We start from the raw sequence: 132,897 nt of genomic DNA on the forward strand, positions 1-132,897 counted from the left end.
TTATTCCAAACTGAAGCAACAAGGGGTCAATAGAAATAAAAAGTAGAGGGCTGGGTGCTGGTGGCTCAAGCCTATAATCCTAGCTACTCAGGAGTCTGAGATCTGAGGATCACAGTTCAAAGCCAGCCTGGGCAGGAAAGTCAGTGAGACTCATCTCCAACTAACCACCAGAAAACTAGAAGTGGCGCTGTGGCTCTGATGGTAGAGCTCTATCCTTGAGCTGAAGACCTCAGGGACAATGCCCAGGCCCAGAGTTCAAGCACCATGACAGACAAAAAGAAAGAAAGAAAGAAAGAAAGAGGGGGGGAGGGAAGGAGGGAGGGAGGGAGGGAGAGAAAGGAAATAAAGAAAAAAGAAAGAAAGCTTACCTGTAACTTAAGAATTGACCAACAAATTCTTGCAAGAGTTCTTCCTCTGTGGGTCTGACTAAAAGCTGCAGAGGATAAAAATCTGTAATGACAAAACTCAGTAGACATGATAAGAGTTTCTAAACAGCACTTTAAGATACAACTTAAGAGTGAAATCATTGTCAACCCCATATCCAAGGTGGCTTACATACTTCGGAAACACGTATTAAAAACTTGACAAGGGGCTGGGAAGGTGGCTCAGTGGTAGAGTGCTTGCTTTGCATGCATGAGGCCCTGGGTTCAATTCCTCAGCACCACATAAGCAAAAAGAAAAAAAGCCGGAAGTGGCGCTGTGGCCAAGTGGTAGAGCGCTAGCTTTGAGCTGAAGAGCTGAGGGACAGCGCCCAGGCCCAGAGTTCAGGCCCACAACCCACAAAAACAACCCAAAGCAAAACAAAACAAAAAAACACTTGACAAACTCAATAGTGTGCAAACAATTAGTTTCATAGATGGACATAAAGAATGACATGCTGGTTTTACATCAGTGTATTAACCTTGACCTTATTTAAATCACAGCCAGCTTACTTAAATACCATACCAACTTTACTCATAAGCTCTATCTTATAAAACTGCCCATTTTATTTTCCTTTGGCCTGTGGAGACAGTTACCGGAAAACCTTTTCAACGATTTTGGTAAAGAGACACATTAGGGGTTTGGAGATTTAACTCATACAAGTCGACCTTTGAACACTTGCTAGAAGTGGGGGGGGGGGGGTTCATATGAAAACCCATCACATGGACAAGATGACAACAAATTCAAATCAGGATGGTAAGAAAACTTAGTGGAGATTTATTATGCAAGCAAGCAGACAAGCAGCAGACAGACAAGCAGAAAGGCAGAGCACACCGTGAGGGTGCTTTCAAGGAGAGACACACAGAGAGAAACAGCTAAGAGAATTTAAGCCAGGATAACAAGCATTGAGAAGTGAATGAACCTAGAGGGGGGCCCCTGGAACCCCACCTGCATCTCAAGGGCACAAGTCAGGGGATGGGGGGGGGGCGGGAGAAAGGAAATTGAACTCCTCCAAGACAAAAGTTTCTAGAGCTGGTTGGAAGTCTTATGAGACGAGCTGGACACAGAGAAGGGCCGGTCCGAATGTGGCCATTAACCATTGTGTCAGCAGAAAATGTAAGGTGGCTTTAGTCCTTTAGTGAAAAAAACATCTAGAGAACATAGGAGACACCCCAAAGGAGTGTCCTGGCTGGTAAGGGAACAAGAAATGTGGAGAGGGAGTCTGGTGAGTGTAACGAGGTTCTGGAGGGAAGGTAGCTCTATCCACCCATACTGCCTCTCTTAGAGTGAATATCAGATTCCCAGTTCAGGCATCCCTGAAACCGGAAATGACCAGCTGAGGAGGTGTAGGAACCCTCTGCTATGGTGCTATGTCTAGACAGAGCTCAGAGGAGACCGGTGTTGTGGATACAAGGCCAGGCAGGGTAGAGGCGGGAAGTTTCAGGTGGGGTTCCTCTGGCTTTTGGCAGTTTGGTTGGAGGAAGGGCGGTGAAGGAGGTGGACTGACCCTCAGAAAGAGAAGAGACACCCCTTCTGGGATTCAGCACCAATAGATCAGGTTTATCCAAAAGGAAACTGCCACATGGGTCAGGCAGGAAACAGTTTATTGGGGGGACAGCCTACTGCCAGCCCACACAAGATGGAGATGTGTGGAGAGAGGAAGGAAGGGAAGGGAAGAAAGGGCAACTTCTGGCAGGATTGGGGTTAATATAGGGAGAGGGCGGGAGGAGGAGTGGCCACAGGGAAGTGACCTCACAGTCTGGGAACCTTCCACTGTCCGAAGGAGGCGTGGCCAGGGCAGTCTAAGGATGTGACCTCAGAGAAAGGGGAGGTAACTGCCCCCAGGAGCGCTGCTGGGTGGGGCTTCTAGGGAAGACACCTGCTGTCTTGCATGGAAAACAAAGCGGGTGGGGGAAGTCTAGGTGCAGACTCTCAGAGAGAATAGAGGCTCTTTTCCCAGGCAGACCTAACAGGTGCTGCCCTTAAACTTTTTTCTCTCCAGGCTGGCTTACTTGAGGCACAGTTCCACTTCTGGCTTTTTTTGCTGGTTAATTGGAGATCAGAGTTTCAAATCCTGGGCTGGCCTTACATTGCAATCCTCAGATCTCAGTCTCCTGAGTAACTAGAATAACAGACAAATGGGTGTTTTGGCTTTACAGATCACCCAGGCTTAGAAACTAGCTCGTCCTTACTATGAGTCCAAGTTCTGTGTGTTTTGCTTTGAGCCTTGAACAGGTTCAGTTTCCCCATATGCAATATGGAGAGGAAGACCAGGACCCCAGCTTGACATGTACTTTGGGGACTGGATTTGGACTTCCTTTCTCTCCTGCTCCAGCGGCTCATTATTGAATTGTGGTCAATTAGTCCATCAACTGTCACCTCCGGGCTGTGAGGGAGTAGCATCGTCTTCACGCCCTTCCTTGTCCAATTGTCGTTGATTCAATAAACCAGAGACGGGGGGGGGGGGGGGGGGGGGGTGCAACGGAAAACGTTCTGGGAATAACCCCATCATTTCCTGGCTCACCTGCCAGGCAGCTGCACCACGGCTTTATGAAATATGAATCCAGTCCTTGAGAGCTAACATCCATCTTCAGACTTCTTGGCGTACAGAGTCCCTCCGAGTTATTTTATTATTTCTAAGCAACTGTAACTGAGCCTTTTTATCTACCTTCTGTTGTCAGAAGAGTGATCGCACATAAAGCATGTCAGCCAAGAATGAGAGCCGCTCCCCGCATAGGATTCACCGGCTCCTGGCAACAGCAGCTCTCTGGCCTGCCTGGCTCTGCTCTGGTTTTGATGGGTAATTGAACATATCTTTGGTTTATTTTTGTGGTTATTTGGTTTTTCTGCTGGGGAATACTGGAGTTTTAACTGTCATTTCCTAAACAGGTGCTCTTTCCCCTGAGCCATGCCTTGGCCCCTTTTTTTTTTTTTTTCATTCATTTGCTTTTCTGATAGGGTCTCTCACTTTTTCCTACCTCTGCCTTCTGTGTAGTTGGGATTACAGGTATGAGCCATCATGCCCTGCTAAGCACAGCTTTTTCTTTTTCTTATCAGTCATGGAGCTTGAACTCAGGGCCTGAATGCTATCCCTGAGCTCTTTTTGCTCAAGGCTGGCTTTCTACCACTTTGAGCTCCAGTGCTACTTCTGGCTTTCTGGTGGCTAAATGGGGATAAGAGTCTCATGGACATTCCTGCTCGGGGCTGGCTTTGAACTGTGATCCTCAGATCTCAGCCTCCTGAGGAGCTAGGATTACAGCCATGAGCCACCACACCTAGCTAAGCACCAGCTTGTCAAATCAAGGAAAGGGACTAGTATGTGGTAACCCTTCCCTTGAAGAGGGGCCCTCATCTCTTCCTCTTCCTTATCTCTGCTCCTTGGGGCCCAAGGTAAGTGGCTTGGGGCACAACCCAGAAGAGGGGATGGGGGGGGGGCAAATGGCTGGCTCAAGTGGGCAGGGACAGGCATGAGGTGGGGGCAGGGTCACAAGAAGGATCCACAGGATGCAGCAAGTATAGGTCAGAGGTTAGGCCTGCACAAAGAGGACTGGATTAGAGTGGCCTGGGCCACCAGGTGGGGTCTGAGTGGGGTAGGACCCAGCTGACATGGGGGATCCAGGGCAGCGGAAGCTCCATTGTGCTCTCATATCAGAGGCTCAAAGCCATGGGACCCAGAGAGCTTAAACTGGAACCTGAAAACCCACAAGGTACAATAAGCCTTTTCTCTTCACAAGTGAATAGCCTTGGGTGTTTGGTTACAGTCATAGAAAGATAATACACCTCCCTTGCAGAGGTTCTAATCTAGGACTTGGACTCTCCTCCAATGCGAGGGTCTCTAAGCTTGTATCCCTTTCTCTATTCCTTTTCTCCAGGAGGCAGGCTTGGGTTGGGGCTGGCCTCCCTGAGCCTCAGTCTTTAAAATGGTGCAAATGAGGGGTTTTGTTGTTGTTTAGAAAGGAGCAAATCAGAAGGTGGAGATCGACTCTTCATTAATTACCCCAAGGTGAGCTGTTACTGACATTATTATTCCTCATTTTCAGTATTCACTTCCACCCTCCTGGCTCCATCGTGGGCCCATAGGGCCCCAGGCTTGCAGAAAAACCAAAAATGTTTGTGTTCTACAATCCCTGATGCAAGTTCTTCCAACCAAGAGGCTCAGTCCCCAGACCCTATAAAAACAACAACAACAAAACATTCATCAAATCCACGAGCTCCGGTCTCCATACTCCTGCTTCCTAAAGTGATGTCTTCAAATGTCCCTAAAATTCTCAAAAGTAATTTTAGTCTCATTAATTTTGGAAGCCAGTAAATGCAGGAAGAGATGGAAGATGACAAGAATGACGGAACACAATTCCAGGGCCCAGGTGGAGAAAATCAGGGACTGGGCCCTGGTGGGCGGTCTGTGGTGGGCGTGGTCTGGGATGGGTGGGGCCTGGAATGGATGAGTCCCATACAGGCCGAGTTAAGATAGCAAATAGAGGTGCAGGCATGACTCCAGAGCACCAGCCTAGCAAGCACAAAGCCTCAAATTCAAAGCTCAGTTCAACCAAAACAAGAAAAATCTTGCCGGGCAGTGGTGACTCACGCCTGTCACCCTAGCTGCTCAGGAGGCTGAGATCTGAGGATCACGGTTCAAACCCAGCTGGGGCAGGAAAGTCCATGAGGCTCTTATCTCCAATAAACCACCAGGAAACTGGAAGTGGCACTGTGGCTCAAGTGGTAGAGTGCTAGCCTTGAGCTGAAGAGCTGAGGGAGGGCCCAGGCCCAGAGTTCAAGCACCACAACCAACAAGGAAGGAAGGAAGGAAGAAAGAAAGAAAGAAAGGAAGAAAGGAAGGATCTTATAACAGGGCTCTTGCCTCTAATTGTAGCTATTCAGAAGGCTGACTTCTGAGGATCCTGGTTCAAAAGCAGCCCTGGCAGGAAAGCCCATGAGACTCTTAAACTCCAAGTAGTCACTAATAATAAAGCAAACAAGCAAAAAGATAAGTAGAGCTGTGGCTCAAGTAGTAGAGCACCCGCCTTGAGCATAAAAGTTTAGGAACAGCTCCCAGTCCCCTGAGTTCAAGCCCAAGTATGAGTGTAACAGACCAGCCACACCCAGCATCTGGGCCAAACAAGGTGACCATTTTCTTGGGAATTCGCCCTGACCTGCATCAGGCCTACCCAACACACTCAGAAATGGAATATTTGATACTATTGGGTGCTATTTACTAAGCTTTGCCTTTGTACCGGTTGTTGATTTTTTTGCACATAGTGAAATGGTTCCATCTCTCTGGAGGTGAACCGGCAGGAACCAAGTTCAAAGAAACTGATGGATAAAAGCCACAGTGCCAACTGAATGATTTGCCCTGAGAGACACAGCTTTCAAATGTACAAGATGACAGACGGGCGCCCTGACTCCCTTAGCCTCCCAGGAGAGCCTGCTGTCCAATGGCTGACCCTTTTGGATGGACAGATCATTTTGCAGATCAACAGCACTTTCTCCTACTGAACCAGGTCTTGCAGAGATGGCCCAACAATCTCCACCCTTGTCTGGATTTAAAATGAGGAGACAGAGGGGAACTTGAGCAGAGACTCTGGGCTGAGATTGTCCAGGATTCACTCTCCCTCTCCCCCTCTCCTCCACTTTATCTCCCATGCCAAGGATCAGCATGGTGACAAAAACCCCAACCATGCTGTTGCATGCCGAGCCCCACTGGATGCCCCTGGCCCAGCTCTCTGCAGGCTCCAGACAGGCCAACCTGCTTCTTGTTACACTTTTCCAAATGGATGCTATCATGCGGCCAGAGTTCTGTTAACTGAGTTAACAGGCTGCCTCTTGAGACTGCCCCGGGATTCCTGAGCACAAGCTTGCTAGGTTTGTCCCAAGTCTTCAGGTTTGTTGTGGTTATTTCCTGAGATCCTGCTAAGGTCAATCCCAGCCAGACAGGAGGTCTGACTTAGTCTCCTCTCTGGGGAAGATGACTTAACTGGCAATGCCAAGGTCACTCTTTGCTTGGCCCACCCTGTGATCCTCTCCAACGGCTGAGCCATGCCTTTCAGCCCTGTTCTTCATTGCTTATTTTTAGGATAAGAACTCACTCCCCTGCTGGGCACATGCCTGCGCCGCTATCCACCTACTTTAGGCTTCCAGTCATCACTGGGATGCCAGGTGTGCGGCCATCTCATCTAGCTTCCTTCTGTGGAGATGAAGTCTCTTTTTCTGCCCAGGAACCACAGTCCTGGCCTGGAAACCACAATCCTCCAACTCTCAACCTCCCGCATACAAAGGTTGGGATGACAGGAAGAAGCCCCTGTGCCCAGCTATGGATTGACAAGGAGTCTCCAGAACTCTTCTTCCCTGGAGGCTGGCTTCTAACCTTGATCCTCCCACTATCAGCCTCCCAAATAGCTACAGGCCTGCGGCGCCACCAGCACTAGCTAAAGCCTGCACCCCCCCCCACTACTGGGTTTCCCCCCCAAACAAGTCCCCATTCCATTGGGGGTGCTGGAAGTGGGGATGGGATTTTTTTCCCTCTAAGATAGCCCTGTTCCTTGGGGGTACAGCCCAGGAGCAGGTTAGGTGTGACTGGCTGGAGAAAAAAAATTCTGGGGTCTTACATTGGATCTGCTGGGTGCCGGCGGCTCATGCCTGTAATCCCAGCTACTCAGGAGGCTGAGATGTGAAGATTGTGGGTCCATGCCAACCCAATCCTCGAGACTCCTATCTCTAAATGAGCTGAAGTGGAGATATGGCAGCAGTGGTAGAGTACCAGCCTTGAGCAAAAATGGCTCAGGCTCTAAGTTGAAGCCCCAGGACCGCCACACACAGAAAAAGAAAAGAAAAAAGAAAAAAAAAAGTGAATCTGAGCTCCTTCCCGCTCTGAAGAGCTCCCACCACTGGCCCAGCCCTGACCACATCGGTGTGACTGGTGTAATCATGTGTCATCTTTATTGATGAGAAAGATGACAACATTATCACCTGATAATGTTGTAAGGTAAATCATCCCAGAAGCCACACTTTAAAATATAGAATATTGGAGTCTTTATTATACAGTTAACAGGCTGCAGGCCGCCCATTGTTACAAAGGCCTGCAGCACGCAAATACACATAACACAGCTAGGAAACATGCTAAAGAGGAAAGAAATAACAAAAACAATACCAACGAGCCAACTCAGCTCCAATGGAGAGCTGAGTTGGGACTCCATGATGACTGGAGATGAGCCAGGAGACAGGACACAGGACATGATCATGGAGGCACAAAGGCACGGAGTCCTGGCGGCTAGGCTGGTCCAGGCCTAAATAGGTCAGCACAGGAGGTAGACCCTCAGGAAATTCCCAGTCCCAGGCACTGGACTGACAGATTCACTAACCTATCAACCAGGTTTCTGCCCCTGCCACCAGGGATCCGGACACACCCATTACCTTCAAGACAGGTGATGGGGGGGGGGGGTCCTTCCCCCCAGCATGAAGACAAGATGCCAGACCTTACCATCCACCATGTAGCCAATATGGCACCGGCCAGACCTGGCCTCCTTACTTCATTCCCTCTTTTTTTCTTATGTACATGAAATCAAATCATTTATTTCTCTGTAAAAGGACCAATTTTTTGCCTAGGCCGTTTACTCCTGTGCTGTGACTTATGGAGTCTCCAGCAGTTAAAAGTTGGCTCCATATGGTTGGTACCTATACAGTCAGGGGACTTGGCCCTGTCTTTCCCATGTCAGGCAGGTTATGATTTACAAACCTATGTCCCACAAAAGAATGGCCTGCAATCAAAGTCTTAGGTTAGGCGGATCCAAAACAGTCTTTTTGTCAGGTATCAGCAGTAGGCGATGGGGTCAGACAAGGAGTCCAGTCCACTTTGGCCAAGGTGGAGGTGGTCAAGATGATAATGTAGTCTCCTCCAGATGCTGCCAGGCCGTTTTTGAACTTTACTCAAACAGGAATCTCCAGATTAGAGGAGATGGGCTTGACAGCAGCAGCAATGTCTCCCAGTGGCTCACATAGATTGTTATACTTCCTGCTGAGGTACCTGCCATTTCTGCACAAACTGGTTTAAGAAGCTTAACCTAATCTCTGACTTTAGTGAAATTTCCCACTCCCTTCCTGGTTGTATACTGACTCTTGCAGGCTGGAGCCCCATTGGTTTTTAAAGCTGTTTAGGCAGTAGCGCCTCCTGGGTAATTTACCAAAGTAACAACTTTTTAATAACCAGAGAACTTCTTCAAGCTGACTCAGGGGCATTGAGACTACCTCATCAGGTACCTATAGTCTTAGCCTATTTTACTCCAAACTGGATATATACAACATTTAACTTTTAACAAATGCACGGACCTTTTCTCCAGCTACAGCCGTGTACCTTGTTTAGCACGCTAGTTTGCAAAAAGCATCTTTCTGGCTGGCTTAGGAATGTGATCTCTAGTGACCCTAACCATGCCTAAGTTACCTGTGTAGGCCTGTAGACAGATCTCAATGGGGACACACTCGCAGGTCCACAACCTTCTTTTCTGAATAGATGAATTTAGGTAGCTGCTGCCAGCCCAAAAGTTACTGCCAATTAGAGCTTCTAGTTTTGTGCCCAGATAAGGATCCCCAAAGACCACCAAGGAGCCGATTCCAATGCAAGTACATGAGAGTCATTTATTGCAAGCTGGAGCCTGGACTCACAACAGTCCCTGACAAAGCGGATCATAGTTGAGAGCCCTGACCCTTCCTCTAGCAGGGTTTTTATAGGGTGTTTAGGGACTTCTACGCGTCATTGCAACATTCAACAAATCATATCACACCACAGGAAAATCAAAATAATCCTAAAAGATGATTAGTGTAACCCGTGGTGGGACTGGACAAGGTACTGGGGATTGGTTGGTTCATGGGGTTGATGCTCTTCGAAATGATTGGCTGGAGCAGATGGTCTAAACCCCGACCCAGTGGTCCTTATACTGTTATCTGCTGATTAGCTGTGGTTAGTGGAATTTTCTATAAATAGGGTTGTTCCTGCAATTTGGACTCAAGGGAATCCAAAGGAGTTGCTGATTTCCTGGAATATCAAGGGGAGTTGCTGATTTCCTGGAATTTGGGCTCAAGGGAAGTTACTGACACAGTTCCCGGACAAAATGGAATCCAAACCTAAAATTGCTATATTTTGTTCAGGCTACACACTAGCAAATACAGGGGAGTTGGGATTTTAAACTATCCCCCACATTTTACAATCTTAGCTTTTTACTACTATCACAGATGACTGGCAAGTTCCTGTTTCTTTTTTCTTTTTTTTTTTTGTTGGTCTGATATGGTGGAGGACATAAAATTGGAATATGATACTTGACTTGGATTGTGTAAAATGGATAATGAATGATTTTTAAGATATAAATGTAAGTGTGCTGTGGATAAGACTTCCCTGGTAACTCATTACTTTAGCTAGTAACTGTAATTGTAACTCTGTAACTCCCTAACCCTGTAACTTTGTTAAGTCTGCTTCTGCTGTTTTCTGAGCAATGCTCACCCTAACCCAGTGGAACCATTACCACCCTTTGTTCTATTCCCCTGCTTCCCACAAGCAAAACCTTGGAGGGAAATTTAAACTTAAGGTGTGCATTTCTTGTAACAATCATTGGCTAAAACCAACCTCCAGCCTCCCCCTTTCCCCACCCTAGCCCAAAATGCTTAAAAGCCCATATGGGCTGGCACTCGGGGCCATTTCCTGGGATCCCAACTCCAAGTGCGGTCTTGGCGCGTCAGCACTTTTCCTCAATAATATCTCTTACATTTTCACTGTGGACTGAGTGGTCTCACTGCCCTTCCCCACTACAGGTCATGGAGCTTGAACTCTGGGCCTGGGCACTGTCCCTCAGCTCTTCAGCTCAAGGCTAATGCTCTACCACTAGAGCCACAGTACCACTTCCGGCTTTTTTCTGCTTATGTGGTGCTGAGGCATTAAACAAATATGGTCACTGGAAGTAGTTCTATAAGCATGGTCTAACCTGGAGCCTTTTGGTTGGTCATGGGGTTTGAACGCTTGCCAGAATGCTGACCCTCAGCTATTCAGCTCAAGGCTAATGCTCTACCACTAGAGCCACAGTACCACTTCCGGCTTTTTTCTGCATATGTGGTGCTGAGGCATTAAACCCAGGGCCTCATGCATGCAAGGCAAGCACTCTACCACTGAGCCACCTTCCCAGTCCCTCCCCCACCTTTTTTTGAGTAGGTTATTAGAGATAAGAGTCTCATGGGCTTTCCTGTCCAGGTTAGCACTGAACTGCAATCCTCATGGAAAAGAGGCAGGACGAAGATGGGCCTGTATACACCCAATCTGACTCTGTAAGGTTAGATGAACTGCGTTTGTGCCAGCTTACCCTCTTCCACCATGCGTGAACTCCCCTAGGGCCTGACCCACCATGCATGGAGCCGCTGAGCTGTACCTTTTCTCTTGCGCCCCTCACCCCTAAAATTTAGGCTTATCCTAAATTTTCCTGTACTTTTTAATCTCTGACTGAGAAACCAAGTAGTGTGGACACACAGAAGAAGCAATGTCTTTAACAATGGTAAACAAAACTTTACATCCAAATTCTAACATTCACTTCCAAATTTTAGCAGTGGTGGGAAATAATCTCAAGTTTCCAATGTGTTTTGTTAAGCCAGATAACTGGATTACAATGCAAGCAGCCTTATGCATCAAAACAGCAGATTTTTGCTTCCCAAATTAAAGAATCCTTACAAAATCTTTTATCTAAAGTTCTTTAAAACAAATGCAAAAACCCTTTTACACTTTGGTAATATCCAAACTTGCTAACCTTTCTTGCAGTTTAAACGTATACATTTTTTAACATCATGATGACAATTTTTAATCTTAACATCATACATACATTTTTGTGCAAAAAGATCTTAATGTGTGCAAAATGAGTATCAGCCATATATTTTCCTGAATTTTAGTGGCAAGAGATCTTTTTGCAAATCTTACTTTTGGCGACCAAAATTTAAGACAAACTTTTTAACAAATTACTTTGCTGGTCTACTTTTTCCAGAGCTAGCTTGTTCTATCTACCAAGGCATATTAGCATATCAAATATTTCTATTGAAGAATGCTGGGTGGGGGTTCCCTGGTGCCCAAATTTGACCCACCCAATTGTCGAGAGCATCTTACTTATCAACTGACCTTTTGAATACTGCCTATTGGAAGAAGGGAGAGGTTACCAGAAACTAATCTCTCAGCCCACCAGGCTGCCTGTGTGTGTGTGTGTGTGTGTGTGTGTGTGTGTGTGTGTGTGTGTGTGTCAGTTTTAGCCAGGCTGCCTGTGTGTGTGTGTGTGTGTGTGTGTGTGTGTGTGTGTGTGTGAGTTTTAGCCAGGAGCACTGAATTTAAACTGCTAAGATTAGCTACTTGTTTGTTTGAACCAGACCCTCAGCTGCCTGCACACCCCCAAATACCTCCTTGCAGAAGCGGGGTACAGCACATAGCAAGCTTTGATTTCCCCCTAGAAAGATACAAAACCAAACACAAGAAGAGACACAAGACCAAGACAAACACAGAAAAAGCCGGCTGAGCTGAGGCCTCTCCTACCATGAGTGGACCCCCCCACACACACAACCGTATCCAGAACTCTCTACTGTATGAGAGTCACAGAAGCTGCAAAACTCTCCACAGTACCAGAGTCTGCCGAGTGAGCCTCTCCCACTCAGCGCCACCAGAACCTCTCAGATTTGTCAATTGAGAGGAAGAAGGATGGGGTAAGGAGCCCGTCTGCTCCCCTATCTTCTTCAATTTCCAGATGGACAGACCCCCAGGTTTCAGAAAAACATATAAACACAATATAGGACAGAGTATAGGGCACAGAAACAGAGACTTACTTCCGGAAGATTTCTAAGTGACTCCAAAAAGATGTTTGGATAGCCAGTCTGGCATGGACAAGCTGGCTATCAGGAGTGGCAGAACCACCACAGGGCCCTGGAACTTCCCAGAGGGCGGGCCTCCTCTGTAGTGGTTTCTGTCCCATGACAGCCTGCCCATAGAGACCATCCGCCAATGGCTTCAAGGAACCCCAGATGCACTCCTTGGCACTGGGGCCTCACCTTGGGTGCCCCACCTTGGGTACATTGTAAGGTGAATCATCCCAGAAGCCACATTTTAAAATATAAAATATTGGGGTCTTTATTATACAGTTAACAGGCTGCAGGCCGCCAGTTGTTACAAAGGCCTGCAGCACGCAAATACACATAACACAGCTAGGAAACATGCTAAAGAGGAAAGAAATAACAAAAACAATACCAACGAGCCAATTCAGCTCCAATGGAGAGCTGAATTGGGACTCCATGATGACTGGAGATGAGCCAGGAGACAGGACACAGGACACAATCACGGAGACACTCGTGGCATGGAGTCCTGCCTGGCAGCTAGGCTGGTCTGGGCCTAAATAAGGTTGGCTCAGAAAATTCCCAGTCCCAGGCACTGGACTGACAGATTCAGTAACCTATCAGCCAAGTGCCTGCCCCTGCCTCCAGGGGAGGGGCACTCCCATTACCTGTGAGGCAGGTGATGTGGGGGAGGGGGTTCCTTCCTCCAGCAGGAAGACAAGATGCCAGACCCTACCATCCACCATGTGGCCAATATGGTGCGGGCCAGACCTGGCCTCCTTACTTCAATAACACATCTTCCTGTTCATTTCCAGGGACATTTTTGAACATATATTTTTTTTTCTTTTTTAAAGAACTTTGAAAAATCACTTGAAAAGTTGAATCACGAATTTTTGCGCCTCCCCCTCAAAAATCAAAAAAACACCGTCTTTGTACCCAACGGCAGAAATATCGGAAGTCCCCCACCCCCACCACCCTGTCATCTGTCTGTCTGCCTGACACTTTTTTTTTTTTTTTAATTTTTGGTTTTCTGGGACAGACGGCCGCCGTGTTTAATTTATGCTTTTGTATATTTCAACAAGCAGTGTGTGCAAATCATTTGGATGTGGGTATTTGCTACAGGGACACGTGAGCACAGTCATCGTCTAGCTTCTTGGATGGTCTCCTTAACCTGCAGAAACTTCTCCCCCAAATTCCAGCCCCTCAAGTTCTGCTGGGTCTTTTCCCAGCCCCCTCCCCCCCCCCCCCCCAGGCAAGCCAGGATCCATCTGGGACCGCCTCAGCCCCTTTCTATTCAGGATAGAGTCTGCAACCACCATGCATGGATGTGTAACACCACTCTGTAACCTGCATCCCGTTGCCATGGAAACGGGCATCAGGGCTCTGGACCCTCTTGCCAGGTTTATCCTCAGTAGCTGACCTGGTTCTCTCTCCTCTTCTAGGGTCTTCAGCCTTCCTTCTCCCCGCCCCAACCCCCACAGGAGCCCTGGGCAATGCCTTCTCCCTGGCTTTGCCAAAGCTACCACCTCTGTGAAGTGGGACCCCGGGCTCTAATGTATGATTCATAGGCTGCTCTTGGCCTAGGAGAGGCTCCTGAGGCCCACAGAAGCACTTTGGTTCACAGAACATTCGCTCATTCATGCACATCTGTGGCTGCCTAGAAGGGCATTAGAGAGAATGAGATACTGTTTTCTTTTTTTTTTTTTTCAATAGCATTTCAATGTGTAAAGTGCTCCGGGAGTTGGGGGGGGGGGGGGGGAGAGGGAATGGAGTGGGGGTTGAGCTATTTCCAGCTTCCTGCCAGCTTTGTCCTTCAAGCAACAAAGGGTTGGGAGGGGGGCTGAAACAGCTCTCCCGGGTGCTGAGGGGACAAGCCTGGCTCAGCAAAGACAGTATCACCCCCTAAGAACCTCAGAGCCCCAGGGCCTCCAACTCTGAGGAACTAGCTTTCACCAGACATCTGGAGACCAGGACCCCCAAGTGGCTTCACATCCTGGCTCAGCCTTGCATCCCCACTACCCACCGTCCAAGGGGTCTAAGGTAAAGTGCAAAGCTTGGGTATTAGAACGTGGTCACCCTCCTAGAAGACCCCTCTAGCCCTCATTCTCATTTGCTTTTCTCTGTGTGTGTGTGTGTGTGTGTGTGTGTGTGTGTGTGTGTGGTGGGAGTTGAAAAGACATGCAAAAGCCAGGACCTAGGTCCAAAGTAAATGTGTCTGAGAACCTTGTAAAAAAAAAAAAAAAAAAAAGAGGCCGGGCGCTGGTGGCTCACGCCTGTAATCCTAGCTACTCAGGAGGCTGAGATCTGAGGATCGCGGTTCAAAGCCAGCCCGGGCAGGAGAGACCGTGAGACTCCTATCTCCAATAAACCACCAGAAAACCGGAAGTGGCGCTGTAGCTCAAGTGGTAGAGTGCTCGCCTTGAGCTGAAGAGCTGAGGGACAGCGCCCAGGCCCAGAGTTCAAGCCCCACGACCGACAAAAAAAAAAAAAAAAAGAAAAGAAAAGAAAAAAAATTAAGCTGGGTGTGGCACCACACATCTTTAATCCCAACCTTCTCAAGAGGCTGATGCGAGAGGATTGTAAATCTGAGGCCAGACTAGACTGCACTGAAAGCTGATTTCAGACCAGTTTAGGCTACACAGCAAGATCTTGTTAAAAAAAACAAAAGATTCCCCCTCAGCATGGCACCAGTGGCTCACTCAGGCCTGTAATCCTAGCTACTCAGGAGACTTGAGAGCTGAGGATCATTATTCAAACATAGCCTGGGCAGGACAGTCTGGGAGACTCTTTATCTCCAATTACATATCCAGAGTGACTTTTCTTTTTTCTACACACTTACAAAAATTGCCTCTCCTGGTTGGGAACGTGGCTTAGTGGTAGAGTGTTTGCCTAGCATGCATGAAGCCCTGGCTTCTATTCCTCAGTACCACATACACAGAAAAGGCTGAGAATGGCACTGTGGCTGAAGTGGGAGAGTGCTAGCCTTGAGCTGAAGAGCTGAGGACAGCGCCCAGGCCCGGAGTTCAGGCCCCACGACCGACCAAAAAAAAAAAAAAAAAAGACTGAATACGTTCATATTTTAAATAAATAAACAATTAATTTAAAGAAAAAAAAACTGGCCATCCCTGCCTTACTAGGACACAGTTTGGGCACATCAGAAGCCGGGATATTTAATCACTGGTTAGGTGATCTCACAAACCATGACCTGAGCTGCCCTCCCCCATCCACACCCCAAAACCAGCCAGGGGGTCTGCTCAGCTTCCCTGCAGTGAAGAAGGCACAGGGCAAACCTTCTTCACACGCAGAGGAGAAATCAAAGAGAATCTGCAAGCACCCTGCCCAAATGTGGCTCGATAAGAAGCGGTAATGTTTCATTATTTATACCTGCCTGCAGCACCCGCTCCCAAGCCTGGGTTGGGCTCTCCCCCAGCCAAGCGGTGCCCTGGGCTGGCCTTAGGGTGGAATGGGTGAGTGTCTGCCTGAGAGCCTTTCCCTCTATAACCCTTGTCAGTCTCCCACATTTCCTCTGTTGATCCCTGGTTGGGGATCTGCGCTCCTGAGCTCGTCTCTCTCCTTTCCTCAGAGTCCCCCCCATCCCCGCCCCTTTTGGACAGCCTTTATCCAAAGCCAGCAAAGCAAAAGAGGGAGAAGGCCCAGATATGAATCCTGATGCTTTTCATCCGTCGCCTCCAGCAAGCCTGTGGACACCGGCAGACAACGCTGAGAACTGTCAAGGTGTTGCGTGGCAGATTCAGAGACTGGGAGGCACCCAGAGGAGAAGAGAGAGCCCCAGGATCACCCAGCTGGAAGTAGAGCTATGGCTCAAGGGGTAAAGCACCAGTCCTGAGTAAGAAAAAAACAAAGCTAAGAGATAGTATCCAGGCTCTGAGTTCACACACACACACACACACACACACACACACACACACACACACACACACACGCAGCGTGGGGAAGGATTGGGGAAAGTTCACACGCTGTCCCTAGCAGCCACCATCAGATGAACGCCCCGCCCCTTAGATGGGCCTGCCCCCTCTTTCCCCGTGTCTGATTGGCCAGGCTTGGGTCCCACGCTCGGGCTGCAAGGTGTGCTGGGAAAAGAAGCGGGAAGTAGAGCTGTGGTCTCAAGTGGTAGAGTGCTAACCATGATCAAAAAAGCCAAGGAGGGAGGTGAAGCTTGAGTTCAAGCTGCAGTACCGGCAGCCAGCCCTGCTAAAATGCTCTCGGCCCTTAGAAGTGGGACATGGCAGATCAAAAGGACTGGGCTTCAGAAAGTGGGGGGGGCTCTCCAATCCCCAGCTGGTGGATGGAAGGAACCACTCCATCCTGAAAGGAAACCACACCCTGTTTCACACTTCGTTGCCTCCAGCAAGTTCTTTTTTTTACTATCCTTTTCTTTGTCTTTTAAAATTTGATTAATGTCCAGTGAGCTCCCAGCTGCACGTTTCCCCCTTGAGTTCTGTGCCCTAAAGAAGGCAGAATCATCAGAAACTAAAAATTAAAAAGAAAAGGGGGGAAACAAGTTTCTTGTTTCCATATCTTCCACTTTGTTTCAGTATGTACATTTTTTTCTATGAATATAAAGAGGCATGTAGGCATTGTGCCTTTGTGTTTTTCTTCTAAGAGTATCCGCTTTTGGTCTCACTGTGTGTGAGTATCTCGAATCCTGTATAATTTATCATATCCCAGTGCATTTTACATCTAACTTCCACGTATCAGAGAGAACATGCGCTGTTTGTCTCTCTGATCTTGGCTTACCACACTTAACATGATTTGTTCTAGTTATTTTTTCTAATGGCTGGGTAAAATTCCATTGTGTATAGATAGCACAGTTTTTTTTATCCACTCATTTATTGTGGGGCATCTGAGCTGTTTCCATATTTTGGCTATGGTGAATAGTGCAGCAATGATCATGGATATACGGGTGTTCTTATCATAACCTGTCACATGATGTTCAGGGTAGATGTCTTAGAGTGGTAGGGCTGCATTGGAGGGAAGGCTTATGTTTAGGTTTTTTTAGGAACTTCCAGACTGCTATCCAGAGTGTTTGTACTAGTTTACATTCCCATCAACAGTGCAGTAGGATTCCTTTGTCCCCACATCCCCACCAATGCTTGTTGTGTGAATTGACAATGTTGGCCAATCTTACTCAGGTGAGATGGAATCTCAGCGTTGCTTTGATTTGCATTTCCTTTATGGCCAGGGATGATGAGCATTTCCTCATGTGTTTCTTTGCCATTCTTACCTCTTCTGAGAAGTCTCTCCTTAGCTCTCTTGCCCAATTAGTGACTAGTTGGTTTGGTTTGGGAGAGGTTAGTTTCCTGAGTTCCTTGTATAGATAGGTTGGCTATTAGGCCTTTGTCTGATGTATTGCTGCTAAAGATCTTTTCCCAGTTTGTTGGCTCTCTGTCTTTCTGTCTTTAGCTGTGCAGAAACTTTTTATTTGATAGTCTCACTTGTCAAGTCTTTCTTCTATCCGTTGTACCTCTGTGACTCGATTCAAGAAGTTTCTGCCTATACCTATAAGTTCTAATGTTGCTCCTACTCTCTCTTACAGTCTTTATTTGCCAGTCCTAGGGTTTGAACTCAGGGCTGTCGTGGGCTGTCCCGAGCTTCTTTTGCACAAGTTTAGTGTTCTACCACTTGAGCCACAGCGCCACTTCTGGCTTTCTCTGAGTAGTTTGTTGGAGATAAGAGTCTCACAGACTTACCTGCCTGGACTGGCTTTGAACCACAATCCTCCAATCGTAGCCTCTTGAGTATCTGAGATTACAGATAAGCACTGGTGCCCAGCTAGAAGTCCTTACATGGTGGCAACTTGACTGGTCCATCATAGTGAAGGCCCAAACTTTGCTCAGCCACCCCCCAGGGTGGGCCCTGATGACCTGACTTGACAGAAGAGATACTGTTGGGTAAATAGAGCCCAGCCCCATGTTCCTGATGAACGGACAGGAGGGGGAGGAAGAGGGAGAGAGAGGGAGAGAAAGAGGGAGGGAGAGAGCATGCAAAGAAATAGGGACCTTGGCTTCCAGGCCAGGAAGACGCCCTCTCTAGCTAGGGTGAAGGATTCACTTCATCTGTTGAGCCATCACCACCATGGTGGCCTGGCAATCATTGGCTCAAGCCAAGCAACCAAACTTTCCACTCTGCCAGGCTGCAGTGACTCACACCTGTCATCCTAGTGACTCAGGAGGCTGAGATCTGAAGGCTATGGTTCAAAGCCAGCCTGGGCAAGAAAGACCATGAGACCCATCTCCAGTTAATCATCCAAAAGCCAGAAGTAGGGCTGTGGCTCAAGTGGTTGAGCTCCAGTCTTGAATGGAAAAAGCTCAGGGACAGCGCTTAGGCCCTGAGTTCAAGCATAGGTTGAGCATAGAAAGAAGAAGGAAGGAGTAGGAGGAGGGAGAAGGAGGAGGGAAAGGGAGAAGGAAGAGGAGGAAGGGGAAGGAGAAGAGGGAGGAGGAGAAGAAGAGAAAGAGGAAGAGGAGGAGGGTATGCTCAGTCCCCACCCCTCATCCAGAGCAGGGGGTCCTAATGGAAAGCAGACCCTCCGATGCCCTGCTGGGATTAATTTGGCAGAGCCACACGAAGTGGGAAAAACTCATAAGATCCATTCAACTGGAAAGACGGTCATGCACGACCGTGTCCATTTTTCCCCCCAAGAAATTTCACACCTTGGAGCCATTGAAGAAATTGTAAGGAAGAGGAATTTGTGATCATTAGCCTTGCCAACCGTGAAGGGATTTGTGACCAGGACTCTTCTCTCCAGTGGGGCCCGAGATACACACAAGGAAGCAGTCGCCTCACAGAGTCCGCCCTGTGGTAACAGCAGCACACAAAAACGCCACTTTGGACATGCAGTGGTCCATGACAGTATTATCTTCTGCTCTGTCTGGGCACTGTGGCTCATACCTGTAATCCTAGCTACTAAGGAGATGGAGATCTGAGAATCATGATTTGAAGGCCGTCCAGGCAGGTACATCTGTGAGACCCCCTTATCTCCAATTAGCCAGCAAAAAGCCGAAGTGGAGCTGTGGCTCAAGTGGTTGGGCACCAGCCTGAGCAGAAAAGCCACGCAAGAGCTGGAGGCCCTGAGTTCAAACACCAGTACTGGCACACACACACACAAGCACACATACACACACACACACACACAGATCTCCAGCTAGAGTTGAGTTTGTGTCATTTGGCAAATAGTGAGTGCCTAGTAAACTCTTGATAGCTGGCCAGATGGATGGATGAATTTGAGGGAAAGACTCCATGTTCGTGTTTTAAACCTACACGCATGAAAAATCTTTCTGGGTGAGAAAAAGTTGCTGGGGGTGGGGAGGGGGAGAAGCAAGGATTGAAACCGCAAACCCTCCCTTCTGGTTTTGCCCTAATTTATACTCATCGGAGTCTAATGAAAGATGGAAGCAATTTTACAAGAGAGGGTTGTGCTTTAGCGACTCAGTTAACTCGTTCCCCCCAGGGGGCAAAGGCACGGCTTCTCATCCAGATGTGCTGGGCGTCCTGTGAATCAATCCATAAATATCCAGATGATCCTGCTCCTCATCCACCCACCCTCGGCCCCACTCACCAACTCACCCCGGGCTCCTTGAGGTCCAGGGTGCCTTTGTATAACCCCACTTCCCCTCCTCACAATGCTGAAGTGACCTGGAGCAGCCAGAAAAGGGGAGTTGCTTTCCTCAGAGAACCTTCTAGAATGATTCCAACACTCCCTTTGCCCCCGCCCCCTCTTTATTTGTCAGAGACAAGCTGCTCCACGCTGGGTGCCCACTCCAGACCCTCCCTAGGAAGGAACAGGCCTGTGTCACAGCTGTGGCCTCTGCCCGAGTCAGACCCACACCCAGCCCCAACACAGGGCCACGCGGGCCCCAGAACTACTTGCTGATTCACAGATTGATTAATATAAATGAGGAACACCTGCCCCAAGCCGCCTGGAGCCCCATTCCCAGGCTGATTTTCTGGGTCACTAATTTTTTTAATTAAACTTTTCATTTGGAGATGATGGGAGAGTACGTGTGAATGTTGTAAGAATATTCTGGTCTTTTAGATCTGTAAACCTGGATTGTCACCCAATGGTGACATCTTACAGGACTATATAATGCCAAAAAGAAAATGCAATAGCCCTTAGCCAGGCACCACTGGCTCACACCTATAATCCTAGCTGTTCAGGAGGCTGAGAATTGAGGATCGCAGTTTGAAGCCAGCCTAGGCAAGAAAGTCCATGAAACTCTTTTGTTGTTGTTGTTGTTGGTTGTGGGGTTTGAACTCTGGGCCTGGGCACTGTCCCTAAGCTCTTCAGCTCAAGGCTAGCGCTCTTCCTCTTGAGCCACAGCGCCGCTTCCAGTTTTCTAGTGGTTTATTGGAGATAGTCTCACAGACTTTCCTGCCTAGGCTGGCTTTGAACGGTGATCCTCAGATCTCAGCCTCCTGAAGAGCTAGGATGACAGGCGTGAGCCACCGGCACCCAGCTTCCATGAAACTCTTATCTCCAATAAACTACCAAAAAAGCCAGAAATGGCACTATGGCTCACATGCTAGAACGCCAGCCTTGAGCACAAAAGCTCAGGAACAGCACCCAGGCCCTGAGTTCAAGCCCCAGGACCAACAAAATAATAATAATAATATAAACTATTTAAATAGAAATAATGATCCATCATCAGAAAGAAGAATGCTAGAATGAAATTAGAGGTGAACAAGGTCAGAAAAAAAGAGTGTGGAAAAAGCAGTTTGGGAAAAGAAAGTTTTCATAACAAACAAGCTGAAGCCTAGGGCAGGCTTCGAACTCTGTTCCTGGGCATGACTGAGCTCTCTTCCCAGCCCAAGGCCTCGTGATTAATACCAACTTGTGACTCACTGGTTGAGAGTGAAGGGTTTTTTGTTTTTGTTATTTTTTAAATAAATAGACTATCTCTTTACTTTCTGTGGCAGTCTCTCTCTTTTTTTTCCTCTAGAATCTTCTCTCAGTCCCAAGTATGTGGTAAACAGAATTTGTAGCTCTGTTTTCTACCGGAGGCCTTCAGAGAGTTCAGTACTGTCTGTGTGTTGCTAGGTAGCTTTCCGGGCCCCCTGGGCCTCCACAGGGACCTGAGGTAGTAGATTCCAGACTGAGGGCTGGAACTTCTTCACATAAATGTTTCCACCTGCCTGGGCCTTAGAAACAAGCTAGAAAAAAAAAATTCTCCTGGCCCCTCCTAGATGCCAACAGAAGTCTATGTGTCTCTCCCTTAGAATAGCCCTGAAAAATTAGAATCCAGGAAAGAAAGATCTGATTGAAGAAAATCTTGGGATCAAAATTGTGTTTCCCTATTTGCGCTCTCTCCCTCTCTCCTTTCCTCCCTCACCTCTCTCTTTTCTTCCCTTCCTCCCTCTCCCTACTACTGAGACTTGAACTCAGGGCCTGGGCATTGTCCTTGAGCTAATTTTGTTCAAGGCTAGTGCTCTACCACTGAAGCTATAGATCCACTTCTGGCTTTTTGCTGGTGTCTGAGGGTTTTTTTTTTTTTTTTTTTTTTGTCAGTCGTGGGGCTTGAACTCTGGGCCTGGGCGCTGTCCCTCAGCTCTTCAGCTCAAGGCGAGCGCTCTACCACTTGAGCTACAGCGCCACTTCCGGTTTTCTGGTGGTTTATTGGAGATAGGAGTCTCACGGTTTCTCCTGCCCGGGCTGGCTTTGAACCGCGATCCTCAGATCTCAGCCTCCTGAGTAGCTAGGATTACAGGCGTGAGCCACCAGCGCCTGGCTTCTGAGATTTTTTTGTAAAAAAACCAGGTGCCAGTGACTCTTATCTCCAATGAACCACCAGAAAACTGGAAGTGGCACTGTGGCTCAAGTGGTAGAGAGCTAGTCTTGAGCAGAAGGGCTTAGGAACAGCGCCCAGACCCTGAGTTCAAGCCCCACAACCACCACCACCACCAACAACAGCAACAAAAATCTAGGTGAAAGTGGGGAACAGTCTGACTTTGCTGGCCATCCCACAGGATGGAAGACAGCAGGTAAGACCATCAGTGGAGGAGAGGCACATTGAGTTCAGTGAGGGAGTAGAAGGTGCAGAGCCCTGGGGTCTTTGGAGGTGACTGAAATAAGCCGCTCACGCCTCCTTAGAGGAGCTCCAGGGAACTGTGGTGTATCTGCTCCCCCTGGTGGCCAATGTGTGACATGACAAGTAGAAGTTCTGCAGCAAGCTGGGGCTCACACCTTAATCCTAGTTCCTCAGGAGGTCGAGGTCTATGGACAGACTGTGGTTCAAAGCCAGCCCTGAGCAGGAAAGTCCATGAGATTTTTATCTCCAATTAACTACCAAAAAGCCGAAACTGGAGCTGGGTCTCAAGTAGTAGAGCACCAACCTTGAGCAAAAAAGCTAAGAGTTCAAGCCCCATTACCAGAAGAAAAAGAAAAAGATTGCATATTCAAGGCTGGATGTGGTGTTGCACACCTATAATCCTAGCTTCTTGGAGAATGGAGGTTTGGAGCCAGCTCATAGAAAGTTAGTCGAAGACTTTGTCTTAAAAGCAGAGGGCTGGGAATGTGGCTTAGTGGTAGAGTGCTTGCCTGGCATGCATGAAGCCCTGGGTTGCATTCCTCAGTACCACATAAACAGAAAAAGCCAGGAATGGTGCTGTGGCTCAAGTGGTAGAGTGCTAGCCTTGAGCAAAATAAGCTCAGGGGCAGTGCCCAGGCCCTGAGTTCAAGCCCCAGGATTGGAGGGTGGGGGTAGAAAAGCAAACAAAAAGCCAGGCACCAGTGGCTCACAGCTGTAATCCTATGTACTTAAGAGGCTGAGATCTAAGGATAGAAGTTTGAAGGCAGCCTGGGCAGGAAAATTTGTGACACTCTTTTTTTTTTTTTGGTCGGTTGTGGGGCTTGAACTCTGGGCTTGGGTGCTGTCCCTGCATTCTTTTTTTTAATTTTTTTTGGGGGGTCCGGTTGTGGGGCCTGAACTCTGGGCCTGGGCACTGTCCCTCAGCTCTTCAGCTCAAGGCTAGCACTCTACCACTTGATCCACAGCGCCACTTCCGGCTTTTTTCTTATGTGGTGCTGAGGAATCGAACCCAGGGCCTCGAGCATGCAAGGCAAGTGCTCTACCACTGAGCCACCTTCCCAGCCCTGTCCCTGCATTCTTCAGCTCAAGGTGAGTGCTCTACCGCTTTAGCCACAGCACCACTTCCAGTTTTCTAGTGGTTTATTGGAGGTAAGAGTCTCACGGACTTTCCTGCCCAGGCTGGCTTTGAACCGCGATCCTCAGATCTCAGCCTCCTGAGTAGCTAGGATTGCAGGCGTGAGCCACTGGCGCCCGGCTTGTGACACTCATTCCAAGTAACCACCATAAAGCTGAAAGTGGAGATATGGCTCAAGAGATAGAGCTCTAATCTGAAGCACAAACTCCCAGGCACTGAGTTCAAGTCCCAGGACCGTAACTCTGATGCACACACAAAGCTGGAGGTGTATCTTAAGTTATAGAGTAGTGAGTTCAACCCCTAATTCCCCCAAAAACAAAACATTCAGCAATCGAAGCATATTATCACCCAATTTGGAAGAAATAGTTTTGTTAAAGTTTGTAGAGTTCATAAACTTTGTAGATTAAGATGATGATTATCATTATGAAGGTTAAAATGTGTTTGTCACTTTAGCTACGTATAACTATGCTCACATAGTTATATTGAAATTTATGGAGAAAAATTCAGCAATCGAAGTATCCCCCTGAAAATCTTATCTTCAAATTCTCTGTTGACTCATTTAAGAAACACTTGGGCTTGCTTTCCTCTGCCCAGCTAACCTAGCTGGGTTTTTGTCATTTTTGTTTTTGTAGCTCAGTCTGGCCTTGAACTCGCAATCTTCTTACCTCAGCCTCCTGAGTACTGGGATTACAGGTGTGCACCGCCATGCCCAGGTCATCTAAGACTCATTTATTAGCTACTTCCAATGGCTGGCAACTGGACATTTACTCTCCAAGACAGAACCGGCCTCATCCACCTCATTGTGGATGTTCAGTAAACCAGGAGAGATGGTTTTGTGTTTTAATACCTGTATTTTAATACCTGATTGTGAGTATGGAGTGTAATGTATATTAGGGTATAGCAAACCTATGAATTTACTCATGCTATGTTTTATTTAAACTGCTTTTTTAGGTCAATTTAAATTTAAGTAGGAAGTGGATTAAAGTAATTAATATTGACAGACTAATAAAGCAGGAGCAGAACTGGAGTCAAGTGATAGGGGTGTAGCTTATATGGTAGGGGGCCTGAGTGTAGTGAGTGTGTGGTTTAAATTGTGGGCGTGGCCTAGATGGCAGGACTTGGCTAAAGTGGTATGGTATGGCGTGTTGCTGGTGTGGGCGTGGTTACTGATGTGGCTAGGGTGTATGATGCAGGGGTGTGGCTTACGTTGAGAGCGTGGCTCCACGTGTGGGCGTGGTTAAAGTGGTAGGGGCGTGGCTTAAATGGTAGCATGCTTGTCTGGAAAGCTTGAGGGCCCAAGTTCAAACCCCAGTAACAATAATAATAATAATAAGCAGGCTTATGAGGACCTGACAAATCAAGGTGTCTGAGGTCTCTTGAGGTCTGAGAAACCCTGCTTCAGGGATTCTAGAAAAGGCAAACTAGATAGAGACTCTGAGAAAGTTGTGTCCAAACAGGAAAACTTGTTCCTATTCCTGTAAGCCATAGAAATCATCCCACCAGGACTGAGGAAGAATTCTGCGGTTATTCTGCACATGAATTTTGCAGCTTATTTTGTATATGATGATCAGTATCTTCTGATGGCTTATTTCCTTGAAAATAGGCCAATTTACATCCACTGTGATTTTGAAGTGTGGATTTTATAACATTTCTGGAGTAGAACTCTATTTTTTTTCCTTGAGGGACCAATTTTCAACTTTATAATGCAAGTCAGCCAAAAATCTAAGACTCTGCCTAAGGAAATTACTTCAGAGACCATTCTTCAATATCTTTTTTATTTATAAATGAGCTGTATCATTATTAAAAAGCAACTTTATCCAATTACATTTCTTTCTTTCTTTTATTCCCTATCCCACAAAAACTTGAGACAGTTTAAAGCAAGAAGACACACGTGATAGAAATGAAAACTGGAAAACTTAAAACCAAGGGTTCTAAGCAGGAACCTAGAATAAGAGAAAGTTAAAACATATACCCAAACTGAAGTTTCCAACTTGGCTCTGAGACTCCTGGCAGCTGAAGAGAAAAGGGAACCACATCTTTTCGCCTTTTTAGGGAGACAGTCTCCCTCACATTGGCAAATCCTCTTGCCACGGCTTCTCAGGCGCTGCGATTCTGTGTTGTTTTTTTTTTATGGTTTTCTGTTTTAGGAAAGCGGAAGCCTGTGAGGTCCTCGGGGAAAACAGCTTTTCCAAAAACTTTGCCAACTTGGGGGGAGGAGGAGTGTTCTGACTCAGAACACAGGGACAGCCGCCCCAGATAAAAGCAAGGCCCTTGACCTTCTCAAAGCAAAGGGACCAGAATAGTGCAAACATGACCCACTGCTGCTCACAGTTCATTGGCCAGAAATGGCCTATTGGTTGCACTCAAGGCCAAGAGCATCCGGAAGTAAAATCTTGTCCTAGACCAGAATGAGAGAGCTGGAAATATGTAAGGCAGCATCAGTAATGAGGTCTATCAGGATCTAGTGTGATTTCATTATTTGCCTAGCTCAATAAATACCTTATCTTCTGAGAGAGAGCACAGGGGTTAGATCCATATCCACAAAAGAAAGCTAGGTGTTAAATACAAACCTCTTGGAATCAAAGGTGGACATTACCAGGTGCCAGTGCCTCAGGCCTATCATCCTAGCTACTCAGGGGGCTGAGATGTGAAAATCACAGTTCAGAGCCAGCCTGAGCAGGCAAGTCCATGAGACTCTTATCTCCAATTAGTTTGCATAAAGCCAGAAGCAGAGTTGTGGCTCAAGTGTTAGAGAGCCAGCCTAAAGTTAAGGGGCAGGGCTCAGGTCCTGAGTTCAAATTCCAGTGCCATCACACACACAATATGCCAAGTAATGTCAGAGCCCAAGTAATGTACACGAAAGGACAATGTATTGCTTTTACACCTCACTTCCACTCCATGCTTCAGTCTCCTCATCTGCAAGACAGAGAAGCTACTACTCCACGCTCACCTGTACAGCCAGCGCCATCTAGTGGCCACAACATGCACTTCGTGCAGCTCTGCCCACACCTGGCTCTCCTAGGTCCCCGGTGGTAACTGGAACTTTTAGCTAGGTTTAAGGGATTCCAGTCTGTGTAACCTGGTGCTTTTGCCTCCTCCCACCCATCCACAATTTGGATACCAGGAGTATATGATATGGTTAGAACAAGATGAGGCAAGCGTCTAAGAGCAATTAACTCAGTGCCTCATGCAATAGCGCCCCAAACAACTCAATCATCAAGAGACTCCATGCAATATTTTATTTTATTATTATTTTCTGGGCTTAGAGATTGAATTCCAGGTATCACACTTGCTAGGCGAGCCCTCTACTTCTTGAGTCACATGCCTGGCTCTTCAAAATGCAGCATTTTTAAAATTGAAAATCAAAATGAATGCAAAAAGTATCAAGTATATAAATAAAGATAAGATTCTTATACCTGATCTTCTGTGAGGCTTGAACTAAGGGCCTGTGTGCTATCTCTTAGTTTTTGTACTCAAGGCTGGTGTTCTACCAGTTAAGCCACAGCTCTCCTTTCTTTGGTGGTTCATTGGTGATGAGAATCTCACAGACTTTCCTGCTCAGGCTGGCTTTGAACAGCGATCCTCAGATCTCAGCCAACTGAATAGCTGGGATTACAGGCATGAGCCACCGTGCCTGGAAGTATGCCTGATCTTTCTCTCTGCCTCCAGGAACACTCATTGTCACTCCCTGCATCTCATCAGCCTGGCCCTGCACAGGTCCCTGACAAAAGGGACAGGTGTCACACTAAGCCAGGTAGTTGGGCTGGGCCACAGCCTGGGGCCTAGCAGCTTAGGTGTCGGCTAAACTCCTGGCAACAAAACTGTTGTCACTCCTGTTCCATGCCCGCTAGGCAGCAGTGGGGACAGAACCAGACAGCTGAGAGATACAGTTGCCTGGCTCTGCTTACAGGGTGTGGCACTTCAAGGACTTGTGTCACTGCACTTGGACAGGCCAGGGCTGGACTGTACCCACCCCGTGTCCACCTCAGCCGGCTCCTGCAAGGTCATAAGATTTTCTGACTTCTAAAAATTCACTGTAGGTCAGCACCCAGTAGGAAGGATCCTCTTGTGGCTATATTGCCCTGCTTTGGTTTTTGTAAGGCCCAGGCTTAATCACGCATGCGCAGTCCCTGAGCTTTTGTGCTCAAAGCTTAGCACTCTACCACTTGAGCCACAGCTCCACTTCTGAGTTGTGGTTCACTGGAGGTAAGAATCTCATGGACTCTCCTACGGGGGCTAACTTCAAACTGTAATCCTCAGGTCTCAGACTCCTGAGTAGCTAGGATCACAGGTGTGAGACACTGGTGCCTGGCAGAAATGGCACATTTTCCAGTGGTTCGTTTTACGCTCTATAAGTTTCACCTCCATTTCAAAAAAAAAAGGAATTAAAAAATACAGCCAGAATGACAACAACAACAAAAAAAGTGGGAGCGGGGTCAGGCATAGAACCCATACTTGAAATCCAAACAGGAGGAGGAGATGAGGGAGATTCAAATCTAACCTGGGCAAAAGATAATGAGACCCTACCTGGCCAGAGCCTGGCACCTGTCATCCTAGCTACACAGGAGGCTGAGAGCTGAGGATTGCATTTCGAAGCCAGCCCAAGCAGAAAAGTTCGTGAGACTTTTATCTCCAATTATCCATCAAAAGGCTGGAAGTAGATGTGTGGCGCAAGTGGCAGAGTACCAGCCTTAAGAGAAAAAGCTTCTTAAAGAAGAACACCTTGGCCCTGTGTTCAAACTGTAGTACCAGCACACGGTAAAGGAGGAGGAGGAGGAAGAGGAGAAGGGGGGCAACAAGAAAGAGGGAGGAGGAAGAGAAGGAGGAAGAGGAGGAGGAGAAGGAGAAGCAATCAGGAATGATGATGCATACCTGTAGTCCCAGCCACTCAAGGGGCACAGCAGGGAGACTGGCCAAGGCAAAGTTATGGAGATGCTATGACTACAGCAGAGCTGCAGCGCCACCCCCTCTTCCCTGGTCCATTTCCAGACGTGTGGGCCCGGCGTCCCTCACCCTCCCTGTGCAGGCCCTGCAGGGGCAGGGGCACTGAGCACCAAGATCCACACAGTCACTCCACCTCTGTGACTGGCTGTATTTGCTGATGGTGTCACAGGCAGCCTGGGCTTCTGGATCTGGGTGACCTAAAGATGAGCAGCTGGTCAAGGTGAGTCACGCTGACACCCACCTGGGAAGGTAAGACTTAGCCCTGGGTGACCCAGGCCTTGTGGAGTGAAACTCCACAGAGCAGATGCAGCAGATGCAGCAGATGCAGCAGATGCAGGGAGGGAGGGAGGAAGGGAGGAAGGGAGGAAGGAAGGAAGGAGGGAGGGAGGGAGAGAGGGAGGGAGGGAGGGAGGGAGGGAGGAAGGGAAGGAAGAGGAAAAGAAAGAGAGGGAAAAGGAAGGAAGGAAGGAAGGAAAGAAAGAAACTGAACACAGGGAATCATCTTGCAGGGATAGACAGCAATCCATTGACAGAAGGACTGTAACTCTCCAAGGCAGAGACAGCAAAGTCTGGGCAGGAGCAATGATTTCAAAAGACAGAGAAGAGCTAGGAGCCGGTGGTTCATACCTGTAATCCTAGCTACTCAGGAAGTTGAGATCTGACAATCTTGGTTCAAAGCAAGGCCAGGCATGAAAATCCGTGGGTCTTATCTCTAATGAACCACCAGAAAACTGGAAGTGGCGCTATGGCTCCTGTGGTAGCGTGTTGGCCTTGAGCTGAAGAGCTGAGAGACAGGGCCCAGGCCCAGAGTTCAAACCCCACGACCGACAAAAAAAAGAAAAAAGGCAGAGAAGACAAAGTACTAAAGTACTGGTGGCTCATGCCCGTAATCCCAGATACTCAGGAGGCTGAGATCTGGCAGTTGTGATCCAAACCCAGCCCAGGCAGCAAAATCTGTGGGACTCTTATTTCCAATAAACCACCACAAAGCCAAAGGTAGAGCTGTGGCTCAAGTGGTAGAGTGCTAGCCTTGATCAAAAATAAAGTTCAGGGACAGCACCCAGGCCCTGAGTTCAAACCCTAGAACCAGCACACACACATGCAATAATACATATACAGTGTATATTCAACTTGAAACACGTGTGTCCAGGTGTGGTGATTTCTGGTGACCTGAACTGAAGGCAAGGTGACAGAACAGGAGAGGGGGAGGGGAAGCTCTGAACTGCAATCTTTGTTGACAGATCAAAGCCAGCCACTTAGGGAATGGAAGTGTCTGTGTCCATCCAGGTATCTCTGGAGGCGGGGCTTCTGCCCCCCTCCTGGGGCATCCCAGCAGGGGCAGTTACCAGGTGTCCCCTGTACCTTCCCAGGAGAAGTGTGACAGTGGCCTCGAACCCATAACCACAGCCTTTGAAAAGTTCCCTCCAGGGAGAGAGAGAGAGAGAGAGTGACCTCTGTATGTTCCCTCTGGGTCATCTGGCGAAGAGAACATTCCCCCCCTCCCCGCCCCCCCCAAGTGATCAGGACCCAAAAGCCCAGGACATGCTGTGACCAGTTCTAAAGTCACTGCACTTATTTGCTCTGGGGCAGGAACTGAATTTTCCACAGTCAAGCATGTTGCCCCAGGACCTCACCTGCTCAAATAAGACCTGTGACCCCTGTCACCAAGTCCTGATGGCCACAGGGGCAGGAGGAGGGCAGCTTTCTGATGTAACCAAGGGCAGACTTATATCTACAGGCTCGGAAACAACGCTCAGGGCTGCTCAGGGCTATCTTGCAAGAAGAATTCATTGATATTATTTTTAAGATCCCAGAGTCCACTGAATATGCAAAGAGCCTGCTCGACTCAGGGAAATGCAGACACCCAAATAATTTAGCCACCTTAGTGTCAAATAGCTGAATGTGTCAAATCCTAAGGAGCTCTGAATCATGTCTTGTGCCATGGGCTAAAAAATTTCATCTCCTATGCTTGAGCATGGGTAGTATACATCTGTAACCCCAGCTATGTAAAAAGTGGGGAGAGGAGGATCACAGTCCAAGGCTGGCCCAGGAAAAAGCTTAAGAACCGATCTGAAAAATAAAGTAAAAAACGGATGGAGATGAGGCTTGAGTGACAGAGCGCTAACAAGCACAAATTCTTGAGTTCAAACCCCAGCTAGTACTGCCAAAACATAAAAATGAATGAAATTAAAGAATGGCTCACAATGGCTCACACCTGTAATCCTAGCCACTTGAGGGGGCTGAGGTTAAGAGGTTCAAGGCTCCAGGCTAGCCTAAGTAAAACATTCTTGAGACCTCATCTCAACAGAGAAAGCTGCGCATGATAGCATACACCTGTCACCCCAGCCATGGCAGGTAGCCTAAATAGCATGGCCTTCTTTGTTGCATCCAGTGTGCAGATGGTGCCAACTTCCTACGTAATTGCATTTTCTAGAAAGATCTACAAAACAGACCTCTGTTGACTTTGTAATCTTTGGCCAGGATGTGTGTGGGCTTTTTTCTCTCCACTCCTAACTGCATAAAAACAAAAAGAATTAAAAAAAAAAAATCTGTTCGTTTAAAGAGAAGAGAATTCCAAGCAGTTCTGGCAGGCCCGATCATGGCCTTCACCAGTCTAACTAGAGACTGGAAATACCTCAAAATGCAACAAACAAATAATGCATGGGATGCAGATGCATCTCGACAGAGAAGATGAAAGTAGATGTCTTCCTGCTTGGGGGCCCCCAGTGTTTCCTAAATCCCCATCCAAACTCCTACTGGAACTTTCTTAGCGATTCTTTGCTGATGGAGATGAAATGGCACCACTTTGGGCTCGCTGCTGAGTGCTCAGCAGAGTTCTCATTGATTCCAAAATGTCCTTGGGCTTTTCCATCAAAGTCAGTCAGTTGGGGACATTTGAAAAGCAACATATAAATGACTACTCAAGGTTTTGCTTAATTATTTATCATTGGATGCATTTGGCCTAATGGGAGATTTCGTTTTGTGCTGAATTTCCAGATCCGCAGGGTTGATGCTTCCTCTTCTAGCAAAAATGGCCACTGTCTCTGAACATTTATTGCCCTCCCAGGACCCCTGAAATGCAGAAGGGGATCTGGGGGTCAGAGTGGCGGATCCGGGTTGCTGTGCAAGCCAATTCGCCAGATATGCAGGGGCCTGATGGAGAAGGTGGAGCCTGGTACCTAAATCCAAAAAGGATCATCAAAGTCAACCTTTGGCTCACCTGTCCCTGCTCTCCCAAGGCTGGGGAGGGGGGGGGGGGGTCCATTGTCCTGTGGAAAAGAATATTCCACTCTATTCCACCCCACTCGGTATCTCCTGGTGTTTATTTTGGGGAACTGCTTATCAGCCAAGCGATTTCCCCTCTGGTTTTGTTACTGTGAACCTCACAATATAGAAGGAAATAAATTAGAAAGCCAGGCTCCAGGGCATGCCTGCAGTTCCAACCACTCAGGAGGCTGAGGAAGGAAGATCACTGGAGCTCAAGCAAGGAAGCAAGGAAGAAATGGAAGGAGGGAAGGAAGGAATGAGAGAGAGAGAGAGAGAGGAAGAAAGAAGGGAGGGGCTGGGAAGGTGGCTCAGTGGTAGAGCGCTTGCCTTGCATGCATGAGGCCCTGGGTTCAATTCCTCAGCACCACATAAGCAAAAAGAAAAAAAGCCAGAAGTGGCGCTGTGGCTCAAGTGGTAGAGTGCTAGCCTTGAGCTGAAGAGCTGAGGGACAGCGCCCAGGCCCAGAGTTCAGGCCCCACGACTGGACCCCAAAAAAAAAAGAAAGAAGGGAAAGAAGGAAAAGAGAAAGGGTAAGAAGGAGGGAGAGAGGAAGAGAAGGAAGTTGGGAAAGAAAGCAGAAGGAAAGAAGTATTATCTATCTGGCCCAATAAATTTCTTCGAAAGGTCTCCAGGCTATCACTCCAACACACTCCCTTTCCAAATGAAGGGACTTCATTTCCAAATGAAGTCCCTTCATTTGGAAAGGGTTCCAGAACTTTCCTTGCTTATTCATCAAGCAGCAGTACTGGCACAGGTGTTAGGATTTAAGTCCTACTAAGAGGAAATTTACAGGAGTGGTCGATATTTGGAGTGTGGCAAAGGAGAAAAAAAAAGCAAACAAATTGCTTCGGAAAGAAAATTCTAGAACGTTCTCTACCTATAGGTGTGTGCGTGTTGGGGGAGAGTCATGGCAAAGCAAATGAGGCCAGGCCAGATCAGGTAGGTCAGCTGTCACGAATCCAGCTAGCCATTTCTCAGAGGTGATTTTCAAGATGACAGAGCGGCAGTGTCTCTCCTCTATTCTGACCTTGGGAAAGGAGAGAAGGTTCTGGTTATCTTGGCCCCTTTGGCACACAGCCTCTCTTCACAAGGCCGGCCTGCACCTAGGGAATAAGATTCCCCAGTCACAGCTGGGCTGAGCACAGAAGTGTACAAAGAGAGGGGAAAAAAAGAGAATTGCAGAACTAAAAACAACTTGAAGATCAAGTATTCTTTTTTTTTATTTGTCAGTCATAGTGCCTGAGCTCTGGGTCTGGGCACTGCCCCTCAGCTCTTCAGCTCAAGGCTAGCACTCTACCATTTGAGCCACAGCACCACTTCCAGCTTTTTCTGTTTATGTGGTGCTGAGGAATCGAACCCAGGGCCTCATGCATGCAAGGCAAGCGCTCTACCACTGAGCCACCTTCCCAGCCCCAAGTATTCTATTTCAGAGGTGAAAAATAAACAAATTGTGGCCAGGAAGTGAAAAAATGCCATCTTGGACTGCAGAATGCTTGCCTAGCTTGCATGAGCCCTTGAATTTGATGCCCAGCAGCTTGAAATATAAATAATTAAATTAATGGTATGGAAGAATGAGTGTATGTTAGCTATAAACACTGTCCTATTTGATACAAGGGACTTGGGTACCACTCAAGCATTTGGGGATCAAAAAGGGATCCTGGAAACAAACAAACAAAAAGCGATCCTGGAACCAATCATGTACCAACACTGAGGGATCACTGTATTAGGTTCTTTTTTTTTTTTTTTTTTAAATCCACCATGGGGCTTAAACTCTGGGGCCTGAGTGCTGTCCCTCAGCTCTTCAGCTCAATTCTAGTGCTCTACAACTTGAGCCACAGTGCCACTTCCGGTTTTCTGGTGGTTTATTGGAGATAAGAGTTTCATGGCGGGCTGGGAAGGTGGCTCAGTGGTAGAGCGCTTGCCTTGCATGCCTGAGGCCCTGGGTTCGATTCCTCAGCACCATATAAGCAGAAAAAAAAAGCCGGAAAGTGGCCCTGTGACTCAAGTGGTAGAGCGCTAGCCTTGAGCTGAAGAGTTGAGGGACAGCGCCCAAGCCAAGAGTTCAGGCCCATGACCGGACCCAAAAACAAAAAAACAAAAAAACAACAAAAAAAAAGAGTTTCATGGCTTTTCCTGCCCAGGCTAGCTTTGAACCGTGATCCTCAGCTCTCAGGCTCCTGAGTAGGATTACAGGTGTAAGCCACCAGCGCCTGGCTCTGTATTAGGTTCTGGTTGCTGCTATAACAAGTTACTTAAAACAGCAAGTTACATGTGTGATCTTAGTATTCTAAGCCACAGGGGTGGAAGGAGTCAGCCAAGGCTGAAATGGGGGCAGCAGCAAGGTTGGTTTCTTCTAGATGTACTGGCAGGATATTCTGTTTCTTTGTTCTTTTCCATTTCTAATGTCTGTGGTTGCCTCCATTCCTTGGCTACTGGCCTCTTCCTCCATCTTCAAAGGACATCACTTCAGCTTTAGTTTCTGCCATCCTATTGTCACTGGCTCCTTTGGCACTTCTTGTGTCCTTCTTCCAGGAACCTCTGTGATTACACCAAGACCACTGGGTGATCCAGACAGATCTTCTCCCTCAAAATCTTTAATTCACCCACTTTTTCAGTCTCTTTTGCTTTATGAAATAACATTCACAGGTAACAAGAGTTTGGATGGGGTATCTTTGGGGAGCTATTACCAAGCAAGGGATATGTGCCAACCTTCCGACAAAGACAGTCAGGGGAGTGGTCCAAGAAGGCTTCTCTGAGATTGTGTCTAGACTGAGATCCAAATGACAGTTAAGAGCTGATTGGGGAAGAGGGGAGTTTGGGGAGGGTAAGGCAGAGAATATTCCAAGCAAGAGCCAGTGCAAATCCTACGGCCAAAATAAGTTTATATTGGAGCATGATGGGTGGGGTGGCTCATGCCTATAATCCTAGCTACTCAGGAGGCTGAGATTTGAGGGTAATGGTTCAAAGCCAGCCTGGGCAGGAAAGCCCATGAGATTCTTCTCTCTAATTAACTCTCAGAAAACCAGAAGTAGTGCTGTGGTTCAAAGTAGTAGAGCACTTAAACAAAAGAAGCTCAGAGACAGAGCCCAGGCACAGAGTTAAAGCCCTGGCAAACAAAACAACAACAACAACAACAAAACATTTTTTTTTTTGGGTCCGGTCGTGGGGCCTGAACTCTGGGCCTGGGCGCTGTCCCTCAGCTCTTCAGCTCAAGGCTAGCGCTCTACCACTTGAGCCACAGCGCCACTTCCAGCTTTTTTCTTTTTGCTTATGTGGTGCTGAGGAATCGAACCCAGGGCCTCATGCATGCAAGGCAAGCGCTCTACCACTGAGCCACCTTCCCAGCCCCAACAAAACTTTTTTAAGAAATGAATGAATGAATGTAGGAATTGTCTACTCAGAAGCCTTCCCAGAATAAGAAAGTATTTTTGTTGTTGTTGGTACCTCCCTACCCCCCAGTCCTGGGGCTTGAACTCAGGGTTTGGGTACTCTCCCTGAGCCTCTTTGAGCTCAAGGTTAGTTCTCTACCACTTGAGCCACGGTATACTTCCTGCTTTTTCTTTTTTTGGGGGGGGGGGAGGGAGGGTCCGGTTGTGGAGCCTGAACTCTGGGCCTGGGCGCTGTCCCTCAGCTCTTCAGCTTAAGGCTAGCGCTCTACCACTTGAGCCACAGCGTCACTTCTGGCTTTTTTTTTCTTTTTTGCTTATGTGGTGCTGAGGAATTGAACCCAAGGCCTCAGGCATGCAAGGCAAGCGCTCTACCACTGAGCCACCTTCCCAGCCCACTTCCTGCTTTTTCTGAGTGGTTTATTGGAGTTAAGTTTCACAGCCCAGGCTGGCTTTGAATGGTGATCCTCAGATCTCAGCCTTCTGAGTAGCTAGGATTATAGGCATGAGCCACCAGTGCCTGACTAGGAAACCTTTTTAAGCCTTGTCTTTTTTCTTTGTGCCTGTCTTGGGGCTTGAACTCAGGTTCTCATGTTCTTGTTTAGCTATCCTATCAAGTCTGGTCTTCTACCACTTGAGCCATACTTCCTCTTCTGGATTTTGCTGGCTAATTGGAGTTAACAGTCTCACAGATTTTCCTCTCAGCTGGCTTTGATCCTTGATCCTCAGATCTCAGCCTCCTGAGTAAAGATTACAGATGTGAACCACTGGCACCCAGTTAGATACTTAAAAAAAAATAGGAATTTTTCTCTAAAGGACAGTTTTCAGCAGGGACTCTTGTCCTAAAACCTGGTAGAATTCTTGGAGAAAGCCCCAGGGCACACATCACAGAGAGATACTCTGCAGCTGTACTGTGAGTTCAGGAAAAAAAAAAAAGAAGACATCTCTGAAACAAGAGCTTGTTTTAATTGTGGCCGTGAAGAGCTAATTGATCTCTTGTAATTGATTCTTACAAACTGTATTAACAGTAACAGGACAGCGGAGGATTTCAACTGAAGCAGGATCTGCAAGCGGAGGCCTCAGTTGCCTGCCCAAGGAGAAGTCTTGCTAGAACACGGAGAGATCAGATCAGCTGTTACAGAGCTTTGGGCCATCAAGATGGCGCCCAGCACATACTGCCTGGAACAATGTAATGGCAGCTATGGCTCACTTTGTTCTGACTCATCCCTTACTCCTCATTTGCTTGCTTGCTTTGCTCTGTGCATCTTAAAAGTCCAAGAACAACGAAGGCTGGCTCCTCAAAGTTAAATGCAATGAATAAACATTCTGGAAGACTCTAAATGGTCTTTGGACAGCAATCCTTTTTTTTTTTTTTTTTTTCAGTTGGTTGTAGGGCTTGAACTCTGGGCCTGGGCTCTGTCCCTCAGCTCTTCAGCTCAAGGCAAACACTCTACCATTTGAGCCACAGTGTCACTTCTGGTTTTCTGGTGGTCCATTGGAGATAAGAGTTTCATGGATTTTTATGCCTGGGCTTGCTTTGAACCGGGATCCTCAGATCTCAGCCACCTGAGTAGCTAGGATTACAGGCATGAGCCACTAGTGCCTGGCTGCTTCTTTTTTTTGTCTTTTTCTTTTCTTTTTTAAACCTATAGGAGGACTGACTATACAATTGCCACTTTCTTTTTGTGTGTGTGCCAGAACTGGGGCTTGAACTCAGGGCTAGGATGCTATCCTTTAACCTTTTTACTCAAAGGTGGCATTCTACTACTTGGGCGACTTCTCCAGTTCCAGGTGATTAATCTGAGGTAAAGAGACTCACATACTTTCCCACCCAAGTTGACTTTGAATCACGATCCTCTGATCTGAGCCTCCTGAGTAGCTAGGATTACAAGTATGAGCCACTGGTACTTGGGCAAATATGGGCAAATATCTATTTGAAGATTGGCATATGATTTTAAAGCTGATTCCTTGATCAAATTCCCAGTTCAGCAATCAAACTAGGCTATCTGAGATTCTGGCTGTTTTTATGGTAGCTTGGTAACCTGTCTGTGGCTCAGAACCATCTAGCCAAGATGTGGGATATTAAAAGTTAAGTCTCTCCCTCTTCCTCCCTCTTTCTCTCCATCTCACTCTGTCTCTGTCTCTCTCTGACTCTGTCTGTCTTAGTCTCTGCTCTCTCTGTCTCTTTGTCTCTCTCTGTTCTCTACAGTTTCCCAGATGACTGCCTGGCAACAGAAGGTAAAATGACCTCATTCATCAGAAGGAAAGAGGAGGCAACTTCCAAGACAAAAGGTGCTCTGAGCAGTTAAGGCAGTGATTTTCAAGTTCCAAGAAAAGCCGGCAGACAAGAGCCTAATATGTGGTGGTAATAATTATACGGTTGTGAATGCCTTCCACACATATAGCAAATGAGTCCCAGACGACCAGATCTCATGGGCCCCGACACACAGGGATTTGTGTGAAGGAAAGACGGTGGCTGTTCCCATTGCCCCAAACCTAAGGCTGCTTAGTACTTTCCTCCAGTATCCACTGACACACCATTGTTTGGTTCATAAGCAAAGGTTTTATTGCTTACAAAACCTGATAAGACAGACAGCCCTAGGGTTCAAATGTTTGCAGCATTTCCGAGTCCACAGACATTTCTTACTTTCAGAGTTGCCCTCTGGCCTGCATACAGCTTTCTTTTGTGCATTCCTAGAAAACTTCAGCCCAAGAACAGTTTAGAAGTTGCATATCCTTAGCAGTCCATAAACTACGCAATGGAGCCAATGTAGCAGATTTAAAAAATAACAATAAGCCTCCTGTTTTTATTTTTTATTTTTGGGTCCGGTCGTGGGGCCTGAACTCTGGGCCTGGGCACTGTCCCTCAGCTCTTCAGCTCAAGGCTAGTGCTTTACCACTTGAGCCACGGCGCCATTTCCGGCTTTTTTTTTTGCTTATGTGGTGCTGAGGAATCGAACCCAGAGCCTCAGGCATGCAAGGCAAGCACTCTACCGCTGAGCCTCCTTCCCAGCCCCAATACCTCCTGTTTTTGTTGATTGGAAGTGTTAAAATGTAAACAGTAGTCAGGCACTGGTGGCTCATGCCTGTAATCCTAGGTGCTCAGGAGGCTAGGCTCTGAGGATCTCAGTCTGAAGCCAGCCCTGGCAGGAAAGTCCATGAGACTCTTATGTCCAATTAACCACCAAAAACAACAGCAACAACAAAAAGCCATAAATAGAGCTGTGGCTAAAATGGTAGCGTGTGCTAGCCCTTAGTGGAAAAGCTAAGGGAGAGCTAGGGGAGAGGACCAAGAGTTCAAGTCTCACCACATGCATGTACATGTGTGCACATATGCACAAATTCTAAGCAGTGTTTTTTGCTAGAAAGCGGTTCGGGGCCTTCAGGGTCTGGGTCACCCCCTCTGAGAAGGCTCTGAGTAGGCCCTGACTCATCTTGGGCAGGGTGGGAACAGCACAGGGGGAGCCCTAGGAGCTATACAGACACCGGGATCCTATTAGATGACACTGTTCCCACACCTGGGGTGACTTTCTAAATCCTGTAATGACTGTCAGAACAGATGTAAGTGCATTAAAAGTCGTTCTTAATGTAAAGGTTTTAAAAAAGTGTTTTGCCATTTGAGTAACCAGATCTTGGCCTGTATTAAGTTTCGGACATACCAAAAGCTTCCAACCCTGCGGGGGAAGGGGACAGATCCTTTTCCTTATTCTTTGATAGTTTTGGAGTTGGCAGGGAGGTGTCAATCCGGAAAATCAACTCTTCCGAGGGGTGAAGGACCCTCCGCCCGTCTCCCAAATCCCGCCAACGCCAGAACGCAGGGTTTGGGGGAGGCATCCGTCCAGGCGGCGGGTCTCGGATCCCGGACCCCGCGGGTCAGCGCCTTCCAGGGTACACAGGGGCTCTGGCACCACTGAGACCTAAGTCCGGCCCTTAGCACCGCAGCCACGCAGCAGCTGAGAGCTCTACCCCCGGGTGCGGGAGGTCCCGGCGGACTGTTGCGGGGCGTTCCAACAACCTTAGGTGGGGCGACCCGACCCAGTCAGCCCAACGCTCTCCGCCCCGCCCACGCGGGCCGCCTCAGCCCACCAGGTAAGCCACGCCCACTCCGCCTTCTCCAATCCGACCTCCTCAGCCGGGGCCTCCCCGCCCACTCCTCCCTGATCCCCGCCCATCAGGCTGGTTTAAAAAGCCACGCCCACACTTGTCTCCGCCCCTCCAATCCGGCCTCCTCAGCGGGGCCGTCCCGTCCATTCCGCCCGATCTCGTCTCAGCCCCGCCTATCAGGTTGATAGGCCACGCCCACTCTTGTAGACACGTCTCCTCCCCGCCTCCTAGGCTTCTCAGGTTAGAGTGGCCCGCCCCCTCCCGATCCCTTCCACGATGGCCCCGCCCCCGTGCTTCGGCCACGCCCACCAGGTCCCCTCAGGTGGGGCCGCCCTGCCCCTCGGGCCTCGGCCCCGCCCGCTCCGCGAGCACCTCAGGTGGGGCCGCCCGGCCCGCCCCGTTCGCCCGGCAGCGCCTGGCCGCTTCTCCTCGGCTCCCCGCGGGCGGCGGCGATCTAACTTTTGACACCGAGACGGCCGAGTCGCGCGCGGGCTATCTCAGGCCGACGGCTGTGGCGGCGGCCGACCCTCGAGGGCTCCTCCGTCGCTCCCCGGCGCCCCGGGCCGGGCGGCCACGAGGCCCCGCTGTGTCCTAGGGCGCTCGCCGGCCCGGAGGGAGGCTGCAGCCATGTCGCGAGGTCCGGAGGAGGTGAACCGGCTCACGGAGAGCACCTACCGGGTGAGCCTCGGGGCGCCGCGCGGCGGGGCTCGGGGTGCCGGGGGTTCGAGGCTCGGGACGGGCAGCCCCGGCCAGGCAGCGCACACAGCTGTGCTCCGGGGAAGGAAAGGTGGGGACTCTTCACTTTCGGGGTGAGAAGGGGGCTTTGGGCGGGAAGGGCCTCCCCTCCCCCTCCGGGCCAGCCCGGCGCCGGGGACGCTCCACCGAGCGGCGCATTTTACGGCCGATTTGGGGTAGGGGAGTAGTGGGAAAAGTGGGAGGTGGCCATCCTGTGCGGTCCTCGGGGGTCCCACGTCCTCCTTCCTGCTTCTCCTTGGGATCGGTGATCGCCCCGGCCTGGCTGGGCTGAAGCACCCTCCCCCCCCACCCTCAGCCTCACCCCCTCCCACCAAGAGCAAGGAAAAGATCTAGAGTTTCGACAGAGCCAGAATGTGGGGGAGAAACTCCCCCATAATTAGGAATCGCCAGGTGAGTCTGGCTTTCTGGGTCCGGAGAATTTTCTAGGCTAACTACTCTTGGGCAGGCTGGAAACGCCTGTTTGGTTGTTCTTTTTTTTTTTCTTCCCCTACCAAGCTTTAAGTTGAACCTGGCTTTTCTACACCGATGATTGGCATTAAAGAGAATCGAGTTTTGAATAAATTTGACCCAATCTTATAGACTAGCAACACTCGATGAGGCTCTTTAACTTGCCTGTTAGTGTGATCGAATTTTTCCAGAAACTCAGAGGATTAGTGGTCGGTTTAGTAAGTTTTAAGTACTTATAAATGAATTCCAGGTGAAATAAGATAGGAGTTTAATCATCTACTATTAATAGAATACAAAACAACTTTTGTTTTAATTCTACTTAGGCTCCTTGAACCCCTGAGATGGAAGGTTCCCTAAATGCATTTGTAGCCAGAGTAGTTAGTCATTTTTATAGTTTGTTGGGCTTTACTTTTTTTTTTTAACGCTAAAATGAGTTTCTGAATTTGCCAGGTCTGAGCAAGTCTCCGAAATCAGTTTATTGACCAGCAAAAGCTGGACAAGAATTTTAAAATAGCGTGCAAATATTTTCATAATCTAGCCATTGATGTCCAGAAAATTATCCATTTTTTTCTTCAAACACAGAGTGGATACTGTAACATATGTAACTTTATAGTAGGACCAAATAGAGACTTCACTGACACAGCTAGCAACTGTGACTCTTAATAGTGTGTCTTCTTCAGATCAGGCAGTTTTCAGAGAAATGCCAGAAATGTGGATGTTTAAAGCCTGATGTTAGTAGTAGTGAGATTTCTTGTATATAAATGAGAATGGTAGGACCAGAGCTGTGGGTACTGATAAAGAATGTAAATAACTCAGACTTGAGGAGTACAAGTTTCTTGGATTGACAGGACAGGAGAAAACTGTATAACAGAACTGCAAATCATTGCATATGGTCGGTGATGTCTCAGTTTCAAAAATCTCACAGGCCCACCCAGACCCCTCAAACAGGCTTGTTTTTCCATTCTGAAATGTGAGTGTCAACTTGAGATCACCAAATGGGCCCTTCTATTTAGTTTTTGAGACAGGTCTCACTGTGTAGTCCAGCTTGTCCTGGAATTCAAAAATGCTCCCACCTCAGCCTTTGCAACTCTGGGCATACAGGTGTGCACTACCACACCTAAGCAGATTTTCAGTCTTTGAAAGGGTCTAACTCCTAGAGATCAGGAAACAGTACCATATTGCATTCCAGATGTCTCAACATTTACCCAAAGCTCACTAAATGTTGATTGTTTTTAATCATCATTTCCCAATTAGTGTTTTGGGATCTGGGTTAATTTTGTTTGTTTGCATTTATTTATTTATTTATTTATTTTGAGGTGATGAGATTAGAATCCCACAGTGGCAGAGAAGTTTATATAAACTAGGAAATAAAGTAAAGCCTGCCTGCCCTACCCCAGGGTTTAGCTCTAATAGAAACAAACTGTGAGGTTTTTCATTCACAGATCTTGACCAGAAGCCTGAACATTTCTACCCCTTCCACACCCATCATCACAGCTAAAAACAGTGTACGCAAAATATGGCCAAATTCTGCAGGCAAATTGGTGGTCAACCTAGTTCTTTTCACAACACATCTCCTACTTGTTACCTAGTAAGTCTACAGTGTTTCATGAGTGGAAACCTAACCTAGCCAGATATAATTATGAAAGCTCCCTACAAATGAGATTTTTATGAACTCCCGTATGGATTTTAGAAGTTTCTCTCTTCCTTCCTTTTTTAAACACTGAGATTTCTTTGAAATAAAAGACTAAATGCTTTAGAGAAGAGGGGAGGCCACTAGAAAGTAGCCTGATCCTGTATGCAATATCAAATATCCTTAAATACACATTTGTTGAGTCTTCTAAAATATGTACGTAGACAAATGGTTACTGGTGATCTATGCTAATCCTCTGGGAGGGTGTGTGCCTTATAGCTTCTTCAAACAAATGGCCCATAATAAGCCCCACAATATCAAGTCTTGTTGCTGCTGCTAATTTCGGTTCAGCCCAAGATCCCTCCCTCTTCCCACACTTCAGTCTGTAGTGGGGCCATAATTTGCTCCTCAAAAGCTTGCTTGTGCGTTTGCATGGTTTTCCGATGAGTCCTTGCTTTAGTGGGAGAGTACAAGGTGAAGCTCAAAAACACCCTTCATTAAGGGCAGCCACAACCTTCCTAGAAGTTTAGAACTGTTACCAGTCTTAGAAGTTGGATTGGAAGAGTGTGGCATCATCACAGCATGCCCTGCTCATGTGACTCTTGCTAAGCTGTGAGTGTAGGGGACTTAGGCACTTTAAGGGAGTGCTTGAGGAAAGGGTCACAAAGTCTCTGAATGTCACCTTCTCCAGGAGTCCTGCTCAAAGCACACTCTTGAAATTGCCAATAAACTCCACCGATCTCTCAACTCCACCTTTAGCAGTTACTTTACCTTTTCTCACCCATAAAACTTACTGCCTTAGAATATAAATATACTAAATGACATATATATTTATGATATTTGTTCTTTTCTTTCCTCTCTACCTGGAATGTGAGCTCCCCACCAGGCAAAGAGTTTTGTCCAAGGCCAAGCTCCCAGGACAGTTCCTGATGTCTAGTAGTGATATTTGTTGAGTGAACATATCAGCTTGTTAAGCCAGGCTCCCTGTGCCCTCTTTTGATACCCTTCTTTCCCCCTTCCCCCCCCCCCACCCCCCCATTTTGTTTAAGACAGAGTCTTGTTTTGTAGTCCAGGCTAGCTTCCATTTCAAAATCCTCCTACCTCAGCCTCCTGACTATTGGAATTACAGGTGTGCACCACCATACTAGTTCTTCCCTGATACGTTTCATAGAAGGTTTCATTTTATAAATCTGCCCTCAAGGTAGATGTGAGCTCTGAGTGTGTATGCTATTTTTAAAAGTTGAGACATAGAATCTGTGAGTAGCCAGCTTCCCACTGGCCATTTGCTATCCCAGCCTCCAAAGAGCTGTTTGTAGTGACCAACAAATGTATACACCACATGTTTTCTTAATTCAGTGATATACATGACACCAAATTATGATGACAGACATGTCATCATAACCTCCTACCCCCAGTACTGGGATTTGAACTCAGAGTCTCACACTTGCTAGGCAGGTTTTCTGCCATTTGAGCCACTTCATCCACCCCACCTCCTCCTTTTTTTTTTTTTTTTTTCTTTAGTTATTTTTCAGATAGGGTCATTTGTTTTTGCCCTGTGTGGCTTCAGATTCTGAGCCTCCTACCTGCAGCCTTTCATATAGCTGGGACCACAGGCATGCATCATCATGTACTGGTTGTCAGTTAAGATGGTGTCTCCACTAATTTTTGCCCAGGCTCACCTTGAAATTTAATCCTCATGGTCTTCACCTCCCAAGTAGCTGGGATTACAGGCATGAGCCACGATTCAGTATCTTAATCTTTTTCCCATAACTCTACTTTCTTCATGTGCTGAAGATAAAAATGGAATTTGCAGAACCCAGACGGCTTGCTCTTGGCTCCATGAGGACTGAGAAGGTGATAGATAGCAAGAGTCAGAGAACAAACAGCAGGATGGGCTGCCAACTATTGAATGTTAATCGGAGCAGCCCAGTATTAGTTTTTTTGTCTGGTAAGATGAAGTTTGTTTGTTTTTTTTTCCCCCCTATCAAAAACTTTTTTTCCTTAACAAGGAAGAACTTTTTGAGCTATGTGACTTTGTTGTGCAGTTTTCAAAATTTGGGAGTCTGGGGGTCTCTTGGAGAGATGACACCCTCCCTAAGTTTCAGGGTTTTTTAAAATTTTTTATTTTATTTTATTTTTGGTGCTGGCCCTCAGGCTTGAGCTCAGGGCCTGAGAGGTGTCCCTGAGCTTTTTTGCTCAAGGCTAATGCTCTACCACTTGAGCCACAGCTCCACTTCCAGCTTTTATTTTTTCTGCTTAATTGGAGATAAGAGTTTCATGGACTTTCTTGCCAGAGCTGACTTTGAATTGTGATCCTCAGCTCTCAGCCTCCTGAGTAGCTAGGATGACAGGCATGAGCCAACAGTGCCTGGTTTCAGAAGGGCACTTTTAAGTTTACCTAAAAGCATTCATTCTCCCTTGCACAGACCCATGGGGAAACATCATGTGCATGGAGTAGCAGCAACTTTTTTTTTTTTGTCAGTCCTGGGGCTTGAACTCTGGGCCTGGGCTCTGTCCCTCAGCTCTTCAGCTCCGGGCTAGCACACTACCACTTGAGCCATAGCGCCACTTCCAGTTTTCTGGTGGTTGATTAGAGATAAGAGTCTCATGGACTTTCCTGCCCAGGCTGGCCTTGAACCAAGATCCTCCTGAGTAACTAGGATTACAGGCTTGAGCCACCTGCACCCAGCTGGATTTTTTTTTTTTTTATAACATTCCACATGTCTTATTTAATTGTGCAGTTAAAAAGTAAGCATTCTTCTAAAATCTGCATACACATTCATTTAACTTACCTGCTGGCCCCAGCAATGTGGTTTTTTTTATTTATTTGTGAAACTCGCTATTGAACTATAATATATATAGAGAAGAGCTGTCTATAATACACATAAAGAAGAGCTAGCTGGTCACCGTGTGACCAGCACTCACATGAAAAAGTAGACCCTGGGGGAGAGGGGAGGGCTCAAATGTAGGACACCTACCTGGGAAGTACTAAGCCTGGGTTCAACCCCCAGCACCGAGTGAGAAAGAGGAAGGGTAGGGGCTGGGAAGGTGGCTCAGTGGTAGAGCGCTTGCCTTGCATGCTCAAGGCCCTGGGTTCGATTCCTCAGCACCACATAAGCAAAAAGAAAAAAAGCCGGAAGTGGTGCTGTGGCTCAAGTGGTAGAGCACTAGCCTTGAGCTGAAGAGCTGAGGGACAGCGCCCAGGCCCAGAGTTCAGGCCCCATGACTGGACCCAAAAAAAAAAAAAAGAGGAAGGGTAAGAGTGAGAGGAGGTGGAGGAAGGGAGGGAGGGAGGGGAGGAGGTGGAAGTAGAAAGGGAGGGAAGGAAGGAAGGAAGGAGCAGATGAGACCAGCCCCTTTGAGCACCACACCCCAAGGGTAGCTACTTACCTAACCTCTAATGGCATTCATTATTTTGTCTGTCTTCTTTTCCCCTGGGTTCTTGTCAGATTCTAGGTTTGTCCATGCCCTTGGAGTTACTGTACCCAGCTCATTCTCCTGACTGAGTAGTGTTGTACTATGTGAACAGATGGTTCTTCTCTGGATGGGCATTTGCATTGCTTGCCCCCCCTCCCACCCCCCAGTGTTAGGAGTGGGTGCTCCGGGAGCATTCTAGTGCATGTCGGGTGGGTGCAGGTCTTCATGTCTCTTGGGTGCACTCAGGAGTGGATTGGCTAGGGGTGAAAATGAGAATGAGAGTTCCAGTTGCTCCATACTCTGCCAGCGGTTGATGCTGTCAGTTCTTTGAAGTCTTGCCATCATCACCTAGTGGGTATGAGGCTGCAAATTCAAACCCAAACTCCCCAAGGCAGGAGAAGGGGAAAAGGAAATGGGGGAAGGAGGGAGATACTTTCAGAGCCAGGGAGTATGGGTCTCAGGTCACATGGCTGCGGGGCTCACTAGAAACAGAACATGATTTCAGTTTACTACACTCTGGACTATGGTGGCTGAACACACACAGGGTTTCATTATGGAAGGGATGTTGAGGGTGTAAGTGAGCCTCATTTAGACAAACTGGAAGGGCTAAGATGTGGCTCAGCAGTGAAGTGCCTGCCTGGCAAGCTCCAGGCCCTGAGTTCAAACCCACAACCCCCAGAAAAAAAAGAAGAAAATTAGGTAAAGTGGAATTCCTGGGATGGAGTGTGAAGTTGTGATAAATTGATTTCCTTGCTAATTATTAATGTAAGCACTTTTAATGTACCTTTTCTTGGAAATGTAGGAACTTCACTGTTATGAGCAAAGCTATTTTTTATTTATTTTTTATGTTTTTATGTATTTATTTATTTTGGGATCCGGTCATAGGGCCTGAACTCTGGGCCTGGGCGCTGTCCCTCAGCTCTTCAGCTTAAGGCTAGCGCTCTACCACTTGAGCCACAGCACCACTTCCGGCTTTTTTCTTTTTGCTTATGTGGTGCTGAGGAATCGAACCCAGGGCCTCATGCATGCAAGGCAAGCGCTCTACCACTGAGCCAACTTCCCAGCCCCTGCTATTTTTTATTTATACTAGGGTTTGAACTCAGGGCCTCATTTGTTGGGCAGGTGGGATGCCACTGGTGTCAAGTCCCTAGTCCATAATAAGAAGCCTTTCCCTTCCCTATCCCTCAGCTCTCCAGCTCAAGGCTATCACTTGAGCCACGATGCCACTTACGGTTTTCTGAGTGGTTTGTTGGAGATAGGAGTCTCAGACTTTCCTTCCCCCGGCTGGCTTTGAACCTCGGTCCTCAGATCTCAGCCTCCTGAGTAGCTAGGATTACATGCATGAGCCACTGGCACCTGTCAGAAGCCATTTTTTAAAAGGAATTTATGTGAGCTACATTTTTTTTTTTTTTTGCCTGTCCTGGGGCTTGACTTCTTTGCCTAAATGCTGACCCTGAACCTTTTTGTGCTCAAGGGTAGCATTCTGCCACTTGAGTCACAGCACCACTTCTGGCTTTTTCTGAATATTTATCAGAGGTAAGAATCCCCTAGATTTTTTGGCCCTGACTGGCTTTGAACCATGATCCTCAGATCTCAGCCTCCTGAGTAGCTAGAACTACAGGCATGAGCCACTGGCACCCAGCTTTGAGCTACATTTTCACCAGGAAATTTCTGTAACATAGTTACAGGAGATTTAATTTAATCAGGAGACTTAGGTAACATATGTGCTTGAGACCAATTCCCAGAATCATACTTTGAGCATCTCCCATAATTATTTGGGAATATATTTAGTCGTGAAGGTGTTCTAAAATAATTTTTCCCCTCTGATGCCAGAGTATTTCCAGAATATTTATGAAAATTTATACTGAAAGTAATCTGCAGTCCAGGAACCCACAACCCTTTCCAGTCTTTTTCTGGTTTTTTTTTTGGTCAGTCCTGGGGCCTGAACTCTGGGCTGGGCGCTGTCCCTCAGCTGTTCAGCTCAAGGCTAGTGCTCTACCACTTGAGCTACAGTGCTACTTCCTTCCGTTTGTATTTCTATGTCAGTCTGTCTGTCCATGTTCAGAAGTTCATTTTGAGGACCACTCAGTATTCCAGTTCTTCATCAGTTATTGAAACAGCTTTGCTGTTGGGTGTTTTGGGTGTGCTGGTGTTTTGCTGTTTTGCCACTGCAGTGCCTACCCTTAGAAGAGCAAGCTTAGCCCAGATTCCTGCTGATTTCCTGAAAGCTCAGTCCCCAGAAGGGAGTTGGGGTCAAGAGGTCATGCATTTAAAACACAGTTGTGTACTGTCAGAAAATGCCAGAAAGCAGGCACCAAATTGTGCTGTTGTCTGTATTGGGTAGTATGGTTCCTGAACTCATGGCAATCAAGCAGATCTTTTAAAACAGTAAGGGTGTGTGTGTGTGTGTGTGTGTGTGTGTGTGAGAGAGAGAGAGAGAGAGAGAGAGAGAGAGAGAGAGAGAGAGAAAGAGAATATGAATATAGGTTGTCTAGAATGTGGGCATTTTCCAGAACACCCAGAATTTCATGCCTTCTGCTTTAAGAATCATTTCGCCATACATCCAGAACCCCGTACACTCAGCCCTCTACACTTTGCTTCTAATTTTCTTGATTTGAGACTTGTGCTTTTCTGACCTTGAATCTTTCCTGTTTATTTTAGTGCAGGTAACAACAACTGCCTCAGAACTTTCTGGATAGAGGTGGGGCAGGGCAAATGAAATTAAAATAGTGCCCTGCTGTTTCCTTTCAAAAACTAAACGAAATCATGTTTAGAAGTGTTCCCAAACCAGGAGCAAAATAGAGGATGCTAGCCTAGATGGAAGGAAGCTCCCTTTCTGTGGGGTGGCATTCCCATCCCACCCCTCTTACACTCAGAGAACAGCAGGGGTGATGCTGGCCATTTTGTTGTTTAAACTGTTTGTGTTTGTAGGCTGCTAGGTTCCTTTGCTACTAACTTCAATGGCTTCCTGGAGTTAACTGGAGGGCTGCCTGAAGGAGTCGAGCTTCTCCTACTCAGCCTTCTCTTCCTCCTTCCCCCCCTCTTTCTCTCCCTCTCTCCCCCTCCCTCCCTTTCTCTCCCCCTCCCTCCTCCTTTCCTCCTTTCCTCTCTCCCTCCCTCTCTTTTTGGTACTATTGGGGTTTGAGTTAGGGACCTCAAGCTTCTAGATATGCATTCTACCACTTGAGCCGCGCTCCCAGCCTCCCCCCCTACCCCCCCACCCGCTTTTATTTTTAGTTACTTTTGGGATAGGGTCCAGAGTTTATGCTTGGTCCTGACCAAGATCCTATTTACCCCCTGAATAAATGGAATGACAGGTATATGCCCCACACTCAGCTTTTACTGGTTGGGATGGGGGTCTAATTGACATTTTACCAGGGCTAACCTCAAACCAAGATCCTCCTGATCTCTGCCTCCCAAGTAGTTGGGTTGGGTTTATAAGCATGAGCTACCGTGCCTGTATTGGATTGGTTTTAAAATAGGAAAGGGTTACATGTAACAACAACAAAAAATGTACAAATGGATATATAGATTCCATTTCAATAGCATATATTGGAACAAAGTTAAGATTTCCCATCTTATACTCCATTTTGAAAATTAACCTTTTTTTTTATTGTGAAAATACTATACAGAGGGGTTACAATTACATGGGCAAGATAATGAGTACATTTCATATCAAACATTGTAGCCTCCTCCTTTGTTTACCCTTCCCATCCTCCCTGAAAATTAACCTTCTTAAACAGAAACTTGGTCTTGCTCTTTTTTGTTTGTTTGGTGCTGGTCCTGGGGCTTAAACTCAGTCCCTGGGCTCAGTCCCTGAGTTTCTTTTTTTTTTTTTTTGGGTCCAGTTGTAGGGCCTGAACTCTGGGCCTGGGCGCTGTCCCTCAACTCTTCAGCTCAAGGCTATCGCTCTCCCACTTGAGCCACAGCGCCACTTCCGGCTTTTTTCTTATGTGGTTCTGAGGAATCGCACCCAGGGCCTCAGGCATGCAAGGCAAGCACTCTACCACTGAGCCACCTTCCCAGCCCAATTCCCTGAGTTTCTTTTGCTTAAGGCTAGCGTTCTTCCACTTTGAGTCACAGCTCCACTTCCAGGTTTTTTTGTTTTTGTTTTTGTTGGTCGTGGGTCCTGAACTCTGGCCTGGGCGCTGTCTCTCAGCTCTTCAGCTCAAGGCTAGTGCCCTACCACTGAGCCAACTTCCCAGCCCCACTTCCAGCCTGTTTTGAGTAGTTTGTTGGAGTCTCATGGATGGGGCTGGGAAGGTGATTTGGTGGTAGAGTGCTTGCCTTGCATGCATGAGGCCCTGCATTTGATTCCTCAGCACCACATAAGCAGAAAAAGCTGGAAGTGGCGCTGTGGCTCAAGTGGTAGAGCACTAACCTTGAGCTGAAGCACTGAGAGGGACAGCGCCCAGGCCCAGAGTACAGGCCCCATGATCGACCAAAAATAAAAAAAAGTCTCATGGACTTAGCCCTGAAGTATGATCCCCAGATCTCAGCCTTCAGAGTAGCTAGAGTTACAGGAGTGAGCCACTGTCATCCTGCTTAGTCTTGCTCTTTCATGTTAATAAGAGATCATTTTAAATGAATACAGGAGACTATAGATTAGCTATGCTGGAAACATTGAAATTCTTAGACTGTTTTTGTTTTTTTGAAGCTGTACTCCTGTTGGAAGTGGCTGGTTCTCTGTCAGGGTGCTCCCATGGAGAGGTGGAAATGTAGTGACACGCAGGGGTCAGAGGTCACCCTCACATGCCCTACAGATGCCTGCGCTGGGGACTGTAGGGAGTAGATTGATTAATCTGCTTCTGGTCCCCCAAAACTCAAGTGACAAACCAAGAAAGTCATAATGATAATTCCTTATTCTACTCATGGCCTGTGAGAATGATGACTTATTTTAATAAAACTCCGGTGGTTGGGCTGGGAGGTGGAGTATGGCTCAATGTTAGAGCCCTTGCCTGACAACGCATGAGGCCCTGGGTTCCATCTCCAGCACTACAAGGTAAATAAGAAAGTAAGTTTCATTGGCCCAGTGTTACAATAGGCTGCATCTTATACCTTGAGCAGCCTGGAGCAGAGGAGATGCACCGTGTCCAACAGTGCCCTGTGTCACTAAGTGTGCGAACACACTCCATTCCCTTCAGCTGTTAGACTCTGGGAAGATATCTTCAGCTAACAAATCCAGTTTGTGTTAGATCTCATTTTTGTGTGCTTTGATACTTAATCCGCATGCCTGTGCTTCAGGTTTCAAGTTTGTAAATAAGGATTAGAGTCTTTGAGGACAGAGATCAGAGGGATCAAGGTTTCTGACCAAATGTTATCAACACTCCATCTCAACCAATAGTCTGGGTGTGGCGGTAGTAGCCCGACATCCCTGCAACTCAGAAAGTGCAAATTGGAGGATTGAAGTCCAGACTAACCAAAACAAACACCAAAGACCCTAATTTGAAAAATAACTAATAAAACAAAGATATGGCCCAAGTCTAGCACAAGGCCCTGAGTTGAACCCCAGTATTGCAAACACCAAACAACAATAGGTTGCTAATAGTAACTAAGTCAGGAGGCTGCTGGGATTAAATATGGTGGCGAGACACTGGCACGTAGTAGGTGTTGGGTTAATGGTTGCTGTTTGTAGAAGTGGCAGGCCCTTACTGCAGGGTCACTGCTGAGCAAGCATGGATTTGCATATTTTGTTTTCTGCCTTTGCTATATCTAGAAGTGACAGACACAGGCGGAACTGGATAAATATTTGCTAAAGGAACAGTGTTGAGGCTGGTGACATACAACGTATGCCCTTTCCAAGCATGAAAAACCCTTCCTTGGGCCAGATTGTAGGAAGATAGAAATTGCTATGGGCTTAGTACTAAGGATCTGTGCTTACCACGCGGTGGGGATGAAAACTCACCTGCGCCTTTGCAAGTGGGGCAGTGACAGCCAGTAATAATGGCCATCTTGTTTCAGGTGCCTCTTCTGTTCTCTGTTTTTTGTTTTTGTTTTTTGTTTTTTTTTTGGTCCAGTCGTTGGGCCTGAACTCTGGGCCTGGGCGCTGTCCCTCAGCTCTTCAGCTCAAGGCTAGCACTCTACCACTTGAGCCACAGCGCCACTTCTGGCTTTTTTTCTTTTTGTTTATGTGGTGCTGAGGAATCGAACCCAGGGCCTCATGCATGCAAAGCAAGCGCTCTACCACTGAGCCACCTTCCCAGCCCATGTTCTCTGTTTTTTTGGTGCAGCAGGTTAGGCCCATGGTCCTGTTTCTCAGGCCCATAGGTTCCTGCCCCGGTGAGTGCATGGCTGAGACAGCATAGCCCAGCCAAGCTCAGTGCCTCCAGCATGCCTGGCTGGTGTCATCTTCTGTTTCCCTGACCTTGTCCCTGACGGGGTCTGCCTCTGTCACTTCATTTCTTTGACCTTTGTTTCATCTTAGAAATCTTCTTTTCTTCTTCTTTTTCTTTTTTTTTTTTTTGTGCTGGTCCTTGAGCTTAAACTCAGGGCCTGGTTGCTATCCCTGAGTTTTTTGGCTCAAGGATGGTGCTCTACCATTTGAGCCCCAGCTCCACTTCTAGCCTTTTTTGGTGCTTAATTGAAGATAAGAGTCTTATAGACTTTCCTGCCTGCGCTGGCCTTAACTTTGATCCTCAGATCTCAACCTCTGGAGTAACTAGGATGACAGGCATGAGTCATTGGTACCTGGTTTCCAGAAAAAATTTGTAGGCAATTTGTGACACAACTTTGGGGAGCTAAACATAAGAGAGAGGAAAAAAAGTTAGCCAGGCACTGTTGGCTTACGCCTGTAATCCTAGCTATTCAGGAGGCTGAGATTTGAGGATCATGATTTGATCCTGGGTAGGAAGGTCCATGAGACTCTTATATCCAATTAATCACAGAAAAAGCTGTAAGTGGTACTGTGGCTCAAGTGGTACAGTGCTAGTCTTGAGCAAAAAGGAGCTCAGGGATAGTGCCCAGGCCGAGTTCAAGCCCCAGGACCAGCAAGGGGTGGGAGAGCAGATGAGAGATAGATTTACATATATATACTACTTAGAAATTTTGATTCTCCTTCCTGGAATCTGAGAACTCATAAAGAACTGTTTTATAATGCTCTGGGGGTTTAAAACAATATTGCTTTGATTGCAGGGGCTGCAGTTTTAATGCAGAGTGGACAACCCGTATCTGGGATAGAAGTTCACTATGATTATTCTAGATACTGTGTTGACAGTGGCATTTGGCAGGTACCTGTGTCAAAAAAGAAAAAAAAAAAAAAGGAAAGAAAAATGGGGTGATATGGTTGGTGTGCTTTGATCTGATACCTGGGAAGGCCTTTGGGACTTTCTAGACAAATGCAAACTAGTACTGGGGGTGGGCCTGTTCCTGTATATTAATTGCTTGCCTTTTATTCCCAGACACACCTTTAAAAACATAAGTAGGGGCTGGGAAGGTAGCTCAGTGGTAGAGCGCTTGCCTTGCATGCATGAGGCCCTGGGTTCGATTCCTCAGCACCACATAAGCAAAAAGAAAAAAGCCAGAAGTGGCGCTGTGGCTCAAGTGGTAGAGCGCTAGCCTTGAGCTGAAGAGCTGAGGGACAGCGCCCAGGCCCAGAGTTCAGGCCCCATGACCAGACCCAAAAAAATAAAAACATAAGTAGGCAGGCAAAAAGATTTCACCAAATGAATAGTCTTAAAAAAATGTACGGGGTGTGTGTGTGTGTGTGTGTGTGTGTGTGTGTGTGTGTGTGTGTGTGTGTGTGTGTGTGTGTGTGTGTGTGTGTGTGTGTGTGTGTGTGTGTGTGTGTGTGTGTGTGTGTGTGTGTGTGTGTGTGTGTGTGTGTGTGTGTGTGTGTGTGTGTGTGTGTGTGTGTGTGTGTGTGTGGAGTATGAGTATGCCACTACTAGGGCTTGAACTCAAGTCCTGGGTGCCCTCCTTTAGCTTTTTCTTTTCTTTTTTTTTTTTGGGTCCAGTCGTGGGGCCTGAACTCTGGGCCTGGGCGCTGTCCCTCAACTCTTCAGCTCAAGGCTAGCACTCTACCACTTGAGCCACAGCGCCACTTCCGCCTTTTTTCTTATGTGGTGCTGAGGAATCAAACCCAGGGCCTCGAGCATGCAAGGCAAGTGCTCTACCACTGAGCCACCTTCCCAGCCCCTCCTTTAGCTTTTTCACTCAAAGCTGGCACTCTACTACTTGAGGCATAACTCCCCTTCTGACTTTTTTTTTTTTTTTTGGTCCTGGGTCTTGAACTCTGGGTCTGGGCTCTGTCTCTGAGCTCTTCAGCTCAAGGTGAGTGCTCTAGGACTTGAGCCACAGCACCGTCTTGGTTTTCTGGTGGTTTATTGGAGATAAGAGTCTCAAGGACGGGCTGGGAAGGTGGCTCAGTGGTAGAGCGCTTGCCTTGCATGCATGAGGCCCTGGGTTCGATTCCCCAGCACCACATAAGCAAAAAGAAAAAAGCCGGAAGTGGCGCTGTGGCTCAACTGGTAGAGCGCTGGCCTGAGCTGAAGAGCTGAGGGACAGCGCCCAGGCCCAGAGTTCAGGCCCCACAACCGGACCCCCAAAAAAAAAAAAAAGAGTCTCAAGGACATTCCTTCCCAGGGTGGCTTTGAACCAAGATCCTCAGATCTCAGCCTCCTGAGTAGCTAGGATAACAGGTGTGAGCCACTGGAGCCCAGCTCTTTCTGACTTTTTACTGGTCAATTAGAGATAAGAGTCTCATAGACTTTCCTGATTGGGCTGGCTTTGAACTGCAATCCTGAGTAGCTAGGATTATAGGCATGAGCCATTGGCATCTGGCACTGGTTTTTAGGGAATTAAGAACCCAATAGAAGTACTGTGACTCTCTAAGGATTTTCTACTAGAGGCTGAGCCAAGCCAGGCATGGTGGTATCCACCTGTAATCCCAGCAGGAGGCAGAGAGGCAGGAGAACCCAGAGTTAGAAGTCAGCCTGAGCAAAGGTACTAGTAAGAGCCTGTCTCACAAACAAAAAGGCCTCAGGAATGCAATGCAAGTAGAAGAACTCATACCTTGAGCCCTTGGGCTCCATCTGTAGCACTGAGAAAAAAAGAAAAAAAGAGGGAGGGGATCAGGCCTAGCCAAAGTGGCCTTCTGTATATCGCTGAGCATTGGCCTACCGGCCTCTGTGCTCAGGCCATGTTGTTCCAGACAAATTTCATGAGCCCATGGGCCCCACCCCCTACTTTCCAGCATGACCTCTGCACCGAAGGACCACTTGTACAAGACTAATTCTGCATAAACCAAATTTTAGATTGGGATGAAGGAGGGAGAAGGAAGGTGAAACAATGCTTAAGACACAGTGAATGATCGGTGGAGAGGTTGGTTTTGGTTTTGGTTTTTTTGCCAGTCCTGGGACTTAAACTCAGGGCCTGGGCACTGTTCCTGAACTTTTTTACTCAAGGCTAGCAATCTACCACCTAAGCCACAGTGCCACTTCCATCGTTTCTGTTTCTGTGGTACTGAGGAATGGAACCCAGGGCTTCATGCATGCTGGGCAAGCACTCTACCATTAAGCCATCTTTGCAGCCTCTGGAGAGTTGGTTTGTGTGTGTGTGTGTGTGTGTGTGTGTGTGTGTGTGTGTGTGTGTGTGTGTGTTAATTTCCTGTGAGATGAAGATTTCTTGTGAAAAATGCCTCTGGTAGGAGGATGGAAGAAGGAAGGTTATTTTTCCTGGAAAAACATTTTCCAAAGTCCTTCTCCAAGCCAGTTGGAACGACAGCTGCTAATCCAGCAGATTTGTCTCCAAATGGATGGCCTATCATTTTGTACTAATGGATCAAATTGATTTCCTGTGGGGGTGGGGGGAAGGGAGAGGATTGGTGCCGACACTGCTTGGGCATAATGTGTTTGGGACCGGGGGACCTGTGCTCACTGGCTGACCTGTGCACCCCACACCAGGCAGACACACAATTGTGGCCATACCTGCATGTTTAGGGGCATCAAGTGCTTTTGTCATATTTTTTTTTGTTGTTATTTAAAAAAAAGTTGTCACCGGGCACCAGTGGCACACACCTGTAATCCTATCTACTAAAGAAGCTGAGATCTGAGGATCATGGTTCAAAGCCAGCCTGGTCAGGAAAGCCCGTGAGACTTTTATCTCCAATAAACCACCAGAAAACTGGAAGTGGCGCTGTGACTCAGGTGAGCGTTCGCCTTGAGCTGAAGAGCTGAGGAACAGTGTCTAGGCCCAGAATTCAAGCCCCATAACCGACAAAAAAAAAAAAAGTTGTATGAGTATAATATTATTTTTATGTAGGATTATGCAAAATCTTTTTTTTTTTTTTTTGGGTCTAGTCGTGGGGCCTTAACTCTGGGCCTGAGTGCTGTCCCTCAGCTCTTCAGCTCAAGGCTAGCGCTCTACCACTTGAGCCACAGCGCCACTTCTGGCTTTTTCCTTTTTGCTTATGTGGTGCTGAGGAATCGAACCCAGGGCCTCAGGCATGCAAGGCAAGCGCTCTACCACTGAGCCAACTTCCCAGCCCATGCAAAATCTTATGTGTGTATATGCATACATGTGTGTGTCTAAAGCCTGGTGGCCAATTTTGTGACTGCTGTTTATAGAAGTGGGCAGAGCTTAGTAATGGTGGTCACTAAATTGTGCTGTCCTACACTATTGAAACTGAAAAAGAATCAATAAAACTGTAACACTGGAGAAAAAAAAACACAACTTTTATGAGCTGGGCACTAGTGGCTCATGCCTGTAATTCTAACTATGCAGGAAGAAGGCTGAGATATGAGGATCACAGTTCAAAACCAGCCTGGGCAGGAAAGTCTGTGAGACTCTTATCTCTAATTAGTCACAGAAAAAGCTGAAAGTGGCATGTGGCTCAAGTGGTAGAGTGCTAGTCTAAAAGAAGCTCAGAGACAGTGCCAGACCCTGAGTTCAAGCCTTAGGACCAGCAAAAGAGAAGGGGGGGGACAAGAGAGAGAGAGAGAGAGAGTGTAAATGAGAGATAGACTTGCATTTACATATATATATATATAATATATAAATTGTGATCATCTTTTGTAAGCCCATTATGCCTTCCTTAGTAAGAGGGCAGTGCCTTGCAGCTCCTGGATGGAACTACTGCTTTGAGCTAATGAGGTTTGCAAACCTGGCCCTATTATCTCATACTGGCTTTTCACGGCTAATTGGCCCACTGGGTCCTTGTGTATACACCCGTGGAACTGGAGGGCCAGTGTGCTACACTGCACAGGTGTCTGCGGCACAGGTGCCTAGAGGGCATTAGATGGTCCAGGCTCTGTCCTCCTGCTCGGATGCAGTGGGGGTTGAACTCAGGACCTTGGAGACAGGCAGACAGGCAGGCAGACAGGCAGCAGCACATGAAGTAATAATAAGCACTTGGAAGAAACAGACTCTAAGGACACAGTGAGCAATTGACAGGGAGAGAGAAGGAAGGTCTCCCAGAGGTTTGGAGCTGACCCCAGGTGGACTGGATGTCCAGTACCAGAGCCTTGTGGCCAGAGCCAGAGCTGGAGCTGGAGGTCTCCAGAGCCCTGGCAGTGGGGAACATCAGCCCAGGGGCCTGGCTCAGGTTGTTTGCAGGAAAATGGATGCAACTGGAGATTGCAATGTCAAGCAGAATAAGCCCTACTGCAAAGTAAGACAAATGTCACATGGTCTCTTTCATATGCAGATGTAGGCCTAAAAATAAAAAAAGAATGACCAAAAACCATAGATCTAAAAATAAAGAAATGGAGATTTCAGAGATCTGTGGGAAGGGGGAAAGGCAGATGGAAAGGGAAAAGGGCAAGGGTGAGTATGATCAAAATATTTTTTGTATGTTTATGAAAAATAGAATAGTGAGCTGAGTGCAATGGCTCAGGCCTAAAAGGTAGAGACTAGGGGAATGGAAGTTCAGGGCTAGCACAGGCAAAAAAGTTCACAAGATTCCCTCTCAACCAGTGGTCAGTGCAATGCCTTACAGCTGTCATGCCCAGTGAAATCAGAGCACAGATGAGGAATGATCGTAGCCAGGCTGACTCAGGCATAAAGCAGATCCTACCTTGAGAATAACCAATACGAAAAAGGACTGGAGGTGTGCCTCAAGTGGTAGAGTGCCTGCTGAACAAGCTCAAAGGCCCTGAGTTCAATTCTCCAGTATCACCAAAAAAGAGAGGGGGGCTGTTATAGTTGTTTTGAGTAGGGAGCAATCAGAAGAGGAGTGAATTTGACCAAATGCATCATATATATGAAAAATGTCACAGTGAAATTTCTCTATAATTAATATGTGCTAATAAAAAAGATACTACCAGGTGCTGGTGGTTCTTGCCTGTAATCCTAGCTACTCAGGAGGCTGAGATCTGAGGATCGAGGTTCAAAGCCAGCCCGGGCACAAAAGTCTGTGAGACTCGTATCTCCAATAAACCACTCAGAAAACCAGAAGTGGCTCAGTGGCTCAAGTGATAGTGTTAGCCTTGAGCTGAAGAGCTGAGGAACAACATTCAGGCCCAGAGTTCAAGCCCCAAGACCGGAAAAGAAACAAACCCAAAAACTAACTTCCTTTGATCGTGTGTGGAAGGCCCTTCCACAGCAGTAACTCTGTTAGGGCTAGTGAACTGAGTGGGTGGTGCAGCTTAGTCACAGTGAACCCCATATACCAAGTGTCCCAGTGGATGTCCTGGATAGATCTCCAAAGTATAATGCTGAATAAAATAACATTCGAGTGAGATCATTAGATGATACTATTGGCATCTTTTTGTCATTTCAGCATATTCTCAGCCCATCAATCCTGACTAAACACATGTATGAATCAAAGCCTGAAATATGTTAGGAAGTTGTTAGCCCTAGCTCCTGTTGGCAGCCCCCACCCCCAGGGGATTGCAGGGAGTGAAGTTGGTGCACCTTTCAGTACCTTGCCAAGGGAGGTGGCATGAAAGCATTAGTGGTCTGTCTTATCAGGGGCACTACAGGTAGCTTTTTTAATTTTTATTTTTGTCTCAGTCCTGGGGTTTGAACTCCAGGCCTGGCCATTGTCCCTGAACTTTTTGCTCAGGGCTAGAGCTCTACCACTTGAACCACAGTTCCACTTGCAGTGTTTTGATGGTTGTCTTTCCTGGCGGAGTTGGGTTTGAACGTTGATACTTAGATCTCAGCCTCCTGGGTTTGAACCTTGATACTTAGATCTCAGCCTCCTACTAGGATTATAGGCATAAGCCATTGGTGCCTGGCTCTTTCTCTCTCTTTTAATGAAAAGAAAAGGAGAGAGTGGGAAATGGCTGCCTGCTCAGAAGGGGTCTGTGTAGTGAAGCTACTGGGGTGGTGGGGAGGTTAATGATATTCCTGTAAGAATGGAAGGGAAGATTAGAAGAAAATGGATAGAAATGACCATAATTTCTCACCAAAATAGTCCAGTCCTCTGGCATCTTACTTTTGTTTTGGCAATATTGGGGTTTGAACTCTGAGCCTCTCCCTTGCTAGGCTGGGGCTCTATTACCTGAGCCATGGGCCAATCCTTCCTCTTACTTCACAATGCATTTAAAAGAACTCTCCTGGCCTGGGGCTAGTGGAAAGGTGAGGAAGGTGAACCTGGAGACCTCGTGGGTGCGTGGGCCAAGCTCTGCCTCTGGCCACAGGACTTTGAGCAAGGTTTTGAAATAGGACATCTCAGTTTTGGCAGCTCATCTGTAAAACCAGGATAATGATAACCGCGGTGTTAGGATCAAATGGGAAGATCCTTGTAAAATGCTGGGCTCCAAGCCAGGAACATGGCTCTCCATACATGTTAAAATGTATCTCCAGCCAGGTGCAGGTGGCTCACCCCTGTAATCCTAGCTGTTCAGGAGGCTCAGATCTGAGGATTATGGTTCAAAGCCAGCCAGGGCAGGAAAGTCTATGAGACTCTTATCTCAAATTAACCATCAGAAAACTGGAAATGGCACTGTGGCTCAAGTGGTAGAATAGCTCTGGGACAGTGCCCAGGCCCAGAGTTCAAGTCTCAGGATTGACCAAAAAGCATCCAATGGAGGGGAAAAAAGGAAAAGGCTCTCCATTGAATAACACCAGTAAGTGCCTTCAGTGTTCTCTGCTGGCTATGCTGTGCTTCTCTAGACAGCCAACTGCTGAAGAGAGGAAATGGAGGTGTCCATAGAATGTCCTGGTAAATAGGAGCAATCATCTGTTTGAAGAGTGACTAAGATTTTCAGCTGGATGCTGGTGGCTCATTCCTAGGATTCCTAGCTACTCTGGAGGCTGAGATCTGAGGAAAGTCTGTGAGACTTTTTTTTTTTTGGGGGGGGGGGGTCCGGTCGTGGAGCCTGAACTCTGGGCCTGGGCGCTGTCCCTCAGCTCTTCAGCTCAAGGCTAGCGCTCTACCACTTGAGCCACAGCGCCACTTCCGGCTTTTTTCTTTTTTGCTTACGTGGCGCTGGGGTATTGAACCCAGGGCCTCATGCATGCAAGGCAAGTGCTCTACCACTGAGCCACCTTCCCAGCCCCGTGAGACTCTTATCTCCAATTAACCAGAAAACCAGAAGTGGTGCTGTGGCTCAAGTGGTAGAGTGCTTGCCTTGAGCTGAAGAGCTGAGGGACAGCCCCTAGGCCCAGAGTTCAAAGCCCCACGACCAACCAAAAAAAAAAGAAAAGAAAAGAAAAAAGACTAAGATTTTTGAGCTTTTGATTACAGTCGGTCTGGGGTATGCTAAATGTCTAGTGCTGCTGAGAGCTGGTAAGATGTGTTGAGGGGTGGGGCTAAGCTCAGTGTCTATTGGAATGTTTAACAAGGGCAGGGCCCTGGGCTCCGTCTCCAGATCCGATCAGAATCTGAGTAGGTGCTCAGTAGGTTAGATGACCAAGTTCAGCCCTCAGGCCCCTCATTATCATTTATAGAAGAAGAGACTGAGGCCTGTCCATTTAGCCAAGGGTCTAGAGCGCGTGGGCGTCCCACAGCAGGCCTATTACACATGATGTTATGATACAGATGGCTGTGTAATACAGTGTGACTGCTAGTGTAAAAGGAAGCCCAGACTGGTGGGAACCAAAACTGTTCTTATCCAATAGGAAGTGTAAACGTTTGCAAATTTGGATGGGTGTTTTGTTTGTGTTTTCCAGCAGTACTGAAGTTTGAGGTTTGAACTCAGGGTGGTCTGGTGCTAGCTAGCTAGGCAGGCATTCTTCCACATTGAGCCACACCTCCCACCCTTTTTGCATTTATTTTTCTGATAGGGTCTTACAGTTTTGCCTAGGCAGTGATCTTTCCACTTATACTTTCCATGCAGTTGGAATGATAGTCATGTACCACCATGCCAGTTTATTGTCTGCAATAGATCCTCTCAGTCTCCACCTCCCAAATAGCTAGGATTACAGGCATGATCCACTACACTCATGCCGTGTATGAATATTTCTGATCTAAGTAAATACTTTAAAAAAAAGGGGGGGGGGCTGGGAAGGTGGTTCAGTGGTAAAGCGCTTGCTTTGCATGCATGAGGCCCTGGGTTCAATTCCTCAGCACCACATAAGCAGGAAAAAAAAAAGCTGGAAGTGGCGCTGTGGCTCAAGTGGTAGAGCACTAGCCTTGAGCTGAAGAGCTGAGGGATAGTGCCCAGGCCCAGAGTTCAGGCCCCACGACCGGACCCCCCCCCAAAAAAAAAAAAAAAACTATCCCAGTTACTCAGTTTTCCTTTGCCAGTTTGTGCTCTATGCATCCATGATTGTGTGAGCAATGTGTGGCCACACATTGCTCAGAGGAGGAAGCCAGGTGTAGACAAAGGTGGGGCAGAGACAGTTGCTCCCAGCTGCACACAAGGAAGGAGGAAGAAAGATTTCCTACCAGGAAAAATCATATCTAGTTAACCCTTGTTACAACCTCCCCCCCCCTTTTTTCTCTTCATTTTGTTTCTCTCTTCTTTCCTTTCTCTTTCTTTTTCCCCCTCCTCCTCTTCTTTTTTTTTTTCCTTGTCTTTGTGTGTGTGTATGTGTAACACAAGGCTTGAACTCAGGACCTCAAGCGCTCTTGCTCAGCTTGCTTGCTCACAGCAAGTCTTCTAGCACTTGAGCCAGCCAAACCCAGCATTTTGCACATTCGTTGGAGATGGAGTCTCACAGACTTTTCTGTCTGGGCTAGTTTCACACTTCTATCCTTAGATCTTAGCCTCTATCCCAAGATCTTGGCCTCTTGAGTAGCTAGGATTACAGGCGTGAGCCACCAGGGCCCAGCTTTGAACAGCTGATTTCTAGTAGCTGGCCACTAGCTTGCTACTGCTAAGCTGTTGTGATAGAACAAACTCCTCTTCCAGTCCATCAGATGTGGCATAAGTGGAAAGGTTATATGGCCAATTGAAGACCTCTAATTTTCTTTTCTCTCCATCGCCTTCCAATTTCTCTGGATGGAAGAAAACATTCTGCCTAAAACTGGTTTGGCAACTTACCCTCCCTGCTAGGCAGGCACTGGAAAGCATACTAAGCTTGGTTATTTTCTTGCTTTAAGGAAGTAATAGGCTCACTTTTATACCTTCCTATCCTTTTAAATTCTTCCCACCAAATGTAGCAGGAATGTAGAGGTTGTAGCTGGTGACTGTAGTGGGCTGTGGAACCGTTCAGGTGCCCTGGCCCCAGACTAGCATGGGACACAACTGTCCTCACCCCTAGATGTGGGCTAGGCAATGCACAAAGCAGCCACTGTGACTTCTCAGTTACCCAGTACAGAGGCAGCAGCCCCTTTCTGCTCCTGGATTTAGAAACAACATGTGATCTAGCTAAAGCAGCTACATTAATGGCCACAGGCCAGCATAGAGTTGGAGTTTCCACTGTTAGGAGCCAGAATCTCTTTAGCTAAGCCTACACAACAAAGATGTGGCCTATGCGTATTGTTGGCATGCTCAAAATCTCTTGTCTTTTTTCTCTGGAGTGAATTGTAGTGCTCAGGTGTTACTTAACCTTGATTTTTAACTGTCTGGGATCCCTGGTATCTTCAGATATTAGTGACTGCTTGTCTGCCCCAGGGCAGGGTCAGCTCTGCCTTGCTTTTTTATCCTTTCATTTTCCCATATAGGCTCAGGCACATAACAACATGGCAAGAATGCACTGTTCTACTCAGCAATGCCTCCAGCCCTTTTTTGAACTGGTTATTTTTAAGATAAGGTCTCATTTTCTGCCCTAGCTCATCTGGACTGTGATCTGCCTCTTCCTATAGCTGCTTAGATGATAGGCATCCACAACCTCGCCCATCTGTCAGTTCACAAGGGGGTCTCAGGAGCTTTTTTGCCCAGTCTGGCTTCAAACCTCAAACCTCTCTATCTCAGCCTCTGTAATAGCTAGGACCAGGTGTGAGCCACCAGTGCTAGGGCTATTGCAGGACTTTATTATTATTATTGTTGTGGGGCTTGAACTCAGAGCCTGGGCACTGTCCCTAGGCCTTTTTGTGCCTAAGGCTAGTGTTCTACTACTTGGAGCCACAGCGCCACTTCTGGTTTTGGAGTGGTTAATTGAAGCTAAGAGTCTCACCGGGACTTTTCTGCCTGGGGCTGGCTTCAAACTGCAATCCTCAGGTCTCAGCCTTCTGAATAGTTAGGATTACAGGCGTGAATCACCAGTGCCGGGCTTAAAATAGGTTTACCTTTAATTTAGGGATCATTTTCTAATGAAGCTGTTAGATTTTCCCTAGGCTGCTGATAAGAATGTAAAATAGTATGGCCGCTCTGGAAATGAATCCTGGCCATTTCTTTTAAGGTTAAAACCTATACCCATTGAACTGGGAATTTTACCCAAGAACACATAACTGGAAACAACTCAAATGTTCTTCACACAAATTGATAAGCAAACTGTGATACATCTTTTCATGGGCTGCTGCTGGTAAAAGAGGGAATCTGCTGTGGACACAGCCACTAGATTGGATCTATCTTAAGGGCATCATGCTAAATGAGAAGCCACTCACAAAAAGTCACATAGTGTGTGGCTCCATTTATCCAAGAATTTTCCAGTAACAGAATTAGAGCTGAGGCTCCCTGGAGGTCAGGATAGGTGTGGGAGGATGTAACTAGAAAAGGCTACACAAAAGAGTCTTGTGTCCATGGATCAGGCCTCTATTACAGTTGACAAGATGGTTGCACAAATCCACACATTCGTTAAAATTTTATAGCAATAATTTCCCTCTCCATCCCCACTTCCAGAATAACTAAGTGAGGCTGGGTATGGGTATGGTGGAGCATACCTGTAATCCCAGCTACTCAGGTGGCAGAGGTCGGTGGATCACAGTTGATAGAAGAACTGGTAAGAGGCAAATAACGTCTTTAGTTAATAGTGTTGTTCCAATGTCCATTTCTGGGAATTCCAAGTGTACACTGTGATTTACAGAAAAAGATCTCTGAGAATACAGAGACACGTAGCTAGGAGCTAGACACTCTGTATTGTTTTATATCTCCTTAGGAGTCTTAAACTATTTTAAAATAAAATCTAAAAGAATTGAGGAGAGATGGCAGAAAGCAGATGTGGCTAAAGGGCGCAGTAGTGGCCGCCTTCAGAGGGGCAGAGGTGGAGGCTGGCATGGGCATCTGGGCCACCTGTTACACATCAGCTTGAGACCCACGCCTGCCCCTATAATGTGCGGTGAGTGGACATCCAATTAGGCAGGCTGATTCAGCACCCCTGCTCTTCTTTTCCTCCTCTAAGAATGCACTGAAATGATGACAAATGAGTTGGAAACCAAAGCAAAGCCCCAGTGGCTGAGGACCAGGCCTGAGGGAGGTGGAATGGAGTGTGCTGCTCCCTGGGCTTCCTGGCTCCTCCTACCCCTCGCCACTGGCTGCAGCACTGCAGACCACGGATTGGATCTCAGGATGGGTGAGGAACCCTGAGCCTGGAGCCACTCACAGTTCTGAGCAACACTTAGAATTGGATGAAAATCAGCTGAGCATCCTAGGAGTTCCTTAGCCCCATTCCTGACAGGAAGTCCTGATCCCCTGATGTCTCTCCCACCCCCACCACCCCACCACCCCACCACCCCACCCAGGGATGGGATGTTAGGGAAAACCCAGTGGCCCAGACTGCCATCTTTGGCTGGCCTCACAGCTGACTTGCTATTTCATGCAGCCACATGATACCATAGCTTCCTGCCGTGCTTAAGGCCTTCTCTGCTAAAAAGGACCTATCAGCTACCAAAAACATGAAGACAGTCTTTAGCATAGAACACAAAGGGATATTAAATGAGAAAATGGAATAAAACTCCAACAATCTGCATGTATTCAGATAAAAGAAGATTCTGCCTTCATCAAGAATAGGAAGTTGAGAGCCAGACATAGAACTCATGCCTATAATCCCAGCTACACAGGAGCCCAAGATCAGGAAGAATCTCTCTGTTTGAGTGAGCCAACCCAAGCAAAAAGTTATAGAAACCCCATCTCAACTAATAGAAGCTGTGCATACTGTATCCTGTCATCCCAGCTACCTATAAAGTATAAATAGGAGAATCATGATCTATGTTGACCTAGCATAAATAAAAGGGGTAGAGCACCTGCCTTGCAAACACAAGGCTCTAAGTTCAAACTTCCTTGTCACCAGAAACAAATAGAAAAAAGAAACTTTTAAAGCACTTTGTAGAAATTCAAACTGTCGGTTAGCCACCAGTGGTTCATACCTATAATCTTAACCACTCACAAGGCTGAGATCTTAGGATCGAGATTCAGAGCCATTCCAGACAGACAAATCTAAAAAACCCTTAACTTTAAATAACCAGCAAAAAGTCAGAACTAGAGGTGTGGTTCAAGTGGTAGAGTACCTGCCTTGAGCCAGAAAACCAAGTGAGTAAGACCCTAAATTCACCCTGAAAATGGCACAAAAAAAAAGAAGGGAAAGGGGAAAGAAACAAAAATTGTGACATCAAAAGCTTAAAAAAAAATAACAGAATTGGAATGTAAAGTGGAGAATATCTGCCAGCAATATAGAACATAAAGACAGAAAATGAACAATGATAGTGCCATAAAACCCCCTTGTATAATTAGTACATGTTAATAAAATATTCTTAATGAAAATGGACAGTGAGTGATAAATCCAGGATGTGAAAATTCCAGAGTTCTGGAAAGAGTAGAGACAAGAAATAAAACAGGAATGACCTAACTTTCCACTTGCCTAGGATCCTCCAAGTGTCCAGTCAAATTAATGGAAAAAGTACCCATAGTGAGGTGACCCAAAGGTCAATTTTACAAGACAGAGATAAAAAAAGATGGTTTCCAGAAATAAGCCATGCTTGTGCACGCTGGTCCTAGGTATTGAACTCAGGACCTGGAACCTGTCCCTCAGCTTTTGCTCAAGGCTAGCACTCTGTCACTTAAGTCACAGCTCAACTTCTGAGTAGTTTATTAGGGATAAGAGTCTCATGAACTTTCCCTCCTGGGCTGGTTTTGAACCATGAACAGATCTCAGATCTCAGTCACTTGAGTAGCCAGGATTACAGGTCTGAGCCTGGCAATAAGCCTTAAAGGGAAAAGTCACCTACAGAAGAAATGACAATTGATTTCTTAACTACCCTGGATGCTAGAGACAGCAGAACTGTGTCTGGGCAATTCTGAGGAAAGCAGTTGTGTGTGATGTCGGGCTCTGTCTCTGAGCTTTTTTGCTCAAGGCTAGCAAGAGTGCTTTAAGCCTCAGAGCCACTTCTGATTCTCTGGGGGTTAATTAGAGAGAGTCTCACAAACTTCCCTGCCTGTGTTGACTCCAAGCTCTGATCCTCAGATCTCAGCCTCCTGAGTAGCTAGGATTACATACATGAGCCACCAGAGCCTGGCTTCATGATCATTCTTAAATGTGTTTTGGAGACTGGTCTGCAGCCGAAAGGAAGGAAGTTGTTGACATAGATCTGACTACTGAGCTCCGGCCACAAGCAGCCGGAGGGAGATGCAGGGACAACAGCCTGGTAGACTGGGGACAGTCTGGCCACATGGGGCCACATGGAGCAAGAGGACCAGAGTCTCCGGAGCAGGCTAGTAGGGGGTACGGGAGCTTAGCTAGCAGTTCTGGGTCCAAGGACTGGTGGGGGTGGGTGCTCCGACAGCTCTGACAGCAGGAAGGATTTAAGGCAGGTACATAGAAAAGGAAGCAGAGGAGCCAAGGAGACAATATTAATCCCAGGACAAACACAAAGGCCTTTTAAACCAAGAAAGTCCCTTCCTCCCATTGTAGCCACTAGTATTTACAAAGGCAAGGTGGATGATGTCGCTGAAAATGGCCATTTAGTTCTATAGGAAGGACTGAGGGAGGGCAAAACGAGGCGGGGCAGAGAACTACGTCCTCTTGAAGCCAGTAAGTTACTTCTCCAAACAGAAAGATCAGAAACACTAGATACTAAACAAAAGAGCTTAATTGAAAGCATTGTTGGGAGTGTGCAGGGTGGGGAGAGGTGGTTTCTCCTGGGTGCCTGGATCCCATCCACTCCCAGCGCTAATGAGAACCTGGATCTGAGGGTGAGGTGCTTGCCCCCTGGCATGCTGGGTACTCTCATTCTTACACCTCGTCACCGACAGACAGGATGTGCAGTGGGCTGGAGGAGGTGGGGAGACTGGAGCCGGCCAGTGATTAGTACTGAGTGGCTCATTACTTCAGAGACAGCACCGAGACGTACAGTCATCATGTTGTCAGTCTTGAAGTCAGGAAGAATAAAATCGAAATCTCTAAGAAGTTTCTAGTCACTGGGTCAATCGTCCATTTCCCCTGATTATAATATAATGAAGTTCAGGTCATATAGTGAAGCAAGTCATCATATTATAATGAGTCATATTATAATGAGGTCCAGGGTCATGTCTCTTGTTTCTTTTCCTTTTTTTTTTTTTGGGTCCGGTCGTGGGGCCTGAACTCTGGGCCTGGGCGCTGTCCCTTCAGCTCAAGGCTAGTGCTTTACCACTTGAGCCACAGTGCCACTTCCGGCTTTTTTTTTTTCTGCTTATGTGATGCTAAGGAATCGAACCCAGGGCCTCATGCATGCAAGGCAAGCACTCTACCACTGAGCCAACTTCCCAGCCCCTCCTTTCCTTTTTTTTTTCTTTTTCTTTTTTTTCCTCTTTTGTGCCGGTGCTGGGGCTTGAACTCAAGGACTGGGTGCTGTCCCTGAGCTTTTTCACTCAAGTCAGATTGATACTCTACCACTTGAGCCATATCTCTGTTTCCAGCTTTTGGGTATTTAATTGGAGATAAGAGTCTCATAGCCTTTCCTGCTAAACTTGGCTTTGAACTGAAATCCTCAGGTCTCAGCCTCCTTAGTAGGATTACAGGTGTGAGCCACCAGCATCCATTTGCTAACATGGAGAACAAAACCATTACCAATCCACTTATACCCAAGAGGGTGCCTCAGCCTCTGAGGTCACAGCCCCTGGGGGCCTCAGGGATGTGAGTGTATGTTGCCTACTCTGTTTATGGTAAGTTCTAGGCCACCTTTGGGAACTGAGGGCTTCCAGGGTTCCATACAACTGGACCATGAGGTCAGGAAATGGTGCTGGTCCAGATTCATGACTTTGGGGACTGTGAAGTTAATCACAGTTAATCACTCAAGATTGTGTGTTCTATTATTTATTAATAATTTTGTTTTGTATGTTTGTCAGAATGTTATGGAGCAGTTCAATCCTGGACTACGAAATTTAATCAACCTAGGAAAAAATTATGAAAAAGCTGTTAATGGTAAGTCTGTTCATCCAAATCGATGACTGGTGGTGGGGCTTGAACTTGGGGCCTGGGTACTGTCTCTGATCTTCTGCTCAAGTCTAGCACTCTACCACTTTGAGCCACAGTGCCACTTCTGGTTTTCTAGTGATTTATTGGAGATAAGAATATCACAGGCTTTCCTGCCTGAGCTGACTTCAAACTGAGATCCTCAGATCTCAGCCTCTTGAGTAACTAAGATTACAGGCATGATCCAAAGAACTTTGCAAGGGTTGGTGCTATTGGTGGGTGTGAAATGTGTGAATTGGATGATAGGCTGCTATAACGATAGATACTGCTTTTTTTTTTTTTTTTTTGGGTCGGTTGTGGGGTTTGAACTCTGGGCCTGGGTGCTATCCCTCAGCTCTTCAGCTCAAGGTGAGTGCTCTACTACTTGAGCTATAGCGTCACTTCCAGTTTTCTAGTGGTTTATTGGAGATAGGAGTCTCGGTCTTTCCTGCCCGGGCTGGCTTTGAACCACGATCCTCAGATCTCAACCTCCTGAGTAGCTAGGATTACAGGCGTGAGCCACCAGTTCCCAGCTAGCTTTTTGACTCAAAATTGTCCTCTTATGTCCTTGCCATGAACATGTTTTCTACTTGTGTGTCTGTACTGGGTACCTTCTGCCCTTCAAGAGCAAGGCTAGAATGTGAAGCTGGTTCTCCTTGGTTCAACCTGGCTCTCCCTGGCTGCTTGGGCAGTCACAAGGCCACAAAGTCCTTGCATGTCCACAGCTGTCCCTGGGAAGGAAATCACTGTGATGTGCAGCATGAGCTACAAGGAAGCTAAGGCTCACCCAGAAGGCTCTTCTTACCTTTGTACCCTGCAGAGACAATCCTGTTCTTGAGTCTTCCTGAGCCCCGCATAGGCACTTGTTTGTAGTTTTGCTGAGTCCACAGAGAAATGTAGCTAGCTACATTATAAAGCCCTGGGTAAGAACAGGGATGTCAGCCAGATGTGTAGTCAAAGCTAGATTCTAGAGTGGAGTGTCAGGCATAACAGAGCCATGTGAAGACCAGGGTCACAGGCATCCCAGCAGCAGAGGCTGGTGTGGACTGGGGCAGGCTGGCTAACAGATGGTGAGCCCCACAGGCCATAGGGAGATAGATGCTGATGGGATGGATCAGTGCTGATGTGTGTGAATGTGGAACCCAGCAAGCGAGCCTCCAGTCTGGTGACCTAGGACAGCCATTTCTGTTTCCCCTAGTAGGCCAAATACTTCTTTCCTCCTGAGTCTCACCTTTGCATAGCTGGCCTGGACCCCAGGCCAGACATGTACTCTCTGTGACACTGACCCCCTGCAAGGAGGCCACACACTGGCCCCCCCCCCCCCATGTGTCAGGCGGTCCCAAGAATGCAAGCCCCAATGCCGAGTTCTCATCAAGCCTGTGGGAACATGCTTTCTGCCACACTGGCCAGGGCAATGGCCATGGCCAGGACCCCATCAGTGTTGCGCAGACTGGGAATTCCAGAGGCGCAGCTCCATGAGGGCCATTCCTCTAGGGAGGAGGGCCTGTCTGGTAGACCTGTCCCACGCCAGCAGGAGACACTGGGACTTTTTTCTTTTGGTTCAATTGTGAGGCCTGAACTCTGGGCCTGGGCGCTGTCCCTCAGCTCTTCAGCTCAAGGCTAGCGCTCTACCACTTGAGCCACAGCGCCACTTCCAGCTTTTTTTTTTTCCCCTTTTGCTTATGTGGTGCTGAGGAGTCGAACCCAGGGCCTCAGGCATGCAAGGCAAGCCCTCTACCACTGAGCCACCTTCCCAGCCCACACTGCGGACTTTTGAGGGGTACAGTGACCTAGTGAAACTGCATTTGGAAAAAAAAATTAATCTGGTAGGGGTACAAATGTAGATTAATTTGTACTAGTGAAGTAATTATCCTTCATTCCTAAAGCAGTAAGAAACAAAAACTCTTAATATGTTCAGAAAGGGGGACAGAATTATGAACCTGTTATTTTGTTCTTTGTTTGTTGGGGTTTTTCTTTGGGGGAAGGGTCAGTCATGGGGCTTGAACTCAAGGCCTGGGCACCGTCTCTGAGCTCTTTTTTGCTCAAGGCTAGTGCTCTACTACTTTTTTTTTTCCCCCGAATTTTAGGAGTATATTTCTACCAGCTATTCTCCAAAGGCTTAATAAGAAGATACTTACAAGATCCAAAAATTAAATACTAAATTAATACAATTAATACATGAGTAAGTGAAGTGAAAGACACTGATCAGAGAGACCTATGCTGCCTCCAGCTCTCAGCCAGCCGCTCACTGTGGCACCTGTGATGCCGCCAGGACCTGAGATTGTCTTCTCCAGAGCAGTGGCTGTGCTGGGGTTCCGGCTGGGGCTGTGTGGAGAGAAGGGTAGGCTGCCAGGGAGACTGAGCAGGGGCTGGGGCTGGGGACCATGTGGAGAGGAGGGTAGGCCATGGAGGAGGCCAGTGAGGGGAGGAAGGATGCTCTACTACTTCAAGCCACAGTGCCACTTCCAGTTTTCTGGTGGTTAATTGGAGATAAGAGTCTCACCGACTTTCTTGCCTGGGGTGGCTTTGAACCACGATCTTCTGACCTCAGCTTCTTGAGTAGCTAGGATGACAGGTGTGAGCCACCAGTGCCAGCATGTATGTGTATGCATGTGTGTGTGTGTGTGTGTGTGTGCGCGCTGGTATTGGGGCTTGAACTCTTAAGCCTTGTACTCTCACTTGGTTTTTTCATTCATGGCTGATGCTCTATCACTTCAGCCATACCTCGAGTCCAACATTTTCCTGGTCTATTGGAAAGAGTCTCATGGATTTTTTTTGCCCAAGTTGGCTTTGAACCATGATTCTCAGATCTCAGCCTCCTGAGTACCTAGGATTATAGCATGTTACATGGTTTCTAAGTTTATTCAACTTTATCCTAAAAACCAAAGATTTTTATCAGGCTGAGACAGTTTTAAATCCAAGTCAACCTTTCCCTAGTGATTTCAATGTCATGTGTGAAGGCAAACCAGAATTTCCATTTAGTTATTGCGCAGTCCTGCATGCCATCCTCCCACTAATTTGCTTTTCAGTTGATCCACACTTTCCAGCTTCAAGTCTTCCTTCTAAAATGCATAGATTAACTTGACAGTTTGCTGGCTGCACACCTTGTTTTTTTAGCAGGAGACCAGAGTCGAAAAGCAGTGTGATTTAGAACTGAGGGAACAGAAGGACCTAAGTCAGTGCTGGGTGTACTGCCTCTGTCTCCCAGGGACCTTGTGGATGACCTCAGGATATCTTACCTTCCCCCATCAGCCCCAGGGGCTGATAACCAAACACTGCCTTCACACTATGGGGGGAGATTAAATAATTGGCTTCATCTTTATACTTTAAGCCTCTCCTGCTCATATAAAACATCAGTGTAGCAGACCATAACATTTCCTAAATTTATGTACATACACTACAAGCTATGTAAGTTACCACCATAAATGCTTTTGTTTTGCCATAAACATCAGATCCGTGCCGCTCTTCTGTGTTTCCTTTTAAATCCTTCTTTAAGAACCTGTTCGGGCTGGGAATGTGGCTTAGTGGTAGAATGCTTGCCTAGCATACAAGAAGCCCTGGGTTTGATTCCTCAGTACCACATAAATAGAAAAAGCCGCAAGTGGCACTGCAGCTCCAGCTAGCCTTGAGCAAAAGAAACTCAGGGATAATGCCCTGAGTTCAAGCCATGAGTTTTTGCCATGACTGGCAAAAAAAAAAAAAAAAAAAGAAGAAGAACCTGCTCATAATCTTGAGCAGGGCAGCCTTGCTAGTCTTTGGGAAAAGGAAGAGACAGGAGCAGAGGCCCTTTTAGTTCTGAGACCCCATGGTTTCTGGGTATGAAACCAGCCTGTGAGCTAGACACATAAATAGGTGTTGTTTCTACACAGCCAGGTCTTAGTGAAAAGCTTGCTTGTCATCCGCTTCCTTCTTTTCACGCTCACTGCTTCCAGTTCCCCAGTCACCAGGCTATTTTACAGCCCAGCACCCTGGTTTCACAACAAATATGCCACTTGGCCAAAATATCTTCAATCGGCCTGAGAGGTAAGGTAATTTTTTAGGATAATTAGAACCAAGCATATAGTATAGTGAAAAAATACTCCCAACAGGTGCCGGTGGCTCACACCTGTAATCTTAGTTACTTAGGAGACTGAGATCTAAGGATGGTGGTTCCAGGCCACCCCAGGCAGGAAAAATCCTTGAGATCCTTATCTCCAATTAACTACCAAAAGAAAGAAGGAAAGAGAGGAAGAAAGAAACAAGAGGGGCTGGGAAGGTGGCTCAGTGGTAGAGCACTTGCCTTGCATGCTCGAGGCCCTGGGTTCTATTCCTCAGAACCACATAAGCAAAAAGAAAAAAGCCAGAAGTGGCGCTATGGCTCAAGTGGTAGCGAGCTAGCCTTGAGCTGAAGAGCTGAGGGACAGCTCCCAAGCCCAGAGTTCAGGCCCCATGACCGGACCAAAAAAAAAAAAGAAAAGAAAAAGAATGAAACAAGAAAAGTCAAGTCTGAAGTGGGGATGTGGCTCAAGTGGTAGAGCACTAGCCTTCAGCAAAAAGGCTCAGGGACAGCGCCCATGCCCTGAGTTCAAGCCCCAGGACCAGCACACACACACAAAAAATGAATGAAAAAAGTACAATAATACTCCTCTCCTGTTTCTGCTAATGAAGAGAAAAGTAGAACATTTTATTCTTTTTATTGAAATGCTAATATGCTTAAAATTTCATCGATCCTTCCCCCCCCCCCCAACAAGTTACGTGGTTGGTTGTAATTCTGAATGTCCTTGTTTTTGAGGGGGGATGCGGGGGGGGGGGGGTTGGTTAGTCATGAGGCTTAAACTCATGGCCTAGGCACTATCCCTGAGCTTCTCTGTTCAAGGCTAGTGCTTTATACTTTGATCCACAGCAACACTTCTGGATTTCTGGTGGTTAATTAGAGAGAAGAGTCTCACAGACTTTCCTGCCCAAGTTGGCTTTGAACTGTGCTCCTTAGATCTCAGCCTCCTGAGTAGCTAGGACTACAGGTGTGAGTCACTGGTGCCTGGTGTTGAATGTCCTTTTTTAATAGAAAAAGCAAATGTACCACCACAGTTATGTGGGTCTTCTGACTGTAAGCAGCACTGCAGAGGCCATAGCCCGGGAAAGTTCTTTGCTGAAGTCTCTCTGATGTCAGGTTACAGCACACCAGCTGCCCCAGGCCCCCAGTCTGGTCCCAGCCAAAGCCTGAGCGAGCCTGCTTTGCCACCAGAAGGGACAGAGAGAAGAAAACCTGTGTGGCTTCTCCTTTCCTGTCCCAGTGATGATTTTGTGTCATTTTCCCTGTATAGCTATGATCCTGGCCGGAAAAGCCTACTACGATGGAGTAGCCAAGATTGGGGACATGGCCACCGGGTCCCCTGTGTCGACTGAACTGGGTGAGCCGACCTTCCTCCATTCGCTTAACTTGCTGTCTTGGGTCCTCTGGTAGCAATAGGCCAAGGGAGCTGGCCAGGCACTGAATGTCTACAGCCAGTGGTAATGTGAGGTGGTGGGAGATCCAAGGGGAGAGAAGGGCCCCCAGTACCCCAACAGCTTGGCCTGTACCTCTGATCTCCAGACTCCAGTGCCCGGAGCTCTGACCTATATTAGAGCCAGGAGCCAGGAGCCAGGCCTCTGACCTGGCTGGCCAGTGAGTTTCCTGTGACTCAGCCCACAGAAGGCCTCCTGGCCATGCCATCCCTGGCTGGGCCTCTTGCTTCCACAGTGGCTTCCCGTGGTGATTTTTCCAGTTCTGCCGCTATGAATCGGCCTCCTGTGCAGACATTGGACAGCCACACCCTGGGCAACTCAGCCACAGAGGGAAGCCAGCTTTCTGTTTACAGAGCTGCCTGGCCAGGCGGCCCCTGTGGGGATGAAGGTCCACCTTGCTATCACCTCATGTTTAGCTCAGTGTACTTTATCATTGTCATTCAAAATGTTCAGAAAGCGAGAGTCAAAAGTAGTAAGGACTGCAAGTGCATCGGTCTCCAGTGAAGACAGAGGAAGGGCAGCTGAGGAGTGGGGCTCAAGCACTAGGGTGCCTAACTTGAAAGTGTGAGGTCGTAAGTTCAAACCCCAGTACCACTGGGGTGGGGGGAAAGGAAAGGGGTCTTGGTACCCTACCTCATGCCTGTAATCCCCATTTGCCCCTCCATTTCAACCAATGTGGTGGGGCATATCTGTCATCCCAGCTACCCTGCAGGCATAGGTAGGAGGATGGAGGTCCAGGCCAGCCTTGGGCCAAAGCATGAGACCCTACCTGAAAAATAAGTAAATCTGAAAGAGGCTTGGGGGTGTGGTTCAAGAGGTAGAGGATCTGTCTAGCAAATGTGGGGCCCTGGATTCAAATTCCAGTACTGCTGAAAAAGAAACAAGAGGCCTGAGATAGCCCAGGACAGCAGGGCATCATAGAGGTGATCCAGACCATACTCACTGCCCCCACAGAGCCCCGGAAACCTCCCCAACCCTCATGCAAGGCAGAGGCTGGATGACAGGGACAGGGCAGGGGCAGGCTGCTAGCTTCGAGTTCTCCTGATTTCTCCCGAGGAGCTCATAAAAAGGTAGCCGAGGTAAATGACAGGTCAGATGGGAGCCAGGTTATAAGGATGCCAACCCTGTAGAACTGACTAGAAGGTTTTGGGGTGCCTCCCAGGCCGTGCGCTACCAGTCCTGCTGCTTGATCTCTGTGGCTGCTCTGTAACAGCTCCGTCCTAAGCCTGATCGATTTCACAATGAGGAAGCAAGGCTGAGGCCAGTGGGGGGATTGCTGGATGATTTCAGGGTTCCCAAAATAGGACCTAATGGGAAAGCCACCTCCCATCAGTGCCTGGCACCTGGGGTGGGGGTGCGTGGGCCTTCCTGACTCACCACCATTCAGTTTGCCTGCTTAATGTTTTATGGGTCTTGCCACTGTTTAAATGACACTTTTCCACACCCTGCTTTATTCAGCTGTGAGGTCGTTGGTTTATAACATTGAATCAACTGTTTCCACAGCAACAGGCTTGGTATAAACACACCTTGAAACCCCAGTTCAGTCAGGAAAATGCGGCACGGTGAAGGCCCTGGCACGGTGAAGGCCCTGCCCCAGGAAGGGAAGTTCCTTGCTTCACGTTGTCTTGCTAATATTCAATTCTCTGAGAAAGTGCAGCCTCACCAAGAATTGCCTCTGGGCATCTAAGAGTGACTCCTTTTGACTTGTAAAGTTTTCCTTTTGTTGTTAACATTTAAAAATGCTCTATTTATTTAAATTCTCTGTATGGAAGGGAAGTCAGAATTTCATATATGTGTGTGTGTGTGTGTGTGTATGTGTGTGTATGTATGTATATATGTATAAACACATAATAAAGCTTGGTGGTTGGGGTGGTGCATGCCTGTCTTGAAGCAGCAGACTGCTTTCTACAATAAATCGGAAGGAGCAAGTTTCCTTTTAGGTTATTCATCACCCAGGACCCTGTTTTTCTCTCTTCCCATCTTCATGCCCGTTTTCTCATGCTACCAGAAAGGTTGCTGCTGTAGCTATCACATCTGTTATCCCCTTGTCTGCCAAAGTAGGAAGTGGAATTTCTTCTCAGATGTTCCCATTTTTGTTTTTTGTCAGTCAGGGCTTGAACTCAGGGCGTGGGCATTGTCCTGAGCTTTTTTGCTCAAAGCTAGCACTCTACCACTGTGAGTCACGGCACTACTTCTGGTTTTCTGGTGATTAAGTGGAGAAAAGAGTCTCACGGACTTTCTTTTTTTGTTTGGGGGGGGGTGGGGGGTCCGGTCGTGGGGCCTGAACTCTGGGCCTGGGCGCTGTCCTTCAGCTCAAGGCTAGCACTCTACCACTTGAGCCACAGCGCCACTTCCGGCTTTTTTCTTTCTGCTTATGTGGAATCGAACCCAGGGCCTCAGGCATGCAAGGCAAGTGCTCTACCACTGAGCCACCTTCCCAGCCCCTCTCACGGACTTTCTGGGCTGGCTTTGAACAGAGATCCTCAGATCTCAGCCTCCTGAGTAGCTGGATTACAGGCGTGAGCCACCAGTGCTATAGAGAGAAAAACTATGCCCTGAAGCCCAACACATAGTCCCTTAGACCCATCCCATGATGGGATTTCAGTGACACACCCATGCCCAGCTGCCAGAAAGGCAGGCATCCTGGGCATGGTAGCCAAGGAATGCAGGGTAGGGGGAGGACAGCTGCTGGGGAATGCCTGGTGATGCAGCCTGGTCAGGCATTACAGCCTTTCCATGAAGGGGCAGCTAATGCACTGGTAATCTCCGAGTACTGCTATGTCTTGCTATCAGTGGAGGTGACAAATCTCCCCCTCCCCCATGGGCTTGGGCCATAGGCATGTCCGTTACACTCTGCCACCTGTTTCCTTCAGCCTTTGCTCATGCTCCAGAAGACCACTGCTGCCCTTCCTGGCTGTTCCTGTGTGCTTCAGGGTCCAAGTTCAAAGGAACGTGTCACTACCTATTTGTTTTCCCACGTCTTTGGGTATCTCTCATGCGCGTGTGCGTGCGTGCGTGTGTGCGTGCATGCGTGTGTGCGTGCGTGCGTGCGTGCGTGCGTGCGTGCGTGCGTGCGTGCGTGCGTGCGTGTGTGTGTGTGTGTGTGTGTGTGTGTGTATACTGGTACTGGGGCTTGGGCTCTGGGTCTCCTCCTGGCCTAGCAGGCTTGTCTACCACTTGAGACATACCTCCAGCTCTGATTTCTGGTAGTTATTTGGAGATGGAGTCTAGAGGACTTATCTAGGCAGAAAACAAAGCAACAAAATCAGATATAGTGGAGAGGACAGAAGTGGCTCAGGGGGTTGGCCCAGACCTTAATCCTCCTACCTATGCTTCCTATGCAGCTTGGATAACAGGATTGTACCACCACATACAGCTTGCTTGTTGAGATAGATCTCACTAATTTTCTGCTCTGGCTGCCCTCAAACTGCCATCCTCCCCAGTCTTCACCTCTCAGGTAGCTGAGATTATAGGCAGAACTACCATGCCTGACCTTAAATGAAGTTTTGTTTATTTTGTTTTGTTTTGTGCCAGGGCTTGAACTTCAGGCCTTAGGCCTTAAGCTCTCACTCAGCTTTCTTGGTAACAGCTGGCAGTCTACAGCTTGAGCCACACTTCCAGTTCTGCCATTTTGCTGGTCAATTGGAATTGGAATCTCACAGGCTTTTCTACGCAGGCTGGCTTTGAACCATGGCCCTCCAAAACTCAGCCTCTTGAGCAGCTGGGATTGCGGGCATGGACCTCCTGTACTTAGAAGTTTTGTGGAACATGGCACACTCATTTGTTCATGGATTCTGTGTGGCTGTTTCCAGTGGCAGAGTTGCCTAAAGCTTTTACCATATGACCTCCCTTATCATGCTTTTACCCAGACAGGACAAAACCTTAATATCAGCTGGGCATGGTGCCACACACCTGTAGTCTCAGCACTTGAGAGACTGAGGCAGGAGGAGTTTTAGGTCAGCCTCACTACTTAATAAGCTCTAAGCCCCTGGCTTAACAGGTTTTAGCCACACAACACTGACAACCATGTGTCTAAGAAGCGCAGAGCCTTCACCACTTCCCCTGGTGGGAAGAGCACCGCAAACACAAACTCACACTCTGGCACATTAGTTGTTTTAATCCACAGGATTGGCACATTAGGTATTTCAACTGGTGAAATACAAGTTTTTGTTTTTGTTTTATTTTTGTTTTCGCCAGTCCTGGGGCTAGACCTCAGGGCCTGGGCACTTTTTGCTTCTTTTGCTCAAGGCTAGCACTCTACCACTTGAGCCACAGCACCACTTCTGGCTTTTTCTGTGTATGCTGTACCAAGGAATCGAACCCAGGGCTTCATGCATGCTAGGCAAGCACTCTACCACTAAACCACATTCCTAGCCCTGAAATATAAGTTGTATGGTCAGTTCATACGTCTGCCTCATAAAATTTCACTGAGTGGAGAAGTTCAGGACAGACAGGGAACTTGGAAGAAACTTCCATTTTGACCTTACATCCAGTAATGTTTATTCTAAAAACTGAGAATATATTTTAAGAGGTTGGAAGGAAAAACAGAAATGGTCAGGGAAAAATGTTTTTGGCAAAATATTTGAAAAAGCCTTTGAGTTACTGTGTTCTTGAGTAGAAAAAGTAAAAGCTCTTTTCGTTTATTTCTCAAAAAAAAAAAAACCAGCTTTGCTTTGGAGAATTTATAAATTCACTTTGAGCTCCTTTCAGCTTAAATTCAGGTCATTTTTTTTGTTCCAATTTAGTAGGCTGTTGGTATTATTTTTAATGTTTTAATTGTTGGCTGGCTTGATCCATACTTGTTTGGCTTTTTCAGTCATAACTGGTGCTCTATTACTTGAGCCACACTTCTAGCCCAGCTTCTTGCTGGTTGTTTTAGAGATAGAATCTTGCAGAATTTTCTTCCTGGGTTGGTTTTAAACTGTGATCCTCTGGATCTCAGCCTTCTGAAAAGCTATGATTACAGATGTGAGCCACAGGTGCCCATTTGACAGCCTCTTAAATTGAACACAAGCCATAGTTTAACTCCTCACTATCTTGGAACATAGAAAATAATAGGCTTTTTCTATTATTGATAGGATGCTTATAGATTGTTCAATTTAAAAATTAATTCTCTCCAGTTTTGTCTCCTTGATATTCAAAATCCAACTTGATAGCGTTTGGTCTTAAAAATAAGAGTAAAGCCAGGCACGGTGGTACATGCCTGTAATCTCACCACTGGGGAGGCTGAGGCAGCAGGATCAAAAGTTTGAGACCAGCCTGGGCTATATATGACTTGTGTCAAGAAAAAGATAAAGTTAAAAAACAAAAGGCTGAGCATAGTAGCTCAAGCCTGTAATCCTAGAGACTTGGGAGGTGGAGATGAAAACAAGGTTTAAGGCAAGCCCAAGCAAAAAAAGCTAATGAGACTTAACCAACAGCTGGTACTGTGGTTCTCGCCTGTCATCCCAGCAACAAAGGGAAGCACAAGTCAGAAGATTGAAGTCTCTGTGGGCCTGAGCATGAAGTTAAGAACTTACATAAAAAATGGCTAATGCTGGGCTGGGAACGTGGTTCAGTGGTAGAGTGCTTGCCTAGCATAGCATGCATGAAGCCCTGGGTTCTGTTCCTCAGTACTACATACTCAGAAAAAGCTGAAAGTGGTGCTGTGGCTCAAGTAGTAGAGTACTAGCCTTGAGCAAAAGAAGCTCAGGGACAGAGCCCAGGCTCTGAGTTCAAGCCCTGCAACTGGCACAAAAAAAAAAAACAAAAAACTGAAATGCTTTTAATGAAAATGTCCAACTTAACAAACAAAACCAAATTACTGCCAGGCACCAGTGGCTACTTAGGAGGCTGAGATCTGATGATCATGATTTGAAACCAGCCTGGCAGAAAAGTCCATAAGACTCATCTCCAATTAATCTCAGAATAACCAGGAAGTGGCGCTGTGGCTCTAGTGATAGAGCACTAGCCTTGAGCAAAAAGGAGTCCAGAGACATCACTCAGGTCCAGAGTTCAAGCTCCAGGACTGTCAAGGGGGAGAGAGGATTACAAGCACATTTCTGCCAGTTGCCAGTGGCTCACAAGGTGCTAGCTACTCAGGAGTCTGAGATCTGAGTATTGTGGTTTGAAGCCAAGTTGGGCAGGAAAGTCTGGGATTCTCATCTCCAATTAACCATCAAAAAAGCGGGAAGTAGAGCCGTAGTTCAAGTGACAGCACCCAGGTTCTGATTTCAAGCCCCAGTACTGGCACAGACACACATAAACCCCTTTCCAAGGTCTAATAAGTGAAAGAATTTGCACCAGAGCCAGCAAGGGTAGTTTAGAGCTAAGGAAGTTGTTAGTGACCAAAATTAACTGGTATCTTAGCTACAAGTTAGGCTCACTATTAACCTTCCTCCCCAGTGTGGTGGTACCCTCCTGTCATCCCAGCTACCCAGGAAGCATAAATATGAGGATCGTGATCCAGGATTGCTTGGGTATAAACATGAAACCCTATTTGAAAAATAAAAGTAAAAAGGATTAGGGGGCATGGCTCAAGTGGTAGGGTACTTTCTTAGCAAGCATGAGTCCCTGAGTTCAAAATGCATTACTGTCTAAAAAAGAAAAAAGAGACCGTAGTTTTTACCTAGGAGCATTTCTAGCATAGCCATTCATTCCAAGGTTTTTGTGGTGATTTCAGTTGGAACCTGTTTTTCCTGGAGTCACCCATGTGATAAATGACTTCCTCCTGTCAATTTAAGCGTCTCTGTCTCCTTTAGAGCGGGAAAGACTATCTTATTACTGTAGGCTTACAGTAAATTAGAGGTCTCTATTTTATGTATACCATGCACATGTGTTTTGTAGTTGGTACACAGGTGGAAGGTATTGAGGTATTCTGTACCGTCAATGCTGTTCTTCACTAGGTTATAGAAAGCTGTGCCCTGGGCTTTGATGCAGGGATGCGTGCTGCATCCTTGGCTGTGTCCAGCCAAGGCCGAGTGCAGCAAGCTTACCATCAGACCCGGCTTAGTCACCTTAGCGAGGAGGTCAGCCCAGATGTGAACCCGAACACCACTGACCACTGGTCATTGCATGCATGTGAACAGAATATGACCCGTCTGGCACAGTTTTCTTTTCTTTTCTTTTTTTTTTCCTTTTCTTTTTCTTGTCTTTCTTTTTGTCAGTCATGGAGCTTGAACTCTGCGCCTGGGCGCTGTCCCTCAGCTCTTCAGCTCAAGGCTAGCACTCTACCACTTGAGCCACAGCACCACTTCCGGTTTTCTGCTGGTTTATTGGAGATAAGAGTCTCACGGACTTTCCTGCCTAGGCTGGCTTTGAACCAAGATTCTCAGATCTCAGCCTCCTGAGTAGCTAGGATTACAGGTGTGAGCCACTAGCACCCAGCTCCAGCACAGTTTTCATCATGAGTCACATTGGAGAATATATAGGTCCCAGCAACTGAAGATGGGGTAGAAAGGGACTACCGGTTCTCATGCTGTCCAGCACAGCCAGGGACAGCTGGGGGAGGGGAGGGTGTCTCTGTCTCAGCCACTGCAATCTTTGGCCACAGGAGCTCCTTCCACTCCCTTATAATGGGCGTTGATTTCCTCCTATGTTCACCACAAAACCAGGTGTGAAGTTCTAGCTCAGAAGGAAAAACACTAAATGATAGCACCAATAGATGGGGGAAGGGCAGGTGGCCCTGGTCCTTTGCCCAGAAAGTAGCACAGGAACACAGACCCATTTTGTTTTTCCAGTTGTGGGACTTGAACTCAGGGCCTGGGTGCTGTCCTTGAGCCTCTTTGTGCTCAAGGCTAACACGCTACCACTTGAGCCACAGTGCCACTTCTGGGTTTTAATTGGAGATAGAAGTCTCATGGGGACTTTCTGCCTGGGCTGGCTTCAAACCATAATCCTTAGATCTCATCCTCCTAAATAACTGCGATTACAGGTGTGAGCCATGGTGCCCAGCTCACAGACCCATTCTAATATATGCAGATATCTCGGTAGCAGGGAAGGCTGCCCACTGTACACATGTTTCCCAGCATGCAGTGCTGGGATGCTGCCTTCTGATTCCAGGTGACTTACAATCAAGAAAGGCAAGAATGCCAACAAGCACATGGCAGGATGCAAACCACCACTGGCCAGCAGGGATCCAAGTCTGACCCCACCCACAGAGTGGATGTAACTAAATAGACCATCCATAGCAAGTATTGGCAAAGATACAGAGAAGTTGGAACCTCGTCCTTTGCTGTGTGGATGGAAGATGGGGTAGCCATGTTGGAAGGTAGCCTGCTGGTTCCCAAGTGTGTCTCCTTCCAAACCTGTGCCCCTACCCAATCTTGAACACGGGCATCAGCCAGGCTTCAGTGGCTCATGTCTATAATCCTAGCTATTCAGGAGCCTGAGATCTGAGGATCATGGTTCAAAGCCAATTCAGGCAGGATTAACTACAAAATCATCATCATCATCATCATCATCCAGGTCTGGGAATGTGGCTTAGTGGTAGAGTGCTTGCCTAGCATGCATGAAGCCCTGGGTTTGATTCCCCGGTACCACATATGCAGAAAATGCCAGAAGTGGCACTGTGGCCCAAGGACAGTGCCCAGGCCCTGAGTTCAAGCCCCAGGACTGGTAAAAAAAAAAAAAAAATCCAGAAGTGGAACACCAGCCATGAGTGACAAAGCTAAGAAATAGCATCCAGGCCCTGAGTTTAAGATGAAGGATGAGTTTAGGTGTGTCTGTTGATTGAGAAGTTGGCGTGTGCACTAAGGGATTAGACTATTTCTGGGTCTCTATTTTCTCTGCTTTCTGGAGCCCCTGGCCATCCTCCATTTACAGCATCATTAGCCCAGGCGTAACCCCATAAGAATCATACCAAGAATCATAGAACAGGACTGGCCCAGGGGTGATGGTATGAAGGTTGCAGGGTTTTGAGGTGAAGAAGAGATATCTGGTAGGGTGTGGCATCTCTGATGGGCCCCATGGGGGTGCTAGGGACGCAGCTGTTTCCACTTTCCTGTGGCTTAAGGATGGTAGCATGGACTGTGGGAGGTGACAGGAGGTGACCTGTCCTTTCCTTCTAAGTCTGTGTCATTTCAAATTGAAATGACAATTACTAGTAAAAACAGAAGGGGCTTGAGTTATCCATAATGTTTTCAGTGTCTGGGTTCAAAGGTGGAGAGACTACGAGGTGAGTAAAGAGACACCTGGACAGGTTCCTTATCAGAGGAGCAGAGGGCAGAGTCCAGCCGGTAGGTGCTTCTGTATTTATGAGGATAGAATTGGTGACAGAATTGTCTCTATGTCACAGGCTCTCACCTGAGGCCCAGGCAGGCCTTGACCTTCCCACCTTCCTCAGCTTCCCCAGGACCGAGAGCCCAGGCATGGGCCATGCCCCGCACTTGCTTCTTTTTAATATCTCAGATTAAATGTTTTAATTTTATCTCTTATTCTCTACTCAATCCTGTGTAACTTCCCACTTACAGGAGCAGATTATAACTTACGAGTCCTTTGGGAACTTGAAAACAGCACTTTGATTTTTTATATAATCAGAATTAAAGCATACATTTTAAAAACTTACACTTTAGCAGTAAAAATGAACCTAATAACCGTCAAACTCTTTATCATCTTAAAGTGCTTTCCTTTACGTAATTTAAACCTGTAGCTGTAAATTATTCTGCGCATTGCTTTTTGTAGATGCAACATGCCATACATATTTACTTGAATTGATCATCTGTTTCGTTGTCTTTTTTTTTTTTTTTTTTTTCAATGCCAGGGCTTAAACTCAAGACTTTAAACTCAGGACCTTGAGCTCTTGTTCAGCTTTCTTGCTAATGGCTAACAGACTACCACTTAAGTTATACCTCCAGGCCAGCTATTTGCTAGTTAATTAGATATGGAGTCTTCTCTGCCCAGTCTTGCTTTAAACCATGATTCCCAGTTCTCAGCCTCCTGAGAAGCTGACATTTATAGGCATGAGCCATGATGCTCAGCTTGTTATTGTTTATTGCTGTGTAGGATTCACCGTAGGTTTTCTTCTTTTGGCAAGGAAGATGATGAGTGTTGTAGTGCTGGGGGCAGTGGGAGTTTGGAGCTTATCTTTCTTGTCTCTTGTTCCTTCTTGTCCCTTCATTGGTGGCAGGGAGTCATTCTGTGGTATTCTCTTTTTTTTGCCAGTCTTGGGGTTTGAATTTGGGGCTTGGGTGCTATCCCTGGGCTACTTTTGCTACAGGCTAATGTCTACACTTGAGCCACAGCTGGCCTTTTGGTGGTTACAGGAGAGAGGGCTGCCCTGGGTGTATAGCTGTCTACCAGAGCACTAAGTGGCTTGTCTGAGACCAGGATCATGACCCCCTGTTCTGTTTCTCTGTTGTTAATTCTTGTCTTTCTTTCAATAAGAACTGAGAACTTTAAACAAAATGACAACATAGGAAGTTCCTTGGCAAAAATGGTTCACTTGAGATTTGAAGGTAGCAGAGCCCACAGTGCTGTCTTCACTTGCCTGTCGCACCAGGAACGAAAACCTCATCTTTGTGTGTTAAGTTCCTGTTCTGATGATTTTAAAGAAATGGGAGACTTTAAGATGTAGCACTTTTTTTTTAGGCCCTGAATGGAAATTCCTCCAGTTAATGAGCGTCCTGAGCATGGCGGTGGGCGGTGGGGAGCTAGTGGCCGCTCGGCTGCGTGCATTATTGATGCCGCACCTGCTTCAGGCCTGTGAGTCCCACAACGGTTGTATTTTAGCTGCAGTCTACTAATCAGGGAAGAAGGAAGATGAATAATTCATGTTAATCTACCTCACTGGATGAAATAACCTGTAGAAAATGCTTCCTCTTTTAATGTTGCATTTTGCATTTAGATATAAAGAACACAATTGCTTGTGGCCCACCTCTGGAAGCTCAAAAGTTGATAAATTATTTATGTGACATATCGTTGACTCCCCTGAGTCAATGAACATTATTCTTTCAGTTAAACTAAGAATAGTGCATGAAAATCCAACTTGGGAAGTAGTTTTTGTTTGTGTTTGTGTTTTTTAAATTGCAAATCCTGTGCTTTGTGCTTGACTTGACAGTTCCAGCAGGCAGGCAAGCTAGCTGGTTTAATTGCTAATCAAAGTCAAGTGGGAAATAAACATTCAATTTGCTTTCAGAATCAGTTTATCCACTTTAATGACAAAATTGTCACCTAAGCCCTTCTCCAAATAGTGAAAACTGTCATTGACAGCCAAGCCTGTGACTGGCGGGGCTCCTCTCAGGCCCTGTTTTTCTGAGGCTTTTGCTCCCCATCCCTTGGAAAATAAGCAGAAAGTTCTCTAATGATAGTTCTCAGTGAAGTTTGAATAGCCCTGCAGGATTAATAGTGCTGTTTGTAAGTTTAGAATTAATTTGGTATTCTGGTTGGTGTGTATTTGGGGTGGGAGATAATTTAGTTTCCATTTATTCCTCCTTCAAACTTTGTGACTAAGTCACTTCTTTTTCTTTTATATTTGTTTATTATATTTTTATGTGTTTATTTGCCAGTTCTGGGGCTTGAACTCAGGGCTTGTTACTGTCCTTGAGCTTCTTTTGCTCAAAGCTAACACTCTACCACTTGAGGCCACAGCACCACTTCTGGCTTTTTCCATTTCTGAGGTAATAAGGAATTGAACCCAGGGCTTCATTCATGCTAGGCAAGCACTCTACCACTAAGCCACATTCCCAGCCCTATTATGTTTTTATTATCCTTAAGTCCTTGTACAAAGTAGTTTGTCACCAGTCAACAAATCAATTTATAAGTACAATGCTTTTTTTTTTTTTTTTTTGCCAGTCCAGGGGGCTTGAACTCGGGGCCTGGGTGCTGTTCCTGAACTTTTGTGCTCAAGGCTAGCATTCTATCACTTGAGTCACAGCTCTGCTCCATTTCTGGCTTTTTGATAGTTAATTGGAGATGAGTCTCATGGACCTTTCCTGCCCAGGCTGGCTTCAAATGGAGAGCCTCAGATCTCAGCTTCCTAAATAGCTAGGATTACAAAGGAGACCCACCAGCGCCTGGATCCATCATGCTTTTGTAACATTTTTTTGTTTTGTTTTGTTTTTATCCTAGTACTAGGGCCTTGTGCTCTCCCTTAGCTTTTTCTGCTCAAGGTTGAATGAAGCCATGCCACCATTTCTTGCTTTTTGCTGGTTAGTTGAAGATAAGAGTCTCAGATTTGTCTTCCTGGGCTGGCTTTGAACTGTGATCCTCAGATCTCAGCCTGTACTCTCTGCCAGTCCCTTTACCTGTCTTACCTGTTTTTCACTAAGAATATAATGTTCCAAGCCCAGTGCCAGTGGCTCACACCTGTAATCTTAGCTACTCAGGAGGCTGAAATCTGAGGATCATGGTTTAAAGCTAGCCTGTAAGACTCTTTTCTCTCCAATTAACCACCAGAAAACTAGAAATGGAGCTGTGGCTCAAGTGGTAGAGCACTAGCCTTGAGCTGAAGAGTTCAGGATCAGCACCCAGGCCCAGAGTTCAAGCCCCACCACTGACAAAAAAAAAAAAAAGAATATAATGTTCCACTTTCTCCTCTTTCACAATTTTTTTATATTATTCTGATTTTTTTTAGTGATTGCCCTGGGGTTTATCATACACATTTACAAGTGATATAGTCACGTTCGGGTATGGTACTTGGGGTGAGCTCCATCCCCACAGTGGAAATGCATTGAAGTCACCCCACTTATGAACCCCCTAGCTCAACGACAGGGGACACAGGTTTGGAATGTATGTCTCAAGTGTCACCTTGTTGTCACCTGACCACTGGGGCCCGGTGCCTGCCACTGCCCCACATCACAAGGAAGTGGGCCACTTGTCCCTTAGCTCAGAAGTGAGAGTTCAAAGTCCAGTTTCTGGTGAATGCCTCTTTCACACCACTGAATGACTAGAGTCAAGGAGCATGGGCACAGATAACAGGGCTCCCGTGCCTCCTGCCACCTCTTCATAGTTCTGTTTCCCAGAAGCTACGGCCATGCAATCCATTGAGATATTATTTTCTAGTCATCTATTGTATCACTTGAGAATAATTTTTACAAAACCAGTGCAGTGGTGCACACCTGTAAGCCCAGCACCCAAGAGTCTGAGACAAGTTCAAAACCAGGCTGAGCTACACAGCCAGACTGGTGGCTCATGCCTATCATGCTAGGATGCTGAGATCTGAGGATCGAGCTTCAAAGCCAGGTCCAGGCGGACAAATTCATGAGACTTTTATCAACAATTAACCAGCCAAAGACAAAACAGGAGGCATGGTTTAAGTGGTAGAGTGCCAACCATGAGCGAAAAAGCCAAGGGAGAGCATGAGGTCACGGTGTAAGCCACAGGCAAGAAAGAAAGGAAGAAAGGAAAGGAAGGAAGGAAGGTAGGCAGGCAGAGAGAAAGAGAGAAAGATTAAAATGACAATTATAAATAAGTTTTATTTGCCTTTTCTTGAACATTCTGTAGAGTCAATTCTCTTTGAGTGATCTTTCTTCATGTACACCCACGTTTCTCACATGTGACCCTGGGACAGTGAGTGTGTGCTCCCCATTCTTGAGAGTGTCCCCATTCTTGAGAGTGTCCCCGGGGTCTTCCCTTTCCATGCATGGCCTGTAAAGAAATTCTAACGAGCCCGCGCCCACAGCTTTGTTCCTCCATGTCTCTCCTCAGCCTTTTCTGGTCTTTGGGGTGCTGTGGTTTCTATGTGATGAGCGGAAGTATCAAGTTTATTATTTCACCTGTCTGTGTTCACTGAGCTTTCTGAATCTGCTCTGTGTGTGTGTGTGTGTGTGTGGAGAGGGAAGGGGGCCTTGAACTCAGGACCTGGACGCTGTCTCTAAGATTTTTCTGCTCAAGGTTAGTACTCTACCACTTGAGCCACAGCTCTGCTTCACTTCCAGCATTTTGGTGGTTCATTAGAGATAAGAATCTCACTGACTTTCCTGCCCCGGTTGACTATGAATTGCAATCCTCAGATCTCAGCCTTCTGAATATCTAGAATTGCAAACATGAGGCATCCGCACCCAGGACTCGAAAATTCTTCTCAGTGTTGTTGTTATCCACTTGCTGCCCTGGGGCCCTGGAGAGGGTTGTGGTGCAAGGCTCCTTTTGTTGAGGTCTGGGGACCCCTGAAAACCAAGCCATTGGGATTGTGAACTCATTCCCCTTCACGCTGACCCCAGAATTCATTCCCCACCTCCCCTAGTTAGCCACTCCTATAGAAAATCTGTTTCTCACATTGCTTAGCTCGGGTGCTTTTGAGATGGGTTCTGGCTGTGTTGCCGAGGCTGGGCTCAAGCAACTCTCCTGCCTCAGCCTCCTGAGTAGCTGGGACTACAGGTTCATACTACAGTGCTGGCTCTTAGCTGGAATTTTGTCCTCTAGCTTGGTTCTGCTGGTGAGTGAGAAAATGACCCTTTCCATGGCAGAGCGGAAGCCAGAAGCCTCCGTGCTTTCCCGTGGAATGGCCCTGATAACACCAGTGCTGTGCAGGAGGAAGGTCATCTATACAGTGCAGTAAAGGCAGGGTGGAGGAAAGCAGGCCTGTTCTGTGAGTGGGCTCTTCTTCCTAAAGGATTTGTGTGATCTTCCGGTGTTAAAAACCAGCGTCTCTTCTAAGCTTATATAAAATTAACTTTATTCTGTGTCTAAATGTGGTGACGAACTCCCAAGTTGGAGAGGAGCAAGGAAGGAAGGAAAGAAAGGGGGAAGGGAGGACAGGGAAGGGGTTTTGGTTTGGGTTTGTGGTTCCAACTCTGCCTTGGCTCTGAGGATGTTTCCCTTTTAGGCCTTTGACTATTGATCACTTCCTAAGAATGAGTTCCCCCGGGTCTTACTCTAAGCAAATATTACTCTTCTCTCCCTCACCTCCATCCACCAAGCCACACATCACCAGAGTGGAATGAAGCCATTCTATTCTACTTAATACTGCAATAAATACTTGATAGAAGAGTAAATCTGTGGGGCTGGGAAGGTGGCTCAGTGGTAGAATGCTTGCCATGAGGCCCTGGGTTTGATTCTCACCACCACATAAGCAGAAAAAGCTGAAAGTGACTCTGTGGCTCAAGTGGCACTAGCCTTGAGCTGAAGAGCTGAGGGACAGCGCGCAAGCCCAGAGTTCAGGCCCCACGAGACACACACACACACAAAAGAATAAATCTGTATCAGAAACACTAAGTAGAGATGGGTAGTTAGGATTGTGAAATCTTTTTTCTTCTTCTTCCCTCCTTTCCTTTCCTTTCCTTTCCCGTTCCCTTTCCCTTTCCCTTTCCCTTTCCCTCCCTCTCTTCCTTCCTTCCTTCCTTCCTTCCTTCCTTGCTTGCTTGCTTGCTTGCTTGCTTCCTTCCTTGCTTCCTTCCTTGCTTGCTTGCTTGCTTGCTTGCTTTATTTTTCAGCTAGGGTCACCCTTTTTGCTCAGGCCAGCCTGGCACCAAGATGTCTCCCACATACCTGGCATTGCACGCTGGTACAACCATGCCTGGCTTGTTTTGTTGAGATGGGATCTCAGCAATTTTTTGGTCTGAGCTGGTAGAACTCCTAATCTCTGTATCTCACGTAGCTGAGATTACAGGCCTAGGCCACTGTTCCCAGCAAGCACTCTCGCAGATCTTGGCATTTGGAACTTTCAAATGCCCGATCTTAGTGATTGGATTTAAGTTGCACATCCTTGGCTGGAATGCTATCCAAGTCAGCTTGTTATCTGCTTAATATCAAATGCAGACACAATGATTATTTACCTCCCTTCCCATACCCATGTTGGTAGTACTGGGGTTTGAACTGAAAGCCTCCTGCTTTCACTTGAATTGCTTGCCCACAAATGGAGCTCTACCACTTGAGCCACACCTCCAGCCTGACTTTCTGCTGGTTAATTGGAGATGGAGTATTGAAGACTTTTCTTTTCCAAGTTGCTTTTGAACTGTGATTCTGTGGACCTCAGCCTTCTGAGTAGCCAAGATTGCAGGCTACTGCTGCGCAGCTCCCCGCGCCCCCCCCCATGTGTAAATTTGTGTGTTGAAGACATTCTATGCTTTCTACCATGCAGAGTTCCTATTGTTCACACATGTATCATCAAGTCCTGTGTGTGGGGGAGAATTCCAGACTGCCTCAATACCTGTTCCACATCAGGATGGGCATTGGGCATTCTAGATCTGGCATCTGTCAATGAGTTTTGCCGCCACCGAGCATTACTCGATGGCTACCCAATGGCGATGTTCCCACACCATGCCAGTCTCTTCACGCACGAAGGCGCTTGATGCTGCACCTGTGGCAAGGGCATCCCTGCCTGGTGCTGCATTTTCTTCCTGGGTCTCTCACTGCTGGATTCCTAGGCTCTCTAGTCATTTGTAACTCATTACTGACCTTCACCATTTTCTACTCGGGCCAGAAACGACCGTGTTGATGCTGACTAGCTGACTAACGTGTGTCAGGTCTCCTCGACATACATTTAATTTTAGCCCGGCTGTAGGATAACCAGGTGCCCTGTGCAAGACTCTCACTTATTTATTTATTGTTGGTCAATGGGGCTTGAACTCTGGGCCTGGGCGCTGTCCCACAGCTCTTCAGCTCAAGGCGAGCACTCTACCACTTGAGCCACAGTGCTACTTCTGGTTTCCTAGTGGTTTTTATTGGAGATAGAGTTTCACGGAGTTTCCTGCCCAGGCTGGCTTTGAACTCCCATCCTCAGATCTCAGCCTCCTGAGTAGCTAGGATGACAGGCGTGAGCCACCTGCGCCTGGCTGTGCGAGGCTTTCGAGTAATGTGCCCGGAGATGCGGGCACCACATGCTGACGTCATCCCTGCAAAAGCGGGCCACACGCTGAGGTCATGCCGTAAGAACACCGCGCTGACGACGTCCGCACACGCACCACATGCTGCGTGCTGATGTCATGCGCACGTGCGCACAGCGCAGGGCGGAGCCTTCGCCGCCGTCACCCGTCTGTTGCTCCTCGGCCCCAGCGCAGGCGCGTTGGCAGGATCCACGTCCTCTGCTCGCCTCTTTGTCTTCCCTCAGCCTCACTTCTGCTATCTGGAGGATTGCTGGAAACTTCCATCCTGTCTCCAGGGACGCCGAGGTCCATTTGCCTGGTCCGTTCTGGGTGGCTTTAGGCCAGCCGCGGGTGGGCTCGCCCTGCGTCATGTGGTCTTTTTGAGGACACTGCGGGTCACACGTGACTTGGTGCTTCTGGGAAATAGTGTGTTCCCGTAGCCGTCCCGGGCGCTGCCTGTCTCCCGCTGCTCGGTTCCGTCTGGGTCAGGTGGCCGGGATGCAGCGCCGTGGTGCGGCGTCTGCCCAGCGCGGGCCCTGAAAAAAGCACACAAAAGGTTCAAACACCAACTGTGTGTTCATGCCAGGTATATTCTTTCGGCTTTGCCACCTGTTTTACCTCCTATATGTGCCTTTTGGCTGGCACAAGCTTGCCCTTGCATGGAATTGGAGAAAGCATGGAATATATGTACTCATAGTTCCTAGATGTTATTAGAGTTAATCCTACTTTTTTTTTTTGCCAGTCCTGGGGCTTGAACTCAGGGCCTGGGCACTGTCCCTGAGCTGCTCTTGCACAAGGCTATAGTACTCTACCACTTGAGCCACAGCACCACTTTCAGCTTTTTTTGTGTATGTGGTACTGAGGAATCGAACCCAGGTCTTCATGCATGCTAGGCAAGCACTCTACCACTGAACCACATTCCCAGCTCTAATACTGCTTTGAGCCAGAGGAGGGTGGGTTTCTATGAATTTTCAGAAGAATTGATAATAGATATCTTTTAGTTACGTTGAGCACATGAATTTGAAATGTATATATTTAACATAAATTCCTTTGGGTTAGATTGTAGCTTAGTGACCCAGAATTTGTCGAGCTTAAATGAGGCCCTGTGTTCCATCCCCAGTCCTAACCAAAAATAATAATAATAAAAAATGCCTTTAATATTCCACTTAAGAATATAATTCATGGGCTGGGAAGATGGCCCAGTGGTAGAGCGCTTGCCTTGCATGCCTGAGGCCCTGGGTTCGATTCCTCAGCACCACATAAGCAAAAAGAAGAAAGCCGGAAGTGGCACTGTGGCTCAAGTGGTAGAGCGCTAGCCTTGAGCTGAAGAGCTGAGGGACAGCGCCCAGGCCCAGAGTTCAGGCCCCAGGACTGGACCCAAAAAAAAAAAAAAATATATATATATATATAATTCATGCCAAGCACTGATGGCTGATGCCTATAATACTAGTCACTCAGGAGATTGAGATCTGAGGATCATGGCTCGAAACCAGCCTGAACAGGGAAATGTGTGAGACCTCCAATTAATGACAAAAAGCCAGAAGTGGCACTGTGGCTCAAGTAATATAGTACCAACCTATGTGAAAAAGCTATGGGATAGCACCCTGGTTCTGAGGTCAAGCCCAATTCTGACCTTTTACTGGTTGGTTGAAGATTTGAGTCTCACAGACTTTACTGCCCTGGCTAGTTTTTTGTGTTTTTTTTTTTGTTTTGTTTTGGGGGGGTCTGGTTGTGGGGCCTGAACTCTGGGCCTGGGTGCTGTCCCTCAGCTCTTCATCTCAAGGCTAGCGCTCTACCACCTGAGCCACAGCGCCACTTCCGGCTTTTTTTCTTTTTTTTACTTATGTGGTGCTGAGGAATTGAACCCAGGGCCTCATGCATGCAAGGCAAGTGCTCTACCACTGAGCCACCTTCCCAGCCCCTGCCCTGGCTAGTTTTGAACTATGATCCTAAGATCTCAGCCTCCTAAGTAGCTAGGATTACAAGAGGTGAGCACTGGCACCCAGCATTAGCCAAATCATTTGTAGATTTGTTTTCTTACGGAGATCTGACTTGCCAAGAATCGAAGAAATACTAACAGTTAAGCGGATTTGGTTTATTTTTTCATCTTCAACAAAGAATTACATATGAGTTTTAAATAGCTATAAAAGAACCCTGAAGAGCTCACTGAGAAATGACTCAACAATATCAAGTAACATTAATCTGATTGTATACTTGAGGTAGAAAGGCTGCTCGTTGTGAAGAAGTCTCAGTTTTCATAGTGAGTTGGGGTGTTTGGGGAGGGTGGGTGGGTCCTGGGGAGGTTCTGCCCCATCCTCTCGTTTGTCCATCTTGTTGTCCTGTCAGTGTTGTGCAGCACACAGGGAATAGATTATGTCACTGGACATCCTGTCTTCAGAGTGGGTTCTTTGTGCCACAATGCTCAGGGTTCTAGTGGCTCTGACTGCCCTTAGATACTGGTGTATCCAGCTTACCACCAGGTGAGCAGGAGAGAAGATGGTAAGGACATGAGCCAGGTGGCAGAGGGCAGAGAACGGGGCTCCTCAGAGCCCAGCTGGCAGGACAGGGACTGGGAGAGACTTGGTGCGCACATGCCCATGACGTCACATGTGCCCTAAAGGTGGCACATGGTAGCATCTGTGCAATGAGTCTTCCCTGTGGGTGTGGCACTGATGACAAATCGCCCCTCATGACTAGCTGGCAGCCAAAAAGGAGCTGGGATTGGAGGATGTGGGTGGCTGGTGGGCGTGGCCTTGTGGCGTATCTGATGGCTTTGTGTGGGAAGGTCTGGGCCGGCAGGCTATGAGCCAGCTGTCTCCGAGTTGTCCTAGAATGCGACGGCTCTTATACAGAAGGGACAGCTGAGGCCAGCTGCTGGCCCGCACTTGTCTCCCTCCCTCACCTACAGCTGTTTGGTTTGCCATAAGAATCCTTTCTCTCTGGCCAGTGAACTATCAGATGACCCAGCAGCACATTCTTTTGTTGGGGTTTTGGTTTTGTTGCCATGCGGGACTGTTGGTTTTCTTTTTTGGTTGGTCATGGGACTTGAACTCTGGGCCTGGGCACTGTCCCTGAGCTCTTCAGTTCAAGGTGAGTGCTCTACCACTTGAGCCACAGCGCAACTTCCAGTTTTCTGGTAGTTAATTGGAGATAAGAGTCTCTGGAGTTTCCTGCCCGGGCTGGCTTTGAACGTGATCCTCAGATCTCAGCCTCCTGAATAGCTAGGATTACAAGTGTGAGCACTGGTGCCGGACTTGGTGCTGGGGTTTTAATCTCAGGGTCTTGTGGTTGCTCTACTGCTTGAGCTACAATCCCAGCTGTTTTTTGCTTTAGCTCTTTTTTTAAAAAATATATTTGCATTTTCTCCTGGGGCTGGCCTCAAACTGTGATCTTCTTCCCTCTTCTCAGCTGTGAACCACCACACCTAGCTTGTTGACTAAGACGGAGGTCTCACTGACTTTCTGCCCTGGCTGACCTCGAACCTCTTAATCTCTGCCTCCTGAATTTGGGCATGAGCTGTCATGCACAGCTGTTACTGTTATTGAAATGTACTTCCCTGTTTAGTAGGCAAGGCTACCACTTTGCAAGAGAGGCAGGTATTGCACAGCAGTGCTCTGGCATTTTCTGGGAATGGCCCCCTTTTGTCCTGGAACCCTCTTTTCGGTCATATGACTCTTGTCCCCCCACCCCTCCCATTTCAGAGAAGTGGCCTCCTCCCAGGGGACCCAAGCCAAAAACCACTGTTCCTGTTGCAGTTTCCCCTGGCATTCATAGTTCCAGAACAATCCATGAACTAAAATGAGAAACATCTTTTTCTCTCATGGCTAGCATATACTCTGATTACTCTGGGGAAATCAGATAAAAATAAATCTCTTGTTCCTAAAGTTGGTGGCTGTGATGGTCGAGGTGATCTTTGGCAAGAGAATTTCAGAATTAAAGCAGCGGGAGGCGGAGCGTGGGGAAGCCAGCCAAGGCGTTATTGATGGTGGCAAAGGTGGTTCCCTGCCCTCTTCCTAGAAGCAGCCATGGGGGCCAAGTAGTGCTAGTGTCCCCCTCCTACCTCCCCCCTCCCCCACACCCTGTCAGACCATGTTCCCTCCTGTTACTTTTCAACTCCTATGTGGTGACCAGGGGTGGCTGTGTGGGAGAGCACCTGCCTCACAGAGCCTGTCCCCAGCGCATGGCGCCTCCTAACGTATCTGTCTCCTTCGCAGGCCACGTCCTCATCGAGATTGCCAGCACCCACAAGAAGCTCAACGAGAGCCTCGAAGAGAACGTACGTGCCCACTGCGCGCCAAGCACAATGGCACCGCGCTTTGCGCTGATCGCGCCAAAAGCCTCCAACCTGGTGGGGATATATATATTTTTTTATTTCATGAACAGTTCCGAAAGTTCCATAAGGAGATCATCCATGAGCTGGAGAAGAAGACGGAGCTGGATGTGAAGTACATGAACGTGCGTGCGGCCTGGTCCGCTCCACGGCCATCCCTCGGTTCAGTCCTAGGGGCGGGAGGGAAGCGGGGGAGGAGGGTTGTGGAACTGAGGGGCCTCTTTCTGCTACCACTTGAGATCTGTATTAAAAACTAGAGGAACCGGTGGGGTGGGGTGGTGCACGCCTGTAATCCCAGCACTCAGGAGGCTGAGGCAGGCGGATTGAGAGTTTGAACCCAGCCAGGACTTCATAGCAAGACCCTGGCTCCAAACCATTTTAAAAAAGAAAAGGCACAAGAACAGAATAGTTTCAGAAATAACTGTGTTCCTAGAAAGCAGTGTTGTCAGCTGATACATGCCTATTAGGACAGCCATTCCCGCCCCCAGCCTGCCCCACTTCCCGTGTCCATTTAGCCGGTTTTGGGGTCTCCGTTCCCCTGGTCTTCCAGCCTTGTCACACAAGTGCTTTCCATCTCCCCTAGAAAGCTTACTTTCCAATGTCCCCCAACACCCCAATATGTGAGTCCTTGGTCCTCATTACTCCAGAGCCATCCCTGCCCCCCGGGCCCTCAGCAGCAGGCCTGTGAGTGCTGGGCGCCCATGCAGAGCAAGCCACGGTCATGGTGGCCGCGTGCGTGGCGGCTACTAGGTGCTGCAGTGAAGGAAAGCCCACACTTGACTCGCAGGCCACGCTCAAACGCTACCAAACAGAACACAAGAGCAAGTTGGATTCCCTGGAGAAGTCCCAGGCCGAGCTGAAGAAGATACGGAGGAAAAGTCAAGGGGGCCGCAATGCCCTAAAATATGAGCACAAAGAAATTGAGGTACTTCCCTCCCCCCACTGCTTTTGACCCCTAGTCATATGATTTAAAGGGTGGCCTGCCCCTTGCTGTCTCCACTCAACATTGTGCTGTTACTGACTTAAAAAGCATTACACCCGGACACTCGTATAGCTCACGCCTGTAATCCTGGCTACTCAGGAAGCTGAGATCTGAGGATCACGGTTTGAAGCCAGCGCAGGCAGGAAACTGTGAAACTCTCCAATAAACTACTTAGAAAAAGCCAAGTGATAGAGTGCTAGCCTTGAGCACTAAGAGGCTCAGGGACAGTACTCAGGCCCTGAGTTCAAGTCCCAGAACTGGCAAAAAAAAAAGTCAGAAGTAGACCTGTGGCTCAAGTGGTAGAGGGCTCACCTTGAACAAAGCTCAGGGCTATTACCCAGGCTCTGAGTTCAAGTCTCAGGAGAGCAGCTCGAGCATGCGTGTACAAATACACACTCAGCATTCTGAGCCCGGTATGGTGGTGCGTGCTTGTGAACCCAGCCCCACTCAGGAGTCTGAGGCAGGAGGGTCTCAAGTTTGAGGCAGTATTCCATGAGACATTGTCATGAGTGAATGAATGAATGCATTCTGGCCTCATAAGAGCTGCATGCTCGGGGCTGGGAAGGTAGCTCAGTGGCAGAGCACTTGTCTTGCATACCTGAGGCCCTGGGTTCGATTCCTCAGCACCACATAAGCAAAAAGGAAAAAGCCGGAAGTGGCGCTGTGGCTCAAGTGATAGAGCGCTAGCCTTGAGCTGAAGAGCTGAGGGACAGCGCCCAGGCCCAGAGTTCAGGCTCCATGACCGGACAAAAAAAAAAGAAAAAAAAAAAAGAGAGCTGCATGCTGCAAGGTTTTCCCTGGAGCAAGAAGAAGGGACTCTGTGATCAGCATTGGAAGGGTCAGCCTAGGTTACGCCCTGTGACTGGCATGTAGACCCAGGGTTTGAACCTTCACCTTGCCAAGTTCACAGAGCTTTGCGGTACAATCCACGCCACTTGCAGGCCGGCACGTAGGGTCTTATAAGGAGGGCTGCATGCGCAGGTCAGGTGACAGCTCTGCTCTGCCTCCATTATTAAAATAAAACAGCATAAAGATGGCAGAAGATGAGCATGGGGCTGGGCAGGGACAGGATGCACCCTGTTACTGCCACACCTCCGCTTTCTCTCCTAGTATGTGGAGACAGTCACCTCCCGCCAGAGCGACATCCAGAAGTTCATCGCTGATGGCTGCAGAGAGGCCCTGCTGGAGGAGAAGCGGCGCTTCTGCTTCCTGGTGGATAAGCACTGTAGCTTCACGGACCACATCCACCACTATCATGTGAAGGTGGGCGCAGGCTCGGGCCTCCTGCTCCAGCCAGGCCATTCCAGAGGGAGCTTTTACCCCAGTACAGAGCCCATAGACCTCCTGGGAAATGGACAGGTGCCTGCTTGTAGTGTGGGATGTAGAACTGCATCCATTTTGAAAATCCTCTTGTAAAACAAATGCTCAGGCTGGGCACTAGTGGCTCAGGCCTGTCATCTTAGCTACTCAGGAGGCTGAGATCTGAGGATTGTGGCCAGCGTGGGCAGAAAAGTCCACTCTTCCTCTCTGAGTCATCTATCTTATGTATCTACAATGCATCTACAGAATTGATGTCCTTCCTAGGGCCAGCTCGAGTGGTCCAAGCCACTGTCCTGCTACTGCTGTGGAGCAGGTCACCAGCAGCCCTGCCCCTTCTCAGGCGTCAGGACACTGTGTTCCAGGAGTCCTTCCTGTCCCTGCTGCAGAGGGCTGACAGGAGGAGGTCCCTCTGACACGTCAGCGATGGGGATGCCAGAGACTAATGCACTTCTTTTAAATGATGAATTCTCTTATGCCTGTGCAGCTGTCCAAAACCAGCACTAGTTCAGGTCAGGTACTCTCCATGGCTCACGGAGAAGTGATCTAGAGTGTTCTGCATCATCCGAGAAGCTTGACCACAGCTTCTTCTTTCAGGGCCTTGCATATCTGCACACATTTGTTGTATACTCTGCAAAGGTTCTGTTGGCTACCTAATATGAATAAGCACCATGTGTAACATTACACTTTGTTTCCATGGTGAGGGCCTTGCACAGCCTTGAGGCTCTCTTCTCCAAGGCAGCACCCCACTATGTCAGAAGGCACCTGGAGTGCTTTCAGAGAGTGCTGGCTATTGGCCACGGCATTCTTAGACTTGACCTTGAGTCCCAGTAATCATTTATCCCCTCCCTCTTGGCAGCCAAAGCCCCGAGCTCCTACAGGCCCAGCGCTGGTCCAGATGTGGGGGGAGGGGGGGTGGCTGTGCTCTCCCCGATATGTGTCCTGCTGATGCAGATCTGATCAGAACAGCAAAGTTGCCATGCATGAAGCTTCCAGAAAGTTCCAGCTTCTCCTTCCCAGACAGACTGCTGACCTGGGAGGGTAAGGGAAGGCACCTGGATCTCCAGGCTCTGCCCACTTATGTCTTGAGCTGCAGCCCAGCTGTTCTGCAAAGGCCTGAAGGTCCCGCAGTGTGTCCTCATGCTCACCTGGAGCATGGCCTCGGAACCCACTTCCCAGAGTGTCGTTGGGCCTAACCACGCATGCATGCACGCACGCACATACACAGACACGCGAGCCTGCCAGTTTCCCTGAGATCAAAGATTCCGCCCCTGACCTTTCTTATTTGGCTTTTGAATTTTTTATTTTTTTTTTATTTTTTGGTGGTAGGGAGTAGAGAGTTACTGGGGTTTTTGTTGTTGTTGTTTTGTCTTCTTCTGTGCTCTGAGGGTGAGCTGTGTCTCCACTGACTCATGTTTCTTTTGGTTTGTTTGTTTGTTTTTCTCCTTGTTTCACTGTTGACACAGTGCTTCACTATGTAGGCCAGGCAGGCCACAACTTGGGATCCTTCTGCCTCAGCCTCCCAAGTGTTGGCACCACCACACCCTGCCTGAACATATCCTTAATCACTATGACCCCTGATCTCAGTATTCCACTCCGTGGATCAAATTCAGCCCCTTCCCTTCTGAAACAAGCAGTAATGCACCGTCCATGCAATCTGTCACCAGGCGCCTTTGCCATTGGTTTTGCTTCTTTTGGATTTATAGTCTGCAGAATTACTGAGTTCCAAACTGCCCAGGTGGCATGAAACCTGCTGTGATGCCACCAAAGTGCCAGAGAAAATCATGAACATGATCGAAGAGATAAGGACCCCGATCTCCACCCCCACATCCATGACGCCCCAGCCGTCGCCCATGATCGAGAGAAGCAACGTGGTAGGTGCCCCTTCCCTCTCCTCAGTTGCACGGTGCCCTGGTTGTGTGTTGGGGCCAGATGGGCTCTGAGCAGAGGCAGAGGGCTGCCCCCATTGGTGGAGACCACAGGCCTCGTTCTTACTTCCAAGCCCACCACTTCCCATGGCCACCCCCCTTGTCTTCAGAGCTGAAGCAAGCCACGCACATGAGTTTTCCAGCAATGACAGAGGTGTTGTCTGGAGGCGGGACTCTACAGTAGAGCGCCAGCCGTGAGCTGGGCTTTATAGCTTTATTTTCACAAATGTACAGGGAAAGCTGGAGCTGGCTGGCAGTTTGGGTACCTGAGTCCATCCTGCCTGTCTACCTAAGGGCACTGGAATGATGGGAACAGCTTTAAAACCCAGCTGCCTGCCCATGGGGTCTGCTGCAGGCCCAAAGCTAAGCAGGACAAGGTGCAGAGCCGGCAGGTGTGGAGTGGGAGGACATGTGTCTCCCCCCATCTTCCTGTGCCAAGCGACAGGCAGCAGCCCCCCCCCCTGCCCCCCCATCCCCGGCCAGAATAGCCTGGCATGATGCCCTAGAGTGCATCCAGGACCATCCCGCACTGCCAGGGCCAGCCTTCCGCACACACACGGGCACAAAGGCCCACATGGCCTGGGCTGGAGGCAACAGTGAAAAGTGGATTCTCTGTAGGTGGGGTGATGGGCTATGGGATTTGCCTCGGGGTTTGAAGAGGCAGTGGGGAGGGGGAGGGGGATATTGGAAGGCCTATGAATTACTTGGTGCCCAAGCAGATGGGGGGATTTCTATGCCACTCCATCCTGCTTCCATACATGGGGAAGATGGGGAAGATATAGGGGTTTGAGCTCAAGGCCTTGTACTTGTTCAGCAAGTACTTTACCACATGAGCCACACCTCTTCCCCCCCCCCCCCACACACAATTTTTTTTACATGGGATTATCCTTTTCACCCCTCCCTCCAAAACAGCAGTAGTGGTCCATGAGTCATTAGTAAAAAGGGACTCAGAACTAGGCGAAAGGACTGTCCCAACACTGCCATAAGAAAAGGGGTTCAAGCCAGGCACTGGTGGCTCACGCCTGTAATCCTAGCTACTCAGGAGGCTGAGATCTGAGAATTGTGGTTCAAAGCCAGCCCAGGCAGGAACATCCATGAGACTTTTTTTTTTGTCGGTTGTGGAGCTTGAACTCTGGGCCTGGGCACTGTCCCTCAGCTCTTCAGCTCAAGGCAAGCGCTCTACCAGTAGAGCCACAGCGCCACCTCTGGCTTTTTCTGTTTATGTGGTGCTGAGGAATTGAACCCAGAGCCTCATGTATGCAAGGTAAAGCACTCTACTACTGAGCCACCTTCCCAGCCCCTCCACGAGACTCTTATCTCCAGTTAACCACCAGAAAACCAGAAGGAGGTAGAGTGCTCACCTTGAGCTGAGGAGCACAGGGCCAGTGCCCAAGCACCGAGTTCAAGCTCCAAACCAACAAAAAGGAAGAAGGAAAAGGGGTTCAGAAGATGAGAAGAGAGATGAATACACAGAAGACAGGCTGGACCCTGGGGGTTCAATCCCCTCACCCAAACCATGCCAATACCGCCTGAGGAATCCCCACCCAGCAAGAGGAAGCCCTCACTGCCGCCTGGGCAGCCCGTGTCACCTGTGTCTGCCCCTCACCCTCCACATTGTCCTTGGACTTAGGGCCAAGGTCTAGCAGCCAGGGGACCTGCCCTTCATGGACTGGGGTTGAGACACACACAAAGACCAGTTAGGTCCCAGGGGCCCTGAGTGCTAAAGACTGCCTGCGATGAGCGGGCCTGGTTAGAGAAACAGCACAAAATTTTTGCCACTGTAACCGGCCCTGCTTGGTTGAAAGGGAAGCAGTGAATGAAGTTTCCAGAAAGCACGAGGCGCCCTGCCAGAGATTCTATCTAGTTGATAGAAAGCTAGAGAAGAGTTTGCAAAAGAACATGCATTCAGAAGGGGAGAGGGTGATTAAGAGAGTCATTGGCGGTGCTGTGGGAAGCCACCTGCAGGGTAGACTCCGCTCCCGTCTCTCCTCAGGGGAGCCAGAGCCCTGAGGGACAGAAAGTTGATTAATGAAGGTGAGGAGGAGTAGCTGTTTCTTCTTTTTTCTTTGTTCATCAATCGTGGGGCTTGAACTCAGGGCCTCGGCGCTGTCTCTGAGCTCTTTGCTCAAGGCTAATGCTTTACCACTTGGAGCCCCAGTGCTACTTCCAGTTTTCTGGTGGTTAATTGGAGATTAGACTTTCCTGCCCAGGCTGGCTTTGAACTATGAGCCTCAGATCTCATCCTCCTGTGTAGCTAGGATGGCAAGCATGAGCCACCGGCGCCCAGCTTTTTTTCTTTTGACAGTGAAGGACACTATTGAAATAATTTAAATGGGAGCATTGTCCTACAAGTGGCAGAATTTGGGGGAGACAGTGGGACTGAAAAGATGCATATAACACTCCCCCCCCTCAATCTGTCACCCACTGGTGACAGTGGGGTATTCTGCCATCAAACTAACCAAGGCTTCTTCCAGGTCGGGAAGGACTATGACACGCTTTCAAAATACTCACCAAAGATGCCCCCCGCTCCCTCAGCCAAAGCCTACACCAGCCCCCTGATTGATATGTTCAATAATCCAGCCACAGGGGCGCAGACGTTAGAAAGGACAAATCACTCAAAAGGTAAGACATTTCCTTTGATTTCTTGTATGGCACCTTCATAAAATTTTAAAAGGAATTTGTAAAATAAATAGCCAGCATATCCTGACAGCTAGGTAACCAAACATGGTAGATTGGTCTGAGCTTCAAATAGCTTATACCTCAAGGCTGATAAGGTAGGGCTGAGAGCTGGGCCCTGGAGCCAACTCTAGTTATGGGGGGGGGGGGGGGGGGGGGGAGGGGGAAGGTATGGACCTTAAGATACTCTACCTACTGATGGCTGCTTACATAGGGTAGATGTGCTATTGAGAAATGTTATTGAGCAGGGTGTGGCAGTGCATAGCTGTAAATCCAACACCCATGAGGCTTTAAGGCAGGAGGATCAAATGTTAAGGCCAACCTGAGTTGGCCTTCTTGAGACTCTGTCTCAAGAAACCAACAAAAAAGAATAATAATGATGATGGGTTTGCATGTACATAACCTAGCTTTGCACTGTGTGGTGGTGGTGTTTTGTTTTGTCTTGTTTTTAGTAAAGCCAGCTATAAAAGTTTGCATGACAAAATCTTGGTGGTGTTTTTTTGTTTTGTTTTGCCAGTCCTGACCTTGAACTCAGGGCCTGGGCACTGTCCCTGAGCTTCTTTTGCCCAAGGCTAGCACTCTACCACTTGAGCCACAGCGCTGCTTCCGGCTTTCCCTGTTTATGTGGTACTGGGGAATCGAACCCAAGGTTTCATGCATGCGAGGCGAGCACTCTACCACTAAGCCACCTTCCCAGCCCAAAATCTTGGTTATTAATCTTACCCACAGGCATCATAGAACTCTCCACACTCACCCTCTCCGACACGGCGCCTTGTGCTTTCTGGAAACTTCACTGCTTCCCTTTCAACCAAGCAGGGCTGGTTATGGTGGCAAAAGCTTGGTGCCGTTTCTCTTAGCAGGCCCGCTCACCCCATGCCGTCTTTAGCACTCAGGGCCCCTGAGACTTGACTGGCCTTTGTGTGTCTCAGACGTGACTATGGGGCCACTCGACTGTGGGTTCAGACAGAGCCATTTCCACGCTGGCAATGAGGACTGGGGTCTTTTGCTTCTAGAGGAGTTGAGTCGGCAGTGCCCGTGCAGCACCATTGTTCAAACCACCGAGTCTTTTCAATAAGCCAAAAAAGAGGGAGAGACAGGAGTAGTAAGGAGATGGCAAAACCATGTTGGCATGGTGAAGAATTGGCCAGAGGGCAGCAGGAGCCCCAGTTGATGAAGGACAGTCTGCACACAGCCCCGTAGTGTGGGCTGTGGGCTGGCTTCCTCTAGACAGGCCTGGCACCGCTTGCTCTGTGTGATCCGGGCCAATTCAGGATTCTTCTGCTCTCAGTTTCCCCACCAGTCAGGGCACTGGTAAACTGGTGGGTGCTGCGGAGCGGTGAGGTGGGTGGTTGCTGGCGCCAGGGCTGCTGGTGGTAGAGCAGTGACAGAACACAGTGTGTACCAGGCCCTGACTGCCCTGCAGGCCCCGCCCCACATGGGCAAGACTGGACAGAGGGGGCCTGGGCCTGTCCTCCGGCCAGTCCCTGACCACTCAGGGCCACGCCCCCCGACCCTCAAAAGCCACACCTCTGACTGCTCAAGGCCACGCCCCTGTAACAGACTCATCTGAGGACCCCAGCTTACAGCGGTCGGTGTCCGTCGCCACTGGCCTGAACCTGATGAAGAAGCAGAAGGTGAAGACCATCTTCCCTCACACGGCTGGCACCAACAAGACTCTGCTGAGTTTCGCGCAGGGAGACGTCATCACGCTGCTTGTCCCTGAGGAGAAGGATGGCTGGCTCTACGGGGAGCACGACACCACCAGAGCGTGAGTCAGGGTGTGCGTCGGCGGGCTCCCAGAGCTGCCCGCCGTCACTGGGTGCAGGAGCACTTTAGCTGGAGTCTGGTTTGCTAGTGTCTGCCGCTGCACTGAAGCCAGGCGGTTGTCACCCCCCACAGAGATGTGAACGTTCCTTTGTTTTTATTTTTTATTTGTCAGGCCTGAACTCTGGGCCTGGGGGCTGTCCCTCAGCTCTTCAGCTCAAGGCTAGCGCTCTACCACTTGAGCCACAGCGCCACTTCCGGCTTTTTTCTTTTTGCTTATGTGGTGCTGAGGAATCCAACCCAGGGCCTCAGGCATGCAAGGCAAGCGCTCTACCACTAAGCCACCTTCCCAGCCCTGTTCCTTTGTTTTTAAAAAGGACCTGTTTCTCAGGAATAATAATCTGGGGGAGTTTTGGTTTGTGGTTTTTTGGGGTTTTTTTCCTTGTGGTACTGGGGTTTTGAACTCAGGCCTGGTGCTTGCTAGGCATGACACTTGAGCCACGTTGTCAGCCCTCTTGGCATTGGTTATTTCTTGGTAGAGGGTCTTGCTTTATGCCCAGTCCTGCCTGGGCCACAATCCTCCCATTTGTACTTTCCCAGGTAGCTGGGGTGACATGCCCAGTCATTGATTTGCTCCAAGCTGGCCTCAAACTGTTTAATGCCCTGGCCTCTACCTCCCAAGTAGCTACCAGCAATGGCTTGAGTCCTTGCACCTGGCCTCGCTCGTCTGCATCAGATGTGTTTTCAGATTGAAGACAAGGGCTGGGCGTGGCCAGTGCACACCTGCAATCCCAGCTACTACTCCCAGCTACTCTGGAGGTAGCGTCAGGAGGATCTTTGTTGGAGGCCAGTCCAGACAAAGTGGCAACACCCTGCCTCAAAAATAAAATAGAAACAAAAGGACTTGCGTGTGTTCAGCACATATGAGGCACTAGGTGCCGTTCCCGCACCAGACAAGGCGAAAGATGTCAGCGCCAAGTCACTTCAGTGAGATCATGTGCCTAACTGGCCCGGCTGCTGGCCTGACATGGGAGCCAAGTCCCCGAGGGGAAATGGAGTGGTGGGTGGGGTGGGTGCACACAGCCCCCTGTGCCAGGCAGCCTCATGTGAGCCAGGCACACTTCTCTGTCGCACTCACAGGAGGGGGTGGTTCCCGTCCTCGTACACCAAGCTGCTGGAGGACAGCGCCGAGGAGGCCACCACTGCGCCTGCGCCCAGGTAGCAAGGCTGCCCGACCCCAACGCCCCACTAACCCACACCCCAAGCAGCACCCACCCCAGATGTAACCCACAGCAGAGGGCAGCACCCCCCAGATGTAGCCCCACACCCTGGGGGCAGCACTCATCTTGCCATAGACCCCCCACTCGTAAAATGAGAAAACCAAAGTCCAGCAGTGTCCAGGAACCTGCTCCAGGAAGAGCCATTTAGGCCTCAGTGTGGATAGTTTGTGTGTGGGTTCTAATGGCTCTCCTGTGGACCCCCAAGAGCCTGGGAACCTTCCAGGACTGCCCCGTGTGTAGCCCTAGCAGAACAGCTTAAATGCCCCTGTGCCCAGACCTTAAAAGTGTCATTTTTAGAATGCTGAAACTCTGAGTTTTGTTAGGCATGGTAGCACATACTTGTAATCCCAGCACTGGAGAGGCTGAGGCAGGAGGATCTCAAGTTAAAGGCCAGCCTAGGCCCATCTCACAAAAAAACAGAAAACAAAAAGGGGAAAATAACCCAAAACCTGAGTTTTTCCATTTTTTTCCAAGTGCTTGGTGTGTGTTGGCTCAGGAGCTTGCTGCCACCTCCCTTTTCCTGATTTTCCAGATTTAATCTGCTTAGATGACATTGCTTAAGAGCCGCCCCCGTCCTTAGTCCTGTCCTTGAAAGAGTTGCCTTTGAGTATAAGCTTCAGTTGGGCAGATGCCGTATAGCAGTGTCTGTGCTATGGGGCGCTGGGGGCCCAGGTTGGGGGGACCCTTCTCTGATTTGACTCCGTGCCTTGGCTTGGAGCGCGGCCCCGGTGAGGAGCGTCAGCACGGTGGACCTGACCGAGAAGGGCAGCGTGGCCATCCCGCCTCCTGACTACCTGCAGTGCCAGCCCACGCCGGACCCTGCCAAGAACACCTCCACCTTCAGAGCCCCGTCCAGACCGGACAGCGCCACGCCTGTGAGTGACCACACGGCCTCTGCACCCCCTGGCGGTCACCTGCCCCTCCCCACTCCTTGCAGGCGCTTCGATTGCTTCCTAAGGGCGAAAAGCTCTCACCTCACAGCATTTGCTTGTGTCAGCATGCAGTTGGTGTGGCAGTCCTTATGTTAATAAGATCCATGAGGGTAAGCCAGGCGCTGGTAGCTCACGCCTCTAATCCTAGCTACTCAGGAGGCTGAGATCTGAGGATCGTGGTTCAAAGCCAGCCCAGGCAGGAAAGTCCGTGAGACTCTTATCTCCAATAAACCACTAGAAATCCGGAAGTGGCGCTGTGGCTCAAGTGGAAGAGTGCTAGCCTTGAGCTGAAGAGCGCAGGGACAGTGTCCAGGCCCAGAGTTAAAGCCCCAAGACCGACCAAAAAAAAAAAAAAAAAAAAAAGATCCATGGGGGGTGGGCCCATACAGAGCAACCAAGATAGCCAGGTACCAGGGGCTCACACCTGGAATCTTAGCTCCTTGGGAGGCTGAGGTCAGGAGGATCGTGGTTTGAGGCTAGCCCTCAAGTTGGTGACAGGACATCTAGTTGTGGGGTTTCATTAAGTGTAGATGATGTAGTGGGAGGAGGACAGAAGGCAGGGCAGGCCGGAGCTCAGACTGCACCCACTCTGCCATCCGAGAGAGGACCTAGAGCATGGCGTTGGTGTGGCGAAGTCGCCTGTTCACCACTGCTATGGAGAAGGAAGTTGTCAGCCGCTTCCTGGCAGCTGTGGCAAGTGTGACAAAAGGTAAAGTAGGTGTGCAGAGCGGCTGGTGAGCGTCACAGATCCACTGCCCACGAAGCCAGGGCTCTGGGCTGTGCCCTCCGAGCCCCGGGGGCGGCTGGGAGGCTGCCCGATGGTCCTATGCAGTGGGGGTGGTGGGGTGATTAGGACCAATTCAGGACTAGTGGCTAGCCACAGCCAGCCACAGCCAGCCCAGAACAAGCACTGTCCTGCCCGGACCCCTGGAGTGGTGACTTTTCTCTCGTGTGCATATTTTAAGAGCCATTTTTCAACAATTTACACAGTTCCCACTCTACATCTTGAAACGGGCCAGCATTTAAAAGAGAAAAAAAAAATCCTTTTCTGAAGTGGAGAGACAGAGCCATGAGTGTTGGGCTTCTGAAGAACTAAGCAGGGCCTTAGATGAACTGTTGTCTTACACAGAAAGTTAGTTCAGGATGCATAAAGCCACTGGAGAGCAGCTTCCCACTTTGGATATAAATAGAGTGCTAGTAAAAAAAGCATTAAGCCTGGCGCCAGTGGCTCACACCTGTAATCCTAGATACTCAGGAAACTGAGATCTGAGGATTGCAGTTCAAAGCCAGCCCAGGCAGGAAAGTCTGTGAAACTCTTTATCTCCAGTTGACTACCAGAAAACCCGAAGTGGCACTGTGGCTCATGTGGTAGGGTGCTTGCCTGGAGCTGAAGAGCTGAGGGACCAGCGCTCAGGCCGAGTTCACTCCTGACAAAAATTTAAAAAAATTAAGTTGGGTGGTGCCAATGACTCAATCCTAGCTACCCAGGCTGAGATCTGAAGATCGTGGTTTGAAGCCAGCCTGGGCGGAATGTCTGTGAGACTCTTGTCTCCAATAAACCCCAGAAAACTGAGCAAAAGAGCTCAGGGACAGTGCCAGGTCCTAGATTGAAGCCACACAAAAGACTCCCTCCCTTCCCCCCCCCCAAAAAAAAAAAACCAGCTTTTATTTCATTTATTTAATTGGTTGTGGGGCTTGAACTCTGGGCCTCAGAGCCACAGCACCATTTCCAGTTTTTGAGTGCTTAGTTGGAAATGAGTCTTATGGGGACTTTCTGCCTGGGCTGATTTCAAACCATGATCCTCAGATCTCAGCCTCCTGAATTGCTAGGATTACAGGCGTGAGCACCAGTGCCTGGCTCTGCTGTCATCATTTTACCGTCTTTCCTCGAACACACAGAAACCTGTGGAAACAGCGTGATGTTTCAGCTTCCCCTCCCGCGGGCCACACACAGGCACGGGTGGCTCCCTGGCGTCCTCTGTGCCCGTGATGGGCCTGGCACCGCCCACCCCTCCTGGGTGGAGAAATGGGGGCACAAAGGATCACAGCTGCTTCCGGGGTCCTGCAGCAGGCCGAGCAGCTGTGCATGTCTTTGGTGGAGGCCCAGCGGGCTGCGAGCCACACTCCACCTCCGGGAGTCTTTCCTTCAGGTCTGATGAGCTCTGCTCCGATGTCAGGACAGTGCAAGCAGCACTAGCAGTGAAAGTCACCAGAGGCCTCAGGCCTGAGGGGGAGGATGGGCTCTGCTCCCTCTTCTCTGCTCACTTTCCCTTCCACAGCTCCCAGCACAGAGCACGTTTCCTCCAAGGACGCCAGCCTTTGCAAACAAAGCTTCCAATCGGAGTCGTAGAAACAGCCTTGGGAGGCCGGGAGGCCAGCTGCCAGAGGCTGCAGTCACTTGGGCCTCCTGGCCTCCAGCAGGACATGTGGCTCTGACCTCCAGGGTCCCCTGAGGAAGGGAAGGAGGGCAGTTTCTCCTGTGTTGTCACCTTCACACCAGCAAGGTCACTGAGCCACACCACGTGTCAGCCTCAAGTGACTGTTGTGTATAAACATCTCAATACCACAGGTAGAAAAGCACAAAGCTATTTTTTGGTTTTTGGAGGGATAAGGCCTTGATGTGTAGCTTAGGCTGGCTTGCAACTCAAAATCCTCTGGCCTCAGCCTCCAAAGTGCTTGGACTACAGGCATGCAGCACTACCTCACCCTCCAGTCGTTCCCCCATCCATTCGCTGCCCTGGCGCACAGGTGGCCAGCATCTGGGTAAAACTGCATTCCCCTTTGGCTGGACATTTGGGGCAGTTAAACGACAAGGCTTTCCTGGTCACCACGTGCTTGCAATCTACCTGCTGGTGTGGGATTTGGGGTGCAGGGTTGGCCCCCATTTGACCTGGGGTTACTTAGGGGTTCCTTTGCTCCTCACTCCGCTGTGGCTTCTCACCACTTTCCACATTCGCTGTGGGGTCTCTCCCGCTGACCTGGGGGAGCAGTAGGCTTTAGGAATGTTGGTGGCCTGCGCCCCTGCTTCCCGCACCTCCGGGGGGGCTCTGGTTCCTGACACAGGAGGGCAACGGGCGGGGGGAGTGCGCGCGGAGGAGGTGCTCTGTGTGGTAGACCAAGGTTGCCCTTCCTGTTGGCCTCTGGAGTAGAGGCCAAGGCTCCTTCCAGGGTTGAGCCATCGTCATGCTAGCCCTGGGCAGGAAGTCAGCAGGCCTCCTTGTGTTTTAAAAATCAGAAAAGTTGACAAGGAAACCACTCCCCCCCCCCCCCCCCCCCACACACAATCTGAACCAAAAGTTGGGCCTGGTGGCAATATGTAGGAAGACCTCTGGGCTTGCTCCAGGCAAACAAACAAAACTCTCACTGAAAAATAACGACAGCAAAAAGAGGTGGGGGTTGAATTCAAGTGGTTGGAGCACCAGCTTCACAGGGCCAGAACTGAAACCCAGTACTGCCCAAAGGGGAAAAAAACACAGATCAGCCCTAAATCATCAGACAGTAAAAAGTTAGATCTGGGCTGGGGGAGCACAGCGTCCCCTGCAGGAGGAAGTGGGTCTGCAGCTCCATCTGAATGTGCTGAGCAGCCCCTGGCCGTCTGCTCAGGACCCACACTGCACCCTGCTTGCCTGCCCTGCGGCTGAGCCCCAGGAGCCCCTCTGCACTGCCCAAGATTCCTAACCCCCTCCCCAGCCCTGGTTACACCTCATGGTGCTATGCTGTCCCCTGCTGGCAGAAAATGAAATTCCACTGCAGGCTTTTGGCGTTGGGCCAAGCCCTGCCTGGAAGTGTGCAGGAGGGGAGGCCCACCAGCCATCTGCCACGTCCCCACCAGCTCCCCCTCCACAGCCCTATGGGTGGCCCCAGTGCTCCTGGCACCTGCCAGGACAGAGTGGCCCCTGAATTGGAGGGCAGCTGTGGCTTTTTATTTGCTTCTACCTTCTCATGCTTTGTGAACTCCCTAGGAGACAGCTGGGCAGTCAGGATCAAACCCCCACCCCCCCAACTGGATTTTCACTGCCAGTTCCCCAAAATCAAGTGCAGTCGCTCCAGAGGTGCAGAGGTGCCCCTGAGCCCCGAGTCTCCGGTGCTGCTTCCACACGACCCCACTGCTTAGATGTGAGCTCCAGGTGCCACAGGACTGCCCCTCCGATGCTCTTCTCGCCCCTCCTCCCTCTCACAGGAATCCAGAAGGCTCTGCAAAATGAGTATCTAAACAATCCAGAGTTTTCTGTCTTTACCCATGGGTTTATTTAAAAGGCCTTGATTTCAGGCTGGGCATGGTGGTGCTCGCCTATAATCCCAACTCAAGGAAGCCCTTCCCTAACCTTCGGCTTCATTCCTCCCACAGAGTGATGCAAATGGGACTGCCAAGCCGCCTTTCCTCAGGTATGTGCCACCCTCTTTAGACATTCCTGGGAGCAGATCCTGGTGAGTGCCCCCCTTTGGATCCAGCCTCCCCCTTGGCCCTGCCCACACCAGGACTAAAGAGGTGTGGATGTGTGTGCCCTTGGACTTCTGCTCAAAACTTTGGCTTGCTCCCTACCCAGAAGGACAGCATGAGAGGATCATTGTGGTTAGCAAACAGTGTGAGGACTAGGGCTCTGTGTGGTAGCTTACACTTGCAATCCAGGCTACCTGGGAGGATTTCAATTTAAGGCCAGCCAGTCTGGGCAAAAGCTATCTCAATCAATGAGCAGAGGATCCCAGCTATGCCAGAGGCAGAGGTAGGAGGATCATGGTCTGAGGCCAGCCCAGATTTCCACCAAGACCCTCTCTGAAAACTAAAGCAGAAAGGGCTGTGGGTATGGCTTTAGTGGTAGTGCTTGTCTGCAGTCATGAGGCCCCGAGTCCAAACCCCAGCACCAAAAAGAACAAAGGAAATGCTACACACTTGCGTATGACAGAGGGTTGCAGGATGTGGGCTCACCGTCATTCATGTAGATTTTTCTTCTCCCTGACAGTGGAGAGAACCCCTTTGCTACTGTGAAGCTCCGGCCTACGGTGACAAATGACCGTTCAGCGCCCCTCATTCGCTGAAGCTCACCTGCGAAGAGGGCCTTCCATGCACGGCTCCACCAGGGGGCGCTCACTTCCCCACAGACAGATGCATTTTCTCCATTTTACCTGGCTGGGTTTATACATTTCTCTTTAAGATAAATGAATCATAGTTTAGCCACCAGCTCAATCAAAATATTTCCTTCCTATTATTCTATTCAAAAAAAATTGAGTTCCAGTTCTTCCTGTAGCTTTTATTTTTGTATCTTTAGTTAACAGCTAGAATAAAGGACACATGTTGTGCTTTGTGAGGAGCTCTCTGGGCGACTACCTGTAGAAATGGGGGTTTGCTTCGAAAAGCATGAGCTGTTAACTAGCATCGGGGTGTTAAAATGCTGTGTAAGTGTGTGGCTAAGCATGCAGATCATCACTTTTCAGCAATATAAATTATGAGACGTGATATTAAATGTGAAATTTTTTTAACTTACCAATTTTCAACTTTTGATTGAACACAAGCTGGACGCTGGCCTGGGAGAGGGGGCCGCCCCACGCAGCCCCCACACTCCGCCAGCACTCCCAGGGACTGGCCAGTTCCAGGGGTCCAGCCGGGTGGGCCCCCATGAGTGGGCCGTGTGTGGTGCCCCCCTAAGCTAAGTGAGGGTTCACCATCGTCGCTTTATTAGCGGGCAGAGTCTTGCGTCCAAGTTTCCCCACACTGGGCCCCATGATCACTCACCTGCTCCCTGGGCCGGAGGCCTGCGGACACCAGCTTCTGTGAAGATGGCAGTGGCTGAGGTCAGGCTGGCTGCCCCATGACTGGCATGTCACTATGTGTGCGCACGTGCATGTGTGCCCTGCGCATGCCCCGTGCAGTGCCCAGCAGGCAGAGGCGGCTCAACATGGTATGAATTGCATTTATTTAAAACAGTATTTCTCACCATTCCCAAATTGAAGACTGCAAAACTAGAAGCAGAGCTTTCTGGAGTTGTTGCTGATGGGGACCGGGTGGGGTGCTCCCTTCCCTCCTGCAGACCCGCTCGGCTCGCTCCTCACACCTCCGCGCCCTCCCCACCAACCCCACCAACCGTACAAAACAGTCCTGGAGCTGAATCGAAGAAAACTATTGTACACGACATTTACATTTCATTAGAAAAGAGGGCCTGTCCCTTTAAGTGAAGACCGCCCCGCAGTTGGGGCACCTTCGCTTCCTCAAGGCAAAGCAGCAGATGAAGCCCAGGGGAAACAGGACGATGGCCAGGAAGACACCCAGGAAGGTGAAGCAGTCCTCCAGCACCCCGACCCTGTGGAGAGAAGCAGGTGGTGAGCACCCCAAGTCCCGCCACACCCCATACCTGGCCCCCTCAGCAAGGGCCACCAACTACCCCAGCCACTGAGTACCCCTTGTGAATCCTAAGGAACGGGGAAAAGCTGGGCATGGTGCCTCACGCCTGTATTCCCAGACACTCAGGTGGAGACTAGGTGGATGGCTAGGAGACTGGGGGTGTGGCTCCCGTGGTGGAGAGCAGAGCGCTAGTGAAGGAAGGAAGGATGGCACAAATATGTTCGCTTCTAGTACAGACAGACTTCCCCACACCCAAACCTATCCTTCTCCTGCAGTATTTTTTCCATTGTTGAAAAGCTGTAGAATTTCTATCATCTAGAGTACAACTATAAAAAAAAAATACCAAAACAGGAAAAAAAACCAGCAGGGCGCTGGTGGCTCACGCCTGTAATCCTAGCTACTCAGGAGGCTGAGATCTGAGGATCGCAGTTCAAGGCCAGCTAGGGCGGGAAAGTCCGTAAGACTCATCTCCAGTAACCCACCAGAAAACCAGAAGTGGCGCTGTGGCTCAAATGGTAGGGTGCAGACAGCGTCCAAGGCCGAAGGCCCAGAGTTCAAGCCCCTCCACCAAAGGAGGAACAAACCAGAGTCCAGTGGATGGGGGCGCAGCCACGCAGGTGTGGAATCTAGGAACCTGGGGAAGGCCGACTTCTGTGTCCTACTGGACAAGGTCAAGGACGGCCTGCAGCCTGCGCAGCACAGAAGTGGGGGGTGGGAGGGGGATCATGCCTGAGGTGAGGCCCTGACTCTGAACTTGCAGCCTCCCCAGTGTTGGGCTTACAGGCGTGCGTTGCCACACCCACAGGAGCCCAATGCTCCACTCCTTAGGCTACTTCTGGAAAGCTCTAGATTCAGAGCTGACTATAAGACCCAAGAGAGCATTGGCCCCTTTAGGTTCTCAGGCCCAGGCCTGGGCGAGACCAAGACCCTGGAGAGCCAGCCAAGAAGCCAGGGCTGAGAAGGAATGCCGGGCTACCAGGTGACAGCTGAGCTGGTCCTGGAGGGGGTGCGCAGGGACAGTGGCCCACGAAGCTGTCACCTTAGTGTCGTGAATACACTCCCCAGACACAGCCCTGAGTGTGGGCCTGGAGGAAGGCAGCTGGCTGTCTGCAGTCTGCCCCAGCAGCTCCTAGAACAAGGTGCCCACACCCCCCCCCACTCTGTCCCAGCAGCTGGGACAGGCTCCTGTGGCCTTCCCACGGTCATGCTGCCAGCCCAGATGGCAGGACGCCCCCCACCCAGCCACATACACCTGAGGCCACCAGGCGCGGCGGGGCAGGGCCTGTGTGCCAGAGGCAGGTGGCGCTGGCACACGGAGCTTCTGCACCTCCCGCCCCTGCTGCAGAAATTCCCAGAAACACCGCATGTTCCAGTTACGCGCTGTCTGTCCAGAGGAGCCAGCTGCGAACGTTCCAGAGAAAAGCCTTCCCTCGGAAGAGGCCCTGGCGTGCCCGGCCCAGCACCCTGCCAGTCTGTGCCACCTCCTGCCTCCCAGGCTGCTCCCTGGGGGCCCGGGCAGCAGGAGCTGTGTCAGCTGGGCCGGCGGGGCTCTGTGCCCAGGAGGGCTGCAGAAGCCCCGCTGTCTGCGTCTTGTTACACTGGTATCCTGCCTGCAGGTGGCTGCTGGCCTCTGCCATTCAACATCCCCATTCCCCAGCTCCTCCCTAATTCTCCATTCAGGTCACTACCACCACCACCACCACCACCGCTGTTTCTGTTCAGCTCAAGGCCCAATCCCCCCATTTGCTCTCAGACTCTGGGAACTGCAATTAGAACTTCAGAAGAGAATCCAGAGTGGCGGTACATGCCTGTAATCCCAGCATTCCAAAAGCTAAGCTCACATGTCCCAGGCCATGCTGGGCTACAGTGAAACCTCACCTCAAAAAAAAAAATGAGGGCGGCAGACGCTGGTGACTCATCCTGTAATCCTAACTACTCAGGAGGCTGAAATCTGAGGATCATGATTCAAAGCCAGACTGGGCACAAAAATCCATATGACTCTCATCTCCAATAAACCATTCAGAAAACCAGAAGTGGTGCTGTGGCTCAAGTGGTAGAGCGCTAGCCTTGAGCTGAAGAGCTGACGGACAGCACCCAGGCCCAGAGTTCAAGACCCACTACCGGCTAAATAAGTAAATAAATAAAAATAAATGAGGGGCTGGAAATGTGGCTTAGTGGTAGAGTGCTTGCCTACCATATATGAAGCTCTGGTTCAATTCCTCAGTACCACATGCGCAGAAAAAGCCAGAAGTGGCACTGTGGCTCAAATGGTAGAGCAAAAGAAGCTCAGGGACAGTGCCCTGGCCCCAAGTTCAAGCCCCAAGACTGGCAAAAAAAAGAGAAAGAAAGAACAAAGAAAAGAAAAAACAGGCCTGAGGCACGGACTCCTAAGGAGAATGCTGGCCTAGCATGCAGGAGGCCCTGGCTTCCATCTCCAGCACCACCAACAAAAAACCACCACAAAAGATAAAAAGCAACACAGAGCCATGGCCAAAACTAGCTGACTACCCCCAGCCACCAGGCCATGCGCCAACCCCTGCCTTTGTCTCCAAACCCATGAAGTTCCTGGTTCAAGCCCTCGTTTCCACCCGCCACAGCTGAGCTAGGCAGCTGGGTCACGAGTGCCAGTCTGTCCACTGAGGGCTGCCCCGGGCCACTGCCCACGTGGAATCACTTCTCAGTGAGGGCCAAGTCCACAGCACCGGTGGGAGGGGCATGGGGGCCCCTTGCAGTCGCTCGTCAAGGCTCAGATCTGCCAACAACGAGCTGTGACCCGCCGCCAGAGCCCGTCAGGACAAGCTGCCTGCTGCAAGCGGCCCCAGCTTCGTGGGCCCAGGGATAGTGAGGGGACCTGTCAACACCTTTGCCATGAGCACCCCAAAATCCTTTGCCCACAATTCTCAATGCCCCAAACTCTACACAGAGCCCTTCCCCAGGCAGGGCGATTTCCAGTCTCGCCACCAGGGCCCACCTCCTCCACCTCGCAAGAGTGGATAGCTTTTGATGTGAGAAACCACTGTGGCCTCTAGCTCACTCTGAAGTCAGGAAAATGCTACAGCTGCTGCTACAGCAGAGGGACCCTGCCCCAAAGCTAGCCTGTCCCCAGCGCCTCTCCTCCTCTAGCCAACCCCCCAAAAGCTCAAGTCAGCCAAGACAGGCTCCAGCTCTTCCTCCGGAGGGACGGAGACGGACAGGGCTGCCGCTGCCCACACAGACAAATGGGGAACTAATTCTGAGCCGCTCCTCTGCGCCCTGCCCTGAGCCTCACAAGCAAATGGCCCTCGATCCTGCTGACGAGGGGTCATGGGACCCAAGTGGGCAGAGGCAGCAGGGACAGGCAGCCCTGAGTATCCCAGGCAGAAAGGCCTGGCCTGGCCCTGGCTCCAGACACCCCAGAGTTCCACTGAGGTACCAAGTGGGGACAAGCGGTCCAGAAGGGCCACAATGGGGGAAGAGGACTGCACTGGGGGCCTCAAGAGCAGCCCCCCCCCGCCCTGCACAAGGCCCACAGCCCCCCAGGAAAAGGGGCAGGACTCCCTCAGCCAGGCTCAGGCTCAGGGTAGGGCACAATGCCCCCACCCCACCCTGGCCGACCCACAGTCTCCACAACATGGGGAGCACCGCAGGCAGGCCACCCGCAGTCAGGGCACACGCAGCCCGCCGGGCCAGCTGCCACAGACCCCGCTTCCTTCCCACAGCAGGGCCAGGGCCCTGGCTGGGCACAGGTGGCAGGGGCAGCCACTGCGCTGGAAGCCCCAGGGGCTCCGGGGAGGCCCTCACGGCCCCTTGAGTTCCCAGGGCCCCCAAAGACACCAACAGCCTCCACACTGACCATCCAGGGCCTCTGCCCAGGACAGCTGTGACTTCCTCCTGCCTTCCGGGCCTCCACTTGCTGCATTTCCGCCTGCCTCTCCGGTCACCCCCCAAAACAGGGCATCCATAGACAAAGACCCAGCAGGACTCACGGGGCTGGGAGGAGGCAGTACAGGCTTGGGACTGACTTTGTGCCCCGGGGCACCTTGGCCAGCCTCACAACCTGCAGTGAGCCCTAGCAGGCCAAGCGGCATGCTGCCACCTCACCCTGCACCCAGGGGTAGGGGGAACATGGTGGGGAGTGGGGATGGAAGGAGGGCTGGGGGCCACCCCGGAGGGTGAATGCCCGCAGCACATGGACAGCGAAGGGCTAAAAAGGGAAGAGAGTCAGGCTGTTCAACAGGCTCAGACAGGCTGGCCAAGTGACAAGCGACACTGGCCTCTGTGCCAAGCCTCGCCCCCTGGGAATCACAGACGTGTGACTTGGGCAAATTCCTGCCAAGCCACCAGGGAGGGAAGGGACAGAGCCTGGCAGGCTCCATCTGGCAAGGGAGGAAGCATGGTCACGTGATCAGCGTCTGGTCTCCCAGCCTAAGATGCCAGACAGGGGGCAGACCCGACTTGCAGGGGGCAGAGCTGCATGCTGCACCCCTCAGGGTCACAAGGGTACCCCCTCTTCCCTACGGCCCCCTGCCCCAGGCACCCAGCAGGGTTGCGGGGTGAAGGCGGAGAAGGCCCAATCCTGGGCACTGCCTTCCTACAGCGGGCAGGGCCGCCAGGTGTGGCTGGCCCCAGGGCAAAGGGCCTCTCCTTTGTGCATTCACAGAGACTGGCCCCTACTTTCAGGACTAGACACCCCAAGATTTATCCTCAGAGAAGGCAGCATCCTTGGTGCTCAGCAGAGGAAAGCCCAGTTCCCAAAGGATCAAGACCTTCCCCGAGGGCAAAGGGCAGAGGGCAAGAGCCAAGCCTGGCAGACTCTGGATAACTGGAGAGCCACCAGCTTCAGAAATGACACACCTAGCCCCAGGGAAAGGGGACGGTGAGGGAAAGTGTCCCCCCCAGCAGCCTCCCCCTCCCCCCCAGCAGAGGACACTCCTCAGAGGAGGATTTGCCTCATTCTCCGGAGGTCACAGCCGCCCAAGGCTGGGCTGGCCTCTTCCCAGCTCAGGGAAGAGAACCGCATGAACCAGCAACTCAGACACCCATCCCCTGATGGGGAAAGAGAACCAGCTACACCACCCACGACTGGATCCAAACCCACAACCCAGCACTTCCAGCAGTAGGGTGCTGGAGCCTGACATGGGTAGACAGGGAGGCCCACATGCACCAAGCACCGCCCTTCCCCCTGCAGCCCAACTCCGCTGCTTAAACTTGGGAGATGCTTGAAGCACAGACACCTGAAATACTTGGTGGGCACAGGGGACCTGCACACAACAAGGTTCAAAGGCCAGACACTGGGGTTCCCTATCCCCCATTGCCCCGCCACTTTGGAGAATGATCCCAATGGCTCTCTGCACTGGGGAGCCCAGCTTGCTTCCTGGCTCTCCCTAGGACACCCTCCTAGGCCTCACCAACTCCTCTCCAGCAACCCCAAGACCTCCTTGACACCCAAACGGAATGAGCGGGGAGGGACAGGGTACCCCAACAGCAGACATTCGGGAAGAGCGGCCCTCAGGCTGTGAAATGACTAACTTTCCTACAGACACACTGTGAGCTGAAGTCCAAGTCCAAAGCGCGGCGGCCACTCTGGCTTCCTCCCTGACACAGGCTGGCACCCCGCCTGCCAACCCTGGCCCCAGCTCCTCCGCCCATCGGGGCAGCCCCATGGCCAAGGGCAGGGCCCAGGTTCCGAGTTGGACTCAGAATCCTCAAGACCTGCCCCAGAACAAAGCGCCTGGCTGCACCTCGGACCCTCCAAAAGCAGCCCTGACAAAGTTTCTGTCGCCACCAGTTTGGGACCGCGGGTACACCAAAAAGCACCCCTGCCCAGAACAAAGAAGCACGGGGTTTCCTCCTGGGCCAGCTAGTGGCCAGGAGTCGTCACAGCCTGCTTGGCGGGCCCCCGCAGCCGCCGCACACCAGTCTACCGGGACCCCCCCCCACTCCTCCGAACCCTGACACCCCGAGTGCAGGCACCCTCTTCAAAGACCCACTTGGAATAAAACCAAACAACAACAACAAAAAAAAAAACTTGCAGAAAAGAACCCCGATCCGTGCGGCCCCAGATGCTAGGGGCACCAACGGTCGATTCCATTGTTCTCAGTTCTGCACCCCACTCGCTCCCCACTCGGGATGCCAGGAGCCCCCACCCCCCACCCCTACCGCTCAAGGGAAAGAAGCCGGCCTGGTGCCGTGGGCGCGGGAACCCGCCTGGCCCCGCCGCCAGGCCGCCGCCCCTCGCGGTCACGGGCCGGACCCCACGCCGGGGAGGGCTCCCCCCGCGACCCCCCCGCCCACCCCGCGCGGCCGGGGCCTGCGCCCCGGGCGGGGACTCACCTGCAGACCGGGCAGCCTCCGACCACCACGATGGAGTTGGCGGGGTAGCGGGTGACGGCGCGGCTGTGGATGTTGTAGACCCTGGGGTGGCTGGTGGGGATCCCTGCGGGCGGGGGCGCTCAGGTTACGACCCCGCCGCCCCTCCCGCGCCGCGCGCGCCCCGGGCCCCCGGCCCGCCCCGCCCGGCCCCGGCCCACCTGTGACGAGGTAGGGGTAGGGCGGCGGCGGCGGGGGCGCGGTGGGGATGGCGCCGTAGCCGTGCGGGCCGCACGCGAAGTCGCCCTGGCCGGCCTCCAGGTTGTAGGCGGGCGGCCGGTCCTGCAGCAGGGGCTTGTGGTCCATGGCGGCCCCGCCCGCCCGCCCGCCCGCCCGCTCCGGCCCGGCTCCGGCTCCTCGGCCCGGCGGGGACAGCGGTGGGGACGGCAGCGGCCCCGCGGCTCGGCCCTGGGAGGCGCGCGCCGGGCGGGGCGTAGGCGCCGCGGGTTCCCCGCCCTCCCGCCGGTCGCTGCACCCCGGTCACGTGGGAGCGCGAGGCGGGGGGGGGGGGGGGGGGGGGCCCTGCGAGGGGCGGGGCCTTCGGGGGCGGAGCCGGAGGGACCTGCGGGGGCGGGGGCGGCGTCTTAAAGGAGCCGCGGCTCCTCCAGGCTCCGCCCCTCGCTGCTCCCTACCCGGGGGGGGGATCCAAATAGGGCGGGGCGTCTCACCCCCTGCCCAGGGTCGTGGTCATTTGGGCCCCTCTCCCCCGACCCAACAGCAGGGCAGACATCGCCTGGCATGACAGGCCGGGGCCCCAGGCTACCACCCTTGGAGCCAGACTGGAGGAAGCCCCAGGCCGCGCCCCTCACCCGCTCCCCTCCCTCCCCCCGCCCCGCCCGCAGAGGCCCGGGCCCGCCCCGGGTCCCCGCCGCGCTACCGGGGCGGTGACCGCCGGTGGCAAATCGCTGCCCTACACCTTCCCAGCCGCCTCCCCACTCGCGCCGCGGCCCCTCCACCCGGGCATCGCAGCGCCTGGCTCCGTGGGGCTGTGGATGCACTCAGGATCTCGCAGGTGTAGAACCTCGGCCCCGCTCTCCCCTTTTCCTGCCCTGTCTTAGGTGATCTACGTTTTGAACCAGCTTTGGGAACCACAGCTCCTCGAAGAAGGGCCTTGTTTTTACTTGAATTTGGGGGGGGAGGGGGGGCGCCAGTCTTTTATTATGTCGCCCAGACTGGCCTGAACCGCCTGCGTCCAACTCCCCAGAAGAAGAGATTTACAGGCTGAGCCAGCAGGCCCCGCCTCTGTCTTAGTGGTATTTCCCATCCTTTCCTAGATCCTGTGCTCCCTCCTCCCATTTAAACTCCATACAGTTCCTCAATTAGTTCTTCCGGAATGCCACCCCCACAATGTCTGGGCACAGACATTGCCCCAGACAGGAAGTCTTTTTGTCTCCTGGAGGCATTTCCAGGACCAGGGCTACATCAAGTAACTTAAATCCTGCTACAGATGGTTTCTGTGCCCCCTTTGGGGCAGGAAGCCTCTTCCCTGGTCCCTGGAGACAACTCACCATTATCCTCCAAGCTAAACCCTGGCACAGGATGGGGGGAATCTCATCTTCTGAAGCCTCCTTCGGCTTGTTTCCTCTTTGCTGGCTGTTTTGCCCACCCACCCTTCCTTCTGTAGAAGGCGCTTCCAGTCTGCGAGTTGCAGTCCCCAGAGCAGTCATGGCTCCACACCAATCTTGAGTTCAAGACCAGCCCAGAGGTAGCAAGACCATTTCTCAAAAACAAAATTAAAGCCAAGCATAGGTGGCTCACACTTGTAATCCTAGCTACTCAGAAGGCTGAGATCTGAGGATTTGGGTTCAAAGCTAAACCAGGTAGACAATTCTGAGAGACTCTTTAACTTCAGTTAATCAGCAAAATGCTGAACATGGAAGTGTAGCTCATATGATAGAATATTAACCTTGAGCAAATAAGCAAAGGAAGAAGATGAGTTCGAGACCCCCCCAAAAAAAATTGAATATATTAAGTGAAAACAAAACTGGGCATCAGGTGCCTGTGGCTCACACTTATCATCCTAACTACTCTAGAGGCTAAGATCTGAGGATTATGGCTAGAAGCCAGTCCAGGCAGAAAAGTCCTTGAGACTCTTATCTCCAATGAAATACTCAGAAAAGGTCAGAAGTGGCGCTGTGGCTCAAATGAAAAGAGTGCTAGCCTTGAGCACAAAGAGGCTCAGGGACAGCACTTAGGCCCAGAGTAAAAGCTCCAGGACTGGCAAAAAAAAAAAGCCAGCACCAGCGGCACACACCTGTAATCCTAGCTACTTAGGAAATCTTATTATCATAGTTTGAAGCCAGCCAGGGCAGGAAAAATCTGTGACTCTTATTTTTAATTAACCACCAAAAAAACAAGTAGTAGAACTGTGGCTCAAGTGGTAGAATGCTAGCCTTGAGCACAGAAGCTTAGGGAGAGTACCTGGGCCCTAAGTTCTAAGCCCTAGGACGGGCACAATAAATAATTAATGAAATGAAGTCAAGGAGCTATGGGCACGGCTCAAGTGGTAAAGCACTTGCCTAGCGAGCTTGAGACCCTGGGTTCAATCTCCAGAAGTGGGATGGGGAGGGGGAGAGATCTTAGTAACTCCTGGGTGGAAAAACAGGGAGCAAAGCCAGGATAATCGGGTTTCTGGCTACACCATAGTGCACCTGGCTTGCGCTCAGGGCTCAGGAGGAGCTGCCCTGAGGAAAGGATAGCAGTCCAGGTTTTTGTTTGTTTGTTGTCAGTCATGGGACTTGAACTCTGGGGCTTGGGCACTGTCCCTCACTCTTCAGCTTAGGGCCAGAGCTCTACCACTTGAGCCACAGCACCACTTCCAGTTTTCTGGTGGTTAATTGGAGAAAAGAGTCTCACGGACTTTCCTTGTCCAAGCTGGCTTTGAGCCACGATCTTCAGATCTCAGCCTCCTGAGTGGCTAGGATTTCAGGCATGAGCCACCAGCACCCAGCTAGCAGTCCAGTTTTTAATAAAGCTGGAACTGGCTGTGAGCTGCTGCTGAGGGACATTCCATCCTCCAGCTTAAAAAAAAATGTCTGGGAGGTCCCGTGACCAAAGCTGGTCCACGCAGAACTTCGGGAGGCTCTCTGCTTGAGGAGCATCCTAATGGACTGGGATTGAGGTGGGGATGCAGGGGCACAGGGAGATAGATGGACATCAGGCAGCCATAGTAGGGAGTGAGTTGTCATTTTCCTTCAGGGTTTTGAGCTGTGGAGGGTAGAAATCATACATCGCTGGGTCCCAGTGAATAATGAGACAGTCTACAGTTTTCTTCCAAGCAGATGTTTCAAATACCTGACATTGCTTTTTTGTTTTTGTCAGTCTGGGGCTTGAACTCTGGGCCTGAGCGCTGTCTCTCAGCTCTTCAGCTCAAGGCAAGTGCTCTACCACTTGAGCCACAGTGCCACTTCCGGTTTCCTAGTGGTTTATTGGAGATAAGAGTCTCAAGGAGTTTCCTGCCTGGGCTGGCTTTGAATCGTGATCCTCAGATCTCAGCCTCCTGAATAGGTCGGATTATAGGCATGAACCACCAGCACCCGTTTTGTTTGTTTGTTTTTGCTGATGGTATTGAGGTTCATTCTTGGGGAGTTTGCTTCATACTTGCTAGGCAGAGAGCCAGCTACCATTCCTCCCTAATCCTTTTCGGTTTATTTTTCAAACAGGGGCTTATGCTTTTGCCCGGGACTGCCTTAGAACCAAGATCCTCCTATCCATGCCTTCAGAGTTACTGGGATGGCAGACGTACCACAGCACACACTGGACTGAGTTCCATTTCCATAAGAACAAGTAAATACAATTCTGATGTTGCCTGCTATGTATAAACACTTTGGGAGAGGGGAGGGCCCACTGGGGCATCTGGTCACAGGGGATAACCTGGCCTCTGCCAGAGGGCTGGGGGAGGAGTCTTCTTGGGTGTTGGTGGGGGAGGAGGAGCCTTGACCATCCGCATGACTCTGCACAGCCTCTCCTAAGGGAAGCCGAGACAAAGATCCTGCGTGCTCTCACTCGCCTGTGCCTGGGAACCGTCACATGCTCTTCTTGGCACACAGGAAGTGGGTATCTCACATGGCTGCATTGCAACTAATGAAAGTGAAGCAAATGAAATTTCAAAATCCAAGGCTGGAGCCCTTCGCAAGCAAGCGCCTTGCTCAGGGAAGGAGCTGGTCAAATATTTGCTGGATATTTGCTACATGTTTATCTTAGATAAACACTTCCAAGTTCTGTGGAGGGGGAAGTCTTACAATTTCACTAAGCAAACTAGTTGTAAATATTTTATAAAGTAAGTACATGAGTTTCTACAAGACACACAAAAAGGTCTCTGGTAGAGTCAGTTTCGCACAAGCCACACATACAAATATTTATGTCCAGATTCCTTCCTCATTTGCTAAGGGAGAGGTGGATCTAACTAAAAAAAAAAAAAAAAAAAAAAATCCTGTCCATACAATGAGAGACAGAGCCTCCCTTTGCTGGCCACATTTTCAAGCAATTCTGGTTTGTCTTTGGGACATTTTCTCAATATGTTGCCTAGCAGGCCTTAAACCCCTGATCCTCCTGTCTCTGTGTCCTGGGTGCTGCTGGCTACTGGCAGTACAGGCGTGGACCACTATGTCCAACTGTTAAGCAACTCTAACGTAGGAACAGAGTAAGTTTCTGGGTAAAATATATTTCCAATCAGGAGCCAGTGGCTCATGCCTATAATCCTAGCTACTCAGGAGGCTGAGATCTGAGGATGGAGGCTCAAAACTAGCCCAGGCAGGAAAGTCCATGAGACTTTTTTTTTTTTTTTTTTGTCCATCATGGCGGCTGAACTCTGGGCCTGGGCGCTGTCCCTCAGTAATTCAGCTCAAGGTTAACGCCCTACCACTTGAGCCACAGCACCACTTTTGGCTTTTTTCTGCTTATGTGGTGCTGAGGAATTGAACCCTCATGAATACAAGGCAAGCACTCTACCACTGAGCCAACCTCCCAGCCCCTCCATGAGACTCTTATCTCCAATTAACCACCAGAAGTACAGCTATGGCTCAAGTGGTATAGCACCAGCCTTGAGTGAAAAAGCTCAGGGATATTGCCCAGGCCCTGCGTTCAAGTCCCAGGACCAGCACACATAAAAATAATTTTTTTTCATGATGCTGTACTTGAAATCCCTAGAAAGCTGTTGTGTTGTAGATGTATCCACACAATTACACTAAACATGGAGGCCAACAATTAATACAACAAAGAGTTTCTCTGAGGCTTTTTTTTTTTTTTGGGTCTGGTCGTGGGGCCTGAACTCTGGGCCTGAGCGCTGTCCCTCAGCTCTTCAGCTCAAGGCTAGTGCTCTACCACTTGAGCCACAGCACCACTTCTGGCTTTTTTCTTTTTGCTTATGTGGTGCTGAGGAATTGAACCCTGGGCCTCAGGCATGCAAGGCAAGCGCTCTACCACTGAGCCAACTTCCCAGTCCCTTTTTTTTTTTTTTTAATTTGGTAGTGCTGAGGATGGACCCAAGGACTCATGTTTGCTGTGTATCTACCACTGAGCAACATGCCCAACCCTCTAAAACTTCTTTTAGGAGTTTGAACTCAAGCATTAAAGCTTACTATAAGGTGCTCTACTGCTGAACCAGGCCTCCAATCCTGTTTTTGCTGCTTCATTTTGCTTCCTACCTAGGTGCATACCTAGATGGAGATCGACTTATTTCCAGTTTCCCATCATAGCTGGGATGACAGGCATGTGACACTACACCGTGAGGATCACGGTTCAAAGCTAGCCTAGGCAGGAAAGCCCATGAGACTCTTATCTATGATAAACTACTAAGTGAGAAGGGATTAGGGGAAATCTCAAAAACATTTCTGCCTGGGCTGGCCTCAAACCACAAGCCTTCTAGTCTCATCCTCTCAAGTAGCTTGGATTATAGGTTTGAGCCACTGATGCCTGGTTCTCCAAAACTTCTTGATGGGAGAATCTAAGAACACTTCAATCAAATTTGCAGGTAGGGTTGGGCACAAGTGGTAGAGCTTCTGCCCTGTAAATGTAAACACAATACTGGGGGGAGGAGGGGAACAAAAAAACCATTCAAATTTGGATGTTGGCAGCCCACACAGGGAGTGATGGGTTGTCTTGGGAAGAACAACTCATTCCTCATTCTTCTTATCTAGAATGTTCCAGAAACTCCCAATACAATTTGAGCAAGCCACATAACCTTGTCCAGCCTGGCTTCCTTCAACTGTTAAGAATAATAACAAGCCAAGCCAGGCACCAGTGGCTCATGCCTATAATCCTCACTACTCAGGAGGCTGAGATCTGAGGATCATGGTTCAAAGCCTGGGCAGGAAAGTCCATGAGACTCTTTTATTTTTTTTTTTTGGTCAGTAGTGGGTCTTGAACTCTGGGCCTGGGCGCTGTCCCTCAGCTCTTCAGCTCAAGGCTAGCACTCTACCACTTGAGCCACAGCGCCACTTTGGCTTCTTCTGCTTATGTGGTGCTGAGGAATTGAACCCAGGGCCTCATGCATGCAAGGCAAGCGCTCTACCACTGAACCACCTTCCCAGCCCCATGAAACTCTTATCTCCAATAAACCACCAGAAAACCGGAAGTGGCGCTGTGGCTCAAGTGGTAGAGTGCTCACCTTGAGCTGAAGAGCTGAGGGATAGCGCTCAAGCCCCAGAGTTCAAGCCCTATGACTGACTAATAATAATAATAAGCCAAGCATTGGTGGCTCATGCCTGTACTCAGCTACTCAGGAGGCTGAGAACTGAGGATCACGGTTCAAAGCTAGACTGGGCAGGAAAGCTCATGAGATTCTTATCTACAATAAACTACTAAGAAAAAAAAGCCAGAAGTGGTGCTGTGGCTCAAGTGGTAGACTGCTGGCCTTGAGCACAAAGGGGCTCAGGGACAGTTTCCAAGACCGGGGGAGAGGGGGGTAGAGGGGTGCAGCAGAGCCTACATCAAAAGGGCTTGGATGTAACCAAAGTGGTAGAACACCTACCTGCCTAGCAACTCTGAGGTCCTGAGTTCAAGCCCTGATTCTGCCTGCTCCTGCTCTTTGAGCCCTGGGTTTGTTGCGACTGTGGGGTGGTACTGGGGAAATGGGATACCCCCTCAGCTTTCCAGCCTTTGTCAAAGGACAACAAGAGTTAACTCAGGCTGGGCAGGGTGGCATACCCCAGTCATCCCCGCACTGAGGAGTCTGGAGCAGGAGGGCAATGAGTTCAAGGTTGGCTTGGGCTGTACAGTGAGACCTTGACTACGATTTTGGTTCCTTTTTCCCTCAGCTATTTTCTTTCTGTTGCCAGAAACACCCAGATCTGAGGGCCTGGGGCCTCAGGCCCCCTCAGAGACAGCAGTGTCCTGGGGCCTTGTCTCTGGGGGACAGACATGCAGAGGGTCCTTGCAAGACAGAGGGACGAAGTCTTGTTTCCTCTATGTTGCCTTCCCAGCCTCCCCTCCCCGGGCCTCTCTCACTCTGCCTCCAAGACTTTGTCCCAGGCCCTCCTACCTGCCTCCTGCACTGTGGAGGACATGGCTAATCCCAGTGGGATAGATGCGTGTGCAGGAGCGGCGGGGACAAGCCTGAGGTCCAGCCAGGAAAAGCCTCCTTATGCTCCAGCAGGGGACAAGCGGTGACCAACATGTAGGAGCCACCCAGGAGGCCAGCCAGGAGGAGGCATCCCGTGGAAGGCGGGCATGAGGAGGCTGGGGAGGAACTGGGCAGGGCCAGGCCCTGAAGGAGATAGAACACAGCCTCACAATTCTAGGCTGTGCCAAGATTCTCAGGTTCTGAGCCTGGAGCCTGGCTACCAGGAAGTGGCTAATGGTGACACCAGCCAGATCCCACTACCCAGAGCTGAGAGGGTTCATCCCTACCATGGGAACCCTGGACACAAACCATGACTTACAGCCAGGAGTGGTGGCACATCCCTTTAAACCCAGTCTGAGGATTTGGAGTTTGGGGCCAGTCTGAACTACATAGCAAGGCCTTGCCCTCATTACAAACCAAACTAACAAAGAAAATGATTTAATGAGAGTCTGGGAAACCACCCTGCAAAGACAAAAGCACCAAAACCCAAACCCAATGCCAGCTTTGCCCTGTAGACCAGATACTTATAGGGACAGGGTAACTTTGGGTTTGTGGATCTTGGCTTCCTGGGACAAGTTCCTGTCTGCATGTCCAACACAGATCTGTAGCTGATATTACAAGCATAAGCCATTGCTACCAGCTATGATGTCCTTTTATTTATTTTTTTTTTAATTTTCTTTGTGCCAGTCATGGGGCTTGAACTCAGGGCCTGGACACTGCCCATGAGCTTGTGTGCTCAAGGGTAGCTTTCTACCACTTGAACAATAGCTCCACTTTTGGCTTTTTTGGTGGTTGATTGGAATCAAGAATCTCATGGACTTTTCTGCTCAGGCTGGTTTTGAACTACAGTCCTCAGATCTCAGCCTCCTAAGTGGCTAGGATTACAGGCGTGAGTCACCAGCACCCAGGTTCTTATATAGATGGAATTATGTAACCCATCTTCAGGTTTTTTTGTTTGTTTGTTTTCTGAGTGAGGAACCCAGTCCTACCATTATGAGATGGGGACTGACGTTGCTTCTTAGATTTTTTTTTGGTGGTGGTGGGGCAGTCAGCCATGGGGGCTTGAGTTCAGGGCCTGGGCACTATCCCTGAGCTCCTATGTTCAAGGCTAGTGCTCTACCACTCTGAACCACAGCATCACTTCTGGTTTTTGAGTGATTAATTGGACACAGAGTCTCACTGGGACTTTTCTGTCAGGGCTGGCTTCGAACCATGATCCTCAAATCTCAACCTCCTGAACAGCTAGGATTACAGGCATTAGACACCAGCACCTGGCTTAGATGTGTTTTGTTTTTATTTTTGTTTTTGTCAGTCCTGAAGCTTGAAAGTCAGGGCCTGGCACTGTCTCTGAGCTTCTTTTGCTCAAGGCTAGCGCTTGAACCAAAGCCACTTCTGGCTTTTTCTGTGTATGTGGTACTGAGGAATTGAACCCAGAGTTTCATGCATGATAGGCAAGCATTCTACCATCAAGCCACATTCCCAGTCCCTACGTTATTTTTGTCGGCTGTGGGACCTGAACTCTGAGCCTGGACGCTGTCCCTCAGCTCTTCAGCTCAAGGCTAGCACTCTACCATTTGAGCCATAGGGCCACTTCCAGCCTTTTCTGCTTATGTGGTACTAAGGAATTGAACGCAGGGCCTCATGCATGTAAGACAAGCCCTAAACCACTGAGCCACCTTCCCAGCCCAAGGTTATTTTTTAAATGTATGTTTTGGCAAGCTGGGAACTGGCAGTACATGCCTGTAATCGTAGCCGCTCAGGAGGCTGAGATCTGAGGATCACAGTGTAAAGCCAGCATGGGCAGAAAAGTCTGCAAGACTCTTATCTCCAGTTAACTTCCAAGATGCTGGAAATAGAGCTTGTGGCTCAAGTGGTAGAGTGCCAGCCTTGAGCAAAGAAGCTCAGAGACAGTGCCAGGGCCCTGCATTCAAGCCCTAGGTGTATCACAAGAAACATAAAATAAATGTATGTTTAAAAATGTTTATTAGCATATATTAGTTGTACAAAGGGACTTCCATTGTGACATTCCTGTAAGTGCATACAATGTACCCATCCACCTTACCCCCAGCACTCTTGCTGTTTATTTCCTCCTTCAGGACCCCCCAAATCCTGAAGGAGAAAAGCAGCCATGCTTGAGTCCCTTCTTGCTTGACAGTTTCTCTGAATCCATTTGACTCGTGTGTGTGTGTGTGTGTGTGTGTGTGTGTTTGTGTGTCTGTGTGTGTGTGTTACTGTGGTTTGAACTCAGGGCCTCATGCTTGCTAATAGATGTTCTATCAACCCCACTTTCAGCCTATTTTTTTAAATTAAATTATTGTTATGGAGGTGATGTACTGAGCGGTTATAGTTACCTAAGTCAGGGAAGGGATCCATTTCTTTTTGGAAAAGGTCAACCCTTCCCTCACTATCTCCCAGCTTTGCTTTTATTTTTCAGGAGGGTGTTAGGTCTTCTGCCTGGGTCAGTGTCAAATAGACCACGATCCTCCCACCGATGCCTCATGAGTAGCTGGGATGCTAGGAGTGTGCCATTCCTGTGAAGCCCATGATGGCCTGGAACATACCATCTTCCTTCTAAACCTCCTGAGGGCTGGGATTACAAGCATACACCACTATACCTGCTATTACCCGCTTCGATGTGCCCAGCTAACCATTCTGATCACATCAGCAAAGTCCCTTATCTTCCATGCATCCTACTAGCTACAAATAACAGGTTAATACCAAGTCCAAGGAAATGAGATTATAATGTGGGGGGGGGGGCAGTGATTAGGGGGACCACTCTGGGGGCTTCCCGCCACATCTGCTTAAGATATCAGTGGAAATTAAACAATCGCTTGTCACTTCGCTGCCTAGGCTCTCTGGGTTCACTGCTACTCAGCCTCCCAGTCCCCAAGCCCCAGCGTCACTGGCCTCTGGCTAGCCCAGGACCTTTGCACATGACATTCCCTCTGTCTGCCTCACACTTTCCTTCAACTCCAAACTCTCTCCCCTTATGCAGGCCTAGTCTGAGAGATTTTTTTTTTTTTCCCCCAAGTTGGTTATGGGCTTGAACTCTGGGCCTAGGTGCTGTCCCTCAGCTCTTCAGCTCAAGGCTAGCACTCCTAGCACTTGAGCTACAGTGCCACTTCTGGTTTTCTAGTGGTTAACTGGAGATAAGAGTCTCACAGACTTTCCTGCTGGGGCTGGCTTTGAACCACAATCCTCAGATCTCAGCCTCCTGAGTAGCTAGGATTAAAGGCGTGAGCCACCAGCGCCTGGCTGCATCTGAGAAATTCTTAAGGTTACTCAGAGCCACAAAGAGCAGGGATGACCAGCCAAGCGTGGGGGCCGGGTTCCTCGGGTGGAATTCCAGCTGTCTCTAGGATTCCTGTGTGACTTTCTCTTACCCAGGTGTCCTCCTGATGGACTGTCTGTCCTTTTCCTTCCTATCGGGGACAAAAGCTGTGGGTCTCTCCTTCATGGCTTCCCTGGGAGCCTGCTGTTCCCTTCCCTGGCCTTTATATTAGTGGCCAGGACAGGGGTCAGAGAGGGAGTGAGGAGACTTGGAGGCTGAAACCCACATCCCAGTCTGTGGACTGGAATGGAATGCCTTGTGACATACAGCTCATGGGAAACGCGTCCCCCAGCCAGCGTGTGGGAAGAGTGGGTGACACACAATCCAGGTCCCAGGAAACACCCCCCTCACTTCCCACAACTAGGGTCTGGACCACTTAGGAGCCCAGTGCAGGCTGGGTGCCTGCATCCCCTTCTTTACCAGGGAAGAGAGAGACAGCCATGACTAGAGAGAGAGCAAGTAGACCCTGAGACAGAAATACTCTTGGAAGAGGTTTGCTTTAGGCCTGAACGAGCCTAAGGCAGACATTATCGTCATCCATCCCTGCTCCTCTCTGGGGACAGCCCATGAGACTTCAGGGAGGGGACACTTCTCTTTGGCAGGCTGGCTATAGAGAAAAGGACTAGCAGAGTCCTTCCTTCCTTCCTCTGCTCCTTCCTTTCCTGAATCTGCCCATGGGAGTCAAGGCAGACCAAGAGCAGATGCAGGGGTCAGCACCTACCTTCTAAGACTCTTTCCCCAGTCCAGCAGGCCCAGCTGCTCCACTTTAGGGTCCCTTTTTCCCTGAGCTTCAAGAATGGCACCAACCACAAACTTAATACCTAAAAACACTGCCAGGAGATGGAGAAACTCAGATTCCTACGGTTTCCTTTAACTTGAGTTTAACCACAATTTGGAGAAAAAAAGATGTGTTACCCCAATATATATCCCGCCTGGCCCAAGGGGTGCCCAGGAAGAAGACATGTCTGTCGCATTTTGTCATGATGACACAAGAGCTTTACCGAAGGAAAGATTTCTTTTGGCTCTCAGATCCCAGGGGTTCAGTCTGTGGGTGGCTGAGCCATCGCCATGGGCTATGGTGAGGACATCCTGGTGGCAGGGAGCAGTTCCAAGGAGCAGATGGGCAGGTATGTATGTGGGGAAGCGGGAAAGCAAGGATAAGAGATGCTCTTCAAAGCCACACCCCCAGCAGCCCAATTCCTCCAATGAGGCCCCACCACCTCCCAGTGCTCCATTTAATAACAAATCCATCATTAGGTCAGAGGCCTGATGGGGGGTGGTGGGGGAGGATGGGTGGGAGTCACTTCCCCAAGTCCTTCCTCTGACGATAATGCAGGGACCATTTGTTCAACTTAGAAGCCTTTTAAGGGATGAGACTTCGTAACCAAAACATAACAGAAATAACATAACAGAAATATAGAATTTTATACCGAAGACAGGATTGTAATTCTTTTTTTCTTTTTTTTGGTCAGTCGTGGGGCTTGAACTCTGGGCCTGGGCGCTGTCCCTCAGCTCTTCAGCTCAAGGCTAGCTCTCTACCACTTGAGCCACAGCGCCACTTCCGGCTTTTTCTGCTTATGTGCTGAGGAATCAAACCCAGGGCCTCATGCATGCAAGGCAAGCACTCTACCACTGAGCCACCTTCCCAGCCCCAGGATGGTGATTTTTGAAGAGATTGGATGATGAGCCTCACAAAATGTGTGGCTTAAGCCAGGCACTGGTGGCTCAGGCCTGTAATCCTACTTAGGAGGCTGAGATCTGTCAGCCCAGGCAAGAAAGTCCATGAGATTCTTATCTCCAATGGCACTGTGACTCAAGTGGTAGAGCATTTGCCTTGAGCTGAAGAGCTCAGGAACAGCATTCAGGCCCCAGAGTTCAAGCCAACAAAAACAAAAAACAAAAACAAAAAAGTGTGAGGCTTGTACTCCAGACGTCCACACTGTCCTGGCACACTCTTGTGTATTGCTAGGAGGTCACTAAGAGCTGCTGATGCAGGGAGGGGAGGGGGTGAGTGGGGGTGTGACCTCCAGTCCCTGCCATTGTAGCAGGGTGCTGAGCTGATGCTCACATTACTCCTGGTATCCAAGCTCAGCCCTCAGGAGCAAAGCGAGACAGAGAGACAGCTAAAAGCCCCGGGTCCAGCCTGATTGATATTCACAATAAGGGAAGATGACTGGATCTTGATTCAACAGATACTCTAGTTTTTATCTCAGCCTCCCAAGTGGTTGGGATTCCAGGCATGAGCCTCACATGCCCAGCTCCACAAGATCTTTGGAGAGACATCTTTGGGGATGGATGGTGGGGGGAAGTGGGGTAGCATACAGAGGGACAGAGAACATGGATCTCAGCCAGGGCCCGGATGCTCCTGGCCTGCCCCGTCTCTCAGCCTGTGCATTTTCCAGCTGACTTTAGCTCAGCTGTTTCCTTCATAATGTCAGGCAACTGTGATCATGAATATTAGGAGCAAACAGCTTCAGGAACGCTTTTCAAAATGAAGCAGGAAGCCATAGAGAAGGGATCCAGGCACAGTGCCTGAATTCAACGCACTGTACCTGGGGGCTTCAAGGTACAAATCGCAGTTGTACTCATGTTTCCCCACGTTTCCACTTCTGGCTATGCACCCCAAGGCCCTGCGCCCACTCCCCTTCCAGTTCCCACTTCTCTGGCCTACTCCAGAACACCGACTGGGGACCATCAAATCCATGTCTCCTGTAAGCTGAACTGAAACCATATTGCTTGGTATCCTCAGAGTGTTCAGATCATGGGTGGGTTTCTGGCCTCTCTGGTTGAGTTTGTGAACCCTTATTTCAATGTCCTTTGTGGGTGACTACCTCAGAGGGGCAAATCTCATCTAGGTGAGCACTCAGTTTTCAAAATAACAAATTCCTTTTTCTTTTCCCCCCTCCTAGTAGTGGGACTTCAATTCTCCCACTCACTTGGCTGCTGTTCTACCACTTGAGTCATGCCTCTAGCCCAGTGTTCTGCTGGTTATCTTAGAAACAGAGCCTCTCAAAAAAAAAATTTTTTTTTAGCCCCCAGGTGGCCTCAAACCATGATCCTCCAGGTCTAAGCCTCCTGAGTAGCTAGGATGACAGCAGTATGCTACCAGTCCCCTGTGGGTAGACACATTTAAAATTAAAATACGAAAGAGTCTAAATTTTCTTTTTTTTTTTTGTCGGTCGTGGGGCTTGAACTCTGGGCCTAGGCGCTGTCCCTCAGCTCTTGAGCTCAAGGCGAGCGCTCTACCACTTGAGCTACAGCGCCGCTTCCGGTTTTCTGGTGGTTTATTGGAGATAGGAGTCTCACGGTCTCTCCTGCCTGGGCTGGCTTTGAACTGTGATCCTCAGATCTCAGCCTCCTGAGTAGCTAGGATTACAGGCGTGAGCCACCAGCGCCCGGCTCTTTTCGTCCCCCCCCCCCCCCCTGGCTTTTGTTATTTTTGTTGGTCATAGGGTTTGAACTCTGGGCCTGGGAGCTGTCCCTGAGCTCTTCAGCTCAACAAGCACTCTACCACCGGAGCCACAATGCCATTTCCTGTTTTCTGGTGGTTAACTGGAGATAAGCCTCTCAAGGACTTTCCTGCCCAGGCTAGGTTTGAACCTCGATCCTCAGATCTCAGCCTCCTGAGTAGCTGGGATTATAGGCGTGAACCACCAGCATCCGGCTTTAAAATTTCTTTTCTTTGCCAGTCCTGGGGCTTAAACTCAGGGCCTAGACACTGTCCCTAAGCATCTTTCACTCAAGGCTAGAATTCTACCACTTGAGCCACAGCACCACTTCTGGCCTTTTCTGTTTATGTGGTACTGCAGAATCAAACCCAGGGTTTCATGCATGCTAGGCAAGCACTCTACCACTAAGCCACATTTCCAGTTCTCTTTGCTGATCTTAACTGGGGC

The 132,897-nt window shown here is 49.2% G+C and overlaps 2 protein-coding genes across 5 annotated transcripts; one reads left to right on the top strand and one right to left on the bottom strand.

The window, feature by feature from the left end:
• Nucleotides 1-39,538: 39,538 nt before the first annotated feature.
• On the top strand, nt 39,539-115,390 carry Baiap2l1 (BAR/IMD domain containing adaptor protein 2 like 1). Of its 4 annotated transcripts, XM_042686902.1 has the most exons (16): nt 39,539-39,809; nt 67,908-67,983; nt 73,317-73,403; nt 94,430-94,491; nt 94,599-94,670; nt 95,333-95,470; nt 96,638-96,790; nt 98,551-98,718; nt 101,247-101,394; nt 102,991-103,216; nt 104,353-104,430; nt 105,211-105,367; nt 109,773-109,810; nt 110,386-110,479; nt 112,827-112,838; nt 115,380-115,390. In XM_042686902.1, the coding sequence occupies exons 1-14, from the start codon at nt 39,759-39,761 to the stop codon at nt 110,459-110,461; spliced, it is 1,530 nt and encodes a 509-aa protein (XP_042542836.1). In that variant the 5' UTR covers nt 39,539-39,758; the 3' UTR covers nt 110,462-110,479; nt 112,827-112,838; nt 115,380-115,390. The 4 variants fall into 4 exon arrangements, with proteins under 4 accessions (XP_042542836.1, XP_042542835.1, XP_042542837.1 ...); XM_042686901.1 differs by lacking the exons at nt 112,827-112,838; nt 115,380-115,390 and having other exon boundaries at nt 110,386-110,906; XM_042686903.1 differs by lacking the exons at nt 112,827-112,838; nt 115,380-115,390 and having other exon boundaries at nt 103,006-103,216; nt 110,386-110,906.
• On the bottom strand, nt 111,316-118,556 carry Bri3 (brain protein I3). The gene is made up of 3 exons (XM_042686905.1): nt 118,271-118,556; nt 118,074-118,176; nt 111,316-111,720 (listed from the first exon to the last, which is right to left on the bottom strand). The coding sequence occupies exons 1-3, from the start codon at nt 118,413-118,415 to the stop codon at nt 111,588-111,590; spliced, it is 381 nt and encodes a 126-aa protein (XP_042542839.1). The 5' UTR covers nt 118,416-118,556; the 3' UTR covers nt 111,316-111,587.
• Between the last annotated feature and the right edge of the window lie 14,341 nt (nt 118,557-132,897).

Source organism: Dipodomys spectabilis, unplaced genomic scaffold (assembly GCF_019054845.1).
Source record: "Dipodomys spectabilis isolate Male_0828 unplaced genomic scaffold, ASM1905484v1 ptg000098l, whole genome shotgun sequence".
NCBI classification, from domain to species: Eukaryota; Metazoa; Chordata; class Mammalia; order Rodentia; family Heteromyidae; genus Dipodomys; species Dipodomys spectabilis.

Coding starts and splice junctions, on each gene's coding strand:
- Bri3 (XM_042686905.1), bottom strand. CDS start 118,415: ATGGACCACAAGCCCCTGCTGCAGGACCGGCCGCCCGCCTACAACCTG. Junction 118,177..118,270: donor CTACCCCTACCTCGTCACAG/GTGGGCCGGGGC, acceptor CCCCGCCCGCAG/GGATCCCCACCAGCCACCCC. Junction 111,721..118,073: donor GGAGGCTGCCCGGTCTGCAG/GTGAGTCCCCGC, acceptor TTCTCTCCACAG/GGTCGGGGTGCTGGAGGACT.
- Baiap2l1 (XM_042686902.1), top strand. CDS start 39,759: ATGTCGCGAGGTCCGGAGGAGGTGAACCGGCTCACGGAGAGCACCTAC. Junction 67,984..73,316: donor TTATGAAAAAGCTGTTAATG/GTAAGTCTGTTC, acceptor TTCCCTGTATAG/CTATGATCCTGGCCGGAAAA. Junction 94,492..94,598: donor ACGAGAGCCTCGAAGAGAAC/GTACGTGCCCAC, acceptor TTTCATGAACAG/TTCCGAAAGTTCCATAAGGA.